The 144,179-nt window shown below is 38.5% G+C and overlaps 2 protein-coding genes across 4 annotated transcripts in view; one reads left to right on the top strand and one right to left on the bottom strand.

Moving 5' to 3' along the window:
• Window positions 1-2,817: 2,817 nt before the first annotated feature.
• glis3 (GLIS family zinc finger 3) lies at window positions 2,818-85,382 on the bottom strand. The gene is made up of 11 exons (XM_015340298.2): window positions 85,102-85,382; window positions 80,593-81,068; window positions 65,310-65,517; window positions 59,797-60,928; window positions 33,487-33,648; window positions 32,977-33,087; window positions 19,433-19,574; window positions 18,137-18,302; window positions 11,166-11,338; window positions 7,104-7,268; window positions 2,818-6,218 (listed from the first exon to the last, which is right to left on the bottom strand). The coding sequence occupies exons 2-11, from the start codon at window positions 80,975-80,977 to the stop codon at window positions 6,082-6,084; spliced, it is 2,781 nt and encodes a 926-aa protein (XP_015195784.1). The 5' UTR covers window positions 80,978-81,068; window positions 85,102-85,382; the 3' UTR covers window positions 2,818-6,081.
• An 8,268-nt stretch (window positions 85,383-93,650) lies between these two features.
• Window positions 93,651-144,179, top strand: part of stpg2 (sperm-tail PG-rich repeat containing 2) — a 78,186-nt gene continuing 27,657 nt past the window's right edge. The window contains exons 1-11 of one of the 3 annotated variants that reach the window (XM_069186889.1): window positions 93,658-94,250; window positions 96,694-96,803; window positions 98,404-98,568; window positions 98,683-98,860; window positions 107,482-107,516; window positions 109,052-109,167; window positions 110,743-110,851; window positions 117,986-118,093; window positions 121,984-122,143; window positions 122,961-123,124; window positions 125,561-125,653. In XM_069186889.1, the coding sequence (XP_069042990.1) occupies window positions 94,145-94,250; window positions 96,694-96,803; window positions 98,404-98,568; window positions 98,683-98,860; window positions 107,482-107,516; window positions 109,052-109,167; window positions 110,743-110,851; window positions 117,986-118,093; window positions 121,984-122,143; window positions 122,961-123,124; window positions 125,561-125,653 (1,344 nt within the window). In that variant the 5' untranslated portion in view covers window positions 93,658-94,144. Of the gene's footprint in view, window positions 94,251-96,693; window positions 96,804-98,403; window positions 98,569-98,682; window positions 98,861-107,481; window positions 107,517-109,051; window positions 109,168-110,742; window positions 110,852-117,985; window positions 118,094-121,983; window positions 122,144-122,960; window positions 123,125-125,560; window positions 125,654-144,179 lie in introns of all 3 variants that reach the window. The other 2 variants (XM_069186890.1, XM_006627311.3) reach the window with 2 other exon arrangements.

Below are 144,179 nucleotides of genomic sequence, written 5' to 3' on the forward strand. Positions count from 1 at the left end.
GCAGTAAAAGGTGTATTCATAGCACTGGGATTAAGTTATAAAATGTTAAAGATCAGGTGAAACATTTCAAAGCCACTTAATATTTCTTTGTATTTTAATGTATTTCTTTGACAATGTTTTGTTGTCAGACAAGATTTGAGCTACTGTATGTTGTCTAAATGGAAAGTGTAACTCAAACCCAGCATAGTGCATCACTCAGTCAACACCATCTCTCCTGTCAAACATGACATGCTAAAGGTCTGCTGCTCACAACCAGGGAAGACGCTTGTCAGGGTGGACCTATTATGAATCCTATTAAGAATCTGTGGAAAAACTACAAAACTGCCGTTCATAAGAGATTGCCAAGGGACTTCAGTGAGCTTGAGCAAATCTATCGAGAAAATGGGCACCAATTGCACCAAGTTGAAAGAGATTTACCCAAAAAGATTAGCAGCTGTAATTCCTGTCAAAGGTGTTTCCACCAAATAATAAACACATAGGTCTGAATACTTATGTAATCAACATATGTCATTTTTTTTCTCTTTAGTTTTTGAAGTCTTCAATTTGAACAGTCAGATTTTTGATTAAAATGTTATGTTTTTTAAAAAAAAGCTTGTATGCATAATTTTGTAATTTCACATAGGAAACCATAGGAAGGATCTGGACAGTTTTGCAAGGCACTGTAAATTATGCATGAATACAATGTTAAAATACCTATAAGAAGTACACAAGCTACTGTATTTAAGAATGTAAAACATTGTGTTTGGGAAGAGTGCAGTTCAGACATAAGACTCATTGTATTGTGAACTCCTAAAACCAGTGGGCTAGACATACCTCTGTTCTGCTGCAGGATTAATGAATAGAACTTGATTGGCTCAGCGTTGTGCTCACTCTGCTGAGCCTCTTTAGGGGTCAATAAATTAAAAAAGGCGCCCATGAATAAAGTACCAGGTGGGAGAGCCAGGTAAATGGGAATCAAAGATAAAAAGAGTTTTATCTTTGTCAAAAGATTTTCTGTTCTGATCAATTCTTGACATCTGCCATAATTGTCCTTTCAGTTAGGGAAATTAGTTTTTTTTTTAGGGAAATTAGTTTTTTTCTTAGATCAATGATTTTTACCGTGCTTCTTAATTTCTTAATTTCACTAAAATTCTGATTTGTCTTTTTCTTGTGTAGTCTTAAAATGATGTCCTTACATTATATTTTCATTTAAGTAAAAACAGACTAAATGAAAACCCAGAAAGAAAAGCAAGGAACGTTTAAAGATTGTTCATCTTTCAATCTGTACAGACTACCAGCCTGTACACAGACTAGCGAAGAAAAGCCTGATGTTTTTATAGTGTGGGTTCGACAAGGTTAATTAAATACAGTAACAAGTGATTGCTGGTGTAACAGAATTCTTTTTTGAAAAGCAAAAAATATCATCCGCAACACTACCAACACCCACACTCAGCGGAAGATTTAATTTCAGAGCTGCCCTGTTGGCGTCTTTCCATTTGGAAAGAAGAGAAAAAAATAGATTAGGAATGTTCCAGGCCCATGTTAAGCACAGCATCTGTCTTCAGTATCGTCAACCATATGGTTAATAATTAATGTTTAATCTATCAGGTGTGCTGCCCTCCCCCTTCTCTTCTGCTCCTCTTGCTTGTCTAATAATTGGCTGTTACTCAGCAAGTCCACATTAATCACATCCTCCCTCAGTCCAGCAGGGCCTGGCCAGCTGCTTCATTGTTCTCACAGGTTCTACATCAGTGGAATTACCCCTGGTCACTTTCGTTCTTCAATGAGCCCATGCTGCTTGATTAGAATGCAACACAATACATCCAGTGGCATTACAACAAATTCGCTTCTGAAAGTGTCTTGAATTCATTTCACCAGTTATTTCCTATTTTTCATCAGCACCACTGCATTATTGCTGATCTTAAATTTGACATCACCAATTATTTAACAAGTAATTCTAAAAAAATGACAAAGAATATCACAGATTAACCAGAAGTACATTCGGTAGTTTCCCTTACAATCTGGAAACACTTCCTGCCATGACTGAAGATATCATTCACCACTCTGATGATCCCACCGCCTGTGTGAACAGCGCAAAGTGATCCTGGACTGCAGCTTGAATGTAATTTGACTTGACTGCAGTGCTCAGTACAAGTGACTTGTTTGATTAGCTTGAGACACCAGTACTGCAGTAGTGTTTAAAGGTGCACTCATACAATACGTAACTGCATGTATGAACTGCATACGAGTATACTGACTGAATAGGTACGGTCACAATCGTAAGTCCCTCCTCTTAAGGGGGCTCTGGCTCCAGTTTAATTCGTGCACCTGACTCCTATTCCAGCCCCTCCCTTTATAAGCCAGACGCTCCTACCATTCTGGGCTCAGCTTTGGAAGATGGACACCTTGAACCCCGCCTACCAGCAGATCCCTGAGAGACCCGATGGCATCGGCTTCACAACGGTGTCTTGACCATCTGGGTCCTGGGCTTGGAGCGCCTGGCTCCGTTAACCTTTTTTACCCCCGTTCCCTGTACCGGATCTCTCTCCGTTTTTTAACTTTTGTCTTGTGTGTCTTGGATGAATTGCCCGGTTCTGGACTCTTGCTTTCACCCTGGATTTCCTTTTGGACTCCCTTTGGACTTGTTCGCCTGAATCACGCTGCCCCCTGAGCACCAGTGCACCATCGACAGGCCCCCCTGTTCGTCTACCAGCCCAGTTCCTAGTCGTCTCCTCCCCGTGTCTGTTTCACTCCCTTCCAGATTCTACCATCTGCATAGGGTCCTGATTAAAGCTTCATGACAGTTACATTCAAATTATGAGGACAACTGATGATGTGTCACTGTTGTGAAACATTTCTGTTTATTGTATTCTAAAAACAAATGCACTGATTGACTATATTTGAAACAGAGAATGCGTATTTAGCTTAATAAAAATTTTAGATTCTTTTTTTTTTAATAAAATGCTCCATGAACAATTCAACCATCTGTGTCGTCCCAAGAGACAGTGACCATCAGGCTAACAAGGGTCAGGTGAACTTGGCGCACTGGTATAAAAGCTGTGTCACTACTATGAGATTTTTTTTCAAATTTTGCATGACCTTTTCTGATAAACCCTACATGCCTTTATGAAAAATCATTAATTTTTCCTACAGTCGTTCGTAAATATTGATCTTATGGTTTTTAACCTGCCTATCTCATCTACCACTTCCCAGGCAACTGTAAATAAGCTTACCACTACCATACATGGTATGGAGGCAGCGTGCACATGATGGGAGATGGGAGAGGCGAGGGGGGACCGTGGTCCCGGGAGGAGATGGGAGAGGCGAGGGGGGACCGTGGTCCAGGAAGGAGGTATCTTATTCAGTGTTCTGACTTAGAACTCCTCAGAACTAAGAGAAAAAAAATGATAAATAACTGTTCAAACTAATTTGGCCAGTTTGTGTTTCCAGTTTGATTCATATTTTCATTGTAAGGTTCTGATTTAAATAAATAAAATAATTTTTATTTGATCATTTTAGTTATTCAAGCACAAATATTTGGTCTCACAAATGTATTTACTGGTAGTCCCATTATTATAAATCGATACAAACTTCTGAATCCAGGTGTTGTAATATAATACATCAATCTCCAGTATTAGTCACCATTTTGAATTCAACAAAGTAAGAAAAAGCAAAAAGTACCAAAAACTCTATATTGCAATATAAAAGTCACAAAACATTTAGTGGTATTATCTTAAAAAAGGAAGAAGATATTTTTTCAAATATTAAAAATATTCAGAGATTTACAAATATTTTGCAGTTTCCAGTTTAGTCTTAATTACATGTGCATTACAATCTGTGTATATATATAAAAAAACATTCTTAACAAAAAATGTAAAATGGCACATTACTGATTATTTTTAAACCAAAAAAGCTGTAAAAATCACAATATGTACAAATTTATTTAAATATATCATGTCTAATTTTGAAAGTTAGTGAAGTACAAAATGAACCACTATTTAAATGTATAAAACATGAAAACACATCTGCCATATACAGTATTCATTCAATAAGGTAGGTAAAAACAGGTTCATCTTTTAAAAGTGCTTATAAAACATTAAAATGCATGGTCATTTTCATAAATATAGCATAGAGTGCCAGTTTACTGAATTGTACTGAAAAAACATACCACACGTTTGGGAAAGAAAGCACATTTTCAGAATTGGATAGCTGGTCTCACATTTAGGATGAAAGTGTGTGTGTCAGTGAGCTTTTACATGTGTGTGTCTTCTCTTTTCTCCTAGTCTTCAAAGCTTGCTAGAAAAGACTTGAGAAAAGACTCCTTCTGCTGTGCTGTTATGATGAGGATTGGGTTCACAACTTCAAACAGCTGGGAAACACTCTCTCCTCAGAAGCTTTGAACACAGGAAGAAATGCAAAGAAACCAGAATACAACTCAAAGCACCAAGGACTTCCCTTCCAACACACAAACACAAATACATATACTGTAAGTCCAAGAGAATGAAGGGCTCTTCGGAGAGGGAGCTGGCCATGTGGGGTGAGTGAGCTGCGGTCAGCTGGGATCCAGCTTCCTGCTCTTTGAGCTCCTAGTGCAATAATCACCCAGGGAAGTCATCCTGTGTACTGTATGTTTCTATGTAACGTGCAGGGACTACAGTATATCTAGTAAGATATAACATCCAGTATGTACTGTTCCTCTTTTCCAAGCAGTTCTTAACTTTTTAAAAAATTAAATCATATTTTTCCATCATTAGGTCAAACAGTACTCCATGTGACAAAAAGAGGAGCTGAAAGATTTAACCTTCTTCTCTCAAGTGTTGTCCTTGTTAATTTTTACTTTACAGGAAAATAAACAGTTTTGGATGTGATTTACTCAGATCATTCAGTTTGTAAATCTCATTTTGAAACTGACATGGCCAGCGCCCCAAAGACATAACGGTACATTCCGGAGAGCAGCGCAGTGCTACACCAGGACAGAAACACAGTTTCAGAATATGATACCCAACTCAGACCAAGTCTTCAGGATACCAAACAGTGGAACACGTGCCATACTGTAGATCCACTGCCACAGTGAAGTGAAAGCTTTTGTATTCTTAAAGGAATGAGATGTTTGAATATAGCAATAGCCAAAAAATATTATATTTTATGTACTAGATACACAAAAAGAATATTCAAACCACATAGATAATTCCAAAATCTTTTTCAGTACCCTAAGAGATGAACAAGCAGTCAAGAGGTTTAGCTACTGCTTTATCTAAGAGGCTATCAAAAATATATTCTCAGGAGGTTTACAATCCATATTTCTGATCTGTACTTTTCTTATCATTAAATAACCTGTAACACCCTTTGTTGTGTTCTGCAGAATGAATCATTTAACTCTTGCTTTGTTTGGCAACTTAAGTGCTTGTATTCCTACGACAAAATCATGTGAGCAGAAGGTATAATTTCACAATAACAGTACTTGATGAGATGACTGAAAGCACACACTGTAAAAGAAATAACGAAAATATACAACTAACCCTGGATTGAAAATAACATGAATGTAAACAAATATTTAGAAAGTAATACAGCCATGTGTTTCTAACAATAATTTACCCTTTCTCAAATTAAGGCACTTAACTGTATAATTGTTAAACCGTGTTCACGTATCCTCGTTTACAATGAATGATCCACAAATGACCTTGTTTTGAAAGAAACTATACTGCACATTACCATTTTCCTAAAGAATTCGGCCCCTCGTCATCAGTGTATTGAGTCTACCAGCAGGTGGTGCTATATTCCTCCTTCACAACAGGAGACTTCACTATTATAGTGGGGAGATGAGATTGATACTACAGTATATTCCCTTTTTAGTAATGGCACAGAAAGCATAAGAAACAACAAAAGTGCATTAAACTGAATCATACTGTACCTACTTATCACTGAAATATGCTCGCAAATCATATGTCTTGACAGTCTGTAATGCTTGTGTTGAACGGAAAATGAACAATACAGACGTTCTATAAAATGCAATCTCCTTGGTTCTGTTTTGTTGTGGACACTCTGTCTTCTGTCTCTGAAAGGGGATGGTTTCAATGTGGAGAGTGTCTTTATCTTCCTTTCCTACCCTTCTGTGTAGACTGAGGAGAGCTGGCTGGGACAGCGATCCACTGCATTTATCTGGAGAAAGCCTGAGTCCTCAGTAATGTTCCTCATGGATTCTCCGAAACATCCCTGTGATGCCGATGGGAAATCATACACTGTAAAACAAACCATAGAAGAACCATTCTTTTTTCATGATGGAAACATTTTCTGTGAATTCATAATAGAACACATGCATTACATTCTATTCTTAATGTAAGAATACAATCAGACAAAATTAAATAAAAAGATTTTTCTCAACAATATCCCAGTTGGCATCTGTAAAGAAATGACTGACAGAGTCATACCAAGTTTAAGGAATATGGTGATTTGTAATTAAAAAAGAAATCATTTTAAGCAAACCTTTCCTATACACCTCATCATTTATGTCATTTAAGATCCTTGAAGCACAACTTTGCTTATACCACTGGCTCTGATCTCTGCTAGTATGCTTCTTTGAATAATATGGCAATGGTAATAATAGTATTATCAAAATACACAGAAAATATTGACCTTTGGAAATCTATAAAACCCTTTCTGTCCACTGTAATAACTGTTAGATGGATAAATAACGTGGACACACTACAATTGCAGGAAATTATATAAAGTTTGATCAGTTAATACAAGAACAACTGATCTATGTCCTTGACTAACAGCTCTGCAAGCAAGAACTATTTAATTCATTTAATTATCTCCTGCAGTAAGAAATCACACTTCTCAGAAAGCACACATATTAATTATACTAGAGTGCAGGCTGGAAGTGCATAAAGCATGCAGTTGTGTTTATATAGAAAATGATGGTCAAATGAGAGTTATCCAATGCATGTGCAATAAATGATTATACCTTCTAATTAAAGAACGCTACCATATTTCTGGCATAGTCAACTTACTTTATTTACATTTATTGTAGGATGAAAGTCCGTCATTGTGGGCAAACTCTTGGCCTTTTTACATTTTATAACACAGTCCAAAATGAGGTACATGAAAATGTGAGCTTCTGTTACCTGCAAAACTTGAAATCGCCTTGTGTAAAATATCAAACCCAGCCTGAGCAGAAGATGTGGGAATTACACACTCTTCAAACGCTGGCACGCTGGTCATGTGACAGGAAGTCCTTGGTGACTCACTGTATGGTGGAGGATACAGAGTCTGTATTTGCCCATAAAAGCCTGGCAGAGAAATAGAAAATCAAACAAAACACAACTCATATTAGTACTGGTGCCTAATGTGGTTTCAGTCGGGTCAGGGCTGTGCACTGCTCAGATTTGTTGCGAAACCTTCAGTAAAATACACTAGGCACAATACACTTCCTGTGTGAGTCTAAGAGGAAGATTTACCACTGTGAGAATTAGTTCATTAGTACTGTGACTGGTAAATGCTGCTTGTCCAGAAAGAGACCTCTGCCATTGATGCTGTCTGTCAGTCATGGTGAAAGCAGGCTGTGTTCCTGCACCATTCCTCTTTCACAGCCCCCATACAGAACAGCTAAAGAATAATTGTGTGAAAAAATAGTTTGCCCCCTGTGTTCATTTAATTTTGCTGCGATATTTTTCTTACAAAAGCAGAATACATTTTTTATTTTATTTTTGTAAAATACCCAGATTTAGCATAGTATTACATATTAAAAAGCAATATTGCAGACCAATACATAGTTTTGCAAGGCATGTTAAGAGAAATGAATGCTGCTATATTACTAATTAGAAAGTTATACTACTTTTATTTGTTAGGAACACAATGGTAGGCATTCTCAAAACAGACTGACGGCAGGGAACACCCTCAGCACGGGCAGGTGGTGGCTGTTTGTCCACTGGCAAACACACTACCAGCTGTGTGACCTCTGACCTCTGACCTCAGGCAAACATGGTCCTTGAGATCATTAACAGCTCAATAGACAACATGCACTGATCCAGCACTGAGCCCATGTGAATGAAGGGCCAGAAGGAGACTCTGACGACAAACACAGTGTCGGATCTTTTTGTTTTGAGAAAAAAATATAAATAGTAGTTATATTTCAGTTACCTGCATGTTTGACCACAAGTGTCCACATTTTATAAGCATTATGCAATAAGATGTAAGTAGTACCAGAAATTACACAGTGCAGTTTTCCTGCAGTTAATAAAAACACATGCTGGCTATACAGTATAAGGGTTGAAAATTCATTTTCTTGTATTATTTAAAATCAATTTATTTGATTTTATTTGCAGGGATCAAACTAACCATGGAACATAATGATATTATTCAGAAAACTAAGTATTAAAAGTATTATTGTTGAGTATTTGTAGAACATTTTGAGCATTAAAATTGCCATTAAAAAAACACCATAATTTAGTTTCCACAAAGGAAAACTAAATATAAGGAAAAGTACTTGCATCCATTTTGCACCAATGCAGATTTAAGTGAAGACATTAATTTTTTTCCACAGGTTCAGCAGACAATATTCCTCAGAATGTTGAACTACAGACTTGAGAATCACAGAATAAACAGGGTTAGAAACTGCACCGATCCGGCATCCACACCTTTGATGTCAGAAAAGCTTACGACTGATGTGACAGGCATTCTCCTGGAGAGCTACAGTACCAGTTGGCAGGATATACTAGGAAAAGCAGGCACTGAGCTGAACAGCTTCGCATTTGCATTTAATTGGACCAGCTCATCTCACCATCTTCTAAAGGTACATGTTGCTGTAGTAACTAAGAAAACCTCATAAAAGGAAATAATTTTTATTTTGTTCTATTCTGTTGAACTGAAAACGTTGTTAAAATACTCTTCCCAGCATGTCTGGAAAGGGCAGGGCCCGCCAGCTCCTTGGACAGGTTGGCAAGGCCTCTGCCTGCTGTCCTTAAGATGCGTAGGATAGCTATGCAGCCTGGTCTTAGCTGCTGAAATGTCGCAAATGCATCTGCAAACCTCTTAGAAAACCATACAACAGGCTTTTCATTTCAGGAAAAGGGAAATAGTCCAGTTGTTTCAAGCTGGTAAATTCTAGGAAACATCAACTGATATGTTGTGTAAGGGTAAACAAAATCCCTAAAATGAGCAAATTAAATATAATGTGAAATGAAATCGTTATAATGGATCTGGTAAGTGCCTGTGTAAATGTTTTGTTTTCTTTTCATCAGAGAATATTAAAACAATCGCCATTTATGGAATGACATTTGGCATTCGTGAAAATGTATTTCCACTGCCTGCATATGAGAGCCTCATTGATAACTTTCACCACTTCCCCTCTACGGAAATATTGAAACCATTGTGTGTGACCTTATCCCAGAGGTCAACATTAATAGCCTTTAATTACTTATTAAGAACAGTCTAGCCCACATACCACATCTGAGAGTGAATAACTCACAGAGGAAAGTTTTACTTTATATCATTTCTGTGTCATGATCGTAATCCCTCCACTTAAGGGTGCTCTGGCTCTTTCAGATTTAGCTAATTACATGCACCTGCCCCTTATCCTGCCCCTCCTTATTTAAGCCTGGCGCTCTTGTTACTCTAGCTCTGCATTGGAAGACGAACGCCCGGAGGCCCGCCTACCATCAAGTCGCTCGACGTCTGCGGCTTGAGGGCATAGGTCTCCTATCAGTGTCCTGACCCAGCTGAGTCCGGGGCTCAGAGCGCCTGGCCTCGTCATCCTGTTTTTTATTCCTTGTCCCTGTACTGGATCCCATTCCGGTTTTTAATTCTGTGTTGTCCAGTCTCAGTTAGATCACCCCGTTTTGGACTTCTAGACTTCGCCCTGGTTTTTCCCCCTGGACTTCTTGGACTTGTACGCCTTGGCTACGCCCCCCGAGCACCAGTTCACCATCGCCCCCATCTGTCAACCCCTCCTGATCCTCGACGTCTCCTCCCCGTCGTCCTTTTCCACCTACGTCCGGATTATACTGTCTGCATAGAGTCCAGAACTACACTTCAAGGGAGCCTGGACCAGCTCCCATTACATCCTGGAGGCAAGCAGAGCTGCAGAACTGAACCGGTGAATGGGAGATTGGTCCACCTTGGACAGGATGAACAGCTACTATTCTGTACTTTAAGCTTCAAAACTTGGTTATTTGCATCTCACAAGGCCTGGTGTATTCACCCAAAACCTGTTTCTTGACAGCTCCATCTATTTACTCTAGCATTGCCTCACATTACAACAGTTCTCATGTTAATACAGTAAATAAGCTCAATTCATTGAGAGTGGCTACTCTATTCAGGGAAGAAATACAACATTTGCTCATCCTAGCCTGTGTGCAAACGAAGGCAGGTAAAGCACAGTGCTGATAAAACCCAGAAATCTACATGTGGCACTCAACTACATACATGGAAATTGCTGGGTAAGAGAACACAGATGCCACTTAATGATGAAATTCTCATATTCAGTTTCCACTTAAGGGGCCTAAATAAGAAGGCTCTGATGTAGCAAAGCCTTTTCTACAATTTTTAGTACTTCAATTTGTTTCCCAAAAAGAAGGAAAATCTGAGTGTGAATTCCACAAATAGCAGCATACAAGGGGGTGCATGATCTCCATGATCTCCATTTGGATGTCAAAGCACTCAGGCCCCTCAATAGAATCCGCCCACCTATAGTTTTCAACTTTGTTAAAAATGAATTAATCAATTTATAGATTAAATAAATTAAAGAGCAAACAGACTTTTCACAACTTGTATAATGATTTGTCAAAATTTAGAATCACCTCTTATCTTTTCATTATGCCCCCCCATTTGGTGCTGCCGATTATAAATCTGTTCAGACAGCTGCTACAAACTTAATAAAGGCTGTAATAATTACAAAAAAAGAGGGAACCTTGCCAAAGAATTGGCATTGTTCTGAAAATTTGTTCTGAATTATAATCATTGTCAGTCTGCAGTAATGTTATCTCAAATAATGTTTAACCAGCCTGGTTAATGTACAGAAGCTTGTAATTGAATTCCAGTCACACAAAGCTCTGAAATTTTGTTTTGAAAGATTTATGAGGTGCTTAAAGTGTTGGCAACTCAAACCTAGCAAACATGTAAGACAGAACTGTGAAGCCACATTCTTTAAGCAATGCCCTCTGACAGCAGACAAACAATGAGATACGAACCTTGAACATGGATGCTGTGGGCTTGGACAGGGTGGTTGGCCATTGTCCCATAGGGCTTCTGGGGAGAGCCCAGATTCTGTTGCCCCCGGGTAGGCACTTGAGAAGTCCTGCTGAGTGCCATCGAAGATGGGGCTGGGAGCCCGGAAGGAGGGTGTGGAGACAGGACCGTGAATCTGAAATAAAAACAGGCTTATAGCTCTGTGGACACAAACAATTGTACAGTTTGTAAAGCACTGCATTGAAGTTAAAAGGTCCTTCAATATGTTAAAAATGACATATGCACCTACCACATGTCCATGTACTGTATAGAAAATCAGGGATCTTTGACTCTTCATTAAGCAAATGCAGTGTTCATGGCTTATAATTATTAGAAATAAAAAAAAAACGGTTTGAAGGACAAGAAGGTGAAAATGTAAGCTGGACATGAGTGAGGCAGACTTATAAAATCCATCTTCCCTGTATGTTAGCCTGTCGGGACTGCTTAGCCTTGTCGGTTCCTGTGATTTGAGAACCCACCTCTCCTTGGCTGGAATATGTACCCCTTTGTGAATGTAGCCTTTTATGGCTAACCCTATAACATTTTCAATTACAGCAAATTAATGCTGAGAAAACACACCATGTGATGGTGCCTTGATGGTGTCATGTATTATTGTATCATTTTGTCACACTGTGCTGTGTTGACTGTGCTAGACTGCTGTTGCACTGCAATTTCCCTTGAATGAATGAAGTATCTATCTATCTGTCTATCTATGAGCTTCCCTCCGCCTTCGGAAATTGCCATTGCAAGCAACGAAGCTTTGATTGACAGCCTCTCCTGTCCAATATTTGGAACCTTTTCCATCTTATGAATGTTACTCAATAGCTCAATCTAGCCTCTATTTGAAAAATATTCGTCAGTGTCTCTTTCAATGAAATGAAATTTTCATTTGTAAGCAAATTCTGGGCCTGGGAAAAAATACTTTGACTGAAGTGCCAGGTTTAAAATAAACACCAGGAAAATGATAGCAGCTTTTTGCTTGCTAGAGGCTTCTTGCATCAGTGGAAAGCAGCCAACAAATACTGACTGAATCTGTAGCCTGTGATTGGCAGATGGTTTGAGTTTTGATGCATTTTATTGACGTGTAAATACATCGTAAGAAAAGTAATGCAGCATCACAGTTACATTAAATTAAATTCACAAGTAAAACATGATGGAGATTATTTAACAAAATCTATTAAAATGAGAAAATCATATATCAAAGATTGCTTTATTTTCTTTGGCTTTAACAGTTGACAATTTAGCATAAATATAATCATTTTTATTTATATCATTCTTGAAATTCAGTTATTTTCCAAAAGAAGAATTTGAGTTTCCTTTATATTAAGATGAACAAGCTCTGAGGGTTTCACTGCAGAGTTAAGGCTAGATCTTCTGCTCAGCTTGTTTGCCATAAAGCTCATTTTGGTACATGTGACTTTGTACTATAAATATATATGCCAAGGCTGTATCTATAGTTACAGCAAATAACCAGTGAAGTAAAGGTATCCAACATTGCCCTTATCTAACTTTGGTTTTAATTAAATTGAGCTGCAGGTGGATGCAGTGACTTTTTTCGTAAGTCGTCATTTGCTACCTTAAAGAGAACATTGTGAAGCCCTGCTAGTTAAAATAAACCCTCCCCATAAAGACTTCAACCCTTTTCAGTCCAGCAGTGGAAAAAATGAAACCACTTTTCCAGTTTTAAATTGGTCATTTGATAGAATTCTTTCACATTTAACAAGCTTCGTAAAAAAAATGATCAAAGCACATTGAGGTAAGTCATCAAAAAACAGACATTTGAAAAAACAAACTAGAAAATGGTTTTAGGGATTTCACAATTGATTTAACATCTATAAAGCAATTATAACAATCCCCTTTTCAGAAGACTTTAATGGTATTTATAAGATTTTATGAATCACTTATTGAATTCCTGGCTAACTCATGCCGGTGACTATAGTATCTGCTAATGCCTACCCTTGTGCTTAATGAAACGGGTTTTCGGGCTGCTTTCAATTCCAATTCGTCTCCCCTGGAATCCCCTGTGAATGGTCTGCCTACTGCTGCTATCAGAACAATCGGCACCAGTTAGTTACCACAAGCATCTGGCTTCGAAACACTGTAGAAAGAATCTTTTCGCACTTGGTGCTCTGAAATGGAGGAATTTATTTATTTGTCCTTTCCTGCAACAATAAAGTTTTATGTCCAGACCTGTGAAGCTCTATATAAATGCTGTACTGCTCTTAAAAAGGCCATTCTTTTTCACTCTGCAGAGCCCTTCTATTTAATCTGATTATTTCGTCAATGGTGAAAATTAATAAAACCTATGACCAGCACTACTGATGCCGGATATTCTCCACAAAAAAAAGAACAACAGGAGTGCGGTAGGAAAGCCTATCCTTATTTTTCCAATTGTTAAATATGCAAATAACCCTGCAAATCAGCAGAGATACCTCCCTCTCTGTCTTCTGGACGTGTCTGTGTCTTTGTGTTTTTGTCCCTTTAGGGACCTCAAGAGTGCCACAAATTGGCCTTTCCGTGTCATTCGACTCAGAGTTGCAAGAGATCTTCAAAAAGCAGAGAACCTGAGTGATTTATTATATCAGACACTAATGCAAATCATTTTTCAGGATAAAGTCACTTAAAAGGCTGATATAAACCTACTAATCTGATATTCAATGCTTTATTTCTTTGGGTTTCCAAACCCCCATTAAAATGCAGTTTTGGAGAGCCATATTAAATAATTATTAAATGTACAGATTTCCCCATCATTTCAGATGGGAAACTTCCTCAAATTACAAAGTGCATCAAAGGATGTTACCTTGATCCTTGACGTGACCAACTATTCCACCCTCTAGTACACTTATTAAAAGAAAGCAAAAGCCTCCTTAATGCAGGCCATCCAGTGATATGCACAGATCAGCACTCTAATACTGCTGCTTGTTTTCTGAAGCGAATATGTCTATTTTTCCCGAAACAGCTGTATAATTAAATGGGCTGCATCTGCGCTTGAGGTCAGAAGGTCACATTCTATGACACATTCTATCCTGGAAGAAAGAGCCGTGCTTGCCTCTAAAATGACAGGCACATGTTTACATTTATAAGTCATTCAGAATTGCTCAGACTCCTGGAAAACAACTGAATTATATTAAATGATTTGGGGATCCTGGCAAGTAAGTAAATGTATTTAATGTTATATTGAAAGCTTTATATGAAACCTTTAACATTAATGGCCGTAATCCACTTTTCCTTTAAGTTGACAACCCCCTGAAAATACGAGACTAATGGGAGGGACTTATTGGCATGTCCTTCCCACTGTCAGAGAGCCTGGATAGAACCCTACTGCAGCTGAGGGTCAGCACAAGGCAGGACAGAGCCCTGGCAGACGCCAGTCTATTGCAGGATGAACACACATGCACAGCACCAGTTAACCCAGCCAGTGCGTCTGCACCAGGAGAAAGCCCAGTTAACAGAAGGTGCACTCCACACAGAGGAATCAAACCTCAATCGAACATGGTACTGCCCTTTTGACAGACTTTTCTCTGGAAAACTATGTTCCAGTAAGAGAGGAGTTTCCCAGCAAAGAAAAGATTGTAATTTTTGTAAGACACAGATGACATGTTTCCAAAAACATTTTTGACTCCTGATGCACAATGCATCCACATCAGTTATTAACAAGTCAATCTCCTGGCTTCTTTCAAGTAACGGCTGGATCAGATCCTCGGATTAATTAACTACAAACAAGCTAGATGGGCCGAATGACCTACTCTCATTCATTAACAGATTCTCAATTGGATACCTTACAACACATTTGTCTTGACATTCCGCTTAAATATGCAGAAGTCATTCAATAGTTCATTGGCCTGGGACAACAGAAGACTTCTACGCATTGCCATGGAGATGTTCTGCCATCCCTTCCGATCTGGAGCTCAACAGCGGTGTTTAAAAGTTTCGAGGAAGGTCCTACTCCTATTGGCAAACACCCACCCTGAATGCCCTTGTCCAACCACAAGCCTCACCAGGAGCACCCTGTCTGCTCCATCATCTCTGTATTGATGACACTGCAGCAGCCCCACCAGTGCTGGCGCTCAGGACAGGACACACCGGTTGGGAGCTGCAAAGCTTTTACCATGGAGTCGGCCTCATTGTATTTAAACATACAGTAGCCATATTTAAGCTTTGCAGGCCCTCCAGATACTGTAAGTAATGAGATTAAATTCAGAAAATAAGAGAGAGCACGTTTCAATTATGTCTTAAAGCACGAGGGGGATGTTGCATCGTATTACATAAATAAAAATCCCTCCAGTGGGCTTGCCATTCCTGGCCCAGCGGGGAACAGAGAGAAACGATGTGGAGGCATTTGAACACCCACAATTTCACAAGGTATTCATTACAAAGCTGGGAATGTTAAGTCCAAATCATTTATGCCCTCTTTTCAATGCTGCATACCTGAAAGGTTACTGACAGCAATAAATATAGCTGGCATTCTTCAATTTCCTAGCCTTCTCAGAATAATAAAAATGTGGAATATGCAAAAGGATATGATGAACCTTTTCAGCTTTCAAACTCTCCTACTGCTTTTAAAATATTGCACCACTTGAAAAAGTCTCACAACAAGAAACAAAAGTCATTTTGACTGTACTGTCAAGGTTGACTTTTTTATTAATTGAAGTATTACTGAGTTTAAGATGAATTGATATGCAAACAAGCCTGCAGTTCTTCAGTTCTAATTGCATTTTACTCATGCAGCACAATAATATTTAATTCACCCCAGGAATTAATATTATTGCAATTTCATGCAATCCATGTTAAAATGAACTGAGGTAAACTGTGTCAGATTGAGAGCTAAACAGATCTACAAAATTACAAAACCCTCAAAGACTTTGAAAAAAACCTGCTGGATTCTAGACACTCATGTCTGGAGTTAAGTGCCCCTGTCATAGAATGGCCACTCCAAAAGTATGCAAACACCTCACCTGCTGCAAAAGAACCTAGTGGCTTTGGTTGCAGTGTGAATCTGGGAAATAACTTACAGTAAATGAATAAAAAGAAGGTTCTTCACTCAGGCTTCCAAGTCGACCAAGTTCACACAGAGTGAAAATTTCCAAGCACTTGTCCAAGTGCTTGGAAACCTGGACACCTGGAGCTCACATACTGTACAGTATACCCACCTGGTCAGAACAAGCAGGTTGATAGCTAACCATTATTGACCTAATAACTATTATTGGTATTGATCAGTGGCATCAACAACCAATCTCACAGTTCACTGGTACCACAACTGAGCATGTGTGACAGCCATATACTGCACATAGCCACAGCTACTTGCTTTCCAGGCATACAGTGAAGTCAGGGAGTTACCATCAACCACACTTTCACCTGAGTCTTGGAGTCTCTAGGAGATTGAGGTCTTCCCAAAGTCATTTGCAAGTCCATGTAACATATCTAGGGTCTGTGCTCTGTATAAAAGCCAGATGTAGAGAACTTTGCATGAAGATTTAATGATAATCCAAGACAAAGTCAAATCAAATCCTGATTCATGAAACCCATGAACTATATTACAAAGTTACTTAGCAGCTGAGAAAGGCGAAAATAACCGCAAGAATCAAATACAGATATGAAATCATGCCCACCTCATCCTTCATGTGTGCGGGAGGCACTAACAGCTCACTAAGAAGACAGGGAAACTGTTGGATAAAGTGCCGGATTATAGTAAAATACTGGAAGTCACAAAAGGTTGGCATCTCAGCAAGGCTGTTAATTTCCTCCACAGGTGCTCACTTTGAATTAAGCTTAACCACAATGAACGGTCAGATATGAGGTTGGTTCTAATTACTGACATTCAGAGCACATAAAACACAAGTACCATAGGGCATCGGGTCCTTTGTTTGTCCTGTGTGCAGAAGCCAAAAAAGACTTCTTGAAGAGCTTAGCATTTTATGTAAGCTGAGAAAACAAACATGGCTTTTTTTACACAGTGTAAAACTAAAACCTTTAGCACTAAGCAATGATCAATCTAGTTTCTGCACCGATATTCCTTCTCTCAAGTGCTGTAGATTTTCACTAAATTCACGACAGTGACATTCCCCACTGTGTGCAGTTTCACTGCAATTTCTGTAAAATGTGCCTTTTTGGACACTGAAGGAGCAGGTTTCAGGATTTTGGTGTTTTTGGTGTTTGATATGATTTATAGCTGATTTTTTTCTCAGAGATGTGACTTTCCTGGGCTTCCTTCAGGAAGTAAGAATTATACACCAATCTGCATGTAATTTGTGGGTATGCTTGATAATACAGGGGTGTCCAGTCCTGCAGGTCTTCTACTGTATTGATGAAAGGGAACTAAAAGAAACCTGGGATTGTCACGCCCCACACTCTCCCTTGCAAACACCCTTGCATTCCCACTGTTTCACAATCTCATTCCTAATTGAACCCATCACATTCCCACATACACCAGATTCCTCAAATTCTCACTCCCAGACCAATTATCCAACCACATCCCTTTTCCTTCAGCATTTAAAGTTCCCTCACACACCAACCCATGCTCATTATTGAGAAGCCTCCTGTAGAATTCTCTTGTGTGTGTGTTTTCTTTTACCATGCCTCCTGTTTTCTCCAGCTCTTACTGCATCGTGTAGGGTCTACTACAAGACCTGACATGGATCTTAGTCTGTGATTGTGACAGGGATGTTACCTTAACTCGCCTAAAAGAAACCTGGGAAGGTCTGGAATAGTGAAACAGTAGCCAATTAACCACACAATTAAATTAAAAGGATAATATCTGGGTGGATCAAAATCCTGAAGCTATGAGGCCCTGAATGGCAGGATTGATTGAACCCATGTCACATATGCATTCAGGAGGAACATATAACATTAGGCTAGCCCTACTGTATGATCTGCCAATTGATCTTGCAATGCAATGTGCAGCAGAGCACCATAAAGGCTCTGTGAAAGGCTATACCTCTGAGTGCCATCCTGTAGCACTGGGAGTGGAGGTAGCTGAGTCTGGGGCAGCAATGGGCTGCCCTGCACAGTGCTTCCTGGAGAGGGGTGACTTTGAGGGTGAGGAGGGGGTGCTGTGCCCCCTGCAGTTCCACTGCGACTGGACTGCATGCTGGAGAACAGGCCTACAGGATGGAAAACAAAAGTCAAGCAGGCACTGGGCATTAGCAGACAAGAAAGCAAGAACCTAGGTTTAATGTAGTGAGAAGCCATGTTGCTTTCTTACAAGCAGGAAGAAATCCTAGAGGAATCCTAGGTAACTAACTTTATATACTGTACATGGAAGCTCTCATTGCTTCAGGCATTCATACATTTTTCTCATTTCTAATTTTTCAGATTTTCCCTTTACTGGGGCGGGGTAATTTAAGGGACACACAAATAGTATTAAAAGACTTTTAAACAGAAATGATCACTGTAATTGACTGATCCTCTGAATTCTAACAGTTTTCTTTAATTTAATTAAAAAAGTAAAAAGTGAGACGCTGTCTAATTTGATTAGCTCTTATTAACATGTAATCAATCTTTCTGTTACAAAAGAGAGAAGCAAAAAAAGTAAAGATTGTTGTTCATTAAATCTTCAATTTGGAGCAAAACTAAGCTAGGTGAACTGCCTCTTGGTGTGCCTTCAAAGCTTGTCAATACAGATATCTAAAGACACTTTGATCTATCTCCTCATATTACACGCTGGTATTATCAGATTTGCTTTGCCTCACATAACCAGATATCTAGGATCGAATCACACGTCTCTATTGTACTGTTGTTTAAGCATGTTCAGTTGCAAGCTTGCATCTTCTAATGTGACTAACTCTAACCTTAAATACTCATGCTGCATTCCTATATTTTTATAAGATGTCCTCTTCTAGTCTTTTGCTTTTTATAGCTAACCTGTGTGGATTATACCTGCTAGTCATGCAACACCACTCCTAGCAGCAAGCTGGCTTTTCTGTAGACAAAGATAGCAAGATAGAGTACAGATAGCATCTCGGCCCAATGCAGTTTAGTCTCCGAGATCTCATGAGTTCAGGCTTCAAAGGTTATGTAGCTGAAGACAAATCTTGGCAACTGAGAAGTTAAATTGTTATCTGAAATTAAATTTTATATACATCATACATTTAAGTACTGTGACACATTGCAGAATGCTTTCTGGGCTAAGATGGGAACAGAAACATTGGGATCTGCAGACTAAGCTTCTAGTTGCACAGTGTGAGGTACATGCAAGCCCAGACTGCACAGCAGTGAGGACTGTGGGTTTCACCTGGGTACATGTCGTGGCTGGGTGCTGGAGACCTCCCCATTTTGCTATCCCCCGTGTCGTGAGGGGAGCTGGCTGGCTGAAGAGGCTGGATGGTGAGACAATCATTGAGACCATCCTGGTCCAGGTCGATGCTTGACCTCAACTGAAACACAAAATACAATAACAAACTCTTGCTTCTACTCGGCCAGATGAAGTCCAGAGTGGCATTTTATATACCACACAAACATAGGAGGAGTTCATAACGGTGTCATGCTGGGCTACAGACGTTCAAGAATAAAAAAACATCTTTAACAGAGACACTGTTATTTTTTTTATTTGAAAAGTCATGTACAGTATGTATTACATACAAATTAGTCTAGCAAAGAACTGTTTACTGTCTGCATCAACAAGACTTTCTCTTAACCCCAACATGAAAGCTGTTGCACAAGCAGCTTAACATTACAGTCAACACTTTATTTCAGCATGAATACAAAATGCTTGCTTTTGCAATAGCTATCTCAGCATAGCATAAGCTCAAGATGCCATTGCAGTTATTCTGAAAAATAAGTTGATGATACGTTGTGAATGTTCTTCTCCAGTAAAGGACATATTCTCAGGAAGCTGTACTGTACACCATACTTCAACCCATTGTCTTATTTCATCTTACAAGTTGCACAAAATATATTAATCCCTCTCATTTTGCCCTTTTCAGTTTCAGATATTCAGCTAGGGAGCTTTCTTTTCTTACTGTATATCAGTGGTTGCTGTATAGTGATGTCTAGCTTTTCCATCACCACTCTTCCATTTCATTAAGTTAAACAAATGCCAAGTTTGAAGGATTGTAAATTAAAGATATTAAGATCTCACGCCAAAGGTCTGGAAACCTGATTTTTATACTTCAGGCTCATATTTTTACAGGCACTGGCAATTTCTGCTTTTATTTGTAATGTAAATACCAGATAATGAAAGACTCCTTTGTCAGGTACAGAATTCCACACATACCGCAGATTAGAGTATAAAACAGCACTAATGATGAGAAGCATCCTCTGGGAATACGTGGAAAGCACTTGAGCATGAGGTAAGCAGTAAACACATGAGAAAGAACAAGTTAGTGACAAGTAATAAGCAACAGTACAACTTGCAAGGCAGTGTAAATTATAACACTACTGCAGATCATGCACATTTTTAATGAACCTTTTTAGAAACAAAGTCGTGGTGAAAACGAAATCTGGCAGTTTACCTTAATTGAGATATTTTTAAAACTAAATTCACCCACATTGAGAATCCGACTTAAGACACTCCCACTGGAACTCTGCTTGCTTGGGTTCAGCCTGGGACCTGGTTTATTCTGTAACTTGCTATCAGATGAGTAGCAAATGAACAGTAACCATGACCAAGTAAACTGCATATCAGTGCACAACTGTAGCAGGACCATATTAGTAAATTTCTGAGGGTAAAACTGTTCTCATGGAGGTTCTTCATGAGCAGGTTGCATCACTGTTTATGTAAATGAGCATTTTGTTTTGAATTCAGAATACAGAGCAATATTAAACACATTAGTAAAAGGAAAAGGTCATACAGTCCATAATTTAAGGCTAACTTATTTATTTTTCTACATTTTAAGAATTGGTATTTTAGCAACAAAACTGGTAATACTTGGAAGTACTCCTTTTGTTCCTAATGTAGCAGTACCTTCTAATGCCAGGGCTGTCTTAGGCTGGAGCCAGGCTGAATCCACACTATTCCAGCAAGACATTAATGGTAAGGGAATGGAGATTTACAGTACATGAAATGGATTGTAGTAGTTCAGGTGGGTAGCTGCGTCAGTACGCGTAGGCTGCAAAGGAACAAGTAATCGGTTTATTCCATGCTGAAAAAAGAAGAAAGAAAACACAACGTTTCGGCTGTGGAGCCTTCCTCCACGGCTGAAACGTTGTGTTTTCTTTCTTCCTTTTTCAGCATGGAATAAACCGATTACTTGTTCACATGAAATGGGTTTGCTGACACAGTGAAGGGAGAGATGAAATCTGAGGATGGTCATCAGTGGGGGAGTGTGGGAAGCTGACCAATACAGAAACAATGAAAGTTGTGTGATGGTTGAGAAGGGTATGATGTGTCGTGTCGACATGCACAATCAGAAACAGGCCCTTTGACAGGAAAGACACTAGCCAAAATGATCTCTCTGTCAAGAGAAAATGGACAAGATACATTCACCACACAGAGAAAAGGCTAGAAAAAACATAAGTGCACAAATTTACCTCAGGTATTGTTAGTGTTCCTCAGAATGAAGCTGCTAAAGAAAACAGTACCTAAGTTATCTGTAAACAGGTTCAGTTAAAAAAGATAAGAAATCAAAACCACAAACAAAGCCTGTGGAATTGGTTTTTCATCTTTACCTTTTAAATCATAATGCTTTGAGCAGTTAACACTCATTGTGTGTTAGAATGTGTGTGGTTTGAATTTTAAGGTTGTTTCTCTTACTATAAAACATTTAGGACAAAACCTTTCCTTCACATACTCTCTCTATACCAGCAGAATGAGGGTAAAATGTAACTGTTTCACGATCTTCCAATATTCCCACAGTTTGCTAACCATAGTTCTCCAGTGAACCTACAGTACCAAGCCTACCAAGGCTAGTGAAAAGCATCAGGGCTTCTCTAATAACTGCATTAATAGACCTTTTATAGAACCAGACACATTCTATAGCTCTCAGCTCTCCGAGAGGCTATACAGTAGGTCCACAATGCATTACAGACCCAGAGAGTAGAACAGGCAGTGTATTGCAGTATTTCTCTTTATTTTAAGCAAACGTGTAAAACTTCATTTTATTGAGAGCTTTATTGTTATCTATACTTACGCACTGGAATATTTAACAAAAAAAGTTTTTGGTAAAAAAGATTAATTGTTTAATTGTTTAAACATCCACATCCAGACCAATATGCATGCAGCTGACAGCTTGTGCAAAAAACCTTGCTCAACCAGAGCACATAGTGTATCTCCCCTGTACAGGCATCTTTGGCCCTTCAACAGTCAAAATACAGTAAGTCACTTTGGCCTAAGCAAAAATGGAGTCCGAGCTAAAGAAAAGGGCTCTCTGACAAATTCAAAATATGTTTTTTCCTTCTTAAATTGTCAAATGATTCTGGAATTCATTTAATTAGCACCTACAAGTGGGCATAGTGAATGTGATTCTACAGGAGTAAATAGTTTACAAGTGTTATGTAGTGCATTGACACAGTATTAAGAAAACAAGCGGAAAATGAAAATAAGTTTGCGTACAACTATAGCATTCCTTTTATAAAGGCTAAGAGGAAAGATATTAGTTTAGAGATGGAAAGTTGAATTGATAAATTCTTTATAACCTGTAATACATGGAATCATTAATAGAGTGTTAATAACATGAATAACAGTATGAAACCTATTAATAATTGAATGCATAAAATGCATTGTTACTAACAATTTCTTGTACAAACGATATTAATTGGCCTTTTTTCAAATCTCTTCTACTGTTCTCTCATTTTGCAAACTTCTGTCAGTGATTAAGTTTCCTCTTCAGTGATGCCTTCCTCATAAATTAAAATTTTAAAATGAAACCATGGATAAGACGTTAAAAGTATATAGAATTATATATAGATTAATAATAGAGTTCACAAACTTTTCCTTTTTTATTTTGCACACAGTGCTCTCGGCACCACGTGCTTTGTGGTGTATTAGTGAAAACAGACGGAACCTCACTTCTGTGCTGCTGTACTTACTCTGCCCTCCCCTGCTGTTCACGTTACATGTGGTTGCATTTAGTTTAATTGGAACAGGTGGAGTTGGCATTGAGGTGCTTGTTCAACACCAGGACTGCAGCCTGTGCCAGGTTCTCATTGTTAACAATACTGAAAACAGAAACAGGGGAGCCTTGGAGAACTTTGCTTCCTCTTATTTTCAAAGTGAACTTTAAAATGTGTTTTGACAATAACGTATAAAATCTCTTTTGTACACATTTTAGCGGATTTATTTAACTGGGGGTATATCTGGAATGAATACTATAACACCAGTGACCAATGGAGTTTTGTTATTCTCTGCCTCACTGGCTCATTAATTTATCACAGAGTCACACAGGTAAGACGTGCATGAGATACAGTATATGGTAAATACTTACAATATATAGTCAAGAGACACTCAGAAATCAAAAACTATGATATTGCACTTTGTCCAGGACCTTTCTCTTCACTTCACTTGCTTCTGCTTGAACTGTGACTTTCAGTGCTACACTAATCTGGAGCTGTGATCATATGAATTTACCACAGAGAAGATGTAATAGGGCTGAGAGGTACAGTAAGAGGCTACCTTTGCAAATATTTACTATTGGAATGATAGCTGTTGGCAAGCCTAGTGTAAAAATGCACAGTGGAAAAGGTGAAATCACATAAAAACTGAACTAAACCAGAAGACATCTGGTAAAAGGCACAGTCACTGTACAACACTAAACCTTAAAGTTAACTTTAAGTTTTATCACGTTCATTAACAAGTTTGAGCTTTACTCTTTCATTGTTGTTTTGCCACTGCAACTTTATTTGAAAATCCAGGACTTTGTTAATTGTGTCAATTAATAAATGCTGAAGCTTTTTATTTTATTTTAAATGCTGAAGCAATTCTTGAAAGTCGATGGAAACCTGACTTTGGTCGGCCTGACAAAGTAAAAAGTTTAGTTGCCTGCGTAAATGTGTAAAGGTTACCCAGGTTGCCCAATCCCGTGCTATTTTGCACATTACAAAGAAGGTAACATTTAGCTTATTACATGACATTTGGATTATTCGAATATTCAAGGGCAATTCAGTATACAGTATATTCAGGAAAATCACACTCAAATGCAGCATTTAACATTCAGAATGATAGCTCCTTAACACTGTTTTTAAAGGCTGGAAGTCTTTCATGGAACTTTTCCCACTTAAGCATTCAAGGATTTATTTTCAGAAAGTAAGCACTATATAAACCAAATCTAGACTGTTTAAATATTTGATAAACAAATACTATACAGTTAGATGAAAAGAAGATGACTTAGAGGGGCAGTTCTCAAAATAAACTACACTATTCCAAGCAGAAAGTTTTTCTAATAATACAAAAAAATCAACTTTTTTTTTCTACTTTTTTAGAAATATACTGTATGTATGCTACTGTATACATTTAGGTCAGAAAATATTCCTGGGCTAGTCAGCATAAGATTACCTGGCTTGAAGTATTACACTTTTGTAATAGGTTGACATTTTTTCCCACATAACCACTGTTCTGTAACCTATCCTTTTCCTGGATTTTAACAAGGTTGCTTTCTGGTGTGCCTCTTACCTCTGACACTGGGTGTGTGTAAGGAACACACTACAGACACCATCTAATCACTCTTAAAGTGTGTTCCATTGTTCTGCAGTAGCCACGCTCAAAAGAGTTGGTCACTCGTGTTCTTGCAAGTTTTACAACAAATTGTGTGATTAAATTCCTTAAACACTTCTGCCCATCACTAATCCTCTTTTGCCAACATCCCTTTCAAGGACAAAATTGCTGCACTGCACGGTGCCTGATTTATATTTCATTCCAAGAACAGGAAGTTGAGGGATTAAGGCAGGAGGATTAAAACACTTACTCTTCACTGCATTTTTGGGTGACAAAACGTTTCCTAGATACAGCGTGCTTGCTGACCCTAGGCCCTTTCCCCACACCTCCTTTTCAGCTTGTAACAAAGGGAGCTGCAGCCCATGGGCTGACATTTTACTGCGTCTGGTAACTTTGTTTAAAGAGAGCTGGCAGCTCCAGGCCACTTATTTTGTTCAGCCCTCACTTATTATAATGACAACCGGTGGCTTATTACATTTAGAAGAGCAATGCATTAAATTAGCTTCACTTTCATCGAGTATTGCTGTTTTTCTCTCTCTTAACCTCTGTGGATTCTTGAAAAATTCAACAGAAGGAGCTGATGAATGCTTTACGGTGTGGAGGGTTAATTTGTTCAACAACTTCCTCTCTGAACTGTCAATGCTGATATATTGTGGGCTCAGAAGAAGAATCTCAGAGGATGTAAGAAGCACATTTAGTCTTGACATAAAAAAAATACTTGTTTTTATTAAAGAAACTGTAACATCCTATCATATTTAATCTATCTTTGTTCTTTCATTCTGTCTGGAAGGATGAAAAATAAGGAAAATTGTATTAAGAAAAATATTTAAAGTAACTTTTCTCTTTTTTTCTAACAAAGTGTGTCAAGTAATTAAATGTTTTGACTTTATTATTTTATTTTGATTTTCTTAACTTCTACTTGTTACTATGTTTAGTTAAAAATTATACCTACAGTAAAACAAAGTTATATAAATGCAGAAATCCACTCTATGCGATGAATGTCTGAGCCAAGAGAGAATGTGAAAGAATGAGATTTCTATCCAATACGATCTAATACGAAAATCAAAATTTTATTGCAACTACAAGAAATAGTATCACTAGAGGTATGCACACATTGAAATTCCTGGTTAAGTTTTTTATAAGGGTTGTGAAAGTGTATCCTGAAGAAAAAAAAACCAGGTGGGATCACACCCTTGACTGGGGATGTAGTGGGTTAGTCCATTGCAGGGCACACACACAGACAGACAAAATAGAATCTTCAATTAACTCAGCATTTTCTACTTATTGAAAACCGTGTATGTTTCAATTTAATAACAACCAAGAGAGGGCAGCAAAGACTGACAGAAATTATTATGCCCATAGTAATCAATATCACAATTATCAGTATAAGTGTTATAATCAAGGTAGATAAAAGTCACAGAAATGTCATTTTTTATATTAAAATTGCATTTCAATTGCATTATCTCTGTGATCTCACTTAACTGGGTGAACTGCTTTTCAGCTCCTGTAAACTGAAGTTTAAGTACTGCTTTCAAGTCATTTGTCATGAAGGAACACGTTTTGAAAGTGAATAGATTAAGTTCTGAATGTGGAATACAGTGGTGCAAATCTGAAGAGGTTACACTCGCCAGATCTGAATTTGATTGGATACACAGTGTTCAGTTAGAGCCAATCTGAAATTTGGGAAATAGCCTTTCAATCAGTACAGTTTCCACCCAAGCCTAGAAGTACATGAATTAATACAGAAAATGTTCATCATGCAACAATTTTCCCCACTCACACAGTATGCCACAGGTTCAGCAATGGCCACTCTCCTCAGCTCTCCACATTCAGGGCTTTTCTATTGTTGGTTGCTAACAGTTCACCTCCTCTCCTTGGCTTACTGGAAATTACAGTTGCCTTTGTATGTGTTAGCCGGGACCACAGGGCCTTGTTTTCTGATACAGTCTTCGCAATACATAACAGAATTTCAGGTAATGTGCTGCAAACGTAATTTAAAACAAACCATTTTCTGTACAGGACATTAATATACATCTTATAAAATGACGTATTTTACAATAACAGAGAAAGAGAGAAGGGAAAAGTGAACAAAAGGTAAGAGCAGAAACTGAGCAATGGCGTGAAAGAAAGGCAATAGGAAAGCTGCACAGCTATAAAGAAATGAGCTAATGCTTTTACTTATTTGTGCGGATCACAGGAAGAAAAATATAATGAAGGCTCAATCTGCTTAGGATGGTTTTTAAATGCACTCATCTCAATACTTGAATACCTCCACTGACTTTGAAAAGGAAGATGAATGCTTAATTATACTTGAATTTAGTATAATGATTAAAAATAAAATACATGCAATTATATGATCCTATGACCACACGGTATGCTATTTTTGGTTTGTTCCGTGCACAAACAACTCTCCCACAGGCAGATCAAAAAGAAGTAAGATGTGTGGTTACTAACACGGCTAGTTTGCCTTTTTACAAACATGTTTAATGCTATAAGAGGTTTGAAACATTTCCCCTGTTCCTGAAACCACTCACCAAAATTAACAACATCATCATGTTTATATTGGTGATAATCTTACATGATGAAACTCTGTGAAAAGGTGAAAGGCGATCCAATGGATGAGGTAAGGGCTTCATTAGCAGCTGGTTCTGGGTCTCTCTCTCTCTTTATGCTGTACTGAATGACCTACCCAGCCTCCTCCTGCCTCACCTTTCCGATGGTGTGCAGTGCTGTGATCCTGAAGCCCTCATTAGGATGTACTGTTAGAAGTAATAAAGTTCCATTCTGATTATGGGCATAACCTTCCTGGCCGCGAGGATGAGACCACCAGACACCCGGAGATGAGCCGAGGGCAATGTTGAGGTGGAGCAGGGTTTGCAAAGTGCCGAACTGTGGTGGGTTAGAAACCTGATACTTATTCTTAGGTGAGCAGAAGTGGGTGAGGTGTGGGCTGATCTTCACCCAAACAATCAATAAAAAATTCTGCAGCATGAGCTGTGGATGCACAATTTACCCCATAGTCCCTTCAGGTGATGTTGGATAGATGAGAACAGAACTTTGTCCTCTTTGCTGAAATCACAAACATTTAAGGGTTCTCTTTCAGCAGTTAGGCTGGCAGAGGGCTCTGCCTGATGTGTATATGGGTCCCTCAGACTGGAGATTGCTGGTGTGGATCTGGCTGTACCCTAGTAATATTACTCAACCAGTTTCAGTTTAACTGGTGTATGTACCCGAGTACAATGGAATGGTTACTTGCATGTTTCTTCACATAACAAAGGACACAAGAAATGACATAAAAAAGTGACAACACAAATTGTTGGATATGAGAACATAAAATAACAGCAAGAGTGCCAACAACACAGTGGAAAGTAGCAGTGATAATACAAGTAGCAGAATATTGCAGGGGCTGGATGGGTTGAAGCCAAGCTAGTCTCCACAACCACCAATCTCAAGTCATTGTGCTACTATAACTCAATCAGAGACTTTTTCTTCCCTTTGTAACACCAGTTCAACACACTTTTCCTGCTAGTTTTAATATTTGTCCAAACACTAACCTGAATCAGCATAGGTAATTTTCCATCAGTCACTACATTTTAAATTCAGATTTCTAGGTAAAAACTAGCTGCAACTTACAGTAGATTTCATTACCTGTAATTCTTTTCGATGTATCTTGTAGACGGTTGTACATTTTCCGTACCACCCAACATCACTTCGGCATGTACTACATACACTATAAGTTCTGTTTCTGACAGATCTAAGAACCAGTTTTTCTAAACTCACAGAAAAAAGAAAAAATGTTCTCATTTAAAATGAGCTCAAACAACATGTCTTTTGCCTCCCCCGACTAGGGGGATTTTAATAAACTCTCAGTATGTTCACAACTGGCTCTCAGTACTGAAATAATGTCATGAAGTGTCTGCAGTCGAAGAGAAAGAGGATTAGAAGTGGCACATATTAAAAGGATCCGTGACTAACAGGGTGTGACAGCAGAGGAGTCTGACTCTTTTCAAGACAGCGTGCGGAACCACTGTTTCTCGGTGCCTTTATCGGAATTTTTATGGTGCCTTTTTGAAATAGTTTTATTATGAATTCACGTTTCTGTTCACGTTTCTTTGACAACATGCCAGCTCTTCATTTTAATTAAAGCCGTAAATAACCTTAGTTCTGGCATAGAGGGATGATTGTTTCTTGATGTTTGTATTGCCATGGCCAGGAAATATTTTAAATACCACAACTGGAGAGGAACAAGGAGTCAGGAGTGGAAGGTCCACCAAGGTCTACCTAAGGTTTCACTTAGACTGTTGCTTTCACATTCTGCTTTTCATTTCTCTCTCCTTGTGCTACAGACTTTGCATGCATCAGAAATTTTAGTGTAAGAATCAAAGCATCAATCTCTTGGGTGAGCAGAAGACTTCACTTTGCACTTGAGTGTTGATGTGAAGAGAGTTTACATACTGTAAGAACATTTGTTTCCACATTATCAGTTCTTAAAATCTTACAGATTTCAACCTGCGGGAGTTTTGTGCATTTTAAATTATTTTGCCCAGTAAAATTATATTACAGTACAGACAGCAGGCACTAATACTGGTTTGAATCCTGCATATGTCTAAAGGGCACCGAGGTTTTACGAATATATACCACAAGAAGAGAAGATGCATTTTGCATTGCTGAGTCAGTTAGTCAAATCAGCAGTTCAGTCCTTCCCACAGAGATGAAACAAGGAAACTGTAGCAGTTATTGGCCATATTATCATGACCTGAACCAATGACATCACTTTAGTCATGTTACTCCTCTTGCTCTCTCACACCATTCAGACTGTGCCTAGCAACGGCCAGATCTTTTGTGAAGGGAATTTGGTGATCACCTGGGTTGTGCAGGTTGTGTGTGCCTATGACAGAGAGTCAAATCTGAGCCTAACTTTGTATCCTACATTGATTACTGCATTGTGTGTTATCTCTAGTGCCATTATGCTGAATTTAAAGAGAAAATGAAGGCTAAATAAATGCAATTAATAAATGCAAAAGTAGATAGTAGACTTAGTGGGAGAAAAATTCAAAGAATTCTATTCATATTTACAGAGTCACCTCAATAATTGTGCTAATAGAGATTTTGTTTTGCATTAAGCCTTCAAGAAGAGATTGCGGTTTGCATACATGACCTATGACATGCTGTTTCATATTATTTTAATGAATCTGTGCCTTACTATAGGGCTCAGCCTTTTTTTGGCTTCAGTACAATAATGTTATCATGCTAGAGCCAAACAGCACAGCCCCACAAGATGGGGAATCCAAATGTTTCAGACTAAAGACTCTACACCAGTCTTTTCAACAAGAATGGATTCTGCAAAGTCAGGATCATGAGTGGCTGGTAGCAGCATGTGCCTGTGCTCATTCTCACTTGCCTCATCACTGTCCCTGCTGCCTCTGGAGGACCTGACCTAGGAAGTGCTCAAAAAGATATTAAGGGTCGTCTATACATTTATATACTCTCCTGCCTGTGCCTTTGAACAACTTTTACTCTGAGTTGCTCTGAAAAATCCTTGGTCTTCACAGTTGAATCTGAAATTCACTACCTGCCTAAGGGAGGCATTATGGGAGCCTACAGAGATAGATGTACTTATTCTGAAATCATGTACAGTAAATCACTATCATTGCACACAGACAGAGGCCATTAACCACATTGTGTAGCAGGTTAAAGTAATTTTGCACACCTTGCCACAGCAAAGGGTTCAAATTTAGTCATATGCATTTACTGTATATATGACATGATAGGACTTTTTCCATTTCTTTCATATTCATAATTAATATTCATATTTCATATCAACTTGTGGAGTAGGTTATGTATACAGCAAACAATAATTGCTAATTCAAAGTGTCATGACTGTGAGTGGAAAAAGAAAAAACTGTGAACTGAATATTTTTGCAAGGCACTGTATAAAGACAGCTGTGCGTGCATGAATAGCTTCTAATCACAGAAGCATATATGATAACTAACTCCAGCCATGCATAGATTGTTACACCTGACTCTACAGGACTTTATTATGTTCAATCATTAATAGAAAGTCTAGTGGCTGTTAGCACACATGAAAATGGACATCACTAGAGGCTTATCCAGGATACTTTCCATTCCATTTTCAAAAGATCAAAGTACAAGAATCCATAAAGCTCGCAGCCTTGTTCAGACACCATTTTTGTCTTTTTTTCTTGCAAAACAGCCAATAAATGGCTTTAAAATGGCCCTGCCAATTTTTTTACTTTAGTAATTTGAAGAGCTCAGATGCACAGTGTTGTGTACATCATTTCTGATTTAATTGAGCTGCCAACAAAAAGGCACAGCTGCCAAAGCCATGATTTAATTCCTGTAACCAAGATTTGCTTACATTACAAATGTTGCCACATGAAAACCTTACATAATTTACCATTGTTTCAAATCATAAGCAACATCATTCTCATGCCTGTGCGAATTGTGCTACATCCCATCAAGAACACAGGAGCGCTGAAGAGGGCAAGGACAGGGATGCAGTTCACAGACACAATTTCCAAAATACTGGGCTAGCCACAGAAGGGAAAAGGATGATGTGGCACAATTCCTGGAAACACTTGGCAATCACCCCTGTTCCATGAGGATGGCCATACCGGCCATGTGATTAAAATGTGTTCCGTAGAAATGTTAGTGAATCAAGTCTGGGGTCTGCTTGACCTCCCTCTGACCTGTATGCTAGGTAAGACAGAAAGGTCCTGGGGTGCCTTCTATTAGTCACATAGCTGATAAAAGAGGCTACGAAAGGGGAGAAGTGTGTGTCAACAGCTACAGTTTGACATCTCTTCTAGGAGAAAGAGTAAAAGCTCAGTGAGAATTTCTCACAGAGTTGCACAGTATGCAGTGAGTCATTGGCAGAGCTGGGCGGCTTGAAACTGGATCCTCCTGGTAATGGCCTCTTTCCTTAATCACCAGACTGCAAAGCTATTGGCATAATCTAAATCAGGTGAGATCAGGCCCGCCTAATATCTATAGCCTTAAACAGGATTAACTGCCCCATCCTCACATCCCAGTATGTGAGGCATTAAATCTAATTCTATGGAATATCTTTGTAAAATCAGAGTGAACTGAGCAGCAGAATGTATAGTAGTTGCTCAATAGTGTCACATAGTAAGTTTCACTGAAGGTACTGTAAGTGCTGGCAGTAGGGAAGAAGAGGAAGGGAATGCTAGGTGGGCACTGAAACAAATCATATGCAACAAGTCTCAATGGAGCATGTTACATGTTACGCTGCCCCCTTGAAACACACTGTAGAAATCTGCCATGGCAGCAGACCTGTCTTCTGGAGCAGAGCTCGCTGCTGGTGGCTCAGAGCTACATGCTTTACACATCTCTAGCCCAGAAGAAAAATACTTCTCCAAAGTTTTCAAAAAGACTTTTTAATTCTCCTACTGGTTTAAGAAGAGTAAATATACTGTATAACATTGTACTCATTTGGTCAATATTACATTTGCATACTGTATAATTTTACAGCTTTTATAGATGCAAGGCTGAATTAGATTTGTATTGAAACTGAAGACCTGCCTTTGGATATGAAGGAGTTAACTGTGAATGAAGGACTGATTCTACACTTTTTTCCCTATTCCCTAACTGTTATGATTTATATTTCTATTCAACTATTTGATTAGACTTTGCTGTGCTACTGGACAGACTGACACACTGTCATCCGTCTCAACTACACAGCGCTAGAGTGGAACCTGTGATTCTCAATCCCTTCTGTTTGTTCCTGCTACAGACAAATTGTGAAAAAACTGAACAGCCTGACCTTTGCAGTGATCCTCATCATCCCCCCAGATTATTAATACAATCTCTTCTCATCTTCCTCTAACTGGCCCTTTCTGCCAGACGCACTGCTGCTACGCATTTGTTTTTTGTTTGTTTTTTTAATCCACAGATTAAAACATTTTTCTTTGGAACAGCAACCCATTAACCAGCATGTCTGGGTTCTAACATCACCCTTCTCTGAAAAACAATTGTTTTTCGGCTTTAATGGATTTCACTAGGGAGTCAGAAACAACATCCACACTCGTCATCACTATCATCACAATAACACGAAAGGAGACCGGGGATAAGGAGGTCAGAAAAATCACCCAGAATTAGAAAAATAGGTTAAGCCACAGATGGCACACCGTGTAACTGGGGCTCCTTACCTTTTTCCTAGCCTGCTGTTCTTTGGAGGAATGTGCCTTCACGTGCTTTCTCAAGGAGCTGGGGTCAGTATAGCGCTTGGCACAGCCAGGAATCTGACAAGCATATGGCTTCTGTAAAAGAGCACCAGCCTGACAATGGTTTGTGTGCAAGACCTGCGCAGGTACATCATCAGATGTATTCTTTATGTTGAAAAGATAACACAGGAGGAGAAATACCATTTTATTTTTCCCCAGTAAGACCTTAATTAGAGAACAGAAATCCCCACTTTGCAACCAGCACTATTTTCTCTTGTTAGCTTTTAACCGCATAGGTGAAAGATTATTCACTTGAGCACTTGAAGGTGTGGACTTAACACAAAGTGAGTCAGGTCTCTCTTTACTAATTGAGTCTTAATTAATAGTATTATTGATAAAAGCCCAATTCTGTTTTTCTAGTTCTGAGCTCCTGTTTCACAAGTTACCACAACGCTGCCAGGCTGTGCACGGAGGAGGCACGCATGCTGTCCTTACAGTGTCCAGGTGTGTTCTCTGGTGTTTGGCCCGATCGCTGGAGTTGCTGAAGGCCTTCTGGCAGCCAGGATGTTGGCACAGGTACGGCTTCTCTCCCGTGTGACTCCGCAGGTGAATCTTCAGGTTCTCCAGCCTGGAGAAAGCCTTCTTGCACCCTTCAAACTGAAAGGGAAAAACACAATAAGGCCCTTGGAGAATGCCTAGTTTTTCATTTTAGATTTTTTCACATACGAGCAATCTGTATGGTTTCTAAAAAGATCATAGCAATATTTGTACTTCTCCACCCCAATTAAACAAACCAAGGAAATAACAATGGGTTAAAATAGCATTCTAGATTCCATGTGATGTCTGTAATAGCCAAGGCTGAATGGCCAAGAGTATAGAGTACTATTTTATCGTCACTGACCACTGCAATATGTCAGGAATCAGTTTGTCAGATGCAAGACTCTGCGCAGAACCCAACAATTCTAAGATAAAGCTTGTGCATGTTTTGGATTCACACGGTATGACTCATAGTCAGAAAGCTGAATTTTTCACCGAAGTATCAAAATATCAGAATGGCTTTGGTATCAAGTGTACTGCAGTACCCAGTCTGTTTATGTTATTTAACAGACTGATCATTTTTAGACAATGGTAAACCATACTGTAAACATGTTCAGAAAAACCCACTTTAACTGACAACATTTATGCTGAAGTCAACAGATAACATTAACACCATAATATTTGAAAACATTGTGTGTTAGTTTTGATTGTACCAAAATAATGATGTTGACTTTTTTTTTAAACAGTGCGGTTTTTACAAAAAACACTTGGCTCAAAGAACATACACATAATATTTCCCTACTATGTACATAATTAGCCTTGTCAAAGGTCACTGTTGTTACTGTGGCACGGAAATTCCACCTGTGTACAATTAAAAAGCAGTGCTTCAGATTATTAGCATTCCAGACCTATCTGACTTTGGGCCCAGCTGAGCAGGTTCCTGAAGAGCAGCCAGCCACAGCCGAGACAGGCTGTGTCTTTATCTCGCCAGCACCGATTGGCTACAGCATCATAAAAAGTACTGTATATCTCCAGAAGAGACACACTTCAGGATATACAGTATATACTCCATATAAAGTTAAGCACAAATGCTATTGCACAATCAAACTTTAACATTTGTTTACATTAGTTACTCTTACATCATTTATAATGCATAAATGTGTATTATAGTAAAAGTTAAGGGAAAAAAAATGTTGATACTTGTTTTAGCTCTAGAAAGTGTGACTATCATCAGTTTGGATAAGCCCAATACTAGTAACGTCCTGCAAGTTTTATTGCAGGCATGCCAGCACTGGTATTAACCTAGAACTGACTTGATGTAGTTACTGTTCAAATAAAGATATTTTAAAATATAGATTGCAATGGCGACCCTGTCATCCCAATATTTAAAACTCCCAGCCCAGCCCACAAGGACACCAGGAATAAGTCTACAAAGACTACAAAGTGAATTGTCCACGGAACTAGCACAAATGCAAGATGTGATGCTATTTACATATATTATGTAAATTACATTACAATGTATTATGTAAATATGATTATGAATAATACCAAAAGATAAAATGAACACCTGTTAAACATTTTGCTAAATGATGCAAAATGCTAGGGTTGTGTTTCAAGCAGCCATATGATTATGCTTTTCACGTTGTTGCTGCATGTTTTCATTTACCTTGCCTTGTAATGGGCTATGTTTTTTCCATAGTGAATAAAATATATGGCTCTGAGGGGTTCTGTCTGAAGAGATTTGACCAGTTATGATGACATCACTCCTAATCACCAGCCACTTGCACTGCCATCATGCCCTGAATGCTAATAGAATTAATAAGTACCTTATTGAGTTTCTTATTCTTTGGGGTTGTTTGCTTTAAAACCACAAGGAATAACTCATCATCTCAATCTTTCATGTGCAGCTGACTTTAATTATGCTGCGTTTGCACTGATCATGTCATTACTCATTGGTATAGTTTTCATTTTGTGACAGTGCGGTGGGGGAGGCGCAGCGGCGAGCACCGGTAAAAAATTCGGGCCCTGGGTGAGGGGACAGAAGCACCGGTGTGAGGTTGGCAGGGGCCAAAAATAATACAAAAACAGTGAAAAATAAACAAAAAGCAAAAAGGAAGTGTACCACTGTGCGTCCAGGCTGGGCTTACCCTATTTAGCAGGGTCCAGTCTGGTAGAGCAGGGTGCATAAGGCAAAAACAAAACAAGAACTGTGTGTGTGAAAAAGGTGTGTGTGTGTGTGCGTGTGCGTGTGTGTGCCTGCCCTGGTGAAAATACATGATGGGACAGGCAAAAAGAAAAAGAAAACATTACATGGGCGCAATCCCCTCTAGGACTGTCGATATAAAACTCCCCCTCCTGGGGGCATCCCTGCTCGTCCCTTCGGGATGTCCAGTGTGTTTTTATAGGACCCGCCCAGCTGTGGCTCATCATCTAGAAGCCAGGACAGCCGGGACTACAAAGGCGATGCGTCCACACTGGGCACGCCACAATTTCCTAAACCTGTATTGAAGTATATGGTGATGTGCTACATGTCTGCTTAGGAGTGGCACAGAATATAACACAGATTCTCGTGGCAAGAAAATGAAGCAAACTGGCACTTGTCTTCTTCTAAAGAATGGGGCTGCAATAATATTCATGTCACTAATCAATTCAGGCCAGTCCTCACTGCAGTCCAAGTTACATCATAAAGTCACTGCTGTGCCCTCTTGTGAATTCCGAGCCCTGCTGTGAGCTCTGTGTCCTCCTGTGAGCTCTGAGAGCTCTGTGCCCTGCTGTGGGTACTGTGTACCCCTGTGAGGCCTGTGCCCTCCTGTGGGTACAGTGTACCCCTGTGAGCTCTGTATCCTCCTATGAGTGCTATGTGTCTTCCAGTAATGGTTATGTCCTCCTGTGATCTCTGTGAGCTATTTGCCCTGCTGTCAGCTCTGTGCCCCCTATGAATTTTGAGTCTTGCAGTGAGCTCTGTCTCCTGTGAGCTTTGTGCCCACCTGAGAGTTGTGTGCCACCCTGCAAGCTCTGTGCCCTCTTGTGAGGTCTGTTCCCTCCTGTGAGCTCTGTATCCTGGTGTGAGCTCTGTGCCTTGCTTTGGGATCTATGCCCTGCTGTGAGCTCTGTGCCCTGCTTTGAGCTTTGTGCCCTGGTGTGAGCTCTGTGCACTCCTGGGCTCTTACTGTGTCCTGCAGTGTGAAAAATAATGGATTACTCTGGAAAGCGTGTGTTTCTGGGGAATGAGTGCACAGTTCTCATCCCTCCCATGCCAGATATACTGTATGGGTCACAGAGGCACAATCAGGTTGATTAACAACTGGGGACATAAAAGGAAACAACTGGCTTCATAAGAAAAACATTAAGAGATTTAAAAAATACTTGTAAAGCTCTTTATGGGTGGTCACACTCATTAGTAACTCTTTACAATTCTGTCTCGGATTACCTAAATAACTATAGACATCCGCTGACCCTGCTTTGTGGATTTTCATGGATAACACATGTTAACATTCAGCACTGAAATACAAAATAATAAAGACAAGAGCCCTCAACGTTATTGAACAAATATGTTATGCAAAACATTAGATGAAAAAATAGTTGCACTGCCGTAGTATTTCATATAGAGTACAGTGTCTGCATCACATACACAACATTAACATTTAAACACTAACCTGTGCGATAAATGTGAACTTCAACTTCAACAACTCAACACAATTTACAGCCCAGATGGTGTTCCAGCTGCACAAGTTCATCAATATCATCTCTGAGCTTTTACTGCAGGTTTATGAATTATGGTTTATGTCCTGTTCATCATTAGAGTCAGCTCAAAATGTACAGTAAATCTCTCCATGAAATTTAACATTTTGACAGCCCCATACCTGACACATATTTAAAAGCAAATCTTATTAAATACTATTTTAGGGCAATTCTGGACCTTGAAGTGAAGGTTTATATCTATTATTGCTTTTTAATATTTTTGTGGAGTACAAAACCATCTCAAAATGGAATGAAACTTTGGTTAAAAGGCATATGGAAAAAATTAAAACTCTAATAGACAGTTTCCATGTGTTGATTAATATTTAGTCATCACAGTTTTGCAAGCCATTGGTTTACACCCTGCTCTTGAAATACTTATAAACATGTTTTTCTTTGAAACCTAACATGCAGAATATCCTTATGATGACAGGCTTGCTCAGGTCTTGTTACTGGGTCACTTCTGCTCTGCATGGACAGAGAACTGAACTGTCTCACTCACTATATCCTGGAATCAATGTGCAGCACAGGGCTACAGTTTAAGGGGTTTTCCCAACTTGAGTTGTTTCAAGAATTTAGTAAGTGCTAGGCTGACCTCTCGTTGTCCAAGAATCATTAGGAACTGACCACTGCACACATACCCACAGACAGCGCAACCACAATGTAGTATAAAGAAGGCTAAAAGTAAGGGGGAATAGGGGTGTTGGTGGGGACACGGTTCCCTTTGTTAAAATAACTAGGCATTCCCTTCATTACGAAATCTACCCCTATACATAAACAGACACATTCCCTTCTTAAAACTTCTGGGAAGATAGTGTTTCTCTTACAAAAGGATGGAGACTTAAGAAATCTCAGTCCTGGCCCATGAGGGCTCCCTGGAGCTACCAAGGACTCCACTTTTTTAAGCAGAATGTGCCAGACCTTCTATACAATACCGGAGACAAAGTAAAAAGCAAGAACATTTAATCTGAAACTCTAAAGAAGGCCTAAGTGAAGCTTTCATTTTCCTGCTGCTTCCTGTTACTTTTCTTTTCTTGTCATGCGCAAGATACAAATCCCAGGGGTAAAAACACATTGAGCCCACTGTACTGTTTATTGTCAAAATATAATTCTGAAGAATACAGCTGCTTTTGAATATATAATTCCCGTACCATGTGCCCCACAAACTGCTGACTAGGATAGGGTTGTGTGCTCAGATTGCACTTCTCTCCGGGCAACTTCAGCATTTGTACGTGAGCTTTAGGCATCAATTTCTGGGGCTGTTGAGCAGGTGTCATAGTGACTATTACAGTATGTCGATGCCATTCCACACAGCTGTCAAAGCTCTTAGACTCCTGTGGAAACGAAGCACTCCTGTGGTGTTGTACAGTAGGCATGATGCTTATCTGAGTGTGTAGTTCAGACTTTCTGAAGATTTTGCCTGAGAAAGTCACAATTAGGGGTTTGAATTTTCAGAAGAGCACAGTTGTAGTTGTAGTTGCTGAAAAAAAGAGCCCACCACAAAAGCAAAACATAAGGGGAGTGGAAAATAAGAAACAACTACACCCTCAAAAAGCAAAAAAAAAATGTTTGCCGCCTCTACAACCAGCTACAAAACCTGGCACTGCCTCATGGCATCCCATTCTCTTGTCCTCTCCATTCCATATTCTAACCCTACCCTTCCTCTGACCTCATGATTAGAGAAAAATACCTCCAGTCACCAGTTGTTCTGTAGCTCTGTAGCCAGTTATCATTATCTATGTCATTTGGACAATACTTTAACATCCAAAACTAGAGTATATTGCTTATTTTGGTGAATAATAAAAATACAACACAATACAAAATTTTATTTAAAATGAAAACCAGCTGCATCAAATGCAATGGAATTCTTCATTTTCCATTGGCTTCCCGTCAGCCTTCTCCATTAGCATCTGCTTAAGCTCTGCGTGATTCACAAGATCCAGCTACACCAGATGCTCCTGTGCCTGTCCACTCTGTTTACTTGATGTCGTGTCACAGACCCATTAGATCTACAGTAAATGAAGTCTTCTCCTTTTTATACAGCCGGCCCCTGTGTTTTAGACTCCTATTGAGATCAGTACAGTATATACAGTTACAGTACATGGTCTAAAGTTATAACTAAAAAAAAAGCAACAGCACCTTAAAAAATCTGAAAACAGGAAGAAACGCCACACTGTAAGCCAGGTTAATTAAAAGTGCAAGTTAAAGGACTGCTCAGGAGCAATACTGGCCTCCTAATGGTGAGAAGGTCAAGTTTCCCCTTACAGTCGTGATAGTTATCATTAGACATTGTGTCAGTAAGTGACAGAGGAAAATAAATATTTCAAAACTACAGATTTTCTTTCTGAGTTTGAAAGTGAGCTCTATTGATTTCTTTTGTGTCCAAATGGCAGATGAAATAGAGACTTTCATTTTAAATTTTTGGTTTATCCTTTGTACCTCAATTAAACCTTGAGATAATCTGTCAATCATCCCTCCACAAATTAACACAAATAATCAATTCAATTTTGATTTTAAATTGATCTTACAAAGTTATTATTTTCACTACGAGCTTGAGTCCAGCTCGTCTGTGACTTATTCTTCCAAAGTATGTATTCTGAGGAAATCTTTGTGATGTATTTGGAAGAAAACAAATAAACTATTCCTCCCTGAGATTAATGTGGCAATAGCAATGTTGCAACAAACATGCAATGCTGAAACATTGTTTTTGCAAATAAAAGCAATTTCTGAGCATAATTAAGAATGAAGCTCATGTCGAAATTATTTTAATTGGGACACCTAGTGTTCAAAAATAAAACATAACTATTCTGGTCCCTGGGTAAAAGCATTTGCAGTAATGAAACCAGAAAACATTCCATGAAAAATGTTAAATGAGGGGGGATGAATGCAACTTGGTCCACACCCCAACAACAATTTCTGTGAAAAAGTGTGTTGTAAATGCAGTTCTACACAGTTTCTACTTGGGTACTCTGGCTTGTTTAACGTTAAGGATCGGATATTATGTTTTTAAAGTTGAACCCAGTTTATTCAGCTTAAGCTTCGTGTTCTCAGTCTTCCAGAGTGATTTGTAGCACAGAAGATCCAGCAGCCCTGTTACAGGTGTTGAGAAGCCCCTCAACGGCGAGGAGCCGGAGGGAGAGGTGGGCTGTGTTTTAGCATGCTGGTCTTGTACGCCTAACAGTCCGGGGACTGTGAGAGCATGCCTCTTCCACAGCCAGTTCTATGCAGCATCCAGTATTTATTCCCGCGCTTGGTGAACGGTTTTCCTTTCTTAGTAATGCAGTTTCTCTCTGCTTCAATTAATTAGATCTTGTTTGTTTTGAAAAGCCTGTCTAAAGACAGGATTAAAGCAGTCTTAAAAGAGAGAGTGAGTGTATTACTTGAATGTTTTCCTTCGGCAGAGAAGCTGTTTTCTCTGCTACTTTCATTAATTGTACTGAACTGCTATTTATTCTTGGATTTCAACAGACACAATGCTAAGCCCTTAGGGCACCCTGCAATTTAGACATTTGCGTTGTATTTACAGTTTCTATATCATGTAACTACTCATTCACAAAGAGCTGAAGTACAACCTGTTGTATATTCTTCCCTGCAGTGTCTCCTGGGAAAATCTCTCCTCTCTGTAGGTGAAGACTCATTCAACTTATTCACCGAGCGTGACACCCTTGTGTTGAAATCATGCCTAATCAATTGGTTATCAAAGCACTGCAAGCCTTAATCAAAATCTGGGAAAAGCAGGTTGCTGTTTGAAGTGGTGTTTTGTGGTCCAGCTGGTGTCACGTTTCTCTCTAGACCAACAACCAATCCAAAACCCAGTATGACAACCACGGATGCTGTGTTATTGGAGGTGCTCTCATTAAAGAACACATGGCACAATTGGAAAGGACACTTGACTTGACTGTCCTGTTCTGCCCAAAATGCATGATTCAGGTTCCCTCGCTACTGGCTGATATATTTTTCCTCATCTTGTTTAATTGACTTAATCATTCCTCATTTCTCCACCTCATAAACTTTATAATGCTCTGATGATGATGTAGTGTGGCGTCTTTTTCCATGATGAGCATTGTAGAAATGCAAGCTACAGTATTACTAACAGTACATGTGCTTTTATGTCCTTAACCTATACAACTAGTTCTTTTGGATTGGACTTTATTCCAAGTGAAATGATTTTTCTAATGTGATGCAGCTCTGTGAAATACTGTAGTTGGAGCTCATTAATAAAGAGAGTGGGAAGAGTTCCACCAGCACAGACAGGTGCAGAGAGATGCTTCACTGTTGAGATACATGATTGGGATTACTAAGGGATGAAAGAGAGCAAACCCTCTAAATTTCTATTAAAGCATCATGTTTCTGACTTCCATAAATCATCCAATAATTTTACCTTTTTAAGAACCCAATATGCAAAATGAATAAAAGCAAAAATCCATTTTACCTTCAATTTACATAGAAGCATGAAAACAAAAATTCACAGAAGCAATGAAGAAAATGTGTCCATATAAAACTCTAAGTAGTATAATAGAAGGCAAGGAAAAACATACTAGTGTGAATAAACTTGTTTATACATGGCATTATCTATTATTATATTTTCCCAGGTTGCTGTGATTCTTACCAGGAACAATGATTTTCTGACACTGGATGTCCAGAACAGATGCAGGTTCCAAATTTTATAAAGTGTCTGCAAGACGTTGAATACTTTCATTTGGATGATTTCTGTTTTTTGAATTAGTTGTCTGTATTTTTATTTTATTTCTTCAAAGTTTCTTTATACTTCGTGCAATTAATCACATGCTGTCAAATTACAGGTATTAGAATTCTGAACCCCAGTCCAGGAAAATGTTTAGAATTTACATTTAACTAAATTAAAACTACTGTATACACAAATCTACTGAATAAAATTACTTAACTGTGTATTTCACACAGGTGTTGATCATATCATTGGTATCAACATCAAACACAAAAGGCGCACTTTGATTTGTGTTGACTTTGTACCTTAGTATGCAATCCACACTAAAAATAAGTAAAACTTATATAGGGTATTACTTAACACACTGAAATTATTTAAGCCAAAACAGAATCCCAGCCTTTTCGGCTTCCCCAGGGTCATTTAAAGTCTGTAGATGAAGGTTTATTAAAGAAACTCTGTATAAAAGACAGCCTCTTCTCTCTCTTCTCCTCTGTTCTGTACCAGGGCCCTGCCAGCTTAGTGTAAATAGTTAAAATATGGGCAGCTGATGCTGTTTTTGGCAGCTAATGACACCCTAACCCCCCATTCTTAATAGCATTTCTGGGATCTTATAGTTAACACATTTCACATTTCTCTTCTGTTTAGCTGAATCCAACAGTTATGTTCAATCTGAATGGCGGAGTTTTTTTCTCCTTTCTTCCTTGTGGTCATTAAGGCTGTCAAGCCTACTTTGTCACCACAACAGTTAACCCGCACTGCTGTCCCCTCTGCTGCTAGAGCTGCTATCCAAACAGACCGGGGGGCAACAGGACACTGAATGAATGATCACAGGCTGTAGGGGGCTGTGGATGTGAAGGAGATGGGTACCACAACATCTGCAGCCGAAAACAATTGCCAGCTAATTAATAAGACAGAGAAATAACGAAGAAGCAGTGGAATTTGTCAGTCTTCATCCTCCATGTCCAGAGTGTGAGGAGTTCTGTTCCCATTACAGAATCTAGTCCTGCTACAAAGAAATGGAGTCAAGCTCAGATGACACTGCACTGGGTCATGTCTTAACATTTTTTTACAAGCTTGTTATAGTGCTTAAATGTATATGAACATCTTTTTTGAGGTTTTATAGAGACACAAATATGTAACATTAAGAAATATCAGTTATTTAAATAGTTGTGGTCTCTCTTAGGCTGAAGTATTTGGCTCATATTTATCCCATTTAAAGTGCTGCGAGCTTTACCACTGCATAAAAAGTCAGGCAACAGGTCCATCAATCTATCCTAATAAAAGCTGCAGCAAAAAATTATGATGGATTCAGTCACCAATGCCTACATTTATCACTTTATGGTATTACCTCCAACAGACAATTGCATTCTACAGTGTGATGACTTGCAATTATGCTAGCAAAGGAGGTAATCCTGTATGACTTCTGTTAATAAGGTATATTTAAGCAGAGAGAAGCTCAAGGTTCCCATTATCCTTTTCAATTTTGAGTCCAATTTGAAAGTGCGATTCTTCATACTCTGTTAATCGCAGCTATAATGGTGTCAGAGATTAGAATTGCAAAATGCATAGAAAAAGATTAAAAAAGCATTTTTTTGGGAGGAGGTTTGAACTGCACTGACTGAGGTGAGTAATACTTAAACTGAAGAAAACCTGCAAGAATCTATAGTGAGTGTTTATCAGTTTGTGGGATGATATGGGGGAAACTGATTTGTTAAACAGGGAGGAATGGAATTATCCATATAAGCATCTTTACAGGCTTTCATGATAGGTCCTGTACATACAGTATATAAATTATGTAAAGAGTAGTTTTAATTGTATGGTTCAAGAGGAATTACTTGACAGTGAATCCAATGGAAAACCAGACTCTTTTCCATTTTAACTCTTGGTTAAGCACCACACCCTGGCAGTACAGACTGCTGACTCTGACACTTTCTACCAACGTTTTGAAACTGCATGAACACATTATCAGATGTGTTAAGACATTGAAACAATGACAATATTAACAGTCAAAGAGCAGTACAGATGTGTCTGTCTATATTAAAGACTGTGTATTAGTGACAGAGCAGGACCACAGGACCAACACCCAGCTGTTAAAGAAACACCTTATAAATGCAATATGAGATAATTCGTGAAACACTGTGGTAATGACCCCATAATATATAACAGCCTTGATCTCAGGCCATAAACACAAGGTATTCTTTCCTTAAGTGGAAATCAAAAGAAAATATCCTTCTTTAAATTTATTGTAGACATTTATATGAATACTGAAAAAAATATCTCAGTTCTGAGATGATCATTCATCATTCACACCACCAACAAGATACATTTCTGGGCATTGCAGAATTTTGTTTTAGTGTAGAAATTCAATCAAAATGTTTTTGTTAATTTGTTTGTTTGTATTGATGTCTCTGAATCCCTAATCTCTGGCATGAACAGACACCTTTTTCCCTCCTTTTTGGACAAAATGCCGCTTAAAATCTTGGCAAACTAGCTATTTTACAAGATTGGTATTCACAGCCAAAGGGCTGGATTTGAATTTCAAATTACTCTTTGTCCAAAATGATGACGGATTAGCCAAACCCTGGCATAGCTTTACAGACATCTGAAAGCAAAGTTTGTTTCAGGAAGTATGTTTCCTATTTTTGCAATAAAATGTTGAATTCCAGAACAAGACATGGGAGGAAAACAAAGCATGAATCTCTCTTGAACGACTTGACAAGTTGCTAAGCAAGTCCTGCAGAGATGACAGCAGTTAGCAAGTGTAAATCACTTGGTTATTATTCCTTCACATACACAACTGGTCAGATTTATGGAGCAGCATACGAAACAGTGCAATCCTGGTGCTAAAACAGGAAAAATGAAATATCTGCTCTGTGAGCACTTTTAATGTAAATCAGATGAGAACAATGGACAACAATAAGTTTTCTTCTCATCCTTATTCTATTACCAGTTTGCTCTAAAGTATTACTTCAGGTCTCTGATCTTTACCAGGGGTTTTCAAAGGAAACAAAACATGCTGAATTCCAAAGAATATACTTCAGAGACCTCATTTTTAATCTCGATAAACTAGAAATTTAAAAAGGAGATTCTTCTATGATCACAAATAATACAAATTAAATTTGAAACATAGTCTAAAAGTCTAAAAAAACTAAAAATTCTAAACTAAGGAAAGCTAAAGCTAGCCCAAACTAAAGAAAAGCAGAGCGGTGAAGTCAGAAGAAAAAAATCTCAAACCTACAGATTTAAAGGTAATCTGTTAGCAAACAAAGTAGCATGATAGGCATGTGCTTATCTGACTGGCACATTTCCAGTTCTTTATTTAGTGTATTTAGATGTAAGCACAGCATTTAAAATGCTTTGGGAAAGGCTTACATTACACATTAAAAGGGATTAGTTCCTGCAGCAATTAAAACATATTGCTCTTTAGATTTCTGAAATGTCTTACAATCCTGAAGCCCATTAATCCTATTGACAGAATGAGTTCAATGACTTTTTTTGTTGGTGAATAACATTTTCAGTACAGTGCATGTACCACTTAATCCCTTTTAAGGAGAGCACCAAGAATTTTTGCCCTATTTTGTGTTGCTTTTTTGTTAATTGCAAATGTAGGCTTTCAGCAGATTCCACCCCAGAATAAAGAATAAACAGCTTTCGTGGTGATGGGTTGTGGCAACAGCCACACATCAACAGCACAAGAAGCAACAGTAAGTCTGGCGAGGTAGCCTGTTCTAAAATGCCCGATTCAACCATCTTATATAACTGAATTTAAAAAATGTTTTAATGATCTCCTCACTAGTCCTTCAATTCAGAACAACTCCTAATTAGTCCGCCCCTTCTAAAGAGCTGTTCTTTATGTTTGCACTCTGTGATGTTTTGATCCTTTAGGTGATCGTGTCCAATCCCAAAGCCCTCACACAGTCAATAAAATGTTTATATTTGACGTACCTTGTGTATTCTTTTTTCTGTAATCCAAATTTGGACAGCTTAATAATTGTAATTTATTAACGTGCAATATTTCCTATTGTGAAAATGGTAACATTTAGACTAAATGTAATATGCAGAATTCCTGTGTATACAAGAGCGCTCATCTGTCCTTCCAGGAAATTTCTGCATATTTGTGACATATGTCACCTAAACGAGGAGCTTAAAGAACAATTTCAACAAGAAGACTTAGAACAATTCCAGACTTTGACCATAGGTGGGGCTACAGGCAGGGCCCCTGGTGTGGGGGAATGTGGCCTACCTCTGCTTAAGCATGGCCTAATTCTAGGTCTTGGTATGATACACAATGTGTTAAACATTGTATGTTTCAGAAAGATAGGGATATAATAATATTTTTATCGTGAGTTACTTGTATTTACAAAGCAAATGTTGAATGTCTCACTCAAGGGACTTTCCAAAGAGTCTCGTCATTTGTTTGATAAAGGTTTTCTTGAAATAGAATCTGGCTAAGGCCAGGGTTAGATCTTGGGTTGGGTGTTTGGATATACAACTTAATTAAAGCTTAAGTAATTTAATTTACGAGACTTACATGAGTGACCTCACATTTGTGAGAAAGATACAGCTTGTGGTATTTAAGGATGTTAATTGCAAAATAAAGGTTTATGGATAAAGGATAGAGAAAAAAAAGTCTGTGGAAATTTTACAAAATTATCTAAATTTTATAAATGTTACTGCTCTCTATTAAATATAACATCTAGGCTATATTATCAAAGATTAATAGTTTTGAGAAACATATTCTTAAGAAGAAAAACAAACACTTCCAAGTTAAAAATCTTTTGTCTTGCTATGGCTAGAAGTGAGATCTAAATTTCTCATTCAGATTATACAATTTATGTTGGCACCAAAAAATGATTTTTTTCTTTCTCATTTAACTGTTACAAAATAATCCTGATGTTAGTCACTAAATACGAGGAAACAGAATTTTAAAAACTTGGCTAACAGTCACAGGAATATCAGCATACTAGGAAAGATTTCAACATCATCTCTTCTGAGCCCTTATTGCTGAGTAATTGATTATTCAAAGATTGTTTTTAGTTTGAAAACAGAATGTGAAGAGAAATACAGTTATGCCATATGGATCTAATGGTTGTTTGTCTACCACACTTGATTAGATAGATTCATACTGTATCTCATCTCTTAGTCCACAGGACCATGTTGAAAACACCACCAATTCCACTGTCATGACTTGTTGATCCATTGCTTTGACTGGGATTTCCCAAACAGCAGCATGCACTTGGTTGTGTCCTCTTGGCTCTCTAAGCTGTAGCAACTCCTGTGACTGGTAGGACATCCGTAGGCCTGCAGTGATGTCGGTAAAAGAGACACCACTCTTCCTGTTGAAACTAACTCTCCTGCCTGCTCCTGTGGAGTTTGCAAAATTCCACAGGGGGGATGGCTCTGGGGGCGGTTGTGTCAGAGGATTGCAATGTGACAGAGGAGTCAATGTGTTTCATTCTTTCCAGACCGGGGGCAGGTGTGGCTGTGATTCTGAATCCAGATTGGGTGTGCATACTGTCTAATGAAATCAGAAGGAGGACAGTCCAAACTTTGAAAAAAAGCTAAATAATTTCCAGAAATTAAAAATCAGGCTGACAAGCATCTGTGCTTCTACATTTCCATGGCTTTCTGTGTCACAATTAATGGAACAAACGGATTCAGTCTTGACTCCCTGGAATGCTCAGATCCATCCAAGTATCAGACAAGGAATTTTCTTGGAAGTACAGAAACAACTTTTTTCATGATAAACATCTGAGTGAGATATCCCTTTGTGTTGGTTGATTTTGTGCTTTAGTGCTGCAATTCAAACAGAGAAGAATCTGGCTGTTCATGAAGATGATACCAAACACACCCAGCAATGCTCAAGGTGGGATTTAAATTTTAGAATTAGCTTCATATAAGATGAATTTATAAAATGTATCCATGGAAAGTTTTTGTGTGTGTGTACAAATAGATGACAAAAGCCACAATACAGTATATGTTTTGTCTTACCCTACTTTTTCCCCAAATAATCCTTATAAAATAATTCCAAAATGTATCATGTGCAAATCCTATGCAACACATTTCATTAATCATTTTTTCAGCTAAACCTGTGAGTGAATCGCACAAATGAAAAACCACCTTTGACTGGCCATGGTGAGCATATTCCACTTTTTATAGCAGTGAATACTCTACTTCTTTTGTTATGTTCCAAGTGTTTACCAGCTAATGCAAAGAGTGGATGAGAACATTAAATTCCTAAACGCACTCTTTCCCATGAATTGGTTTGTATTAAACAGCATGTGGTTACTTTGCTGCAGATTTAAGCGCAGCTGCATAAATAATAAAATTTAACATTTTATTGCTCTGTGCACAGAAGAAAGGATTGCTGCTGGTTGCTTGTTGAATATCAACTATGGATCACCTGGGGGCCCATTGGCTCAGGCTCATTTGGGTAAGGTCATGTTCACTTGTGCCAGTCAGCAGCAAGTCTTTTGCCATAGCAACTTCATAAAAGAATGAAATACTTAGCTACACTCTCCAGCATTTATAAGTCTAATTACATTCCTTTTCCGTCAAGCTATGAAACAAAGTTTGAAGCCAGACACATTTACCTGCCAATCTGAAGTCACTTAGCTTTGCCCTGACTCCTTTCCCAAACCATTTTATTCACGTCTGTGTACACAGATGGGCCAAATTCTGCCTGGCACCACATAAACCAAAGACATTACCTACATAAACAGCAAAGAAAAAATAAGAAGCTGATAGAGAAACAGCTGTAACATTACTTGAAGAAAGAATGGCATTCACTTTCCCTTACCATTCTGAAAAAAAGAACTGAAAAAGATATTAATCTGCTACCTAATTCCCAGAACTATGGTCCTCCAGCTTCTCAGCCTCAGTGTTTAAATAAATTTTCCACTACTAGATCCAAGAAGTAAAACTTCTGGTGTGTACATTATATACTGTACAGTACTGTATATACAGTTTTTGTACCAAAACAAGAAAACAATTTGTAAGATCAGCTGGAAGTTATGGTGTAGCATGCTTAAATTTAAAAATAAAAATAAAAATAAAATAACCCATTGTAATTGTATTATTATTTTGAGAGTTGTCCAAAGTCCAAACAGTTATGGCAGATCTACAAAGCCAAGTAAAGGTTCTTAATAAAGTTGTTTTTGATCAGGGGGGTTTGTTGTAGGACCTTAACTAGACTCATCAGGCTTAAAGGGAAACTGCAAGACTATTTTTATATTTTGGGGTTCAAAAGAATCAACATTGATGAGTGCATTTTAAACCACAATGAAAGCAAAATGTACACAGTAACATGTAAAACCTTCAATTTACATCACACAACACAAAATTTCCCGGTATGTGCAACACCATACTGCTGTTATTGTCTGCAATTCAGAACAAGGAAGCTACTGTAAATGTTTGATGACTGTAAACCAGCCCTACTACATTTAAACAAGAAGACTTGTGAATACATATCTTTTAATCCGATAGAAATAGTTTTCTCAACTTCGAGATGGTTTTACTGACAAATATTGTTTACTTGTTAACTCTGCATGCAGTGAAATGTCTGCTGCACAACTTGTATTCGCTTGTACATCGCTGTACATTAGTCATTACAGTTGACTACTGTAGCATCACTAGTATCACAGCATGAAGGGCAGCTTCACATCGCAATTCACACAAACTTGCTCTTGCCTTTGGCAACATGGAGACCATACAATACTCTCGCAAAGTTCTTAATTCAGAATTTGTACAAATTTGCGATCCTGTAAATTAATTTATTTTGTTACCGAGATGTAATAACTGGTCTGAGAAATTGGGACTGCAATTCCTCTAACTGAAAAATCTGTTGTGTTGCCACCTTGCAGCTGATATTGGATAGCTAAGACAGCAGGTGGCTCTCTTCCCCCTGGACCAGAATGTCCAGTCCAGTGTCCCAGTATGGTGTTTGGCACATTGCTATAGGAGGTGCTGGCCTGCAGATGAGACACTACGACAAGCTCCAGATGACCCCACAGTACCGTCCTTCCTAAAAAAAATACTGTGCGAATTTCCTGTGACAAAAGCATTATGTAAATGTATGGGATTATTAGTTACAGAAAGTAAAGACAAAGGTCTTTAAAACCAAAAGCTGCTTTTTTCAGTGATTGTTACGGTAATTTGATATATGTATATTTGAAATCAGTATATGATTTCCACTTTTGCCATTAAACAGAAGAACAATTGAAGGCTTCTCAGTGCATTGACCCAACAGGACAGGAGAGTACAAACAGCTATAGTACCTGCAGAGGAAACACTGGCTCTGCCTGAAGAGCAATGAGCTGGTGATGTAGCGCCTGAGCTCCTTGTGCAGGCAGCAAAAACTGCGGAGGTAGGCCATTCTGTTGACCACATTGTCAGCATTGTGGAAACATATTTTTGTAAATAAAATAATTTTAACAGAATACCATCTAGGAACTGAACCCACAACCGCCAGGTTCAAGCTTACAGCTCTGAACTCTCTTCCACACTGCTGCCTATAACCATGCCTGCTACATTTAAGTGACTAATCAATAACATGTTGTTTAACATTAGAACCAAATTTGTATTTGTCCCTGGAATAGTGATATGTAAGTATTTTAGAGAGATAAACATCAAAGTCCTTATGCTTTGATGGGATGGATCAGAACAAAAATCATTACTACTGGAAAGAGATTATTATTCAATGAATTATCAATTATTCATTCCATTCAAATACAAGAACACAGACTTGAAGCAGAGCCAGTATCTTATCACAGACCTGCACTTTTTAAATTCAAACACCCTTACCCCAACCAGGCAGAGCAACACCATAAAAAACACAAGCAAGGACAAAAGAGCTTGATTTTTTTTTTTTTGGTGTGCAATGGCAGACAGGCGATAGACAGTTTCAGTTTAATTACCATGTTACAGTACTGTTTACCAACTGAGTACACTAACTATTGTGTAGTGCTTTTTGAAGCGCAGATAATGTATCTGATAATCACTCCAGTGACACTGCCTGACAAAGACAACTCAGTCATTCCTCTTATTGTTTTATGGTCTGGTCTGAGCTGTTAGCACCTACTTGCAGGCAGCTACTGATAAGGACAGTGTATATGTGCTGTAATGTGATGGATGGCTCCTGACACGAAAGAATATGGCACAGTGAAAGGAAGAACCATCATTCTACTCACAAGCACTGACAAACAGGTCCACACTTTCCTCCATAATGGAGCTCAAATGCTTGTGTTTGCTTTTCTAATCCTTGGAATTTCAAATGTAAATTCACACGCACACAACTTTCTTTCAGAGACAGCCTACTGATGCCTACTAGCAGACAAAGGACAATCTTAAAATAATCTGGAAAATCTGGGAAATAAATCTCTGTACGGTACATACAGTAAGCTTTGACTGTAAGGAGATGACAAACAGCATGAGAACAGTTATACACAACAGGATAGCCATCTAGCCCAGATTACCAAGAAACTCTTCAAAATCTCACAAACTAAGGAAAGGGGGACATGATTAAGGTCAGAAACATAGATTATAGCTTTATATAGATAAAATATATGAAAGACAGAAATAAATACCTTGTAAAAGCCAATATTCTAGTAATAAAGCAGGAACAGCAGATTTAGAATGGGCACTAGGTAATCATTACTGCTAATCATCCATTTATTTCACAAATCAATCACGACACACTACCATATACTTCATTTCTCAGACTAATTACTTTTACAATGTACAGGGCCAGACAGTGTGTCACAGGGCTTAAAAACCATATCATAAAGTTTCACAAAGATGACAGAAATATTTGACTTGCAGCCAGCTACTTAAAGCATGATGTGGTGGAAATCATTATGTTTTTTTATGATAAAATGATACAATGATATTTATCAGGAGCATTTCCCACGCACAGTATGCACAACATACTCAAACACACAGACAAGTGTGAAAAGACAGTACAGTATGTTGTGTTTTGACCTCTAAAAATAATTAAATTATTTCTAAAACAGGGACCTGGCTTCCCATGTTGCCTAGAGATAGAACCTTACAATGAAATTGTTGTCATACCTAATATAATGCATGATACTGGTCTCATGGTTAGAGGTACTAGGTTATTGAACTTCAAAGTGTGGATGTTCTTTTGTAACACAGATGCATTGAAACAGATTAAATTACTGCTTATAGCAGGAAACACCTTTTGCTGGTTATTAAACTGCAAATTACTTACAGTTATAAGTATACTGTATACTGTACGGTACTCTACATGCATAATGTGTGTGTGAAAGGGCAAGTACTTTAATTTTCAGTCAACATATTGATAGTGAAACATGATAACTACTATATTTATATGAATACTTTAATTTATATGCAAAATATACTCTCTGAATGCAATAAACAGAATTAACATCAGCCAAGTGCTGCTATGAGAATAAATGCTTTTCATGGGAATACCACTAGTATTGTGACCTTAATCATAGACAAGGTAGTCTAATAAATATTAAATTTAAATAAAGCAAAGCAGTTTATTGACCTTTATGCAGTATAAAGCCTAAGCACTATCTGTAAGAATATATTGTTAGCTTTCTCTGAATCCTGAGACTCCACTCTCTGTATTTCAGTACTCGTGTATTTTATCATATTTTATCACGACAAATGCCCAAACGCAACCACACTGGTTTAAAAAGAATGAATGGGAATGAGTATCTACCATTCAGTTAGTTTTACATGGAGAGGAAATGGGGCTCTCATTGATGGTGCTCGAGCTACAGTAACTCTAATGCGAACACTAACCATAAACCCAGCCAGCTTTAAGATGACGATGCAACATTAACCACAAAAGATACCAGAGGTGTTATCTTTTAGTTTAGTTTTAGTGATTATTACTCCTATCGCGATAATGTCTGGACATGAATAATAAAGTGGGGCACAAAAAGTTTGACAATTTTATGTTGCTATCATGTCAGAAGGCTTATGTAGCAGTTTGAGTTAGAGGTCTAAAGTTTGACTTTCTGGCAAAATGCGATCAAGAGCCAGAAACATATTCCACAACAGAGTAACAAAATAGACTAATGATACTGAACAGATCTTTAGGTAATCGGCATGATGCTACTGAAGTTAGCTAAGTGAATCTGGTATATACAGGTATGCTATAGATTTAAAGAGGTCTGACCACCATTTTTTAAGCTTTCCTAATTTAAAAAAAAAATACAAAAAAAGATTTCTACACAATACCATGTCAGGGATTCCTACTGTGATGCTTGTAAAGACAGTAATTATATTGATTTCAACAGTAATGCAGAAAAAGTTAAGTACAGTTATCAGCTAGAAAACATTGAATCTATATAAATCTTTATTGCAGATTTTTGTTTTAGCGTATAATTAGGAAGCATAATATAAATAGCCAGACAATTATGCCATGATAATGATATGGGTTTACAGTATGTGAATCAAACACCTATAAATCTTCAATTTATGAGAACAAGCCAGGGCTTTTAACTCACAATCTCATTTTCTTTGGAAATCCTTTTCACTACTTGTGAGTCTGCTTTGAGTCACAGCTACCTGTTATCTATCCTAAGAAAAAGGTGTCTAATATTCATTCAATCAGAAGTACATTTTTGTGCACCTTTATGCGCCACATGAATCCCAGGCTGTCAGCGATTATGCAGGTATTTCAGAGTGATAATTCAAGCACTTCTAGTGGTGCTGGGCAGCTCTCAACATAATCGTGATGTAAAAGGTCTAAAAAGGCATCCGACAGCTTTCAAAAAGCAAAGCTATACAAAGTATCATAGTATGTTTTTTATTAAACTTTTTTTAATTGGAATGAATGCACAAAAGTCTTACTCAGAGTTGTAATTCAAATTATAACTAAGACTTTTAATGATCACAATAAAAGGACAAAACGTAATCCCTTGGTTATTGCAGCTTTAGTTATTTCAGCAGGTCAGTGCTGGTATCAAGAGGATGATTTACAAAGCACCAGGCTGAGTGAAGTTACTAAGCTGGACTATGAGCTCTCCCGCTATAGAAGATGGCTCTGAGCTGAGAACACATATTTCACCCGTTTCTCTCTGTATCACACACAAATCAGAGGCATTACAAATATATTGTAATGCAACGGGGGTTCAGGTGGGCGCCCTTGCCGCATTAGGTCGGCCCCGCACCGTCGGGGGCTCGAACCCGGGACTCCCGCATCACTCAACAGGGACCCAGCCCCATGAGCCAAAGAGAGATCTTTCTACAGCCCACTGGCTGTGGTCCTGCTATTACAGGGATGGGCGGCGACGTCACCGCTCTGGTAAGCCGGCTCTTACACAGTACCTGTTGGCCGTAAGCGTTACACTCTCCCCCGCTTAACTCGCCGTCCCCGGCGAATGGCTATCCCATCCCACTGCTAACACCAATGTAACGCAACGGGGTTCAGGTGGGCGCCCTTGCCGCATTTGGTCGGCCCAGCACCATCGGGGGCTCAAACCCGGGACTCCCGTGTCACTCAACAGGGACCCAGCCCGGTGAGCTAAAGAGAGATCTCTCTTTAGCGCAAGGGCGCCCACCTGAACCCCGTTGCGTTACAATATTAAATATGAATCATTCAAGAAAGTAAGCTTTGTGTCTTTAATCACTAATAAGGAGGACATGAGAGCATATCGGTACAATTGTAATTAAAATGTAAACTGGGTGACAAGTTCCCATCTGTCCTTGTCATCAGCACACTAAATGAGCTCCACTTTGTGAAGTTGGAGAAATGCTGTTGAAAATGCAAGGCGGAGTGGAATTCTGTAGCGCGTGTGTGTCCCTCTGCTTCCCTGTTTACTCAGATCAACACCCACTGATCTGAAGCTGGGATGGTGAAACACACCATCATCTCTCTCTGCCTGTCCATGCTAGTCTAGGAGAGCACCACTGGGAGCCGGGGAACAGATGTGACAGTAGACTGTTACAGACCCAGCATGACATTAACGCTACTTCACTTTGCATGCAACACGATAGGAATTGATATCTAATTCCAAATATTAAAAATATCCAAAACATTTGCAAATGAGAAAGACTAGGTGCCACTCCATGGATTGGATGGTAAGTTTTTGAAATACTATCGGGAAAGATCAATCAGTTCTAACCAGATATAAAAGATATGTGAAGTTAATGATTATAATCACTGTTTAAAGCCTAGAAGCCAGAATGAATAAACAAGAACTACTGCAAACTAATTGTATGAACTTTACACGTACAGTTTATAAAATGCAAGATTACTGCTGTGTTCCATAATATGCAGCTGACATTTGTGCAAGCGTTTCTTTGCACTAATAAGAGAATTAAATAACAAACTCAATTACAAACATACAGTATGCTGTGGTGCAACTGGACTTCAGCACATTATTGAACCTGGAAGTTTTGTTTTAATTTGGCCTAACCGTACCATAAAGATGAGAATAAAATGGACATGTTAAACAAGATTAGAAAAAAACTCAAGTAGCAGTGCACCATGATGTACTGTATATACAGCAGCAAAGTCAATATTCACTATTTGGTAGTGACAGCCTTGCACCACCACAGCACACTGAAGAAAAAAAGCTTTAGAACCTCCTTCAGAGGAACTAAAGCAGAAAAGTCAGAAAATAAATTAGCATTTTCCCTGTTCTCCTCCTCTCTTATGCTCCAATATCCTTAGACGTTTGTGAGTTCATCTCCAGTCACCCCTGCCAATAGCTGGGTGGCAGTCAGCCGTAAATATAGGGTATTGCTTGAGTAATAGTTTGGCAAATCAGATTTCTAAAATATTTTTCACTTTACTTTACAATTACATAGTGTGTAAAACAATTCATAAGTTCAGGTCTCCATGGCAACATGATGATTCGTCTCAGTAATAAGTTAGCTTTTCTTTGAAAGGCTGACCACAGGTATTTGAATTGTTAATGATCGACAAGCGCAGGGCAATAACAAAGACACGGGCAGCGGGATTCCTAGACTCTTACTCATCTGAGAAACCAAGATCCAACCAGAAAGAAGATGACAAATGGCAGCTCTTAAAGGATCATCCAAACAAGGGGGCTCCAGTCTGACTGTTCCATGTACTACATAGGGTTCTTGTTTCTGCACATTTTACCACAGATTTTTGGATTCAGTGAACAAAGATCTTACAATGATTGGGATAGCAAAAAGTAACAGAAAGATTTTTGTGTCCCTTTTTACCCTCTGGAAGTTTTATAATGATATAGCTGTACACTTCCCATTTCCTGTACAGTATATTCCACTTACTTAATAATTCCAACTAACATCAGACCTCTTTGAAAGAATTCTAGCTCCATTTAGCTGAGGTATTTAGCTTGGGTCCTGCACAGGTTCAACAAATAAACAGAAGGAAAAGACTGACTGTCATTATACAGTACATGACAACAAAAATGACTTCTGAATGAATTATTTCGATTATTTCATTATCTTGTAAATCAAAACACATGGTACCCTCAAACCATACAGTTTAAACATGCAGTGTCAGCACCTGAGCTGCCAGCAGTAAAGGCTAGTCCATTTTAATCTTTGTGCTTCTCAAGATTTAAAAGCAGGAGACATTGTACAGTAGGTGTTGTGGCCAGTGACAGCTAAAACATGACATTTCATAGGTAAATAAATAAGTTAAGTGTTAAGTTTAGCTACTGCTACTATCACCTGGAATTTGAGGTAATTACAAGAAAAATCAATTATGTTACAATGTCACATAATCAGTACACTGCATTCTACAACATCAAGTCATTACAAGCAGCTACATACAAGTACATACAACTTGTAATTACAGCATAGATTCCAACACTTATATAAAACTCAAATTAAAAAGAGATTCAACTAAATGTTTTGTAAAGACGAGCTATTTCAAGACCCACAGCACCTCAACCCTCCATTCAATTATAGTCATCATAACCTGTGGAGAAACATAGAAACATAGAAAGTGATACAGTATGCAGATACTTATGTAAACCCTTAGTTCATAGACCAGTAAACTAGTCTCATTCAAGGAGTGTTTTCATCCATAAACATGTCCAGCCTATTTCCTGTGCAGGTTCACAAATCCTTCCACAACACATTCTGCACTGTGCACAAGCAGGTCAACTTTCTAACCAATATGAACTATTTTCCACCTGGCATCAAGTTTCTTTTACTTGGAGGCTGCTGCTAAAGGAATCACTCTCAATGTCTGCATGCATCATAAGCGCAGCCCTTTCTACAGAGAGCTTCTGCAGTTAACCAAAAGGCAAAGTAGAAATGATTAGTTTTTATCTGCAAATCCAAATCCAAATCTCACTTGATCCACTTGATCCACTGTTTCCTGTACCCAAACTGGCTTATCACTCTTTTATCAAGTTCCTCTGAAAAAAGGAAAGCCCCCAATTCTATTACAGAAGCTCCTGTCACTTCATAGGTAAATTATATGAAACGGCCATGATAACACTTTTTACCGGGCCTTTCATTAAGAGCCAGGGACCACTTCCAGATAAGATCTAAACCATCTACAGGTATGGCTGCCGACGCATCATCCAGGTGGATGTTGCACATTGGTGGTGGTGGAGGGGAGTCCCCATTACCTGTAAAGACCTTTGAATGGAGTCCAGAAAAGCACTATATAAGTGTAAGGATTATTTACTAATTATATCCGGCTATGAGGTGATCTCAGTGGCATAGGTCATACAGTGTTAATGGTAGGTCTTACTGGTACTGGTTTCTGTGTCTGCTCTAGACTTCCACCGCAGCTCCTGCATATCAGCACTTAGACCTTCAGGTGAGATTCAGCCTTAGTGATCCCACAGCACTTAGTGAGACCATCACTTTTCTTTTTGTCAGTATAAAGTGTACAAGAAACTTAAAGGGCAAAAAAATAGCACCACAGCATTATCTTTACTTCCTTGTCCACACCCCCAGACGGTTTTATATGATTTGATCGTTTTCCCAATATTCGTGTTCTGGAGTGTGATTATAAATGATTTAAAATGCAAACTCATGCCTTTCATCTGAGAGTTAAAAACATGCTCCTCTTCACTGTCCCATCAGTGGATGAGCAGAAAAAAAGACACAAAAAAACTATAACAGTGGGTCTAGTTCGGTGTAAATATACTGTGGGTACTCTGTTTATGGCGTACATTTTTCGAAACGGCTCTATTGGTAAGTTATGCGTTAGGACATGAGGTCATGCTCTATGATAATGCAGATGGGTCAGTTCAGAGTAGCAAATGTGCGTTTCACCAGGGTACATACAAACCACATGAGGACTTCTTTCTGTAACCCTTGAACTGGCAGTTACAGGGCGCACCAGTAACCCCGAATAAGAAGCGACCTGTGATGAGAAACACATCCTCCACTGTGCCAGTCATCGCCTTGCTGCCTTGCAGCCTCCATGAGGCTATGTAAGGAACAGCACAAATCATTAGAAAAGTCAGCGCTGGCAGCTCTGACAGCTCTCTCGGCTGGATATATATTATGGCAGCAAACGAGACGATTTCATGCCAACGCTTTACTGAAACTCTTTGTGTTGATTTAATAACTACATAATTGAGTTAACTCATATGTCAATTATTACAGACCTCTGGTAATTAACGGGTAGCTCCTAGTGCTTACTCAGGAATACAAAACTCCGTAAGGTATTATTTCATTTAAAACTCTTTTAAGTAATAGCGCACTACAGCTAACAACAGCATTATTACTCTAAGATGTTTATGCTGCTGGGTTCCTTATAAATATCAAACCATTACATGTTAAAAGTGACATCCTCATCCTAGTGGAGACAGGATTAGAAGAAAAAGCCCCTCAACAGTACTGATAGCCTGCCACTGCCACTAATACTGGGATGTCCTGTTAATTCAGACACACAAAACATCTCACTCCCAACTACTGGACAAATGTAAAAGTTTGAAGCATGTCATGCAACAACTCTAAATATTCTAAAAATAACAATACACATTTTAAACATACAGGGTACCCACATACGCACTCATATCACAGTTTATTAAGAAAAAAATCAGTTTATTCAATCCTTTAGTAATGCCTGGATTCAATCTAAACTACAGGACTTGTGCCCCTAGACAGAGGAAATGCCTTCATCATCAAGTACTGAGCAAGTCATTTATGACTGATGTTTTTATTTAATATGGGCCTCAGTCTTTGTATTCTAACAACAGGGTAGCATGAATAACTTGGATATATACTGTCAAAAAGATGAGCTCAGGTTTATTTGTTGCAAACATTCTCAAAGCATTTCACTCACCCACAGAGTAAACCTCTCTAACACACCAACAAATCTATGACTAAGTACTGCCTCAGACATAATCAGAAATTCTGCATCACAGCCATGTGAATTCAGAAAACTGGTCCATTTGCTTTTGTTGTTTATAGTGTTAAACCCTGGACATGCATTTGACTTATATAGAAACACAACTAAGCAAATAAGACTAAATGCGAAAAAAAACTCAGGTACACTAAGTAAAATATATTTTCCTGGGAAAATAGCATTGTAAGGAATGGTCAATTTCAGATCCTTGATTGAGATTTCTTATGCAAAATATTGTATTTGAAGAGATCCACAGACTGCTACCAAAAGCACATCTGTTTTGGTTGACCCCCACACTACCAATAACCTCCTCCCTAACTCTCCAAACACATCACATCTTTACTAATAAGTGCTTTTACTCACCTGCTATCAAAGGGCAGTAAACAAAATAAGACATTTTAAAACTCACATCAGTGAGCACCCTTCACCTATATGAATGCACTATCAGATGATTAAGGGGTTGAATTTGAAATAATACCAAGACAAAAGGAAAGTCAATCAAATGCAAATGACAAGAGTTGGAAAATCCTACCGTGCATTTATTGGGCTTCTCTCCTGAATGGACCCTCATGTGTATTAAGAGCTTGTAGCGGGCATTGAATGGTTTATACCTCCGCGGACAGCCAGCCCAGAAACAGGTGAAATCTTCCCCTTTGCGCTGGTCGATGTGCACCTTCTCGATGTGCCTCACCAGCTCCTCCTGCAGGTCGTAGGAGGCACTGCAGTCTATCCAATGACAACAGCGCCTCCCACTTAGATCGTCCATCTCCCCGTCTTCCTCCAGCAGCTGGGAGGATGGAGGCCCGTGAGGGAAGTGGCTCAGGGGCTGTTGGGAGTGACCTAGGAAGTCCTGGGCCTGCAGGTGCTGGTGTGAATGGTATGGAGGCGGGGGGCCCTGCGGCGTTGCAGACATGTCCATGGAGGGCAAGTGTGGGGAGAAGCCGTTGAAGTGCTCACTCTTACACATTTCTCCCACTGGCTGGCAGTTTGCTGGAGGAAGTCCCTGTTGGACCACCATGTTGTTCAGGTGGCCTGAGGAGTGCAAAGTGCCCTGCTCCAGCTCCTGCATCCTCTGGTACTCTGCTTCTGGCTGCTCGCTGTAGGACTGAAGGGGAATTCCTCCTCCTGGGAGCTGCAATCCCCGTTGGGAACCAGGGTTTAAGCAGGCCTGGGGGATGCAGCTGCCCCTGACCCCAAGGAAGTGGCCGTAGACCTCTGGCTGTGGGGACATGTTGGCTGGGGAGCCCCGGGACCCATTGATGTAAGCCACTAGGGAGGTGGGCGAGGTGCGGATGATGGTGTTGAAGTCAATGCCAATCCCATCAGAGAGAGGGGACAGTGACAGCGCCCTCTTCTTGGAGCGGGCAGACTGCGAGCGAGCAGAATGCCTGGGGCTGGGGAACGGTGAATAACTGTTCTCTCCACTGAACAGATAGGAAGGTAAGGAGTTGGAGACGCTGGTGCCAGACATGGCTGTTTCAGGGGGGAGGCTCAGAGATTCTCCCTGCTCGCTGTCGTTGTGAGAACCCTTCTGGGAGGGGTGGGAGGGGAGGGAGGGGAGAATACGATAGCCATATGGCCACTCCTGCTTCACTCCTGCGGTGGACTGCCTTTCAGGAAAGCTCAGGGTAGTGGATGCCAGGGAACCTCGAGACACCAGGGACCTGAAATCGAGGGGAAGCCTGGATTAATGTTCCACTCCATCAAGCAAAGCTCCTATGCTCATTAGAAGCATAGGTAGAACTCTACAGCCCACATATTGCATGTTCAGGTCTGTACCACAGCACAGACAAGGCTGGCAGGCTGGGTATCCACAGATTCCCTCAGTGACCAAGCTGACTAGCACTGCACCTGATGGGTCTAGCTTGCACCCCCGTGGCTTGCCTAGCACATCGGAGTTTGCAGTGCTATCAAGAAGGCACCTCTTCAGGCCCCATTCAGACCCAGCTCTGCTGCAGCACTGTGGAGGTGCTGGAAAGAGGAAAGGCCATTGTGCTCATGTAACAGGATTCATGCACTTGTCACACTACTGTAGGACAAGGCCTGTGATGGGGTGCTGAGCTGGCAACTGTTGGTTCCACATTGGTATAGCATACAGAAGAGAAACAGTATGCAGTATGAAAATGTCAGTTTAGGATGTGTTGTTCATTTAATAGTTTTTAATAGCGTGCAATGCAAAAATTGTAACGCCAATATACTGCTTTTTGGAGAAAAAAAACTTAGTCATCCACTTCATGTGCAGTAATTCAAAAGGCATCAGGCATCAAACCAGTTATGTGAAAACTCTTCTGCCATTCATAGCAGAGATCATTATTTTAGAGGCAACACACATTCCATAACATAGGACTTTCTGATTCAGCAGGTGTTCTGCAAACTTTGTTTTTTACCAGACCTTTGCAGAGGCTGTGTGGAAGGGACAGCAGGCACATAGTGATTCCAGCCTTTGGGAGAAATGGCTTCCCAAGATCCATATTTTGCCATGCTCCACAAATTCAGCATGTGGATTCAAACACACCCACTTATTCACACAGCTGAGGCAGCATATCCCAACATTTCTGACTAATGTGGTAATGTTTACTGATGACGCCAGTAAGAAAAATGTGTCCTGCCTGCCCTTGGCATTGCTGGATTTTTGACCACATCACTTGACTTCTAGATAATTGAAATTCCTGCTCTCCTGAGTGTGACTGTGACCTGCTCTGGGTACAGTGGCATACCATCGACTTCTCTTCCTTTAACACAATCTATAGGGTAACTCAGATTTTGCATGAATATACTAGGAAAGGAAACAAGTGTTCAGGCTTCTCTACTCAGACTCACTGGGAAATGGAGACAATTAGTCTTGTGAAGCAGTTTTGCTGCTGTTGCCAGATAATTACATGTCCAAGAAACAATCAAAGCAGAGAGGTGGGGGATGGGCCTGTACTGAGCAAAGTACTTTGAGACTAAGAATGCTGACTTTCTGCTTTAAGAATAATAGAAGATAAAACTGCATATTCCTAGCGTTTCTCTCCTGGTTGCCCCCTATTTTCTGTTCAGCTCTAATTACAAATAAATGCTTTTTATAACCTATTGATTTTATTTGTGTTTTGTGGTAACCGTGTTTTCTGACAGATTACAAATATCTTGGTTATCTTCTATACAAAAACAACATATTCATTCCAGCTTCTTTGTTATTATTGCAGAAGACATTTCCTGGTCTCTTAAGGTGGCATGTGATTACTGACGTTCAACTTAACTCACACAAGGAGAAGAACATGATCACAGGTTGTCCTCTCAAGCGTCTGCACCCTCAAACACGCGTAGTTCATAGAAGTCTTTGGTTTACTGAGCATTTTGTCATCAAACTTAGTTTTTGGCAGCAGGGATGTGTGGGAAGTGAAATGTTCACAGAACCAGCATAATACTGTACAAACTGCCTAAAAATCCACTCTTAACTGTATCCATACATTATTACTTGTACATTTGTACATCCCTCTCAACAAAATGGGGATAATATGTATAAAATGAGTGTAAAATGAGTATAATAATGAGTATAAAAAAATATAATTTGCATGTTGCTGTGACATAAGATGGTATTTACTGACTCTACTGTACCTGTCCTAAAAAAGTACAGACCCGTGCCATTTTTTGTCTCTTGTTCCTCTCTGCTTTTTGTGACAGTGCGGTGGGGGAGGCTCTGCGGCGAGCACCGGTAAAAAGTCAACGCCCCGGGTGAGGGGAAGGAAACACCGGTGTGAGGTAAGCAGGGACCAGAAATAATACAAAAAGGGGTGGAAAAAATAAACAAAAAGGCAAGAAGAAAATCGCTGTGCCTCATAACCTCCAGGCTGGGCTTACCATATTTAGTGGGATCCAGTCTGGGAGAGCAGGGCGCGTAAGGCAAAAACAAAACAAGAACTGTGTGTGTGCGCGTGTGTGTGTGCGCGTGTGTGTGTGTGCCTGCCCCTGTGAAATGTGTGATGGGACAGGCAAAAAGAAAAAGAAAACCTTACGCGGGCGCAATCCCCACTGGGACTGTCGATATAAAACTCCCCCTTCTGGGGGCATCCCTGCTCATCCCTTCGGGGTGTCCAGTATAGGACCCGCCCAGCTGTGGCTCATCATCTAGAAGCCAGGACAGCTGGGACTACAAAGGCGAGGCATTGCCCTTCTACCAGGGCTGCCCTTCTACAGGATTGGGCCTATTGGACAACAATGAATAAATCAACTGTGAAAACAGGCCTTTCATCTATCGCAAACCTCACGACTCTGAATGAGTTTACACTCAAAGAGTTTTACCATTTAAACAACATTTAAGAGTCAAGACTTAACTTTTTTCTTCTTAGAATTTAGACCCTTCAGAAACTGACAGTAATCATAAAGCCCCTCCTTCATACTCACAACTTCCAGTTTATTACATAAGGACCGGGGAGTTGAAAACTGTGAATACATTTTGGTAAACGAGTGTTTCCTGAGTCTGCATGTGGCTTGTACAGTACATTTTTGTAAACTGCCCTGGATAAAAGTGCATGCTCTGCAAGTACTGTATATAATAATCTCAGAAGACAGGGAAGTGTACAGCAGGCCTAGGAACCTCTAAGGAAAACACGACTGATGCTATAAGTGGTGCTGGTGGGCCAGAAGGCAGCCCACTAATGCTTCTCTCAAGAGGAGAATTTCTAATTCTGGGCCCCAGTACAGTGATAGGGTTCGCTGTGTTGTAGGAGGCGTCAGTCTTCGGATTACAGCAGATGTTAAAACTGAGGTTTTAATTATTTGATCGGTGTAGGTCCCATGGCACTGTTTGTAATAGTGGCAGTGGTAACTCTGGTGTGCTAATAAAATCCAGTACAATGTTTACTGGATTGTATCAGTACTGGTACAATCTGGCCTCACTGAATTGGTGAAGCAGTTTCTCACTCCTCCACCCGATCTGCTGTGTAGTGGGCTGCTGGGGCAATGGTGACAAATTTCAGTGTACATATGTGTATATATTCTCCTATATATAAAGTGCTTTGGGATTATTTGGGATGAAAAGCGCTATATAAAATGCAAACAATTATAATTCTAACAACTGATATATAGAACAGTACTTCGACAAGGACCTGTTCAGAAAGCACAAATTTAATACATTTGAAATAATCTTAAAAGTCACTTTGTGTTGGACATACATAAAGCAGTTTTAAACCTAGATTAGATTTAGAAAATTATTTTTCAGTTCTATGGCATTTGTAGTTAATGACCTTCTGTAACACCTCGCCAACCAGCGTTAAGTATTGTCAACACCACAAGTGGCCCTGTTATTATTCATCCCAATTCCCCAGGTCATTTTTTCATCACATGTCACATTTAACTTGTCTCTAAGCCATTATGTTTTCAGCTAAGGGAGTCTTTAACAATAGAAGATTAATTTTGAAGGCATTTCAATCTGGTTTCAGGAATAAAATTGCATGTCAGCTCATGCAAAGAACTTAACAAAGGATGTACGTTGTCTGCTAAAAGGAAATAGAATTGACTCCACGTCATCATCATCAACAGATCATGTAGATCTACAATTAAGAGCAGAAGTTGCACAGTCTATATTTAGAAGAGCTGGCTTGAATATTCTTGCTCTTGATAACACTGACCTTCCTGAATGTAATTTAAATTAATCTGCTTGTTATTCAATTTAAACCTCTATAACATCATAAGGTATACCAGATATCAGAAAGCTCCTAAGTGATTGTCTCCACTATGAATGAAAGCAAAGTGAAGCAAATTAGATTTCAAAGTCTTTTTCGGGAATGCGCTTGTCTGTGTCCTGTGATGAACTGCAATCATGTCTACAGTGTAGTCACTTGTGCCCTATACGTCCAGGAATAAGAGACATTCTGATAAGGGATGGATGGATACACCAGGAAGGATAGCCCTCAAGGACAATGGTTTAAAGATATGTGAGAGATAAAAATTATCATGGTCATTTAAATTCTGCCTTTGTTGAACAAGATGAGATGACCATCTGTGTGGTAGACCAACGGTGTTCAATTCAACAGGAAAAGACAATTCTTAGATCTGGTGTCCTACCGGGTGTCGGAGTGAGGGATGACAAGACCGGTGGGGTTGGACGCCAGCTGGAGACCATGGCTGGCACAGTGCACTGGAACGGCAGCCTGGCTGGAAATCGGAGAGATGGGCCCCAGTTTCTGCACCGTCATGGGGCTACTGGTCACCACCAGGTTGTTGCCGTTGTGCTTCCCCATGGCTCTGTTTCGAGGGCTATAGCCAGGGTTCCCTGGAAAACAGAATCCACGTTGATAGAGAGAGGCAATATCCCACAGTTAACAACCAAGCATCCAACATTCAAAAAAACAACCATCAGCCCATCAGGAGGAGCTTTGTCTCTTAAAAACACTCTTAAAAACACTCTTCTCTGAAAAGAAAGATTTTCAATACTATGACAATTACAGTGAAATTACTCCTTTTATATAAGTAAATAAGAAAATACCAAAATAGCAACTGATAGAACACTTTGTGATTTATGCTTTTTTTGGAATAAAAAACTTTCATGAAGGTCACAAAAATGAAAGCTAGTTCTCCTCCTAATTCTACTTATTACGATGGCAAGAGAGCGAACCACTGAAGTGTACACATTAGCATGACCCCTGGAAGACAATATAACACAAGTATTTTTACACTGGGAAATTGGCATGTTTTGCACTATTTGGACTGATTTGGTTTTGCATATATATCATTAATAGTATTAAAATATTAATATTTTTTACAAATTTTAAGATTTACTGGCTATTTATTCTTGAAACGGAACATGTATTCCATGTGAAAAGCAGCACAGATCTAAAGATTGTTCACCTGTCCCACTTGATTTTGACTGTACAGATTCATCTCACCCCTCTCAGTCTGCAGAACTGTGCAGAAAACCATGACTTGTCGGCTGTGACTGGGATTCCCCAAACAGCAGCACATGCTTGGTTGTGTCCTCTTGGCTTTCTATGTTGTAGCAACTCCTGTGACTGGTAGGACACCCGCAGGCTTGCAGTGATGTCATTGACAGACACACCACTCTTCCAGTTGGAACTAACTCTCCTGCCTGGTGCTGTGGAGGGAATGGCTCTGGGGCCGGGTGTGTCAGAGGATTGCGTCAATATGTTTCATTCTTTCCAGACTGGGGGCAAGTGTTGCCTTTAGTCTTTAAACAGTTGGCAATTCCACATTTGGTGGATATACACAGTAATAAAAAAAATCCAATTCCAAAACTCCCCCAAGAATAAGGAGTAAATGACAGGAATTAAAAAGCAAGCTGACTAGCATCTGTGCTTCTATGTTTCCTTGTTAATGTGCTGCAATTCATCAATATATAACCCAAACCAAATCAGTCTTGACTTCCTGGTATGCTTAGATCTATCCAAGGATAAGAAAAAGTATTTATATACTGTTTTGGAAAAGACAAAGTCAGAGTTTGAAATATTCTTGTTCCTGGAATCATCCTGCTGAAAACATTCCACAAAGCTCTCTTGTTGAAACATAAAAAAACAGCTGTGACAAATCCACAGACAAAATACAAACATCTACTGCTTGAGCTCATGCAAAAGGCCACTATTTAATGTGAAACAAAATGTGGATTTCGTACTACAGGAAATTGTACTCTTTGCTTGCCAGTCTGCTTTGATTTAGCAATGTTGTTGCACAAAAAATACCAGAAATTAATACACAGTATACTCTTAACAGTTTGTTAACAACAGCGGGAGATAAGAGCCCTGATTTAGGATGACACCCATACATGCAGCACACACTTTGTGTTCCACTGGTTTGAGATAGGAGAGTATTTGTGTACAATGCACAAATCAATACCACACACACATAGGGGGTGACACTGATGGTCCAGTGTTTCTCCAGAGTATGAGGGGTGTCTGTGGATTGTGTGTCTTCTGGCCACTGCCATTATTGGACAGATTGACATCTGTCAGGCAGTCTGGGTCCACTGATCCTGGACAGCCACTCAGCCGCCTGTCCTTACCAACAGCTGACATTCAGGATGAGTGAATCCAGTTTTTTACAATCACAGCCATACATTATTATTATTGACTGTAAATAAAGTACATTTCATTAATATAACACATTATAGCTCAAATCAGATAAATATGACCAATATAGCTATGAGTCTTTCCATGGAAAGCTGCAACAAAGCAATTTTTTTTTATGTTTTTTCAATAAGCTACAGTTGCTAGAGATGGAGAAATGAATTACTAGTAGGGGGATTGTTTAATAAATGTTACTTCTATTAAGCTAAATGTGGAGTTGCTTAAATCAAAATATAAGAATGTAACTAAAAACGAAAAAAATATGCGTGGAACACCAATGGTGAGTCAAATGTAAATTTACACACTCTAATAGAAGGAATGTTGATGATCTGCACCAATAATACATTAGATCAGTCTTTTTACAATCCACAGATTATTAAAAAGGTTTAAGAAATGTCCATATTTAAAAAATCTATTTACTGTTTCCAAGTCTCCAGAGTGACACTTCCTTATTTACAGCGATGTGAGTAAGGAACAGTTTTGCACCCAATGAGCTCCACAGTACAATAGCCTATCGTGGAATAGGCTCTGGTCCAATAATAAATCTCAGTGGTTTATGACATGAGGGTTCAATAATCTTCAAACCTGTTTGCTAGCCTACTTAAATAACACTTTATTTTATCAGATTTCCCAGAATCAAAAGGATAACTTGTAGTTTGACCTGTAGGAACAAGGTTTTTCTTAACTGTGTGGTTGTGCTGCTCAGCTCATTGTTATTTTGACTTCTCAGGCTCACAGCAAACCTCAAACTTGTAATTTGACTTTTTTTTTCTCGTAGCGCTAGTAGCAATGTGTGCGCAGTGTCAACTCACTGGTGCTGTTCTCAGGGTCAATGTACAGTACAAAGGTTTGACTTTGACAAAATGATATACATAACATTATAAACCTTAGACTCTTCTCTGAGTTTTACCAACTCAAGTTTTTTAACAATAAGCAGTCTACAGTAGATGCTTAGAATGGCTTCTTATTTGAGAATTTTGCTGTGTCATATCTAAAGTGTCAAAAAAACCTCCAGCACCTCTGTGCAGTGAAACAAGGAACCTTAAACACAGCGTGAAGTTGCATTCATATTACTAGAACAAAGCCCTGCTGGGCAACATGTTCTTTGGCTTGATTACAGCGACATGCCTCACCTGTTCAATTATCGTCCCTGTAGAGATTTGTAGGCCACTCCCAGAATGTGTGTTTATAGCACACCACTAAATAATGCTTCACATTAGACAGCATTAATGACCATTCCCTTAGACCAACCTCTCTCATCCTCTCACAGGCCTTTGGTGAGAGAGAGGTCCCCCCACAAGCTGGTACTAGGGCTCACACAAGGATCGGATGGGACTGGATGAAAGTTGAGAGGGTCCAAGACCACGATCGTGTTTCCCAGTTTTTGGAGGTCTGAGGGACACAGCCTATGCCTTTTCTTTTCCATCCATCTGCAATAAATCAGACCTTCACTCACATGGCTTGTGGAGGTCTGGACCATGGCTGGAGGAGCCAATAATTGTCTGTCTGACACCACTGGCCCCTCCCCAGAGCCCAAGCCTGTTCTTTACCCACCGAGCTGCAGTGGGACATGGCCAACACCTGTCACCTCACAGCTTGCCAGCGACAGCCCAGGTCTGAACCTGCATTCTCTGGCCTAAGGGGCAAGCAAGATAAAACTCACTGAGGGACAGTTGGAGTAAGGTGACCGAGACAGCTTTAACATCCCCTGCCAAACACACTTCTCTAGCATTGATGCATGTCAGAACAGGGTGGTGGCAAGTGCTTTAATTAGGTTTCAAAATTGTTTTTAATGAAAATGCCCGATACGAAGAGCTGTCAAGTAAATGAGAGGTGGAATATTCAGGTGCTGCTGCTGCTCTCCTCAACCAAACAGGTAGTATCCAGACAGGCAGTCTTGTAAAATCACACCAGGGGAATCGAGCTGTGTACCTCCCGAGGCACAGTAAAGGTGTCTGTGTTTTTTGTAGGCTTGTGTTAGCTCAGCAGCCTAACAAACCTCCTGCTGGCAGATCACTGCCCATGTATCATTACACAACCCAGCTCCTATTAAGTGGAACTTTTTAAGAGGTAGAATTCCAGGATTCCAATGTTAACTTATGGCAAGGAAATTATAAGCTTTCACCACAATTACGAAGCCACATTGTTGCATTTCATCTTAAAACATTAATAAGCATGTAACTCTAATTGATTATTAGACAATATTAATTGTTAACAGCATTCTTTAAAAATGTTTATTATGCAAATTTCTTAGATCAGCCACTTCCTTGTTCTTTAGAAATTTTCTTTTTTGGGTTAATGTTAAATCTCCAAGCATTGCATTAGACAGTGGCTTGAACAAGACTTTCAGAATTCTGTTTAGTTAGCATCAGAGATGCAATATCCACAGCTGTGACCTCTCACTGTTCAGTCCTTGCACTGCCCAGTTGCACAAATAAGCCAAATACAATATCTAAACACAAATAATGCAAGTTAATGTGAAACATAACGCTGACCTTTTGGGATACACTTCAGTATTTCTCATTTGTTACTGGAACACAGAGCTAAGTGCAGGTTCTTTAAATGGGAAACTTGAATGCTGCATTTCAGACACTTAAGTTAAATAAGTTGTTAAATGTCTTTTAATTTTGACACTGTTTTATTTTATCACTGTATAAAGCTCTGTCCGGTTGGGGAATTTCAGTGATTTTTATCACTTCCATGCAGAGCCAGATAAAAAGTTCAATGGGACAGTCTATGCTGGTCACAGGAAAATATACTGCAGGCTTTGGAAATGTTTAGTCTAGGGCAACCAGAACTGAACTGTAAATCATACAGACATTAAAATAATTTGAATAATTGAATCCTTTCAGATTAAATCACAAAAAATCATTCAAGGAGATTAGACTGAAAAGACGTGGAACTGATTGACATTTTTGAACATTGTTCTGCAACAGACACTAAGACCAGAAAGCATAACCAAAAATTGCCGAAGTACACCAACAACTGGGCCTTCTTGCACTCAGGGTGATGGGCAGACAGAGCAAGCTGATCAGTTACATTGTGAACGCTGAGTCACTTACTACACATCATTCTCACACTCTCATCCTGTTGCTTTTCGCTGGTACTTCTGTTGATGGTGTGGTGTTGATGGCAATCTGGTCATAATCATGCAAACATGAATTGGGAATAATATACAGTACAAAGTAAAAAAAAGGGTGATGTAGGAAACTGTAGCCGAAAACAGAATTTGGCCAGATACAGTACAATGAAAGTAATTTTGGCAACTCCTGTAGCAAAGTTATCTGGCAATTTCACTTTTTTTCCATGTTGCAATGGATTTTATTGTCATTTTTCATTTCAGAAATTGCCTCAAAATGTTCCAGCTGTACTGCTATTGCTTATAGTTAAAGCCTCTGGGAAACCACACGAGCAAATGCTTTGCACATTAAAATAAGAAAAACAGAAATTCTATCTGAATAGTCATCGTTGTACATTGCAATTCTTACAGACTAATTGGGCTGGTGAAACATAAATTAGGTGAAAAACCTACCAAACCTAAGATCCTTACTTACACAATGAGAAATCTTGCTGCCAGACTCTACCTTGAGATAATGAAACCCATCAACTTCCTGCATTGCTTTGGTAAAGCTGTTTTGGTAAAAAAACATTTTTTACATAGCAGCAAATTAAAACATGACCTGACATTATTACACATACCGGTCATCAATGCCACATTATAAGATGCCATCTGAATAATTTATTTGCAGTGTATATGTAGCAAACTCTGCTTGAAAAATGTTTTACCACAGCTTTTGTCCAGGTTTAACTTGAAAGAAACACAAATAATAGAATTCCATATAAACTTGTGTTCAGAGAGCCTTTATGCTCTGTTAATTAGCTTAGTCCTTTTTTGCTTTCATGGCTCATTTAAAAGCTTTATGCTTGGATAAATATCAATAAATGTAAATGAAAAGGTTTGCAGTGAACACAAGATTGTGGCTGTCAACTGATATTGTGGTGAAGTGGAGTATGAACCTGCCATGTGTAAATGAGAGTATTCCTGAAAGAGGTTGGAGTGCTTAACCCAAGGACGGTTTTTGGAGCTACTCAGCAATCTGACAAAATTAAAAAGACTCCATGAGGAACAAGCTGATTTAAATTATATCCTTTACGTGCCAGAATAATTCTTAGCTTCAAACACTCATCTTGTACAGTACTTCCACAGAGAAAGGGTGTGCGTCTTCTGCGTACTGAATTCAGAGCCTCAATTCTAAGACCTGAAGAAAACATTGTTTATTCTGTAGACGCAAAAAAATGCTTGAAGGGAAGGAAGGAGATAGTCCTTACAGCTGGTGTGAAGCCTGGTGGATACAAACTGCTTTGACCTCACATGTCCATCTCATGTCACTCGCGTACGCTACAAGATGCTGCTTTCTGGTAACACAAAAGTTATAAAACTGAAAGGCGGCAGACGAACAGAGAAACACCCAAATCTGCCTCACTACGGTACTGTATATCTCTGCCTGCGCAATCATGGAGTCATGGAGTTCTTGTCATGGGATACTCAGGAGCAGTAGCAAAAGGAAATACAGCATACAGCAGTTTGCAATTGACGAGAAGAGACACTCTGAAAATACATGTAAAAAATAACACTGCCGCTTTGCCATGGCTCTGCTGTTTTTTTTATCTATGTGTTGAATTGTTCATGTTCTATATTTAACAAACTAAGAGAAATTATACATCTAGATTAAAATTAAACCCTGATAGACTGAAAATGTACTTGTGTGCTTCACAGTGTTAAACAAAGGTATTTATGTTAAGAAGATAAAACATAGGAATTGTGTATTGTCTTGGCACAGACAGGTATCTAATCTACTGAGCCAAGCGCCTGTCATTTTCACTCTGCCTTTAAGTTAGTTACTCTAAAAGTTTTAATCACACTGACTTTTGTAAGCTCACCCTCGATGACATTCTTCAAATAGTCCCTTTTTGGGTGTGTGTCGAACTGCAGCTTTATTACATCATGACCCCCAACAAAACCCTCCACTTGTACCCCCCACTTATCGGCTCTAGTCACTGAAGGCAAAGCCTGGGAAAATTATACAAACAGCCACAAATATTTAAAACCCGCATTGTCCGTGTGGACTTACACTGCTCTCAGAGCTACAGGCATTTCTCTTTTCAGTTTCATTCTTTCATGAGTCCAAGACGTGCTAATTAATTGGAATTTTCCAGGAGCTTTATCATCTTAACAAAAAACCTTATTCCTTCATGTTAAGGAGGGTCTAGCTACCTTCCAAATGGCTGCACAGTGTGAATGTGAATAAGAGGCAGGATAAAAGCCCCCAATTCAATGAGTCATTCCTGGACAGACTCCTTCAGTTCCTGCCACTCGCCTCAGTCATGCTGCTCCTTGTACACAGGGACTGGCATGTTGGCCATAGCGTATCTGCAGGGCATTAGTGTCAAAATTCCAAAACTGTCTGTCCCTCAAATAGAAAAAAATCTAAACACAGCTTTAACTCTATTTATTTCTTTGTCCTTAAATGTCAAGTGCTGTACACCTACAGTATATACTTAAATTCAGAGAAAAACAAATCATTTCCTGGTCATATGCACATACTGCATTACAGTACTCCTTAATACCCTGCCTAGCTGCAGGGTAGTCACAGTGTCCAGCTCCACTGTAACACTATAGAAACGTTAACCTTCACTGGGCACCAGCCCACCACACTCCTCAACATGTCATCTTCTTTAATGTGTCTGACTTACATTGAGGACCAACGGAAACTTACAGGTTCTTTTATTTTTTCCAGTCCATTGTTCCAGTCTTTTGCTCAGAAGTACAAAATGTATTCTATTATTCTACTTCTTAACTGAAAAACCAAATCATACAAATCTGTGTTTAAGTGAATAATCACTAAGTACTTCATATAACAATGGAAATGTGGTTTTAAGCAGCCTGTTGACTACAGAAATAGGTAATGATGATTTCCTGCAAAAGAACCAGAATGGCTGCAAGACTCTCACTGAGGGTAAGGCAGGGGGATCAGAAGGCGAGAGAGATGCAGTGAAGTTGATCATTGGATTTGATTGGTAGGTTGACGTGGCTTTCTTCCTCTCCATGATACTCATTTATCTGCTGTGGTTACTGGGGATAATCAAGGGATGTTTCTACTGAGAAGAGTGTAACAGTGCAGTTGAGAGTTGTGGCCGAGAGAGAGAGGCCTGATTGCTTTTTCGCTTACTGTAATGGTATTGTAATGGAGTGGCTTAGGCCAGACATCTCTATTGATGCAACTTTTATGAATATTTCTTTGTGCATGCGAAAAAGGTTCTAGTTGTACATTTAAGCAGAAGTGTGGATATCAAAGAATTCGTTTTCTTCGGGCTGAGCTGATACAGTAGCTGCAGCAAGAACAGCAGATAATGCTTGCCTGGAGCCTTGAATGGCAGGTTTTCTGGAGAATTGCAAAGCTTTGATTTGCAAAGCTGGTGATAGAATTTCCCCAAAAAAAAACATGGGGAAAAAAAAGAGAAAAGGTACTTTATAATAAAAATATGCTTTATTCTTGAGTGAAATATATGCAATTCTGTTATTATTTCAAATAGTCACAGATTTATGCAAAAATCTACTAAATCTTTCACTATATTTTTGTCCACATTATGTACTCAGGGGGGTCACAATGACATTAATATAAAATTTCTGAATTTTATATTGTAAAATGTTTTTGAAAATGTGTGGAATTAGGTGGGTGGGAGAAGATGAGAAAACATGTTCTTCTCTGAGGAAAATCCTTGCTGTGATCAAGTTGTGTGCATCATATTCATGCTGTTATGTTATGAGAAAGACAAATTGACTCAGATTCTATTTCAGTACAATTAACACGTCAGCCTGTCAGTCAGGATAAGAACGTATTTCGATAGCAACTGCTAAAACTCCTAGAATTAACTGCATACAAAATTCACACAGAACAGTCCAACATTTTAAAACAACTAAGGTACTGTATAGCTGATTCAATAAATATGTACTTTACACATTGCTATGTTTGTTTTAAGTTCTAATACACTCTAAAAGATATGTTGCATTTTCCTTGCAAAAATACCTTCCAAAAGTATAAATAGTGCATTTTAAATTACTTTGAAATGCTTTCATCCCTAAAATCATAGAATTGTGCCCTGTGATGGACCGGTGTGTTATCCAGGACGTATCTCGCCTTGTGCCCATTGCTTGCTGGAATAGGCTCTGGCTCTCCATGACCCTGTATTAGATAAGGTGGTTAGAAAATGGATGGATGATATATCGACTTGGTATTTTAAGTATTGTAGTTTTTCTCCAAAATATTTCAAAAACTATACTGTGCTTCACACAATATACTGTACAATATACACACTACAGAAACTGCTGAGTAAGGTTCTCTAGAAAGTCCACTGCACTCAATGCAACCCAAGATAAGGTCCGATCCCCCAGGATATCTTGCCTGACATTAGGATCTGCCCAGAGAAAGAGGCAAGGCTGGGCCCAAACCATAAACCAAACCAATCCAATGAAAATCATAAATTGTAATGATATTTTTCTGTTCTGTTCAGTCATAATTCTGTCAGTTGGAAATCTGAGCTCTCAGACCACCAGCACGAAGGGAGGGTAATTATCCATTTTGAGAAACAATGCTAAAACACTATGCAACACTGTAAAGCAGACAGAGGGATATAACACACAGCACCATACCAGTTAGAACCCTGGCTGCCTCATGACCCACTCCTTAAAAGTCTGCCATTGAAGGAAATTCTGGAATTCTGGGCAGTTCTGTGAGAACGGAACCCAAACTCATTCAATGGCAGACATATTGTAAGGGCCAGATTAGATTTCAACCCAGCAATTGCTAATTCCAAACCCAGAGATTGCTTTCCTTCCATCAAACAGATACCCACTACGCCAGATGATGCCACAGGTCTCTGTGGAGAACGAGGACTCTCAAGTATGTCTGAATCTCCCTATTTTTGATACTAGAATGGACTGTTAGAGTGAGAATCCCTAAGGTGCCTCATACATCTGGCCTTCAAATGCAGACACTATACTGATATAACCAGAAAATTGTTTCATGTTAAAGAAATTAAATCACCACTGTTTAATACAGGAACAACACCATTTTTTCCAGACCTGGATTAGCCTCTGCGTCTATGCGCACTACCATCATGGAACTCTGACTGAAAATTTACTGACTGAAAGAGAATTCTTTTGGAGGTGAAGCCATTTTCACTCAGGAGGAATGGTGTTCCCAGAGAGCTGCTTTCTGAACATTATAACCCTGAGGAAACTGACTCTTGAAACTGACTTTGAGAGGCTCTAGAGGATTTTTTATGAATGCAGCATGGAGAATATTGTTTCTCATATTAGTTAAAGCTGCAAAATCAGGTAAACTTTCCAACACATAGGAGTAAAGATTCAATAACCTTTAATAACATAATAACAGCTACAAATGACAGGCAATCTGGCCCTTCTAGCTTGTTGAGTAGTTAGTATCTAACCAATCCACAGATTTCTTGAACGATTTCCCTGTTATGTTAACTTTTAAGTTTTGGTTTAATATCTTGGTGATGGAATATTTTCTGGCGAGACACAGAAGTTTGAACAAAAAGATAAACTATAAAATGGTGATCTAGGCCTAGGGGACAATTTTGTTTAGCTCACACTGTCTGGTGTTCTTGGATTCTGACATGATCCTAATCCTCCTTGACATAATTGAAGTTCAAATATCTGAAAGCAAAGTGAAGGTACTAAATGACAAGTAGAGGGGTCAGAGCAATTAATGAAACAATAGTCCTAAACTCAAATCTCTAATCTGGCAGGAATGTTGGAGTTGATCAAAGTCATCTGCATACACTATGACCTGCCTGAGTCTGAAGGGCAGCCCAAGATATTTTTAACATCTGAATTTGTTACAGGTAGAACAAAACAATTCACACACATACACACAGTATTATATTGATCTCTTAGAAAATTAAATTCTTGCAAATTTAGGTCTGAAATGAGTTGAAACTGCTCCGTAACACAATCAGCTGCACAGACTTTTGTTTCCAAGACTATCTTCACCTTTCTAGCTGTCAGGTCAGGAAAAACAAGAACTCTTGTCTGTTTGAACGAAAAAGATTATGTATTGTCAAGGTGCCAGAATAATTTTATTGAGACAAATCTTTCAAAGCAGAATTGAAACCAGAAACCTATCTAAAGGCTCTAAAGTGTCAGAACTAGCTCAATTCAAAAGGCAAAAAGGAGGCATGTTTTCTCTGCATGCTGAGGTGAAGGTGTCCGGACTGCATCTGTAGTAAAATTTCATAAATAAAAATCTTGCAGGGTTTTATAAGGAACTGCTTATGGCAGTAGTATCCTTATTTGGTCACTTCAAAAACCCCACATATGGGGATAAAACCGTTAAACAAGTGAACTCGTGTTATGTAGAACTGTGATTACAAATTGTTTCAGAGACGTGAGCAAGCGAGCAGCCACAACAGCATTCCAAGTTTCCGTTTCTCACATGCTCTTTTTCTAGGCAACTCCAAGGAACCGGCAACTCTCAACAACGGATCTGCTTCCATTCTTACGTTTTAGCATCTTAAAAGTCCAGAACTGAAAAAAAGTCTTCCAGAAACGTACTGCCATATTTGTTTTCCCACAGGGATTTGGCGTTGAGCAGTTGACACAACCTGCTGAGTAGCAAAGCTGTAAGAGTACTGCTGCTGCAATTAACTCACTTTCTCCCCTCCGCAAGACCCCCCCCCCCCCATCTGTTTTCCTGGAGCCCTGATGCAGAACCAGCTCCAGCCCCTGCACATACCGTCTCATTACTTACTGGCTTTGGCTCTCCTTCCCCCTCAGCGGTACAGTAAGTAGCAGTGGTCTGTAACAAACTTCCGTCACTCCTCCTAAAACACTGCTTCCCGATCGCAAAGAAGCAGAAGCATGGGGAAGCACAATTCACCCAAAACCAGCCTTTTGAAAAATTAGGGATGGGGAAAAAACTATACTCAATAAACAACAAAAAGGCCAAGTACAGGGCTAGACCGACAGATTGAAAGAAGCCATTATGGGTACTGACAACAAATTTACTTGTAAACCAACCATTATTATAGAGATCTGCATTTAATTCACCCTCCATCTTCACAAAAGGTATTGCTTAGAGGAACAATTTAACAAACATGAAATAAAATGAAATCTGCAAGGAATTAGACAGAACATTATACGTCTGCATTATTGAAGATTCAAAAATGTCCATCCGAATGGCAGAAGCCACAATAACATGTATACTGCATTGCTAGAAAGATGTAAATTAATTTATGATTTAGACCAGTACTACTACTACTACTACTACTACTACTACTACTACTACTACTACTACTACTACTAATAGTACAGAATTTAAAGATTGGGACTGTAGCAGTTCAATTTAAAACAGAAATAAAGTACATTCAGCTTGCTTTTTTATTACTTTATAAATTCAATGTGATTCACAAACAAAAAGTCGACTGATGAGTTAAAACTCTTATGGCCAAAAAATCATTTTAGTATTGAAGTACTGCTGATCTACATGCCTTTGATGAAGACAGCTATACAGTTGAGTCCCCAGAACATTTTGAAAGAATATCAATCACTCAGTGAGTCTTTTTTAATTGCAGCTTATTCCTCAGACTGTGATAAGAGCAACACCTGCCTGTTGATTTGACAGAGTTTTCTGTTCTTTAGGATTCTATAATTACAACTGACATGACTTCAGGCATGATTCAGGTTTCCCCAACCTGAAAAAAACTACTGAATACAATTGGGAGAAAACAAACCAGTTTTTCTTATATTATGCATCACATTACCAAAGTGTCAGAGTGTTTCTAAGTGTAAGTAAAAGTACAAGAGCTCAGACGAACATATCATTCAAAATGAAGCCAAAACGTACCAGGAAGTATGAATATGCTCTTTAAAAATTAAGAGTCAGTAATTAAGACACACATAAAATGCACCTTCACCTGTCCTTTACACTATGATGAATGAGTGTGCTTTACAATTGCTTATGGCATGTTGAATTTTGGACATTGCTGTTGCTACAAATTATTTGCGGCAAAGATATTTTGAAAATAAGAATGCAACTGTTCTCCAAAACCAATTGTGTGTGTTACTGCAAGTTCATGGTAATGTTTAACTAGGACAGAGGCCTTCAAAACTGTTCGGGCTTGCCTTTTCTTCTTATAAAGCAACAGCAGTACTGTGTACTATTTTCTACCCCATTAATTCATACAAACCTCTGAATATGGACACAATCAGCTGAAAAACTATTCATTATTCCATGAGGGGATGAACAGATTTGATTTTGTCATTCCAAAAAAGCATTAACATGCAATTGTACCAACATAAGAGACAATAATGACAACAATAGTCTTCATATAAAATTTTCCTCATAATTCTGAATCTATTTCTGTTTGTGTTTCGCTTTATGTCCTTAAATCTTGTGAAAAGGACAAGTTTTATATGAGTCTTTATTTGAGTCTTATTTATTTATTTGAGTCTTTTTAGCAAAATGAAGAAGGGTTTCAACAAACTAAACTAATTTTTGGGGTAGCCTACATTAAAACACAATACGTAGCCCCAAACCAAATCATAGCCCAAATCACTGCTATAACTGGATGTCAAAACTTTTTAAATGCTGCCTCCTGGACAAAAAGCCTACAACCAAACTGCCAGGAAATCCATGAAAATAAAAGGAGGTGCACTTGTTTGAAATTAATATACTGTGTTCATTTTGAGTTGAATTTGAGTTGGCTTATAATGCAGGAATGGTAAAAGTTCAAATTTTCTGGTTCTGGAGGTAAGAAGTGCCACTTATGTTTATAATCACTGTTCTTTTAAAGTGACAGCAGAGAATCAATTTGCATAACACTGAGTTACACTGCCTCACAGAAATGATTAAATCACCCTATCAGAAATCATGTACCCTGTGTCTAATTTTGCCACTAGTTTTTTTTCCTCCACAACATCTAGCAAAAAACACACTCTCAGACTTTACGAAGAGCAAAGGCAAAAACAGGGACTATGCTATGCCTCTCAAACTTCCCAGATCACATGGGTCACTACAACCTGTTGCCTGAACGGATCTTAGACAGCTCTCTATATGACTGTAGGGAACTCTTCTGGTCAGGGGATCACCCAGGTTTTAGGACACTGGCATGAGTTACCCAGACATGCTGTCAAAGCCAATACCCTACATTCTTTCAAGAAAAATATAGATAAAATCTTCAGACAATCAACAAACTACCAAACACGCTAGATTCAGCCAATGTGTTCAGCCAATGTGTTTGCAATAATCCTCCCCCATTCCATGGTCTGATCATGAACAGACTAAGTGCTCACCTAATGTTTAGATGAGCTGAATAGACTGAATGGTTTCATCATGTTTGGAACCTTTCAGCTTTTTAAAATCTTACTTTCCACAAATATTACCAGGCTAATTTATAAAAGATTACCATGCTATGTCAAATAAACACAGAGGGAAATGTATCAGAGCAGTAAAAGCAGGGTAAAGACATAGCAAAAGTGTAAAAACATAAAGAAAATTTCCCGCAACAAAGTTTCAGCAGAGTATCACTAACATGTCCACTGTTGTATCACTATCCTTCACATTACTCCTTTAATTTCACAATATAATGGGTCTAACATTGTCTTCTGGGCCTTTATTTTCCTAGAGCTAGAAGGTTTTTCTAGAAGGTAGGGCTCTTCCAAACCCTTGTCAAAACCATCATCTCCAACCTTGATGAAGGTTGTGGTAAGTCTGCATATCAATTTACTGCCTGATCATTACTCACAAAAGGTATTTGAATTCCTTTTTAAAAAAATGTAATATGTGATGGGACTGATAATTCTCCTTTGCTTCAAGTCCAATATTTCTAATTTATTCCTTAACATGCTGTATCAAGGTCATATTTAGCTTTATAGACTGCGTCCCCATATCTTGAAAAGCAAAATGTTTGTAAAGTCCCCAAGGAGAATTAAACACACCAATCCACATCATATGCCAGACCTTTTGTTTCCATTATCTTGTGTGAGCTGACCACACGTGGATAGGTTAAACCCATCTTTTCTAACAGCAACATTACAGTGTACCTGTCAGTGCCATTGCACACATTTGAGCTAACATTACCCTCTGTACACTGTGGCTGACAACACCCCTATTGGACTTCCTGTGTTTCACCTGCTCAGCACATCTGGATCTCAGTGCCAGCGCAGTGGCTGACCGGTTGGACAGTACCTTTGCGGTTAGAGCTGTGAAAGCAGGTTCCAGTGTCCTGTGTGTTTGGAGGTAAAGGCTGTCCTGGGGGCTGCTGAACACCGAACACCGGCTTCCCACTGGTCACCACCTGCCTCCCTGGGCTCAAGGTGGGGAGGTGAACAGGACTCTCTCTCATGCCAGCTTGAGGAACTGTGGCTGAATGAGGCCCGCAGCTCAGGGGCACCTTGCCTTGGACGCTGCTGGAAGTGTTCCCATTGGCCGGGCTGGGAGTGGCTCTGCTGGAGGGGGAGCAGGGAGTACCAGCCTGGACCCTGATAGGGGGGATGTGCTGTCCGCTGACCCTGCCAGGCCCATGTGGCACACTGGACGCGGGGAAGTTGATGCTGCATGTTCTTCCATTCATTTTTTTCTATGAGAACATCTGCGTGCAACACAACCCACAACTCAAAACATCATCTCTCTTTCTTCACTCAGCTGGCCGGATCTTTAATGACCTGTTGAAAGCGAAGGGGTCAATCAGCAATGGAGAAATAAACTCTTCTCAATTTGAAGTGTATCTTGGCATGGCATTGCAAATTAAAACTCAGTCATTTTCTACAGCTTGGTTCATCGGTTTTAACAGCCAATTTGGAAACAAGTATGACTACCATTGCAAAACTGATTCATGTCAAGTTTCATCACCTACAAATGTATACTGCTAGTTAATTTTATTTGCCTGACTGGTGCCATAATCTAAAGTTGCTTACAGGGTTATAAAAGAAATACAACTCTGGAAGTATTGTCATGTTACAAAGTTTAAATTGTGCAAATGGGCAAAAGTAGAGAGAACAGTTTATATTAAATTACCTTCTGCTTCTGATGCTTGCCTGTGCAAAAAACATATTGTGTGGAACAAGCTTGAAATTATCAGTGCACACATGAAGCTGCACCCCATCGAACCCAAACTTTAGCAAGTCCCTTTGCAATGGGAGTTTGAACTTTTTCACTACAAGAAAAAAATAGATAAAAAATGTCCAAGTCTGACCTAATTACTTTAGCCTTCTTAAATATGTGCAGCTGAAGCCAGGACTGGGAGGACACACGATTCTGCATGAAGGTGTATGTTGTGAAGAAAGTGTAATCTGACTGCCCAGAATGCTGCAGCATGAGACTGGTCTAATGAACAAGACTTCACTTACTTCTTGCTACACTGTGGGTAGGAAAGGAGACATGACACTATTCCACAAGAAAGAGGAGGTTTCTGCCAGGTATTTGCTGAACAAAATCGAAAACAGGTTAGGGCTACCTAAAATGACCTACTCCCTGTTAGATGCTTTTCATACCATAGTCATTTGACAATACTTCATATTAACATCCGAGAAACTATGCTAAGATGGACGTGGTCAGAACTGGGATGAAGGTCAAGGACAGACAGGTTCCTTTTTACAAATGCTGGTGAGGCAGCAGTTGGTGGTGCTCTTCAATCTGGGCCAGAATTTCCAAACCAGTGGTCCAGTATAATGACAGGGGAGGTGCTGTGCTTCTGATGAGATGTTAAACTGAGATCCTGAGTACTACTCAAGATCCCCTGGGACTGTTTGGAAGAGTAGAGGCATGAACCCAAGTTCAGAAGGGCTGCTGTGTGTCGCACAGGTGGGTGGGGGATAAAGTGAGCCCACTACACTAAATGAAATCCCATGGCATCCTTTAGGGTCAAAATTGCTACTTGAAAGTTATTATTTACTTAAAACTGCAAGTATTTTCAAGACGAATATATAGATTGAAATGTCATACTGAGAGAAGAGAAGAAATAAGAATCCTGACCAACATCAAGTCAATTCCATATTCCTTGGACAAGTCTCTCTTTACTGCATTAACTGCCTCCCTAGTTAATGTTTCCAGATAACTAAGTTTCCATTTTGTACCAAGAGAAGATGCTGGGAATTCTCTTTGTTTGGTGAGCTGTGACTAGCATTAAAGGTGCCATGGTAACATACTTCAACGGTGGACACTTGCTGACCATTAATATGGTGCTGGACAGCTTTAGGAAAAGCAGAATAAAGAAAAGAACATGAAGGGAGTCAGAGCAAAGTTAAACATTTACAAAATCAATAAATAACGATCCTATCGCAAAAACAATGCATTGAAGAAAACTGCACTAAGAGGCTAATAGCACTCTTTATCTAGATAAATATACATTGAAGCTGGGAAATTAGCTGGGACACTAATATACAGTAAGGCTGTGGTGTTGTACTGTATATCTGAGGTGGTGTGGACAAGACAAGCACAGGACATGTCCTGATTCTGTTGGTATCTGTTGCTGAAGTGGGCTCCCCTGAACAAATAACAACGTGAGATTCTTGGACCCACAAATTACAAACTCTAGTCTTCTTTATTAAAGAGTATAGGCCATCCAAAGACATAGGAAAAACTGCTACTCCACACCACTGAAAATATAATCTAAAACAATATTCATATTATTGTCAACCCTTTGTGTATTTCAAGGTATACAACAAATATTTTCCAGCTAACTTCATATTTAAGACTAAAATATGGTATTAAAACTCACTGATAATTAAAGGTGATGGAACTATTTCATTTACAGTTATTTTAGAGAAAACTATACAAAAGGATCCTCAAGGCAGAAAGATTTAGAATAAACATTTCTAACAGACTTGATAAAATAATGTGTTATCACACACAAAAAAATACTATTGTACAATATTTGTAATCAGACCTGCTCAGCACTGAGTAACTACAGTTACAGCATCGGCCTCAGTGGGCTGGGTTGGCCCTCGACCACCGGCCAGCCTCGTTTGCTGTATTCCTTCAAGAGTGTGCCCCCTAGTGTCTGAAAGCGAAATTAGCACGGCACAATCCCGGAATCAAACGTATTTTATTTTTACTTTTTCATTACTTTACGGATTTCAGTTTTAACACCTCTCCTGGAGTCCAGTCGTTCAGACACTCTTTCGCCCCTCTTGTCTCTTCTGCCCTCCTTTGCTTCATCATGTCTCTGCTCCCTCTCTCCATCTCTCACGCCTGAAGATGGCCCAACACCGAACTGTCTGTTCTTTGTTTCTACTTCTCAGCCTGGAATTACCGTGTTCTTTTAATTTATATGAATCTATTTTAACATGTAATGATGCAATAACAAAGTCAGATAGTATCCGTAAACTCTTCTTAAAACGAATGATTTCCCCACTACTTTAGAGAATGCCATAGAAAAAAGAAACTGCTTAAAAAGGCCCTATAATATGCGAAAAGAAACAAAACATTTATATTTGGAGGTCACTGTGGGATGGTTGTGAAGTATAGGTGTGTGGCTAACGAGATCTAATAGCTTCTTTAGGATTATATAAAGTATACTATTAACCCCAGTAAAACTTGGCATCTCAGCCAGTGAACCTGAGTACTCACCGGGACTCTCTGTTTCTTTCATCTGGCAATTTTAAAAACCCGTAACCATTAATTACTGTTGCGGTGCAATCTGGTCACACGACACTTTAATTACTTTAAAGATTGAGTATTACCCTTATTGCGTTACTGATACTTCATACCGTATTAATCTACTCCATCAGTAATCGTGGGTTGCTCTTTTATCGTGTCTGTCTTTAGCTTTATTTCAAACTGTTCTAAGATAAATGACACAACAAAAGATCAAAAGATACGCTCCAACCATTAGGGTACGCGCACAACTTGGACACCCTACCTGCACGGTTTTTGAACTGCCTTTAAGTGCAAGAATCCATAACTATCGACTGTTAGTACATGTAGTCTACCACAATGTCAGTATACAAGCTGTAAATGAAATCTTATTCAAACTTCAGAAGTGAAACGGGTCGCCTAGACAAACTGCAGGGGAAACGATGTGACTTGGCGAGAGAACACCGTCATCGATCATGACTAGTTCACAAATTGCGTGATTTTAGCAGCCGTTTCCTGTGTCCTCTTGGTGTCTGCTGTTCCTCTCGTTGTTGACCTACTCTTAAACGGAGTTTTGCCACAGCCGCCCCCCGCACGAATTTGCCAACTTTACCTTTTCTAAACTCAGCAGGGCTTTTTGTAACCGACAGTTGGAGCATTCCCTGCATTATAAATAAGTTTGAATAGCCTCCAATGCGACGTGGAAGTAGCCTAGGTACACAGTAGGAGTAATCTGAACTCCAGGGTCTGTTGCTCTGGTTTGTAGGCAGACCGGTCAGTGTGCGTGTATTCTGAGTGATGCGCAGATTTATAGGATGAAATAAGCTGCTCCCCACGGACAGCATAAACTGTCCGGTGCGCTGATTGTAACCGTGTTTGTTCAGATTCTGCCGAAGGTGGAAAAGAACAGTGTAATGTTAAATTAAAATCCAAGCGACGCAGATCCCACGGGTCTCCGAAACGAAAGACACATTTGATGCCCGAGACCGATAAAGCTAAACTACAGCATATTGATCAGTACATACCTTGAGAAATAACAGATTTAGCGGTGCTTTGACATTTCGAGTAATTTTTTTTGTTCCTGTCATGAGATACAATGAAAACATATTAAATTCTACTTACCAGGTCAACATCGCTCCCAGAACAAAACTTAGAGCACTTTCATTTCAAACGCAGCGACAGAGTTGACTGGGCTGTTCCGCAGGCAGAGCGCGTACCTTTGCCTTGAGCAGAAGTTTGCCCGAAAGAAACGGATCAGCTAATCACATCACTTAGTGATGACATCACTGATGTGTAGGCTGTTGTCCGGACGGCCGCTAGTTCTTACAGTGTAATGTCGCGCTGAAAAGTCAGTTTGTAGCTTCGGTCTGGCACACTTCAGTCTGTGTGCGTGTTTGCTATGATCGCAGAGGGCGGGCAAATCAGTTACCTATTTGGTTGTGCAGTCGAGAAGGAAGAGAAGATAGGCAGTAGTTGTCCGGAGTGAAGTACTTCTTCACTTTTCCTAGCGGCTTAGATTTGTTGCAAGTGCGTACATTTTACAGCAATGAATTGTGGAGTGATCGTAATATTTTTGCTTTAGACTGACGCAGATGGTAATGAACTTTAGTTCAGTTATCTGGTGGCACCTGACGCGCTTTCAAACGCATATAAAAGCACCGGTATCGAATAGTTACACAAGCGGCTATTCAAATAATTGATGGATGTTCAAATAATTTTAATATGTATTCACCCCTGTTTCTCTAGGTCACAATTACACTACATACCAACGGTTCTATCTAATCATACTTGTCTATCTCAGTCTTTTCAAACTGATAACCTGAAAAAGATGAGGAGATTATAAACAGGTAAGTATGACTCAGGTGAATGGATGGTATTTTGTAAGTTTGTGAGTGACAGGTTTCACTTAGATGGAGACATGTAATCCATTTTAAAACATTGGGACCATATTTGGGAAATACATTTGAGCGCATGTCTGGGTGAATTAAATTAACAAATTAAATTGTATTCATAAGGTAAAGTACAGTTTTACAGTAGAGGAAGTAATGTTAAGAGAATACAATGCGATCATTTAGATCTCATTAAGACTTGAAATGCATTAATAATAAATCTTCTAAAATACTTTTTACGATACTCACATTACAAGAAGCTTATATCCACCTCATACCAAATTAAAGGCAAGCAATCCTGATTCTCAAAACCCTGTACCTCAAAGGCATGTCATGCACAAAGGTGGTAAAGGAGCTAAAAATCTTTAGTCTTACAAGATGAGTATGAGGGAACCTAATCCAAGTGTTCAGAATTCTGAAAGTTCTGAGAAAGATATTTGCAATGGATAATGGCTCAACCACAATACAAAAACTCAAGCGAAAGATTAATAGAATGTCATTTAAAACAGGAAAAGATGGGTCAATGCAGAATCCTTACACTCCTGGAGTGTGAACAGACGTTGTCTAGGGAAATATTTGGGTGTGCACTGTCTATCTAGTCATGATGAACTCCCTTTGACATTTTCACTTAATTCTGATATAGATATTCTTCCATTATCTGTTTCAGTGCAGAGTCATAATCTCCCAGGAATTGATATTACTGTTGTATTTCTTCAGATTGTGCCTGATCTTTGCATTGCTTTAGGTTTTTTACTTTTTCTGGAGTGCTTGCCTTGGCTAAGCTGGGAGAAGAGAACCTGTTTTGGGAGCCTGAATTCTGACAGCTGGAGAACAAGACGAGTTGGTGCATCTGTCCTCCCACATGATATGAAAAATCTTCCCCAGACAGCACTGCTGGTAGGACACCGGTCATTTCAAGTGTCTCCTCTATACCATCCATGTTTCAGCCCTGTAGAGTAAAGAGATGATGACTACACGAAAGATCACCAGTTTGGTTTTATTGATCGTGATCAATGGCTGCTGGACTTCTTCATCAATACCAGCTTGATTTGAAAAATAACTCCCAAGGTGTGGATGTGTGTTCTTCAGGTGTCCATTGTGAACCCAGAGCATTGGCGCTGGAGCATGTGCAATTGGAGGTTGCTGAGGGAGAGTTCTGTCTCTTCCTCCCATAGGGCTCAGTATACTGTACATGAGTTGTCTAGTGACCTGTTTCTGTCAAGACACTTAATGCTGCATCGGCGGAGTTGGAGTTGAAGAGGAAATAAGAACAATAGGAATCATTTTGACTTGAGGAGGAGTGGCAAGGTGATACTGTAGTGGTTAGGGCTGCTGTCTTGCAGTGTTGGGACCCTGGGTTTAATTCCTGGGGATTTATCTGTGTGACATTTTATAAGTTTATTATTAACATATCATTAAGACTTCATAAATCAGGCTACTGTGAATAAATGCTGAAAGGTCATACTGCATTTGCACAAAACATCTGCCAGTATTTTGTCTCACAATTCTCAAAATCTCAAAAAGATCATCACAGGATAAACATAAGTACTGTAAGTGAACAGTGGATGCAGATTTTAAAATACTTTAAATAAAATATTTCATCTGTTATGTCTGATCAGCATAACATTGACATATTTAACTCAATGACTGCAAAGTGCAGATGGAACTAAGAGGAAGTGTGCTGTACTTGGATAGATGCACAACTGTTAACTTTTGACTCATTCAGTTAATAAGAAACCAATCAGGTTTTAAGCAGGTCTGGAGAGACATTTCTGTAAGCAATTTAACTTGTCTTATCTTCACTGCATTTCTGTGTTTATGCATCACTGCAAGCTTATTCCTGTTTTTCAATGTTCTCTTCCGAACCCAAATGCTCTCTACAAGTCTGTGCTCTGACCCTCCTTACTTGTTCTTTATATGCTGCAATCCAAAATGTATTATTTAATCATAAAATAAATCAATAAAACACACAGCATAAAGGAGGTGTGGTTAAAAGAAACACAATATAATAATGGTCCAGGCAGGTGGTACATGTATCATAGAGAGAGTGTGGGCCTGCCTTCATGTTTCAGTAGCAGAATTAAGTATTTCACAATAGGTAGTAAGGTCACTCTCCAAGGGAACTCCTAGGATGCTCACAGCACTTGAAGTCAATAATGGCCACTTTCCAAAAGAAATCCACTTTCTGGAGCTGTGATTAGAGCCTTTCAGCAAATACTCTGAATTATCAGGACACAGCTGAAGAATGTACTTAGACTTCCTCATTACCTTTTCTTCTTCACATGTAGAGGTGTGAGAAAAAGCAGATACAGGCAGAAGTTATCTTTATGGATCCCCTGGGTATCTTCAGCCTAAGAAAGGAACCGGAGCCTGCATTGTCAGTTTAATATTTAGTGGTTTGAATGGGGAGCTGCATCAGCGGGTGCTTTACAGCAACCAGCTGAGTTCCATGGTAACAAATAGAAAGAAGAAACACGGTGGTCCAGGTGTTGAGGCTTCTCCAGGTGTGGAACCTGTGTTGTATTTCTTATTTCTACTTTTCAGCATGGCATTAATCTTTACATCTCCCCTTTAGACGCTACACAACCCTTTGACACACTGGATGTAACTTTGTTCTCAGCAGCTTCTGTCCAGCAAGAGGGGATAACTTTCGTGTGTTATCTTCTTTCAGCTGTCAAGAGCACTGGACAGACCAGTGTGTTTATTCAAGCACTGTATGATGGTTGTGATGGTTCACACCAAAGGTGTGAAGAGTGGCTTTTGAAACCAGAAGAACAGGAACTGAGATGGTTCCACTGTGAGTGTTGGAACACAAGAACAGGTCCAAATGTTCCAAATGCGAGCAGGTAGTTGATCCTAAGATTTCATCATGCCTTTTCATGCCACCATTCCTTTCTGGAAGAATCATGGGGATTCTTTGGGATGAAAAGCCCTATATAATAATAATAATAATAATTGCTTACACTTATATAGCGCTTTTTCTGGACACTCCACTCAAAGCGCTTTTACAGGTAATGGGGACTCCCCTCCACCACCACCAATGTGCAGCATCCACCTGGATGATGCGACGGCAGCCATAGTGCGCCAGAACGCTCACCACACATCAGCTATCAGTGGGGAGGAGAGCAGAGTAATGAAGCCAATTCACAATTATATAATTGCAAAGACGTAATTCATTGCTCTCCCAGTAAATTAATGAACTTGCAGGGAATATTCTGAGAAGCTGGGCCTGGGTGAGTGACAAACAGCAGATAGCTGGTAGTTTTTTATGCTGTGAAGCCAGCCACTAGGCTGGGGAGGTTCAAATATAGATTTAGTCCAAATGCCTGCCTCATGTCTTGGCTGATCATGACCTATAACAAGACACTCAGAGACAGAAATAAGACTCTAGTCAGGTACCAGCTTGAGAGAGCAGAGGAGCACATACCTCCTAAAACAGCTGATGAAACAACAGTGCATTAAAAAGAGGGGGTGAGACTGACAGCATTTAATCTGAGCTCTACAGTCGGGGCTTGACACTAAATGGGTCTTTGTAGCATTTTGATTTCATGGCAAAAGGCATTTTAATCTTTTTCAATGACCACTTTAAAAGTTGCTGTATGTTTGACTCATTCAATCCTTTTCACCTTGTTTGGTACATTCATTGCAGAAAATACTGGGCTCTATGCCATTCTGTGGTTTGTGTTCTTCTTAAAGACTAGCTGTGCTTGAACTTTACACCACAAGCGATAAACTCTTTGGTTCTTATAGAAATAGTTAGATAACATTTGTTCTTGCAGCATGTGGTGAAACAGAATGACCTAGGAGGATTGTATGTCTGGCATGCTCAGAGATGAGTTGGTTACTTGCCTGCAGAGGAGGAGAAACAATGTGTGTGCGTATGTTTCCAGTAAGGCCATGCCTCACCACTGCTGAGTCAGCTTTTTAAAGGGACAATCAATGGCATTCTTATTGTCAGTCCTTAATGAGTAAGTAATTTCAAGCCAGTGTGCATCCTATAAAAACGAAGATAGAATCTTAAACAATGTGTGCACAAGAGTTTCTATTGTCAACCTGGGTTCTCGTATGCAACATGCAGTTGATTTTAGCATTAGGGTTGGGGTTTCTACAGTGAGAGCTAAGAACAAAGGTCAGAATATTGAAATAGTATTAGTATGTAGCCAACTGTCACAAAAGGGGATATCAAGAATATTTGACCATCTAAACCTGTTTTGAATGTTCAGGTATCCATTAAAACAGGGGGACCTATTCCAAAACATGTTAAATGATACCTGTGGAATGTTTTTAATGCCATTGATAGTGGGAAACAGCTTTAATGCTAGTTAGCAGGGTCTCAGTCATCACTTTCAGTAAGTCCCCGTGTTTAAAAACTAATCAGCATGAGCTTAAAGCAAGAAGATAGAGGAAACAAATGAAATGCTTATACTGTGCTCTGTACCTAATGTCCTGTCAAAATATTAGACAGGAGTATGTTCCAATGGATTGGCCTATCTAGTCCAAAGTATTGATAACTGCTCTATCTTCTGTAGTAACTCTAATTATCTGTGCACCTGCTGTGATCAAGAGCTGGAAGATGAAGACTGATCAGTATTAGTTAATTCCCATGCAAGGTAATTAGGTCTGCAATGTTTAATGTCTTTCAGTTCAAGAGAAACTTTAATCACAGGTTCCTGGTGAGATACTGACCCAAAGATGTGCTTGACCCCTGGTCACGTACTATCGAGCCTCCTGGCAGTGCTGTGAACCCAGGTACCGATTAATACCAGGAGTGCGTCTGCTGATGATCAAGACCCATTTGCTCAGGATCCTCCTTTACATCCAAAGATTTACAATTGTGCCCGGACATTGTGTTGCTTTTGTTTATGCAGACTTTACTTTCACAGCCTGTGATTCATTTTAGGACAGTACTTTATTAATTTCTGTACCTTCCTTTATCTTATGTTTATGTTGAATTATTGTATTTCCTGGATATACAACACTATTTTATTGTATTCTTGCACTGTTAAGTGGCCTGGTATAAATGCACTGATTAGTAAGCACAAAAAGGGAACTTTTAAATGAAATTTTATCAGGGTTGGCGTTAGTTATTAGCAGCCACACAATGTTGACAAAGTTCTACATATTTTATGCTAACAAACCAATCTTTGACGAGCACCTCAAGATGAAGCGGAGTTGCCTGTAGATATCACCACCAGGCCACATTGACATTTGCCCAAAGCAGAGGGATTTATGGGACTGTTAGCAGATGACATCACCAGAAGGGGGTGGCGGGCAGTTCAGCACACACTGCAACACCTTTTATCTGTGTATTGATTATATAGAAGCACATGTCAATTTACATTTGAATTCCCATTGGGCTTGTAATGCTTAATTGCTGCCACAATTCAAACGCCATCACTGTGTTTCTGTCCCCTTTCCTGCTATTGTGCACAGCTTGTTTGCAGGCTGTTGGAGTGTTGACACAGTCAGCCCTGCTACACAGTTGTCAAGGCAACCCAATTGTTTATCCTTTCATGACGTTTGAAGGTAACCAAGCATGCCTGGAAACCCATAGAGAACTGGAGTGAAGTAACTGATTGGAAAGGGCAGGCACTGCTCTAGGGTAGTTCAGTCTGTGTTCAGCCAGAAGTGACACTTCATAAAGCACACTAGTGAATCATCACAGGAAACAGAGAAGGCCGGGGTCCCTCTGTGCCACCATCCTTTTAAAAATGGCTTTGCTGAAAATCAGTCTGAGAACTTCTTTGACAGACGATTTGTGCTTGACACATTTTCAGAAGGGCTTCAGTTCTCTCCAAGGAGTTCCAGTCCAGCAGGTTTTATAGGTAACTATTAAATCACAAAAAAGACTTGGCACAACTTTGTTGTGATCAGGTAAGCAAGGACCTGGTTGAATTAAATAATGCAGAGATTATATGGAATAGAATTTTGAACAACCTTCAGCCCTTGAAAACCAAATGTCCCTCAGCTGAACTGAGAAATTGGTTAACTTTATCAATAAAAGTACAATTCCTATGCTTTTAGAACTGGCAATTTTTGGTGACCTGTGAAGTCTACTGGGCCGGGCGTGTCTAAGGCAGATTTCAAAATAATTGCTTCTGAGTGATAAGAAAGTTTGTCTTTTTCTCTTGCTTAGGATGTCACAACTAACAAACCAGCATGCAGAAGCATCATTTTAAAGTGAAATCTGAACAGAAATAAATAAATATCCCTTTCCCAAGCCACCTCCATGTGTTGGTGACAACGTGAAAAAAATTACACTTGGTGCTACAGTACATTTATAAATCAGCCATGTTTGCATTGATCGTAGGGAGAAGCCATTCCCTCCTAGTCCCAGTTCAAGTCACCTGGCCTCAATGTCTGAGTGTTTTAAAACATTTGTCTTTATAAGTGTGGTACTTTACAGTGACAGAACTGACAAAACACTCTCCAGTCCAGACTGAGGTCATAGTTCAATCTGATTAAGAATTGTGTTTGAAACAGACCTAGGGCAGATCTAGAAGTTAAATCTAAGTTAGGGTTCAGCTTTAATCTATCCTAAGAAAGTTTACAAGTGCGCCAACGGTTTATCTAACTGGTGACATTTTTAAATGTACAGTATTTGCCAATCGAGGTTGTCCTATCATACCAAGGCACTTTTTAACAACTCTTTGTTACTCGCAGACATACAGTTCCGCACGTTCCTGTCTGTGATTCGTTATTATGCTGGACTCGGTGGTAACCATGAAAACATAATTATGGCTTTCTTGGCCAACACATATTCGGCCGTTGGAATTAATACTATTAGTGAGCCAGTTGCAAAGATTACAATAGAAATTAAGAACCAGTCTGGTGAGTGTATTGTCTTTAATGCTGTCACTCTCTAATACTTAAGTGGAGCTAAACCTTCTAAACAGTAGTGGTGATATAATTGCCTTCTTGAATGGAATGAAACTTCTCTTTATCCACAGGCACTGAAGAGTGTACTATATACTATAAAGAGGAACTATAACATTCATAATCCAGTTTCTAAATATCTAAATCTAAAGTTTCTAAATTAATAATCCACTTTCTAAATATCCACTTCATAATTTTGGTGTAGTTCTGGAAGACGTAGCAAGATATGAGACATATCAATTAAATCCATGATAAGCTTGCAATAGTAGGGGGTTATCCCCAATGTCCTGGCTAAATTCCACTCAGCATGAGCAATCTGGGTTTTGCTGACTTATTTCTCCACCTGAGCAGCTGAGCAGCTGAGCAGTGGGGCTATTGAGCAGGCTTCAATTGGGAATGAAGAGGGTCCCCTCACAAAGGCCCCTCTGTAAGCCTCAATAAATGCAATTAACAAAATGATAGAAAACCTCAACAGATCGATGGCATTTCTTTACTTTTTGCAGTACAGGCCGGTTGGATCCTAGTCTTCTAAATGCATTGTTTGGATGAACGCACTTATTCTCATATTCTCTTCGCACGGTAGAGGTTTAGAGTCTAAACGGTAGAGACTTTTAGTCTCCTGGATACATAGTTCCCTCTAGTGGTATGTCCTATTGCGAACTAAGAATAAGGATAAGCAGAAGAATTGTAGTAGCGTTGAAAAAACAGCGTGATACCGCTACTAAGCACAGCATTGTGTTAAATGACTGAACGTCTCAGTTTACAATAGGTATCTATCTCCTTTTTTACTAATTTATGCAGTTGATGTATTAAATGTGTTAATATTTTTAGTTTCTTCGTGTTTATTGTTTTATTTCTATTTAGGCAACGCGCTGACCCTTTATGGCATTGAACTTAAACTGAAAATTCTGGTGACAAATACGCGTGAATCGTGTGTGTAATTATGAAGGCAAGCAGCATCCTTCATGGTACACTATGTTAAGTTTACAGCGGAGCGCCACCGCCGTTGTGACGTCACCCCTCAGTCTTCGGACTCCAGCGCACGGCCCTGTTGTGTCTGGACAGACGGGCTGCTGACGTGAGCGGTGTCCAGGCAACGGCTCACAACACGCAGGACTTCAGCCCACAGCGCCTTTGGGAAAACTCTTTGGAAGACTTTGGCTAACTTATTTGTAGCTTAAAAAACAGTAGACAAAGATAAAAGAACGTTACTATTATTTAACAATTTTTCTGATCTTTAATTTATTTTTAATAAATAACTGGGTAAGCTCAGTATTGAAGATGTTCTTGATTGACTTTCGTTGACTAAATCGTTTTAATTAGTGTATTTATATGCGTGATGTGCCCGTTTTGACGCTTTTACTCGCCTGAAACTTCTTGAAAGAAATAATTAGCTAGAAATGTATGACAAAGCCCCAAGGGTCACCTGTGCTACGGTAGGAAGCACTGCACCTGCAGTGGGACCCGGTTCCTATGACGTGAGAAAATTCGAGTCAAACAAAGCAGGTAAGACCTTCGTGGGCACAAACCACGGGCGGGACTTGTCTTCGGCCTTGGTGCGCTGGGCACTTAGAAATGAGCTGGCTGCGAGGCGACACATGCTGTAGCACACTAAAGCTGACACCCTCCTTTGATACATTCATAGATACAGTTATCAGCTGTTGAGAAAAAAAATAAACTGGTCTCTATATAGTAAAAAAAAAATGCAGTACTTAAAAAATAAATAACTGCTGATACTTCAGTACATATTGAAGGTTACGCACAGATCAATTTAGAGGGCACCAAATGTATTCATTGCTAGTACAGGAATAATACTGTATATACAGATCGATTAATTCAGTTTTATTCTTTGGGGGTACTTTGGGTACTGCAGTATCTGTAAACAACTTAGTAGTATTTATCCTGAATCGGCAGTGTTCAGAAATCTGTCTGTATTTCAGGATACTGCTTTTGCGTACTGCTGATCAGGTAATTAGTCTGTAGAAAGAGCTTAATAGGTGACAAACACGGGATGCAGAAACTCAAGCAGCCCTTCTGGTAAGTGAGGTCTGCACACCCACCGCCCCCACACTCCCACACACTGAGAACCAGCTGGGAAGAAGCGGTAATTACCTCCGTAATTCAGATGCGAGGTGTTCGGGACTCCTTCAAGACAATAACCTCTTCACAAAGTCAATTATCATCACATTCTGCAAACAGCAACAACAACACTGATTAAATGATTTGATTTCAATCCGTTTATCACTTATTATTTCATCACCGTACATTAGCGGGAGCAACAGAGAACTCAGGGCTACTGTATTTTACTAAAGCCACTGCGCACCGAGTGGGATTCATATGTGCACAGAATTAAATAGTATTAAGAAGTTTCAGTATTTTAAGTCCAATATTTAAAGTCTCTGCAGAAAAGGAATTCTTATAAACCTAAGAAGTACTGTATGTCCAAAATGTATGAGATAACGAAATTGATATTGAACATCCGAGAAACGTCTGCAGTGTAAAAGTTCTTGCTGCAATGTTCTTTGTACAGTTTCCATTAGCTGTCAGTAGATGGCACTGCAAGCATAACGTTGCAATTACAAAAACGAAACAAGCATTGTGAATTATTTTAGAATAAATCTGACCCAATGAATTCAAATAATAAGCAATCAGTGACTGAAGCTGGGAATTACACATATAGTGATTACATTTATAGTTGCTACAGAAACGTCCTTATTCCCTCAAAACAAATTGAAGCAGCGATTGGACACATTCCACACCTGACCGCCTTGGCATATTTTGAATATGGCCTTGTAAAAATACCGCACCAAGAATGGACAGCCTATTGAAAGAAACCGAATGTGTTTTTTTTCACAGTAAATAGTTTAGAGATTACTCAACAAAACACAATTAGTCTATCTCATACGAAGAGCAGCGCTGTTGCAGGTGCCATCCTTTCAATGAAGGATGAAATGAGTCGAGTTTTTGGCTACTTGCCCGTTAAAGATATATATTTTCATAAGTGTGGGGGTTATACCCCCAGGGTTCTGGCTGAAGTTCACTCTGGGCTTGTGCAAACTAGCCTTCCTATAGTCTTGCCTTAATTGAACTAGTGAAGCAGATTCTCAGTTCTCCACCTGGGGCGGCTGGTGCAGATTGGGAGCTGTGTACAGTATCACCAGGGTTGGGTGCAGAGCGTTTGTGGTAAGTGAATTGGGCCCTCTCCCGTAGAGCTATAAAGTACTTTGATTTTCTGGGATGGAAAATGCTATAAAAAGTAGATGCTTATTTTAAGGCTGACTACTTCAGTCTCAACACAAGACACTTTAGCGCTCGTGCTCATTAGAGTTCACGGCTACAAGAAGAGACTTATTGTGTCATTAAATATTAGCTGTTTTTCTGGTAGCGAGCTAAGTTCAAAAGGGCTGTAAGCAGGTGGTAGCATCTTCTGTGAAAGCATTGATCCCAGGATGAAATTAAATATATTGTAATTACAGGGAGAACACATTTTCATTGGCTGCATAGCTTTAGTCTGGGTCTGTCACAGTGCTGATAGAGGTGATTGACAGTAGAGAGTGCTGGAGGCTTTTATGTCTTGGGCACTGGCACAGCTTACAGACCTCATCTCAGTGCATTATCGTTATTTTCATCATCGTAAGAAATGTGTGTGTAGTATGCACACAAAACCTCTTGTATAAGCAATTCGAGATATTTAGCTTTTTTTTTACTAGGTCTCTACTGTAGAGAAAGACAAAACAAAACAAGTGGGAAAAAGCTGCAAAATTTCTGTATCTTTAGTTTCTTTTCAGGAATACTGAAACAATATTGAATCTGTACAGGAAAAACCCATTCTCAGCATGAACTAGTATTCTGTGATTTATTTTACTTGTTGTCAGCCCTAGTTTATTCCCAATATTTTGTTGCAGTCATTTAATGCATTGACTAAGCTATTTGTTTGTGTTGTTTGCAGATTGCTATGCCCCATTTCTGTCCCTTTCGAGCAGAGAAACGCTTTTTAACCCTTCAAATGTAGATGTCGCTGCTCCTGGCCCAGGCCAATATGATGTTTCACCTCTAAAGGTACTTTATTCTGTGTCATTTGTGCAGAATGTCCTCTATAGGCATTGCTTTGTTAGTGCATATGACATTAAGATCAGCATTTTATTGGGATGGGTTCCTATTTAGTAGTTTTAATAATAATAATTCCTTACACTTATATAGAGCTTTTTTTTGGGCACTCCTCTCCAAGTGCTTTACAGGTAATGGGGACTCCCCTTGACCACCACCAATGTGCAGCATTCACCTGGATGATGCAACGGCAGCCATAGTGCGCCAGTACGCTCACCACTCATCAGCTATCAGTGGGGAGGAGAACAGAGTAATGAAGTCAGTTCATAGAAGGGGATTATTAGGAAGCCACCACTACTCTTTTTGAGAGGCACAGAGAGTCAGGACCTTGGTTTCACATTTCATCTGAAGGACAGCGCCTTTTTACGGTATAGTGATGGGGACCCACATGGACTGCAGGGTGAGCACCACCTACTGGCCCCTGTAACACCTCTTTGAGCAGCAGCCTTAGGTTTTCCCAGGAGGTCTCCTATTCAGGTACTGACCAGGCTCACACCTGCTTAGCTTCAGTGGATTTCCAGTTGTGAGTTGGTGGGTGATATGGCTGCTGACTAAAGCTCTCAGAACCCCTGTGTGGTCTTGAACCATCAACCATTTGCTGAACAATCAAGCATGCTAACCAATTGCGCCACAGACACTCTAAATAACAATTGGATTAATGTGCTGTAGGATGTAAAGTGAGGAGCTTAATGCCTTGCCCTGCTTTTCTCTTTGCAAGTCATGACCTTGTCCTCTTGCCTATTAGATGGAAGATTTATTATTATTGTTATCATAAGAACAATATATGTTAAACTGTAGTCCTGACTACCTGGTGATTAAGGATCTCATAGCACTGTTCGGAAATGTATTAACTCATGTCCTGGCTAAATTCCACTCTGGGCTTGCACAGTATGAACTCTTTAAAGTTCTCCCTTAATTCACCTGGAAGAGCAATTTGTATTCTTATAAAAGAAAGGAATTAATTACATAGCTTGTAATGCTTCATGTTGTGTTAAAAATCAGGTGTCACACCCCGACTTCCACTGCAATCTTTATCCATAAATTACTACTGTTCAGTTTTCCTAGGTACTGCGTTTGTACATATAAATAAAACACAATACATTACACTGAGGGGGGCAGCATGAAGACATGGTGGTCAGCACTGCTGCCCTGTGTTTGACTGTAGCCCGGGGTGCTTGCTTGTGCAGAGTTTGAGTTCTCCTTCTTGTTGTGTGTGCAAGTTCCTTCTGTGTCTCAAAAAATGCAGGTAATATAATGCACCCTCTGAGTTTATTCCTGTAAAAAAACATTACTAGATTTCAACCCTGATCATTTTCCCCTGAGCAGTGTGGACAAATGAGCTCTCTTTCTCCCACAGTTAGCTCTATGGTGCTACACAGAAAAGAGATCTCCTGTATCTTGTAACCTCTCCCGTGTACATTGCGGCACTTATTATTGAAATATGTAACTTGTAATATAACTTGTAAAACTGTAATTTAAGTACATATGGTTAAAATATCAAACTTTAATAATAATAAAAATAAAAATAATAATAATGATGGTGATGTTGCAGAAGCATATTCTGGGTGGAAGGAGCATTCAGAACAGGTCCAAACGTTTCGAAGAGCATTTTTCCGATGTGCCAGGACCCGGATCTTATGATGTTATTCCAGCTGTGTCAGGAGTGAGAGCAGGAAAACCTGTGGAAGACACACCTGCAAAAAGAAGCTTGAGAAAGGTACAGTTGCTTTGTTCCAATTTTGTTGATGTGCTTTTGTGAGAGAGAAGCTGTAGGATTATGGCACTGTGGCTCTAAAGAACTAAGACATGAATATATGTATGTACTCTTCAGGGGGCATCGAGTCGTATCAGATACCTGCAGAAACGTGACATTCCTTCAATCCCCTCCCCGGGGCAGGCCTATGGATATGAGGAAAACGAAGATGGCGTGCTCCACAAGCAGCCCCCACATCCTAGGGATGAAACCCTGGGACCAGCTTTCTACAATCCTGGGCCGGTGAGTTTGGCAGGTTTGTGCCTCACATGTCACTTTGCAGAGGCAGCACTTGGCTGGAGACTTCGTCACATTCAGAGCATTAAGGAGAAAATGACCAGACTGTGTGGGGAGGCTCTTTCAGGCTTTGGCATTGTTTATGCATCAGTGAGAGATCTTCCAAGAAGTGTTACGCCTTAAGAGTTCCCTGATCTGCAGTCATTGTTCTGGACTGCTTCCATTAAGAGACAAGACCTTTCTATTACACTCTAAATTCTGGTAACATTTTTTAAAAGAGATTACTGCAGTATGTTTAGTCATTAAAGGAATTTAAGTTTACTCAAGACATCTGGATATTCTAGTTAAAGGATCTATCTTCAAAGTGTGAATTCTCATCATAATTTCAAAAGTACACCAGGGGAAAGCATTATGTTCTAATAGATGTTTGACATTACAGATGCTAATTACTATGTCCTTAGACTTCTTTTCTTAGGTAACCTTGTTGTATGGTTGAGGTGAAGATATTTTTGCAGTCTAAGTGCATGAATACAGAAAATATATTACTGATATTATTAGTATAAACATTTATATTTATAGATAATGTCATATAATTAATTTATTTTTAAAATGAGAAGGAAAAATCAAACTCCCAGTGGTGAATCAGGTATTATGTTTTTTTTCTCTGCAATGTCTTGTGTTTTTTCTGGTATGTACTCTACATTTATGACGAACTTCTCTTGAAAATCTTTTGCATTTTGTTTTAATTAGTGACCTCTTTCCCGAAGCTAATGTGACTGCACTTATGCCAGAGCAATTACTTTGTGGAAAGGGTGAAAGAAATGTTGCTTCTCTTACGCAGAGTTAAGAAATGCTTTTTTTCAATAGTGTGAGATTAAAGCACATTTTAGCCTTGCCTCCATTTAGGAATAAAAACAAAAATCTGCCTTTGATCTGTTGTAGTACCTATTACAGACATTCCTTTGACAAAGTGATTTAGAAATTACTGCATATACTGTATGTAAACTTAGCCCCTGGCGTCTCCTGTGGTGATCATTTAAAGAAAACTGCACCAACAAGAACAGCTACAGTTTCTGCCAGTACAAAACTATCCTGTAAAGGTGTGTGCTTTAATTTTTACAGAAAATTGCACACTGTTCTTTGAAATAAGTAAACACCCAAACTATCCACATTGATTAGTTCACCAAGTTATTGACCAGTAGGAAGTCCCTCCATAGCCCAACTCACAACTCTGTAAAACAAACCCCAATTACTGCAGCATTGGGGTCATGTTGTGAAGGTGTGAAGAGGTAGTGGATAACATCCCTCTTTGCAAAACTCTGCAATCCTTACAATATACTGTATACTGCCTTTGTCCCAGTGGACCCTGAGAACTGCAGTCTTCTGTGCTGCTGGCAGAGGTCCTGTTAGTTGCCCACAGATGAGTGTCACCATACGTCAGCTGATTGTGAAAGAATTTTGTCAATGTGCACCTAGAACATGACTTACAGTGAGCCATTAACAGTGTGTTTCTGTCCGGCAAGTAATGCACACCATTGGCATCCCTGTCAGTTGTTTAGCTACATACAGTAGCTTGAGGCTTTCGTTCACAGCCACTTACAAATACTATGGGGTTAGCTCTGCATTAACACCTGCTGCCAAGTTACTCGTAACTCGCCTTTGCTTTTATGTGTCATTCAATGGATGGACTATGAGGAATATCACATTCTTGTTTTGTGCCACAGCCATCATAATTTAAATTTAAAAAATATTTTGAATACATTTTGTAACTGTTTTGTTTTGGCATTGTTTCTTTTGTATTGTGGACACAGACTCCTTTTGACTTGACTATGAGCACATTTTGTGTCACTCTGCCTTCATATCTCTGAAACCCTTTAATCTCTTGTAAGCAGATGTTGTCGTGTTGGAAACAGACTCTGCTCTGTGAACACCTAAGTAAGATGTGAACGCCTGGGCTCACCTTGAAAACTGCTTGAAAAAGAGTTAAGCAGTGTGATTTATGAACAGACCCCATCCCCAAGGGATCCTGATGGCATGTTACTTATTTTGGGTTTTATGAAGGAATATGATGCCCAGGGTCAGCACATAGATTACATTCATACCCTTCAGACAGTAGTTCATTGGGGAAATTAAGCAACCTTCAGCAAGGCGAATCAAAGGATTATATTACAGTGTTGTGAGGGACAAGGGTGGGCCATGTAGAATTTACAATTAGAACAATGAGTCAGTACCTTGAATACCTTGAATTATTTGTCTCACATGTGCTATGGACTCTGTTGTGTTCTTTTATAAAGATAGACTTTTCACAACCATGCTGTTATGATAAATGCATTAATTCAACATTAAATATTCATAAAATTGAATGGAGAACGTAAAATTGAATGGAGAGCAGTTCAATGTAAGGTAAAAAGTAAAATGTCTGTTTTGGGCAGGTGCAACTCAAGAATGTGTATTTCAGTGTTTCGTGAACTACAGACCTTCACAAAATCTCGATTATATCAGGCCTCAGGCGCTGCCTGTGCTCCAAATTCTCCCCTACACTCTCCAAACAGCTGTCATCGTGAAAGATGCTGCTTCTTTAAGAAGTCCTCGAACTCCCTCGAACACCCACGTACTTCATTATCAGAATGCTACTCTTGTTGAAGCTGCCCTATTATTCGAAATGACGTATACCCATCTGTGGCCAAGCTTCCTCAGTGAATTAGGGCTTTAAATACACACAGCCTGGAAAAATATCCAGGGTTTATTGGGTGTCCATCAGAGAGATTAAAAAAATAAAGTTGTATCAGAAGGAGGCTCACTGTATGTAAATGCATTGTGTCTTGGATAATTAAAAATTACTGCCCAATTAAATTAATTAAAAATTAGGGGGGTTGACAGTAAAACAATGTATGTGTACTTTGACTTTGAAAAATGTTGTCAAATAAGCAGTTAGAAATTAACCTTAAAAACTGTCAAAGTACCATCAAAGACAAATGCCGCCTGTTGTTTAAACAATGTAAAATAATAAATATACAGATATATTTGCATGCAATCTAAAAACATAAACATAAAGTATAATCATATTATTTAGTCTCAGTGGTAATTTTAATATTTTGACTGTATTTGCCCAATTAGTTGTCAAACAAAACTCATGCACAGCACTTGAGGAGAGACATGAGGAATAATTAAATTCCCATAACTTTTTCTTCATCCAGCACAAAAAATGATGGGCCAATTGCAATTTAAGAGATATTCTTTTATGAGAAAAAAATGGGCTTTACTGCTATTCATACACAAGTTGGACAAGGTGTGTCATCAGACAGAGTGTCTGTGATTAATCCAACAGGAAGTTTGCAGTGATCGCATCTTCCTGAGTTTTGCAAGCAAAATTATCACTTTTCTTTAACCAAGGCATAAGTGGAAGAATTGTTTCATTGTCAGCAGATAACCATGTGTTAATTAAAAACATGGCTTAACAAATTTAATAACAGAGTTAAAACCAGCTGGAGAGGACAGAAACTTGAAAAATGTCCAGGAATGCTTGTTTTTATTATTAGAATTCTGCCCTTTTCCTTTTGTTTAACAAAAAATGTGGTTTTGACCTTCAGTGAGAAACATTGGGCAGACATTCATTGGAAAGTGGAGTGGGCTTTGATTTGAGAAATAGTTGTAACCTCAGAGGCACTTATTATGATATGAGATTCTCCATCTGGCCACCTTTAAGGATAATAGCTGCTTGCCTGTCTGAGATGGTATGAAAAATAAATGGCATAGCAGCAGAAATGTCCCTGTGGATAACTAATGAAAGGATTCAAAATAGATTTCCTTCTACAAATATAAGTCTAAAATGTTACATTTCACAGTAGATGATAAATGTTAAGATCATTCCAACAGTGCTGAACAACTTTTTTTGTATATATGAGTATATGAATATATGAGTTTTTAAACAAAGATTTATTTTCCAAAAGGTCTACAAGTTAATTCATATCTTCTCGTATCTCATCTTTTTTTTTGCTCACGATTTGACAGTAAGGAAAACGTCTGCTCCTGAGAAGGTGGCAAAATCCTGATGCTGTAAATATGTGTAGTGGTTTCAATGTTTTGCCACGGTTTAACCAAATTTAATTTACTGCTTTGTCATGGTTTTGTCATGGTTAAACCTGTGGTTTTACCACATTTACACCATGCATTAACAACTTTGTCATGGCTGTCAAAAATTACATTAGCTTTTTTTCATATTTTCCCACTGTTTTCATTTTGTTTTAGCCTGCATGATTATTTTCCACCATGCTTTTACTATGATTTCAGGGTGCTTTACTACACCTCATGAAGGATTTACCATTGAATACTACATTATCACCCCAGCTAATTTTAAACACTATTTTGTTGACTGTTTTTTTACCTGTGGGTAACTTAGAGCACCAGTTGTTCTCATTCGAAATGTGAGTGAAATTCCTGAAACATTATGTATATTTTCAAAGCTGTTAATGCAAACCCCACAACAGCAATATGATTTGCAAAACGCTGTATTATTTGTGATTGTGTTCACTCAAAATCAAGCACATTTGTGCAAACCAATAAATAAAATCTCTGCAGCTGACACACAAACCAATTGAGAAAGACTTGTGAAACAAAATGAATTAATTAATTCACAGTTGAAAGCAACCAATCTCATGTGTGTTCAATCTTACCACAGAGGTATAAATCCTAACTGCCAAAACGACCAATCAATACTTAAGCACATATGTATTAGGTTAGCAGTGAGTTAGTGCTGCTGAAAGACGGAACGGGAACACGTAGTTTGAAGAGGATGAGGGGCTCTGAATGTGTTGTGGTAGAGCAGGGGCCAAGGGATGGGTAAAAGGAGGAGGAAAGCAAATATCAACCATGTGCACTGCCATATCAGATGATGATGTCACTGCCCACATCCCCCCACCAGGCACCCAACACAGGTAATCTGTTATAGATGTTTTGCACAATGGTCATATACCTGTTGAAGAGAGAGAGCTGGTGAAGTCTGACCTGTGGTGTGGGAGAACGTCAGGGAATGGTTTGCCATTTCACCATGGCTATGGAATTCCTCCAACCCCTCTTCCCCCTTCTTTAACCCCATTGAGCAGTTTTTCTCTGCATGGAGGTGAAAGGTTTGTGATCTCATGATCAGATTTCTCTGCTGGGAGCAATAAACACTGGTTGTGGGGACATACCTGTAACTGCAGGAGATTTACAATATTTCATTGTTTCACTTTATGCATGTGCATTGGTTACATATTTCTAAATGAACACTACCTGTTCCTGAATGTATTGCTTTTTGTTATATGTTTGTGTTTTTTTGTGTGGGAATTTCCTTATTGACATTACTGTTTTTAACACAGTAATTACACTTTCAGTGATATTCAGTATTAGTTGGACTGTAAGGTACTGTAGATGAACATGCACTCAGGGTCACATTGATGTTGATAGTATTTTGTAAGGCGCTGTTTAAACACTGAGAAAGAGAGATTCCCATTTACTGACACTATCGTTTTTTGGGGTAGATTTTGATTTTGGGCTTTGTGGTAAATATTATACCAAGTATCTTAGGGTGTTTCACTCTGGTAACGTGTTATTTTGCAAACCGAAATAGAGTTTGGGGACATTTGTTCACTCTTTTGAACAGTGTTCACTTTTTTGTCAGCACACTTTCAGGAACAGCTTTTAAGCAACTGAGTTAAAAAAATGTACATGCAGATTTATTATTTTGTATAGATTTATTAGATCTGCTTAAAGATTTTTTTTAATTTATTTTTTGTCTTTACAAGATTGTTGTCAATTGGATCAAAACTGGTAAAGGGAGGAGAAACACTGGAGGCAGTAAAACAAAGAGTGAAAGCTGGATGGAACAAGTGGAGAGAAATAACTGGAATAATCTGTGACAGGAAAATTCCCAGAAAGTTAAAGTGCAAAATGTACAAGACTGTGATTAGACCTGTACTACTCTATGGAGCTGAATGCTTGGCAGTTGGAAAGATGGAAGAGAACTTGATGAGAAGAACTGAAATGAGGATGTTGAGATGGATTCTGCAGATTTCAATGAAGGATAAGATCAGAAATGAAGAAATCCGTAGACGATGTAGGGTGGTGGATGTGGTTGAGAAGATGCGAGAGGCGAGGTTACGGTGGTATGGACATATCATGAGGAGGGACGTTGAGGAAGTAACAAAGAGGGTAATGGAATTTGAGGTGGAAGGTAACAGAGGAAGAGGCAGGCCTAGAAAGAGATGGATAGATTGTTTGAGAAAAGATATGGAGGTATGTGAAGTGAGTGAGGAAGATGTGCTCGACAGAGACAAATGGAGAAGAGCAACCAAAGCAACTGACCCCAGGACAGTCTGGGACTAAGGCTGTGAAAAAGAAGAAGAAGAAGAAGACAAGATTGTTGTCTCATTTAAGAAAATCCTGGAATTCTGAATTGTCAAATGAAGCAACTAAATTTTTAATTGGAGGCAGATTCTACTAACATTTGCTGCAGTGAAATCCATAAACTGTAGATACAGTTATAAAAGTAATCGTCACTCTTCAAGGACTGAGTTTAAATAAATAACTGAATAAATTAATTTTCTCCTCGCTTATCAGTTTGCATCCTAACATAAACATATGATTTAAAAATCATGCCACAAGGACTTTTTTGCTGCAAAATTACTGTATGTAGAAAGTAAAAGCATATTCTCCTCAAGGAAAGATTTTCAGTAAGTCCTCAAATCAATAATTACAAGTAAACAGATACGCTAGTTGTTTCTTTCCCAACAGTAGACATTTTCACTAAAAAGCAATAATTTAGCCTTCTCCCATTATTTCCTCCCCTGCTTACCTTTAAATGGAAGGCTGTAAATGCCATTTTAAGCATTAAGACCATTAAAACTGTTACACAAGATTGTCATGTGTTTTCAGAGTTTGAAGTAACAGAATATATACTGTATATTAAATGCTCTTACTGCCCATTCTGCAATTCTGCCAAAATTAAAACTGTACCAACATGTATTCCTTTTCACCCGTGAAAATAACACAGCTGTTAATGATGCGATGCTCTCTGGATGGAATGTGGCATTATGTATGCTTAGCATGCATTCAGAGCATCTTGACTCTCTTTCTTTAAGCTCAGGGAGCTGTAAAACATAAAGAAGCTTGCCTGGCTTTTATACCAGCCACGCCACTGACATTGACATATTGGCAACCATGGCCCTTACAAAGTGAACTACCTGTGTGTGATGGGACCGGCGAGCAGTCCATTAGCGGCTAAATTAATGCACCACTGGGACCCTTAATTCTTTGCAGAATCTATTTCCATACTTAATTATGGGAGCATCGTTTTAAAAAGTTGCAAAGCACCTTGTTCATCCATTTTGATGTCAACATAAGGAACTATTAGTAATTCTTCTTCAAGTTATATTACAATATTCACTTAAAATAATGCAGCACCATGCTGACTTTGCTTCAATTAAACCATATTTTATTTTCTAATGACTAACCAAGTCAACAGTGACCTTGAAGTAGGTTGTGTCAACACTTTGAGTTGAGGCATAAAGAGCTTAGTGATTTAGGGTTATCAAGAGTGCATCAATTTATTTATTTCTTTATTTATTTTCAGCTGTCTTTTAAGGGCTTTTAATCCTGTGATAGATGTAAGATTCAGCTTAAAGATGCTTGGGTCAGTAAGTTAAGTTCGTGTCTAATTGCATTATTTTGGAACAGTGATTTTAAAATGTCAGCCATCACAAACAGAACCTTTGAAACATTTACAATAAAAGAAGACAATGATTCAATACTTTTCTATCCTTGATACATCTGTTGCATTTAACAAGCTCATTCAAATTCTGTGATAGATGTTTCTGGTTGAATTAAGTATATTGGTAGGATTCTCTAGCAATAAACTTGGAACTTAAAATGCACATATCCTGTGAATGAATAAATATTGTAAGTGTATCCTTTTTTCAGACTGTGACATTTCCATGTTTCTTAAGGGTTACTATGCAAAGAGATCTCAAGATATTACTTGTACTTAGCTCAGTAGGAAGTCCTGTAGATGTCAGAATCAACTTTTCACTCTGACAACTGTGTAGTTATTGTTCTTCTGACTTCTTCACCAAGTGGTATTCATTTTCTATTTCAGTGGCACTGATCAAGTTTAATAGACTAATATAAAGTATAAAAACAAGTTTAGTCTTATTGGAATTGCCAGCAGGAAGGCTATAAGACTCAAATTGAATTTAAAGTAGCTAGATTCTCTGTGTTAAATTTTATCTTTCTCTCCCACTGAAGAAATATTCATTTTAACCTTGGTGGATTTCACATAATAAATTATTAACATTAGGAAAAAAAGATACATTCCATTTCTAAGATTTACTGATATACTGTAATAATTAGTATATACAGTGATAAAACTATTGGGACAAATTATTCCTGTCCTAACCATGATGAAGTACTCTGCTTTCAAATGTCCCTGTCTGTAAGACTCACTATCAGTGCAATGACATATAAGAAGCCAAAAAAGTTGTCCTAAAATTGATCACATCTAACATGTCATGATTGTACGATTATACAATGACATGAACAAATACAATTTCTGAAGAAATTATACTCTGTAAAATAATATTGATATGTTTTTCTTTTATATTTGAGGTAATGTGTACAAGCAGGAAGGACACTTTCAGCAGGTGACAAAATTTAATAAATATGAATATCAGTTAATTCTATTAAACAGTCAATTATATTGTTTTAAAAATGTTTATAGTAAAACCACCAGGGTAATGCACTCCTGTATGTTTATTTTTTTTTTGTAGCTTATTTGAGAGATTTTAATAATATTAACAGCATGTTGCTGTTAAAATGTTGGTATGGTTTTGTTACATGTTAAAATGTAAATATAGCAACTTAGTAGTGGCAAATGAAGTGTTTCTGAACCGAATCAAAGAAACCAAATGTTTAAAATGTAGCAGTCAGCTTCATCCATTCTTTGCAGTTCAGCTTGTAAGAATTAAATCATCCATGTTGGATGCAGTATTTCTTCGTATTCAATGATTGCCAATTACTGTATGTTTAGAATGTCTTTAACAAAAGATTTCTCCCTGTGAAAGGTGGATTTACTGGAATATAACACCACAGCTCTTATAGCCATGATCATTTTTACAATGACCATCCTCGTTTGCATAGTGTTGTTAAATAAAATATCACAATTGAGAAAATTATGTGGAAGTGTCTTCGTAGACATTGGTGAAAATAAGCATTTTTTGCACACGGCAGGTAAGTCATACAATTTTGGAACAGCAAATCTGGGATTGCTTTAAAGTGCAATGTACAGCATATACAGTAATGACGGTGACTATGAATGGTAACAACAGTCTTCCCATCCTTGACCTCTTGAGACCAGCCCCTACCTTTGTTGAAGTAGAATCATTAAAGAGTAAAAACATATTCACAAAATATGTACTGTAGGGCTGGGTCCCTCATCTAACAATACAATCTCCTATTGTATTCCCCTTATTAAAAATATAAAGGGTATTTTTTTCTGATGGGCACATTGTGTGTAATGTCTTTAAAACTGATGGTAGGGAATCTGTAGTATGTGTCCATCAAGCGGCAATTGTCATAAAAATGAGCAGAGACCAGAGAAATGTACTGTATAAAGTAGCTAAAGTAGGTTTGGTGCTACTTGTTCCAATAGAAGCAATTAACTCCTCCATACTATATAGGTCACTGAGAAAAGACCATAACTGCAGTGCAGACAAGAAAATAACATTATCTTACTTGTTGCGTCATAGCACAATTGCTTCTTTGTTTTCAAAGCAAAATTTGCTCCGTGTGTTTTCCCTCATTTCAATAATGTGTTTACTTTGGCTTCCTAAGGTTTGCATGCTTTACTGTGCCTCTCTGTGTTTGATCATGCTTTACCTCAATTTTACTGTGCTTTCTTATACTGTAGTTCATGCTCCTTTTACCGCAGTATAATACAATACATTTGTAGGAGTGCCTTCAAGGCCAGAGCTGCAGATCTCTGATATAGACTGCTGTTCAAACTGTTGAGTCCAAATGTAATATTCATTATATTCTTCATTGCTAATGAGAAGAGTGAAAATGTATGCTGTTTCCCTCAATACTGTACAAAGCACTTAAAATTAGCTTTAAGAATCTTTACAGTTCATTGTAATTATTAGGTTATCAGTAATGAAATCTATGCTCTGTGTTGTTTCAGATTGAATCCTATGCAACTCAGAAGTACAAAGGAGTGCATTTTGGAAACCAGACTGCAGCACGCTGTGAGCTGAAAGTGAAAGAGGGGCCAGGACCAGGGGAGTACGACCTATTGGAGTGAGTAACGGCCCCCATTGCCCTGTGATGTGTGCATTTGGTGATCTAGTCTCTGCTATTTAAAAAAATAAAAACAGCTTTACTCAAAACTGGTAATAATGATGTTACAGTTTGATTGGTACCGATGTCTTCATGTACTGAATTGCTTAATGGTTTGATGACCCTGTATTTGTAGCAAATAAAATAGTTTGTTTTTATAAATGAATATCAAAAATATTTTTATAAATCAATCCTTTTCTGGTATTACTGAATACTAATTTAGTCTAGCAAGTGATAGTTAAAATATGCTGAAAAATATTTAAAGAAAGAGGTAATTAAATATAGGTATACATCCCGATATTTGACCATTTTATAATAACCGAACCACAATAAGAAATTTACCATTCCCAATAGAAAGATCACAGGGATCACAGGGTTACTGATGCTCGGGAGATTACAGAAAGTACTTTCAGAACTACAGTGAGGATGAAATAGTGTTTCTCAGTGTCATGAACAGTTTTAAATATCACACTCATCTATTATAGTTTGCTGTGCAAGTCTAATTTTTCAATTGCTACAACAATCAAAGGGATTGCTCTGGTTTATGTATTATTTATATATTTATCTGTTTTACATATAGTGATAATTTTTCTCTTGGACCCTTTTATTTGCAGACACATACAGTATATACTAATGCAGCCAAGCACATTTCTTATTGCCAATAGGATAATGGCCTTTAAAAATGGACTTCTAATATTTTGGGGTATGAAACAGCAACCTCTGGTGGTTAAAGCAGCAAATGCTTTCCATTTACAGGCAAGTTATGATTTGGATGCTGTAAACCACAATACAGTATGTGTGAAGTGACTCCAGAATCACTAGCTCTGCTCTGGTGAAACTGAAACAAATACTGTAATCAGATACGTACTGTATGTACTGTATAGTACACCCATAGCATATCTTTACTTTTTTTACTTCTGACAGGGAGAATTAAACTCAAAACCACACATGGTACAATGAATCAGAAGTTAAATCAGATAAAAGAGATTTTTTTTAAAGACAGAGGCTTCAGTCTGCATTCGCTAACTAACACACTTTGTGACACATTAGACTTTCTTTTAAATCTGAATAAATGATTCGCAGTGCTTACTTTTTCATTGGCAATGCTTGAATCATTTGCAAACCTTAAATATATTTCCAAAGACTGAACATAAAATAATTAATTTTTTTTCCTGGGGTCATAGTAGTTTTATTTTTATTTAAATCATATAATCCATCCTTTAATTTATGATTTAATGGTTATGAAATGTATCCCTAGTAATTATCCATTTATTAGTGCACAACTGTAAATTCACACTCCGTCTAGACTTTTTTATTGAACTTCTTAGCATCATCAGTATCTTTATAGCAAGTTTGAGCCTCACCTGCACTCAGCACAATTAAGATGGGTGGAAAAAGAAAAAAAACTTGAATCATTTGCCTCCCACAGCAGATACATAACACTGTGATAAGCATTTCAAATTGATTGACTTAAGAGATGATCTTCCTCCTGCCGTTTAAGTCAATGAAACATAAATCTCCCTCTGAATCTCACAGAGAGAGTGCACTACATTATGAGCACGTCAATATCAGGAAGGAAGAGCAGAAGCAGGAGCTCTTTATCCCACGGTATCACGAAGTGGTGGCGCTGCAAGAGGAGAAGAAGGTAAAGGCTGTTCAGCCAAACTTGGAAAAAGGATGTACAGTTTGCTTGTTAGCATAAAAGGCACAGATGAGCCATTACAAACAAGAGCTGCCTCTTAAAAAGGTTTGCACAATTTAAAATTTTGTTTAGGAAGAGAAAATCATTTTCCTCATTGAATGATTCACTGGTTCTTTATCCTAGCCACCCAGTCAGAAATCCATTATTTCTCCTTGAATAACCTGGATATAACTCATATGGATGGGTGTGCAGAAGTACAGTATGTGAACTCATTAGTTAAAAAAGGGAGGCACAAAAGCCTTTCTTTAGTTCTCATGTTCTCAGAATCAGTCTGATGAGTTCACAATACTCAGGAAAAAAAACAATGGCGTATATTTTATTATTATAGTAAAGACAGACTGATGGCATCATTTAAGTGCTAGATTTCTTATAACATTTTTTAACTTTACTTGCTGCCAGGCTGGTAAGCATATGTCACATCTACAAGGCCATTAGGTCTATTTGCAGTAATCATTTACTTGTATGGATGCTAGTGGCATATTGATCTGATATAGTTTATCTAGTTATTTTTTGAAAGATTTCAGAGAATCATCAGAACCTTGACTAAGTGGCTTAAGTTTATATCCTGTGCTTGTGTCCTAGTTTCATTATCGACCCTGAAGTACTTAGCAGTATTAACTTACTTTCAGGATTGTGGATACTAGACTATTATGAATCTATTATAAGAGACTACGTTTTTATAATACTACATTTCAGTGATCAATTTGCTCAACTTTCCCTTTTCAGTGACTTTTGAAACCCTTTAGCAAACATTTAATGAATATTGTACCTTATTTCATTGGATACAGTTGGAAAAATACCATCGGTCCTAGTGAACAGTCCATTTTAAATGCAAGCTCCACTGTCACTCTACCTAAAACTAAATGTATCATACTATATGATTAAGGTTAAAAATTCTTAACAGCACATGCTTAAAAAACATTTTATTCAAAGAAGGTGAAATTGTCACTACTGTGCTGCATTTCCTTGATCAAAATAGAATCTGGAGCTGACTTATGTTGGGAATTTTTTAAATAAGGCACTTCTAATGGAAGCAGCACTCAAGACCTCAGAATCATAGGCCACTATGGGCCTTGGTCCTTGTTGGTGTCCAGTAATTTTGGGCAATCCAGGGTGACATGATATCAGAAAGACATGCTAAAGAAGAGAAACACATACTCAATAGATGGCGCCAAAGCTTAAGAATCAAACGTAAGTCTTTTATAGTACATCTTGAAGTTCGGTCTCAAATTTAAAATCTCTCCAGCAAAGATTCATTTGTTTGAATACAGTAGGCGAGCCACCTCATAAGCAAGGACGAAACCAGGGTGCTGAACCCTATAGAAACAAAAGTGTCATCACAAAAGAAAGATAGAGAGGGAATTGTGCTCTGTTGCTGCTCCTCTGGTAGGAGTTTTGTGAAGTGAAAAGCATGATTTTCCTGTTGTTATGTAGAGTAACACGTTGTACTTGTTTTGTATGTGATTCTGTCTCTGATTAAAAGTAGTTGAAAAATGTGATTCTTGAGAATTCTTCGGATCTGGAGTGCAAAATTGAAGAAACTTCCAACAATTTTTTTTTGTGAAAATTATTCCATCCATTATTTAAAATACTGTACAAAAGTAAAAATACTTTTGAATGCCTTAACAGTGCACAATAAAAGGCTGAATATCAACATATCAAAAGGATGAACACAGTATGTATAATTAACCTGTGTTTTATGGATAATTACTATTTTTATTATAATTGTGGTGAAAATATGGTGGAGGAGTTCTCTTCTATTCATATTCCAAAGCAAGTGAGGATCCATATTTTTTTCTTCCCATAGATAATGAAAAAAACTTAAACATGAAGCTGAGTAGCTCTGAATGCTTGGCTCAGGGGACATTAGTTTACCTTACTTTTCTGTCCAGTATTTGTGGTAAGGTAAACTGCCACTAAACCATTGCCACTTTTTGCTTTGTTCCTCATAGTTTCTTAATGATTTTAACCCAAATGGAAGCTAGAGTCTGGCTGGTATCATACTGTGTTTCAGCTGTTTACTTTAGGGACTACAGAGTATTACAATAAAAAGTTCACTTTCTGGAATAAAATTATGTAATAGCTGTTCGGTATGAATCAAATTACACTCCATCTTGTCTCTGGGGGAATTATATACATTTCTATCAATATATGGGTAAACAGAGAATGTCAGAATTGGTTTAATCCAAATAATGTTTCTCTTGTTATCTCTTTGTCTTGTCTGGTTTCCCAGATATTCTAGAAGCTAATTTAATATAAGTACAATATTCAGAATATGTTTTGCAAAAGATTTTGTGTCGTATACCAACAAATGATTGATGAAACTCCTGTTAGGCTGTGAAAGAGTCAGTAGTGTGGTCTTTGCTGCAGACTGAAGATGGTACTGTATATTTGCCTGAAGCAGAGACGACAAGTTGGAAAGTACCATGACAATTGTATTGTGAGAGGAGGGAAAGAAGATTAATAATTGGATACTTTGAGATCTCTCTTCTATAAATGAAAGGATCTGACCTACCTCTTGCTATATCCTATTTGTAACGAAAAAGAAACATATTCTGTAACTTTTATGAAGTGCCTCAATATAGTATAAATTGTTTCTTCTCTTTACTGTCACCACCATTTTGAGATGGTTTAACTGTCTATTAAAGGCTTTTCCAGTAAGGAACTAAGCTTTTATCTCAACAGGCCAATGGTGAAGACTATGAACCTCTTCAATAAATTTTGATTTTAGTACAATAAGAAAGTCACCAAAAAATCATGGGACCTCAACCAGAGCAATCCTACATAGCTTCCTTTAGTCCTACAGAGGTTTGGGACTTACGTCTGTGCACATTTAGGGTTCTACACATTGTGTGTATTAAATCATCCAAACTGTCTGTGTACTCCCGATGTTTGCCTGGTTGTGTTTTTTATCTAAAAGTCAAGTCTAACATAACCTACAACCCATAGCTACTCTGTACACCTTGCCTTGACAGACTTTGTGCAGTAAATTCTGAGATTCTGCCTTAAATGCTTTTTCAAGTGACAGCTGATTATATTTGTAGAAGCTTCAACTTAAAAATCCATGTAATTTGCATTTCTTTTTCTTCCTGGCATAACCTACTGTATCAGCCATTTCACTCCCTCTTGGAAGAAGGCCTGCCTTCCCTGGGAGACAGGCTTGTGAGAGTTCCCCTAAAGCACTAATGGCTTCTGATATCAGCAAATGGAAGACAGTTGCTCTGTTTTTGCTCAAGATAAATTGAGGCTGTTTCCCAGGTCTCTGTGTTTGCCAGTATCCAAATTGCACATTTGAGTCCACACACAGAGAGTTCTGACTCAAATAACAAAAACACACTATCTTTGTGGACTTTTTCTGTTACAATAATTAATATTCTCATACAGAGGAGAGAAAATAGAGGGTAAAATAAATAAAAAAGAAATAATAAAAATTAAATTAGTAAATTTCTGATGCATAGAAATGTAATATTAAACATGCCATAGAGCCTGACAATGTTAAACATCCAAAATGCAGTACTGTTCATATTGTAGGCAACATTTGCCATAACAAATGTTCTTAGTTTTGGACTGAAGCAATGCATCTTAAAATTATTATTTTGCCTCTTTGGACATTTAGTAATTTTTTTCAAAATGAGCCAATGAATATAAAGGGATAGTGTATTTAATACTTTGCTGTTAACTCACAAAGCTGAGGAAATGACAGTGCTTGCCCGTCATTTACAAGGAATGAGCAAGGGAGGCAGCTGCTAGGGTGCAGTGGGGGTGAAGAGAGGGGTGTAGAAAAGACACATTCAGAGATTTGGGCAACCAACCAGACCAGAAAATTAGATTTTGGGATTAGAATTTGAGCTCCTCCTGAACTTTTGTTTAATAACACCATAAGGTATTAACATTTTTGTTTTATAAATATTATACATTCAAAAATGTGTTTTCCTAATTGGATGTTTTACAGGAACTTGTGATAAAATACCGTTAGGTAACCTGTGATATCTAAGGTTTTGACTTTTGTTGTGTTAATTTACTTACTTCAAATTACCAGCAATTAAAAAAAATATAATGAGTGTGTGTTTTGGGTACTTCATCTGAAAATAATTTACCAATGTATAATAGGAATATACCGTACCAATCTTTCAATTCTGGTTAACATTGGGCAGGACATTTGCGTTTGCACTTATTTTTAACTGCTAGGGTCTGAAAATATTAATCCTTCTTTTCTGAGATATAATATTTCGTATATTATACAATAAATCCCCAAAAACCCTACATTTTACTGTATGCCTTTAGGTTAGCATGGCAATTTACTTCAATTAGTTTTTGATCCATTGAACACAAAAGCTTTTGGATAAATGCAATAAAGTCAAAGCTCTGCAACAACGGGACATACTTTTTAAGTTGTACTTGTCATTTGTAAGCAATATTTGAACAGGAGCTGTTTGTCCAGATGGTGCTACTGACTGGGCAACAATGGATTGATGTGGAAAGTACCTTTTTGTGTCACCCTTCTGCTTAATAACCATGTGACTGCCTTGAAACCTGGCTTTCCTGTTTGATTTTACTCTTTTATTTTCCAAATCTGACAAATTCTGCTGATGAAGTAAAAGGAGCATGTTTGCATGTGGGATCCAGGGTTCTGGGGATCAGGCTGTGTTTCTGACAGGCTGCTGGGGCAAGGTTATTCCAAGTGACAGGGAGCTGGAGCTAACATTGTTTCAGAGCAGCAGTTGTTTTGCTAGAGTGCTGGAGAATCAATGCAGCAGGGATAAAGACTAATGACTGCATAACATTACCAACTAGTTTTTTCAGGTGCATCCCTTTTGGTCATCATTCAGTCAAAAATGGCAGGCTCTGACCATTAGGTGCTTTCATTAGCACCCTGCAGGCAGAAGGAGTAGGGCAGCCCACATCTGTCTTCATTAGAAAGTGGTGGCTGCAGCTTGTGAACAGATGGGTCATTATTGCCTACATTGCCCTCTGGGCCCCTACCTGGAGGACGCCTCCAATTGTCCTACATAGGACACACAGACCTCACACAGAGCACCCACAACACGTAGTATTACAGGGGCTCTCTCAGCACCCTAACCTCTGTGCAGCACTGCAGCTACCTTCCATCTTTAACAATAGGGACACACAAACACATGCCACCAATTCTAATGTGCTGCTGGAAGAGGGAGAAAAGCTTAGTAAGCTACTGTAGGAAAAATGGTAGTGGAATGAAAATGTTTTTGTAAGTAGTTAAGGCTGTTATTTCTGTAGTTTTTTTTTGGTTGTGCGCTTGATGTTTATATTTTACAATACAAAAAAGAGCACATGGCCCTGTTGAAATCAAAAGTTCTCTGTCTTTTGTGGTGTAGTTTATATCTGTAACTTTTCTTTAATTGCAATTTACTTTTATGATTACTACACACTACATATCTTTCCTTTCTTTGTTAGTATGCAAGGTTTCTCAATGCGAGTTATTTATAAGCATATTATTGTCTCCTTCCAGTTATTCTCTTTGAAAGTGTTTAATCAAGTACTGGGTATCTTGGATCTACCGTATATTTGTAATTGTGGACAAAGCTGTCTTGACCACAGAAAACAGTTACTGTAAATGCTATTACTAGCATATGTTTACTTACAACATGGATGGGCATCTCACAAAGTGGATTCCTGCAATTTTTGCAGATACTTTGCAGTTAGTGGCTGATTAAGATCTTTAAATAAACTGTATTTGCAGTTATTGAGACTTATACTATATATTAAGAGTCTACTGAATTTACAGTTACAACATAATTCAGAGTCTCCTAAAGACTCAACAGACACAAACCCCCAAAATATGTTGGACTTCTCTGTTTAGTACCATGCTATTTGTTTAGGCTATTATCTATAATTCAATGGTTATATAAAATAAAATAGTGTAAAATTACTAAATTCTTGAGATAGTTAATTGGCATTTTATCTTAATTTAGAACCATTATCTTCTGGTTGAAGACCAAAGACACAAGTAAACCCGACAGTGCAAATTAATCTGCATGGTAGGCTAATTTAAGTATTTTTTATAATTGTGACTCAACACATTAGAAAAAATGCTATTTAAACTAGATTTATTTTCCTGTGCTAGAGGTAACTGTGATAAGGTCCTCTGAGATTCTGTGAAAATATGTGTCACATTTTAAAAGGTTTTCATTAATTTGATTCCATTTTGAAAGTTCTGCTGCAACTCTTGACTTCTTTATAACTTTCTTTATATTTTTGTATAACTTTGTGGTTCCCGATCTTGTTCATATGTAGACCTAGCTGTATCTTTAGGAGAATACATGTAAATTGGATTTCATAAAACAGAGATTTCTTTTACCTTTTCTCCCTATTCGTATTTTTCCCTTTTGTATTAGTAGTAATAACAATTAATGAATCAGCAAAGGTTAATTTTGTGCCGCAAAATAGAAGGACAAAACAGCTTTCAACAGATTTCATGTTAAGTCTTCTTCACATATGAGTTACTGTATATCACCTGCAATATTAATTATGTTGCAAAGACATATAAGCATTACCTTGTTTTTATCAGTTCTAAACTCGCAAACTATGTTTGCACTTTGATTAATGATGCCTTGTGACAATAAAGAAGTGCCATGAATGACATTGCTTCATGAGCCGAGACAGTTCAGTAACTACCCAATGACCCTGTTTGTTTCCTAGTCTCTAATTGCCCATGCATCTTCCTGCATTGCGAGGTTTGTGTGCAGCTTACCACCTTAGGTCAAAGGTCGACACACAGATGCCACTATCTATAACATAATTACTCGCTTATTTGGATGTGGATGTCTAAGAGCAAGGTGACACTGTAAGATGGCTGATGGCACCTGCTCAATGTTCTGTGACCTCTGTTCTGCTGCTGGATTTGTCTCAGCCTTGAATGGAGCTTCATTTCCATAGTTCAGTCATTTATCTTTACAATCTGTACTGGTTAAGATGCCTTCAATTACAAAAAGAACCTTTCATTTCTGTGCACTTGTGCTTTTTTTGAAAAATTAAAAAATGTCCTTATGCTTGTTGTTATTATTTGTGTTTTCAGTTTTGGTCTGTTCTTTTCTGGTCTAGGGTGTACCTGGTCCCGGCAAATATGAAATTAAAAGCCAGTTTGACACGTCAAGCACTTCTCACAATGGTGTTCCAGCTCAGAACCCACCATTCTTGTCCCAGGCACGGGTAAGACAGAGGCTGTCCTGAGGTGAAATCTGATCTTCTATTCAGCACGTGTGTTCTTCTGTAGCCTTGTTTCAAAATGAGAATTTGTGTTACAATTACAAGAATGGGACTGCCAAAGCTTTGTATTAAAAATACAACGGTGGGTTAACGGTATACTATGGTAGCCAACCAGTATGATGTCCTACTGGAGTGATAATCTATTAATCAAATGGTGGGTGACCATTTACCACCTTGTCATGGACACCTTGGTTAAGATGAACTCCTGAACCTGAAACTCCTGGCCAGATACCATTTTCCTTTGACATAACCAGTGCAAAATAGCAGAAATGGAGCTCAGGAGAACCAAAGGAAGTGAATATCTATGTTATTGTACCTGTTCCACATTGTCACTTCCATTAGTTTTCTTTGTAGAAGAACTATCAATAAGTAAATGGACATAGCTAAAAGACAAAACCAAACAAAAAGATCCTTTTGGTAAAACCAAGTCAATTATAAAAATTAAAACACATTCTTAAACACTCTTATACTGTAAATATAAGATATTTATTTAAGTGACCTGAATGTCTCAAGCAGAAGGGGAATTGTGGTCTTCAATGTGTAAATTCGTTTGCAGAAACCATTACGTTTCATGTTTGCAAAGGTGCTCAAACACCAAAAAGGAAAGTAATATTGCAGCAGTAAGTGCAAAAAAGGTCTTCCAAAGATCCGTTGTCTTAGCTCTTGTCATTTCTCTCGAAGCGGGGCAAGCTGACTAGCTGTAATTTCAGGCAGAATTCCTGAGAAAGCCGAGTCTTCCCTTTCCTGTGACATTCTTTTATCTTGCCCTCTCACTTTATTATACAATGGTATAATATTCCTTCTCACCGTCAAAGGTCCTACAATAAAAATGGACCTATTGGAAGAATGGTTTTTATGGTCCCTCACAGTGCACAATCAAAATGTCAGTCTTATTTTCTCTCTTACACTACAATGTTCAACATCCATAGATCATATTCATATAACCAGGAGATCCAGTTCCTGGGTGGGTCCAAGTGCCTCTTTGACCAAAGCACAGTCCTGGTTAGACCAAATAGATTGTCCATTAATGTTGTTAAAATTAAGACACTGAATGACTAGGTTTTCATTTTCTGAACAATTTTCTAGAAAATGATAGTTACTGCATTTTTCTATAGCTATCAAAAAATCTAATTTTTAGGGAAAATTTGTTGTTTACCAATTGTGAGCATTCTTTACATCGAACTTTGTTAGTATTCCCATGATTACATCAGGAAAAATGCACAGAAAATCAGTTCTGATCAGTACTGGGATCAAATTGTTTGGGGTCTTAATTCACATGCTGGCAAAACCTAACAGGAATGATCTGTGAAAGGTGTCTGGGGAGTGAAAGGTCATCTGAAGGATTTACACACCAGAGCTTGCTGTCTTGAGCTTGAGAGATTCCAAACCTTTCTCATCACCTTTCAGCTGTACTTCATTTTTTTCGCGTAGATCTTTTTCTGTAAATATTTTTCATATAAAATCAATTAGATTGGATTATGCACATTATTGCATAATAGTGAATGACAGCTCAGCTGGAATGGAACACAAGAACTGCCTGAGTTTACCTGATATTTCAGGAATAATAATAAATATATCTGAGAGACTTGGAGATCTGACATTTCAGACTGCCACACGGAGCAGGAAAGGCAGGTTGCCACACTGAACTCACAACTCACGAAAAAAGTAATAGAACACTATATGCACAAAACGTAATTCAGTGACTACTAATTATAAATGTGCATCTTATACTGTTTTAAAAGTCAAAAGATTTTAATCTCTTGCTGACAAAAAAATCTGTGTGTCATATAAGAGTTCTGAGTGCTCTGCCAATGAGATAGCAGTGTGCAAGTTTGGAGACTGGAAGAAAATCTCAGCGTATTATTACCACAGCATGGGATACTGCAGGTGGTACTGGATTTTGACACCGACTGTGGCTGTATGACATAAAACTGAATGTGCTCACAAGGAGTTTATTATTCTTCTCATAACTGCATGGATTTTCTCTAGTTAAGTCTTCCTTCTTCTTCCTGGGCTAGCAGGGGCAGGTGTTGAGGAGACCTCTAGCTAAGGCATTTTTCAACATATTGCTCAAGTACATTGCTCACCTTATGCATCAGGTGAAGTGCACTTTTATGAGCCACTGTGGTGTCTGCATATTTCAATGGAGAAATACAGTGAACCTCTGCAGGAATATCATTGTCCATCAGCTCAACTGTGAGGAAGCAACCCTAAGTCTCTTTAACTGTAACCACAAGCTGTTTAGAGCAGTGATCTATGAGCTTCCCTACAATGCTTTGGAATGAAGAGCACTATATAAAGGCAGGTTTTATCATACAGGATTTTATTTTGTAGTGTATTTATCAGTAGAACATAGAAAACTTTTTGAAATTACTTCCTCTAACTCTGGAAAAAAGCTTTTTTCTAATGATTTTCCTACTGCAGATTATTTATCAATCTGAGTTGCTTTACTAACAATCAAAGAAATGATTACTTGATAGGAAATATAAATTGAAATAGTCAAGGCACGATGCCATTCAGCATAGACCACTGTGAAATACTGTAAAAGCTAAGTAATGTAGGATAGATTTTTAATGTGCAATATATAATGAATTTTATTTTCTTTTGATGCGTTATGAAAATGGATTTGTGAAACTATTCCCTCTAGGTTTTACACAAAATGAAAATCCTGCCAAGAATTGTTTTAACCTTGAATATCTTTAACATGAGCCCAAAGCTGTGTCTCACAGAGTACCAATGATTTATTTTAAAAAAATGGCTGTCCGTATTCTAAAATGGCATTTTGCTCAAAGTTTCCTTGGTCCCAATGGTAATATTAGGACAGAATTGCTTTGCCTGATACAATTTACAGGAAGTATTTCATGATTCAAGGAGAAACCGTGTTGTCTTGGGTATACAGCAAGTTTATCTATTTCAGAAACACCTTGGCCATTTGCCTAAATAATTCATTTTTCTCTGTATTGTTCAGCTAGCGTCAATAAATTATAAAGCGAGTTTAGTTCAAAACCATTTCAGATAAATATCACAATGCAACATATTCTGTGAAAGGAATTCCTTTTGTCTACGCATATTCCATTATTGTGTTTATTAAATGTCCTGTGTAAATAATTTTATAGTGCCATAATTGTAATTTATGGGCATGTGTACCTAAGAAAAAATGGCAAAGGTTTGTTTCTTTTTAGTAGAGGATTCTGCATATGTTTTTGTTCTTAAATAAATTGTCACAACAGAAAGAATATAGGCTTGTGCTGACAGCTGCATGCTGAGATGTGTTGTATATTGTAGTACAATCACCAGGAACAATCACCAGGGCATAAAAAAGTTACTGAACTGTAATCTGATCTACAATAATGCTCTTACATGCACTGATGTATAGTGTTCTGCTTTGTACTTGGATTTTTACAGTTTTTTGCTGGCACTCTAGGCCTTGTGAGGACAGACATGAGATGTCACATGTGTGCCAGTATTAAGGTTGGGGCTACTGCTGGAATAATTTACTGTGCTCAAATTTACACTGGAACCTAGTGGTGCTGAAAATGACCCTTTAAGATGTAGTAGGCTAATACACAATGGAAACAAAAACTGCAAGGTCACACAATATCTGAACTGAGTGAAAGAAACAACTGTTGCATATTTGAAGAATCTTGGTCCATATTTATTACCTATTCTGTCAACAGCAGGTATAAAAACAGCTTACTTATTGAGAAATGCATCAAGTGATTATTACCGTTCTTTCAATCATCTGTGTTCATCACATAGGGTTCTGAAAGCAGTTCCAGCAGGTCTGCAGTTCAGTTGTAAACCAAAACTGTGCTCTTCATGTGCTTCACCAGCGATTTGCTCCCGTCAAGTCGGAGACTCCAGCTCCTGGTGCTTACGATGACCCACGTACAGCCTTGGAGAGGTTAAGGAAGATCACAGGGATGAAGAAGAGCCCCTTTGGCGTCACTGCTGTGCGCTTCACTCCTGTCTCCAGGAAGACGATCACGCCAGGTCAGCAGCGAGCACTGGTGCTGTCAAGCCTCCATGATGCTCATAGTGCAAACATGCCTACACTACCTGTGCTGCCTCAGATTGTTAAGCACAGTCACGCACACGATTAGCACTTAATATATTTAAGGAAAGCTCTGCTGACAACATTGAATAAAACCAAAAAATGGATTGTGACAGGTTTATCTTGGAATATAAGATTTAGGTGAAATGTAGCAATACATTTACTGTTCGTAACGATACGAACATAACTACTACAAGGCGTTCAAATCAATTAGAAATCGATTTTGGTTTGTAGGCATTTTCCTTTTCCTCTAAAATTAAAAACATCTTTCAATATTTTGTGAATTTGAATAGGTAATGTTTCCCAATACAACAAAGTATGCATTTTGCCTTTTGATAAGGAACATACTTGTGTAATCAATGACAGTTACTTCAGAGATATAGTTTAATCTTCACTTACAGTACACTACATTATTTGCCTGTTCCATGCCTCAGCACTGTGATTGATCTTTTCTGGTAAAGGCCATTTACACTATAACATTTCAATTTGGTTTTAACTTTTGGAATTTGATTCTTCTCTGCAGAGTATATAGTGAGACTATAGTTTCAGATTATGACAACAATAACTTTGTCACTAACCTCTGTGGATCTTTCAATAACAAACACATCAGACTTAACACATCTCTATTTAGAGGTATTTAAATACATAATCATAACAGTGAAGACATATCAGAAATATAGTGACTGTGTTGGAAATTAACTGTGGCAAAACAGTCTAAAGGACACAGCCCATTTTGTCTTTCATTTCTCTTATTAGGCCCAGGAGCTTACAATTTGTTTAACTATGGTGTTGCACAAGAAAGCCTTAAAAAGGCATACCTGGAAACCACAAGAAAAGGAGGATTTGGGTCAACAGCATGCCGAACCCCTGCTTTTGTAACTAAACATGAAGCCATGCTTCCAGGGCCAGCTGAGTACCAGGTAAAGATAGGGCTATCTTAAATTTACCTTACGTACAGTGTTGCAGTACTCTTTACTGTATTCTAAAAGTTAAACTAATACGCTCTGATAACCAGTAGATATCTCAGAACCATATCAAATCAATCTTTTTTTATTGTGCTTAGACTGAGAATGTTTTTCTTTAATTGTCAGTATATGAAAAAGTAGCTGTGCTGTCAAATTATTTGAAACATGCAGTAGCTAGAGGCAGGCAAGAAAAAGGCCATTCAGAAAACTCACAGTTACAAATATGTTTACCAGTGTCTCTTTTCTTGTCTTTTACTGGAGCTATTTGGTATGCTTTTTATTTCACCCAGATAACTGGAAACTTTCCCATGTTTCCCAGACCTGAAAGCATATTTCAAAAGGAAGATCTACATCCAAGAATCAGATGCTTTGCAAAATGTTTATTGGGTTTTTAAGTCTAATAGGTTTTGGCTTAACCAGTTTGGTTAAGAGGTAGAGGGCCTTAGGACAAAAAGGTTCAACCCTCAAAAAGAACAAGTGAACCCCAAAATCACTAATTCAGAAACAGAGACAAAAGAAAAGTAAAGACACTATGGAGATGTGGACACTGTGATAAAAGAAAAGGCAGTCACTAGAAGCTGTAAGACGCCTGATAACTAAACCAGAGGTAGGACACCAGGTTGAGGAGATACTGTAACATAAAATTAATAAATAAAATTATGAAATTGCTTATCACCAGTTTAATCATCATTTGTTGAAAAAATGGGATCTGATATCATACCGAAATTATTATTTCCTCAGATATAAAGTCTTGATAGAAAACAGTTGATCAAATGTTATGAACAAGTGAAAAATGTTTTGTACAAAGACTTGCTTGTATAACCATTAGTGAAAGCTAGTGCATGTGTGGAAAAAAAGGTTACAAAACAGGCATTCATTATTGAACTGTTATAGAGATGGATTTACTCATACCTAGTATATTTGAATTCACCAGTCTACTGTAATTACAGTTATCATTGTTTTCTTTAGTTTACTTTCATTTGGCTCATGCCCCCTCAGTCAAATGGTTTACAGTTAAATTCTACTGGGTATTGTGAAAATCGATATAGTATGGATTTTGTGTAGTAAAACCTAGCAATCATTGTGGTTCAACTGCTGGTTTTATAACAGTGTACAACAGTGGTTTCCAATCCTGGTCCTGGTGAGCCACACATCTCCTGATATTCATTCCATCCCATCTTTCAGTAGATAAGGTGGTTGAGATTAGATAGAATTCTTAATAGATCTAAGAAGTTGCTTCATTGGCATATTTGTGACTTCTAGTCACAAGTTTTTATTTCATTTTTTAAAAATTGTATTTAACCATTTAATAATGGTTACAAGAACTAGCAGGTGTGTGGGTTGCCATGACCAGGATTGGAACCCACTGGTGTACAGGTTATTCTGATTACTGGTCTTTTTCAGGTGTCCCCGGAGATAAGATTTAGATCATGTGATCTGTGGTTTCATGGAACATGAATTCAGACCAATTGAGACAAGTTTCCAAAGCAGTGCTGTGTCATTTGAGCCATCCTGTCTTGGACTTATTCTCTGTGAATCTGTTTTTACACAATGACATTTGAATTCCTTTCCAGATAGGATATTTTTCCTTTACAATAAGTAACCTTTAATTCATATGATATGACACCAGTGTCTGCCTCCTGTACAGAAGTGCTGCTGTTGTGTTCTCTCAGTGTCTCCTTGAGCCCTGGATATCTGGGATGGTCTCTGGCTCCATTACCCTCAGTAGGATAAGCAGCTTGTTAAAAATATTGATGGATCATGCCATCTTTGTTTTGGATACCACAATGATCTATTGTTTTTTTCAGCTTCTTGAAATACAATTGTGGTCCTAGATTCATATACAGCACAAGGTTTTTTAGGTGGGTAGCTGCGTCAGCATGCGTAGGCTGCAAAAGAACAGGTAACGGGTTTATTCCATGCTGAAAAGAGAAGAAAGGAAACACAACGTTTCGGCTGCGGAGCCTTCTTCGCGTGTAAGCACCTTTATACCTGAAGAAAGCTTCACAGCCGAAATGTTGTGCTTCCTTTCTTCTCTTTTGAGCATGGAATAAACCTATAAAGTTTTTAATGCTAATAATGGTCAGATGAGCAGAAATAATACCTTTTGTAGACAGGGCTGTAAACTCACACACAGGCCTAAAATGGAAAATGGAAAATAAAAGCATATTAAGTTACACAACCAGTGTAAATAAAAAAACTATTGATATAATACAAAACTTAAGTGATAAATGAATTGCCCTACAGCTTCACTTTTTTTCCTGTATTGTTCGTGGTGTACACTACACACCTGAAAAACTATTTACAGGATCAACATGTGCAGTGATACTGTCTGTTTAGATTCTGGTCTTTAAACCAATATGTAAAAATGTCATGCTTGTTGGCTGGCAGGTGAAGAGCACAGTGGAGGAGAGATACAAGAAACATCACTCGGCTGTATTCAGGTCAGCAACTGAAAGGCTGCAAACTCCCCTAATAGCAAAGGTAAGGCAAGGCATTTTACTGGGGTACAGCTGGTACAGTACTTTACTTTCAGTTAATTTACTTTCTTTCTTCCCACAGCTCTGGTTGTCACAGTGTTAGACTGGTGATAAACTTAGATACACACAAGAAACCAACAGGGATATGTATTGTGCTATCTTTGAAGTGTACATAAAAATAGACAAAATCTCAATATTAAAAGCTTAGGTGAGATATACATAATGAAATCTGCCTACATACAGCATAGTGTAAATTGTTATACTTCAGCCCTATAACCAAAATGTATGAATGCACATTTTGAACATTACAATTATTACTGTATATACTTGCATAAACTGCTAATATGTAGATATTTTACAGTGGAATTACTCTACTTTAATTAGCCTGATGTCTAAGTGCTGTAAAGCATGGGTAACCGAATTGATAACTTTCTAAAGCAAAGTCTTACAGTGCATCACATTCCTTCAGGGTTCAATGGCCTTGCGAGTACGTACAAAAAAATCTTTAAAAACATTTGTGCTGCTTTCTTGAAACTGGCTTCACGGAGCAGCACATTCATTTCCCAGCTAGTCTTTCGTCTTTCGCCTTTGTTCTGCTTGACATCAGGCATTGGGAATGTCCCACGAGTGCCTGCTGCTGCTTCTACCCAGGTGAGGAGATGGCCTGCTGTGCGTTTGGCCCGTCATGTCGCAGCGAGGCAGGAGCCGGCGCCCCTCTGCCAAAACACTGTGGTTTAATAATAGAAAGGCTCCTTTGCCATATCGATCCATGCTCACAGGGGATGGAAACGTCTCCTTTAGTGGGCCTTCATGAACTGTAAACTGATAGTATGATAGGAGCTATTCTTTCTGGCATGTGGTCTAGTAATAAAGTCAAGAGGACAAAAGAGACATTAATACGACATATTGGAAAGTCTCTGGCTTGTAGAGGATTCAGTAGGCTTTAGGAGTAATATACTGTAGTTCAGTCTTTCAGTTGTGTTAAGTAACTCAGTAGCTCTCTGTTTTTTTCCCTCGTAAAATAGCATATACAGTACTTTTCATATCCCTATATAAATGCAACAATATTTGCAATGTACAATGTTTTTTTTATTTCCTTGATTAAAATTAAGCTAAAAGAAATGATTTCATTGTAGAAACAAGGTTTATCCACAGACTCTGTGAGCCTTGAAAAGACCGTGGGCACATGTCTCCAAAGATCAAATTCAGTTGGCCAGGATAGAACATCAACAACACAGCCTGCTGTGTTGTGATTATTAAGAGAGTCTCAGTGAACACCACAGGGAGTGGGAATCAAACCAGCCATTTCTACACCCAACAATCCCTTCTCACCTAAAGAACGTTTTTATATTTGCTTATGCTTATTTTTGAATATGATGACCTTCTTGAAATGTATTAGTGGCAATTCACATTGTGGAAAATCAATTCAAGGTGTGAACTGCTCATAAGTGAAGACTGTAGAAGATTAAGCAGAGACGTTCGGTTGGGTGTTAGCAAAAAAAAATGATTGTAATAGACCCACATCACTAAACCCTCCCTGTGCAAGAGTCTTCACTGTCAATGTATAGAGGCAGTTTCCACTGATTCGTGAGCTATTTCATTTTCATTTCTTTGTGTAATAAAATGGTTTTAATAGAGTGCTATAAATAGTGCTGCAGAGCTAGCAGCATATGCCTTTGGTTTCCAGCTGCTTTAGGCTGAATGTGTCTTGCTGTTAACACAGACAATTTATTTTCTAGAACTTATGTTCCCATATTGATAAATCTCAGACTACCATAAAAGTAGACAAGTAATTAATTTTTTTCTCAGCAAGTTGCTTTTCATATTAATTGCCTTTAACTAGCATTAAAATACAGTGTTTTTTCTGGAATATTTTCTGGAAGCTTTGCATTTCATTTTTAAACCATATTAGCAATTCCTGCTGTCTGTTAAAATAGGGGAAATTACATAGTCTTGTATTTAACAATTAAGAAACATTACTTGCTGTTGGAAGAGTGAGAGGAGTCCACACACATACAGTAGGCAGCTAGCCCCTTAGGAGTTCAAGGAATATCAAAAGATGTGACATACAGGACAAATTGTCCTGTATCTATCTGCTTATGATTGTCCAATATTTATCAAGGAAGTGAAATAGAGAGAGGGTGTGAGGCTTTCCTGGTTATTGACTTAGTTTGGTGATCCACAGTGCACTCTCAAACGGAGAGTAACAATCTGGCATACCTAGCTGTGTCTGTGTGTCCTGAGAACACGATAAGGTCAGTTTTGACTGGAGGCTCCATCAGTCTAGCGGCAGGTCTGTGCACTTGTAAGACTGATTGGCAGAACAGACTCCTGAGACAACGAGGCAGCAACTTTTTTCTTTTTGTTGTGCCCGCCTGCACTCATGCCTTTGAGAGAATGTGTAAGAGTTAAGAAAAGATAGTGATGAGATCAGCTGATTGATAAAAATAGTAAGACTGATGGCAGGTACTGAATTAGTGTCACAGAACATTACAGAGAGATTGATTTAAAACTTCATACCTGTATTATATTGGTGAAAGAAAACGTTTTTGGAGTAGTGGTTCTCAACCTTTGACACATTATACCCCTCTTTCAGATAACTCAAAACCACAACCCCCCCCCCACCCTTGGTGTATGGGCAAATATTTTTTAAAATAATACTTTCAATTGCTATTTGTGAACTTACTCTGATATTAATGAAAAACATTTTTTACTCAAAAATAGTGAAACAGCTTGAAGGTAAAATAACCAAATACACATTTTAACCTCAGTCTAATTTAAGAGCTTGCATCAGGCATTATCAGTGTGAGTTCTGATGCTGCATATTTGGCAGACGTTTGGAAATATTTGGCTCTGTGGATGAACGAGCACAAGTAAGTCACTTTTAACATCAAGTCTGTTGCTTATTTGTGTTCATTGAAAGTGCAGAAAATCCACCTTCACACGGGTGGAGAAAAATGGGACGAGGATGTGCACACCTTGCTCGCCAGGTTCTTGATAGTCAGGAAAGTATTTCAACCAAAACATTTCCAAAGTTAAAAGGTGGAAAATGTCTTGGTCAATTGTGTCCAATTTCATTCATGTTTTCTTCCGTCATCATTGTGTTAAGTTAAATGATAGTAAGTTTGCTTGTTAATAGGAAATACTTAGTGTATATCAGTGACTAACACACTGAATATTGAGAGAAGCTCAATTAGAAGGCAGGTCTTATATTTCGGCTTATAAATTGCTGTAAAAACATTGCCTTATAATTTGGTAGCTATTTTGAATTAGCTGAGAATTAGTTGTGGATTCTAGGAGGTTGAATTCTAGATAGGTTGTGGGGAGTCCTATAAGAAACGAGATGCATAAGTCCAGACATGAGATGACTAGTGCCTGGATGAGAAGCTGAATTAGGTTGGTGGTTAGGAAAGGACAGACCACCTGGATAAAAGAGAAATCTGAAGGAGCAAATCACAGATTGCATGCATTGTGCTGTACAGAAGATGAAGTAAGCAAGGCATTTAGCATATAGACCCCAGTTCAATGGTCTCTTACTTTGTTTAAAAAAAGCACAGCTAACCCATATCTGTGTGAATCTGTGAAGCTGATACTTAATAGATATCTAATTGTTGAAACACAGACACAGGCCATACTTATGCTATACTGAATGCCCCTCTTATAAGCTTTTTTAGTTTTGTATGTCACCCAGTGGCTTAAATTTCAGAAAGATTGCACTGAAACAAAATTGATCAAAAAGATTAATTATGAATCACAGAGCTTTGGCACAGACTGTAATCAAAATTGCAGCCTTTACTCTAGACACCAATTACAGAGAATATTTACATGGTATAGGATACCATTAGGTAGAACCAAAAATCAACTCCAGGTATCCAAAATCTGGTTTGTACAATAATTTGCAATGGACCCAAAGTTTTTATTTAATCTGGTACTTTGTACAGCATTATAGATCTTTTCTAAACTTTTTAAACTGCAAAGAGTTAAGGAAGGTCAAGTAAAGTGAATAATTCAATTTAAAGGTTCAGTGGGTCTGAGTAATTGAGAGATCAGTTTGGCAGGAAAACAGCAAGGCAGGAGGATGCTGCAGGGCCAGTGGTGAAGACCCCTGTGCCAGGGCAGAACCACACTCTTACTGAAAGGGATTCACTCACAGGACAAAAGCCACACTCAGCAGAAAAATTCGAATTAAATCAGTCAGTGTCTGAGCAGCATATTGCCTCTCCTAGAGACAGAGAGCATTGAGGTGTATCCCTGCTTTCACTCTGAGGCTACAGCAGCTGTGGATCATACTTGTCGACTGGCCAGGTCTCTGACATTCTTATGTGGTGTCTGAGAAGCAAATACTACACAGGAAACAGAAGAAATGAATTTTAATTCCAATTATAGTTCTAATTCTTAGATCATACTAACTAGCAAGAAACAAACTTTTCCAACAATTAAGAGGAATTTCCAGTGCTTGCCAAGATAGTTAACACACAGTGCTATGATGAGGCCAAAAAAACAAAACAAAGAAGACTGAAGGTGATGTTGCATTTTTTCATTGATCATTTGGTTGATTATGCTCAATTGTTTCCACACTGAACAAGCTTGAAGGTGTGCACTTTCTTTAAATATCACTGGTGTGTCCAGAATCCACTGTACCACATGCTTACTCTCTGATTTTGCCTTTTAGCATTGCAATCTGTAATGAAATGTACATTTTCTTCTGTCAGAGCCTACATGTAGCAGCTGTAATATGGCCTCAGTTAATTGTAAACAAATAGTTCAGAAAATATAGTTTAATCTTTGGGGAAGTATAATATGTTTTGCAGATAATCATTATTTATGGCATGCAGAAGGGTTGAGAAAAGTACTTTTTAAACTATCCCAGGGTAATGACTTGACCTGAATCATTCACATCAGATTCTGAGCCTCAGGCTCTGGCACAAATGAGCTTCTTCCCTGTCTGCCACTGCACAAGAGCATGCAGACGTCAAAGAAAAGTTCTTGCACTTTTTACTTTTAAATATTACCAAGCATCCAATTCAAAGAAAGGCAACATCAATTTTGTATATAAAGTGCAAAAGCTTTGAAAACTGAAGACCACAAATGAAGTTGATATGAGAGTGAAGTCAGATACCTACATGTCATACACTGGAATCAACTAATTGATAAGCACAATGAGGTACACAGTTGTTTGCCTATTTATATAAAAGGCATAGTAGAATGGTAAAAACAGAGGACATTATATTTTTGCTACAAATCTTCACTGTCTCATTTACCAGGGAGAGAAATGTCCAAAGTTGTAACTTGATTTTCAAAAAAGAATGAGGGAAGACTTTTTCAATTTGATGTACATACTGTACCTGAAATGTATTAGTATACTTCAAGCATGTAGCATTATGAAACAATGCTGTATTTCAATGCTGTTGGGAACTCTGTGTGGCTCCAGGATGTATTTGTCTCTTAAACTAGAAGACTTTCTTCCCCTTTTCTTTATCAGGATATATCTAAATTACTTTATAGGAGTATGTCTTCATTACTTGGAAATATGGTATGTGGAAGCATAGAGCAGGAAAGAATTACTGAAGAAACAGTACTGTAAGACACTGTGCTACACAGAGCAAATAAACACTGAGTCATCTAGATGTGGAATGATAAGTTGTATTACAAAACAATTAATCCAAGTCATTTCTATGGTAAAATGCCTCTTTAAGATTACAGTAAATAGTTATAAAGAGCATCATAGCTTAAGATCCCACTATGAGCACATTTTCAATACATTTTCCTTTATAAAATATAATGTGATCAGACAGCATTTTCATTGAGATATTTGTGCTTCTCCTATAGCAAATCTCATCCTCCACCCCCTTCCCAAATTATCCCTACAGAGATGTCCCTTTAGTAATCAGTGTATGAAAGCCGTTTAATAATTCCACACTGAGCATCCCTTCAACAGACTTAATGAAAACCAGCATGATGTAGTGCAAGTTAGCATTGCATTTGACTCCTTTTCTTCATGTCCCATGGTGAGAAATATTAAAAAAAAGTGTGGAATAGCCTCATATTTACAATTTTTGGCCTTTCAAAATAAAGATTTTCTGTATTACTGGTAGTGTCTGGGAACTTTGAAGTCTGTAATAACAGATAATTGTGCTATGTGACTAGCTGCTTTAGGCTGCCTGTGTCTGTGCAGAGATTGTGTGCTGGGCTCCTTGTGTAGCTGATAATGACTTGAACGGCAGCATACCGTGAAGGCACATGTGCCTGAGGAAGACCCTTTAGAGATGTTTAAATCAACAGGTCATTTCATGGAGAGATGTAGAGCTGTACAGAGTTGTTTTTTTATATAATTTCTTGTTTTCCCTGAAATTATATTCAGTTGTGTTAAATATGTTAAACATGTATAACTGCAATTTTGAGAGTAGTGTTGATTTACTTGTGCTTTTTTGATTTGCATGGATTTTATCCATTAATTTATTAATTTATCCATTGCTTATAGTGTCTAATTAATAGAGGCATTTTGTTTCAACAATGAGGAAATGGATTTATATTTCTATAGCTACGGCTTTCAGTTCTCTCATACAGTATATTCTCAATTTTATGGACTGAGTTTTTGATCTTCAGGAATAATGAAATGTTAGTGGTACGCACATTCAACTCTTAGTAGTAATGAAAGATGTATTGTTTCTAGATGACCACACTTCTGTGCAGATTTTATTAATTTGTCTGTAGTTGTTTATTCTGCATTGCTGAAAGGTTCACGCCAGCTCTCCCTTCCACCTGCACGCCCTCCTCCAGTTGTATTCGGCTTGCTGACAGCTGTGTCATGTTTTCGTCTCATAGCGAGGCTTTGTGGGAGTGAGTTTCCCTTGGCTACTGAAGTGCTCCTTGTCATCCATTAATGAACAACAGATTCTTAAATTAATGGAGATCTGCACTGATAAATGTGCTCCACCAAATTCTTAATGTGATTTACAGGATGCTAGCTGTCACCAAAGGGAACCATCTACTTCTCAGCAGCTTGGAGGCAACATCAATCATATTAGGCATGTCAGCGGAGCCCACGAAACAAGTAGTTTGAACATATTGTTTTTGCCTGTTGAGACACTGTGACTGTATTTTATTAATAACCTCCATGTTGATAAGAATTCCAGTTTTTCTTTCCTTCCAAGAGAGAGTACTGGGACACCTACAACAATAATACCATTCATAGGAACCTTTGTAGCCTCCTGAGCTGTACAGATGACACACAAGGAGGCTGAAGGTCAAGGTTACATACAAAAAGAAGATCATACCAAGCTTAAGGAGCCTGGGTATTAGCATCTTAGATGAATACTCAAAGACAGAATTATCTATAGAATTAAAATCATACTTAGTACAGTGTTACACTGAAGTATGTCTTGTGGCTAGGAAAAATTAAAAAGTAATTGAATTCAAAATCCAATAATAATGTATTGAAAGGTGCTCTTAAACAATTAATTAAATGAAAGCTGTCTCTTTCATTGCAGTTCTCTTATAGCTGTCATCAGCTATATCCCCAAAAAGTAATTCGGGGTTATTGTCATAGTTTCACATGACTAAATAATACAAGTTTTCAGTGAAAAACAGTTTGTGTTATCCTTAACTTTGTTTTGCCTGCCAGTGTCTAAAGACCTTAAGAGTTTAAAAGCTTTGTAGGGCAAACTGAATAAATAAAGTAACACTTTGCCAAAAAGTAAGAAAAGGAATACAGAAAACTCTTACAGGAACATACTGTACAGCAGTAGACATCTAAAAATGCATGAAAATGACAAACAATATGACTTACAAAATGAACAAGTCACTCAAGGATGGAATGTTTGGAAGAGTACCCTGGGAAAAAGAGTCCACAGCAATACCCTGCCCTAATTGCAAAAGGAGAATACAAAACACTTGGTTTTGAGGAAACAGAAACAGTCCGTGGCTGTAATGTCATATCTGGAAGTGGTGGTCACCTCCACGAACCAGGTGGAGTCATATAACACCGGATCCCAGCTGACTGGGAAGCTGACTGGACAGTTTCACATGAGTATGGCAACTTCAAACACATTTGCTGAGATACATAGAAAGTACTGTATTTGTTAAAGAAGGAAAACATGCACTCAGCAGGCAGACTCCAACACAAAGTCCTTTCCTCAAACACCTCCAATAAATATGGGATTTGTAGGGCTTTGTGATGAGTACTCAAAACAATATACTGTTTGGATGTGCAAGTTAAAAAATATCAAATCATTATAAAATATGGAAGAAGTTCAATGATAGAAGCTCGAATTGCCAATAAAATTTTAGCTTTATAAACACTGTGACTTACAGTTATTAAAATAATTTTTAAAATAAATTGTTTTTTTTTCCCATAACAAATGAAATATGATTATTTATTGTTTTTCTTTTTATAAATAATGACAGGTCTTGAGGTGGTTTAACACATTTTCACACTGTAATAGGTGTTGGATAGGAAATCATTTTCAATGTTGTCTTTCAGGTAACTCAAGGGCTTTTTTAACCTTTAAAGTCAATGGAACAAATAACACTAGAACAAAAGAGTCAAACTGTATATCACACATCATTATTGACAAACGTCTGTTCTCACTGCTCCCTTAATAACATTTTTATTGAGCCGGTCTTTCTGGTGAAGAGTTACGGCTCAGTGGTGTGTATCAGCCACTGCTTCCCTGGTCTGTTGAGTTTGCCTCTTCTGGAATGCTGTATGAGTATTGACTTAATTTACTAACTAAAACAACTCTAGCAACCCAAAGAACTGGATGGGTTGAATGCCTTCTTCTTCAGATTGTTGCATTTTCTATAAGCATTGGGAATTAAGAAACACTACGCTTCAAGATAAGGAATGTAAGGTAATTTAAACTTTGCTGTCCACTTTCAGTGACAGTGACTATGTCTATTGTGACTATGGTGACTATTGCTATGTTTTCAAATGCCTTTGACACAGAGCCATTTAGGTTACTAACCACTTCCTTAAATTTTGCTTTTTGTGTCTTATACAAACATTCTCAGACAAATGTTCCCATCTCAATTTAAGCAGAATGAGAAGCATTGGTTAAGCAGGACAATTGGGTTTAATGGGGGCCTATGCATATAAGCTGTGTATGCTTTCATACAGTAGCTCTCACTGCCATAACACTGAAGCTTTATTTGAATACATTGTAGAGAATGTATTCTTGCAATAAAGGACCACAACAATGCTAGTCTGTGTGATTCTCTGTGTCACAAATAAAACATTGTTTAACATCAGCCATGACTCATCCAAAAAAGAAGAATAGAAATCTTACCTACAGGAGATATAACTCTGATGCATGTTAAGAATCTGTGAATCAAAGAATGTTTTCCTTTTGTGATGGTGCCTCTTGATAGAATTTGATTATCTATATCATTTAGTTCTTCCAAATTTTGGATGACACTTATTTTAAATGGTTTTTTGTACACCCAAATTCCATTTAAACAAGCCAGCTGACCAGCTAGCATCCCAGAGACGTAGACAACACTACCAGCTGCGGAAAGCAAAAAGCAGCTGTACAAGAAGTATCGGACAGAGAGCCATAGCAGACAAACATGCAAACATGCCACGCAGGTTGCTCTGAAGGGTTGAGTCAAGTAATCAGTCCAATTAAGACAACACTCAGGAAATTTGTGTTGTGTTATCCCAACAGTAGCTGCTCCTCCACTTAGACTTAGACTTTTACATGTTCACATTTTTTAACAGTATGTTGTTTTTTTTACCTGGAAAGAACAGTCTGTATTTTTTTTTTTAAATAATTTCTAATGTTACTTAATATTTATGCCCCAAAATTCATATTTATCAGTAGACAACACTTTTATTGCAGTGCATTTGTGCTGACAAAATTACTTGTGTACAGTGCAAAATGTATATTGATTAAACCTGAAATGCACTATATAGTGATACAGAGGGAGACAGAAATAAATTGGCTGCATAAACAGTATATTGGCATTTTCCTAAAATATAAGCAAGCTTACATACTCATTTCTTTTTTTATTATCCCTGTAAAACATCATTAAGTCATGACATTTTTACTCATTAACTAGGGCTAACAATGATGGAACAAAATGAGTGCTGAGGCTGCAGAAAGCATAATGGAATATAGGCAGTAAACGTCCCCATTATTTATGTTATTGATCCTGAAAATTTAAATAGTCCTAATCTTTATGAGTGTGCAATGTTACATAAAGGATCAGGGATACACAGGCTTTTTGACAGGGAGTGTGTGTGATATATGTGTTCTTCCCGTACCTCAGCAGGAAGGTGGGCTTAATTGCCAGTCTAGGGATGCCGCTGTGGCTTTCACAAGACACCGCAGCTTTAATTATTGTCCTCCTCTCAAAGCCATGTAACACATCTTACAGCAGTATAGCTACTGTGAGTCAAACGTGAAGCACCAGTAGAAACTGGAGGCCTGAAGTGTTTGCTTTTGAAGTGTGGATGTTAGGATGTGATGCAAAGGTTTGCCTAACTTCATGCAATGTCAAACCGACATTGTACAGTTCTGCAGGACTTCTTTACATGTCTGGAGAAATCTACATTCTAAAAACAGTTTATAATGTAATTTAGGTCTCTATTCCCAATTTGGATTTTATTTGTTTAAACCTAAAAATAATTGCAATCGGACGGACATATAAAGCGCTTTCCCCCAAGTCCATTTACAGTTAACTAGTACGCTTAAGTGATGCTGTTGTAACCTATTCAAGTATTTTGCTAGCTTTAGGACATGGTGCTAAATTTCTCCTTTTCATTAAACTACTTAATTAGTTTAAAATTCAGTCTTGTAAACCAACACTTCTCCTTATAACTATGGCCCTATGCGACATTTATTTTCCATCACAAAGGTCTGTCATCACCACCTTACTCAAAGTAGCTGACGAAACACAAGGGGGAATGCCCATTACCTCCAGTCAATGTCACAAAATGACCTGAGGGGCAGCTTGTTTAAGAAATCTCAACAGAAAGTTCTGGCACTGGATCTCAAAGAGCACAGGTCATCTGGCATAAAATTGACATTTGCAATGGAGAGACATTTCCCAAAGGGAATTCTAGGTTTTAAGGTTAATATTTCATTTTCCAAGCATAAAAAAACAGACTCTGGTCCCTGATCTTTATTTTAGCAGTAATAATCCAGCTGGATCTGAGTTTCCAGAAGCAGAAGCAATAATCAGTTCATGCGATTCACATCTACAGTGATGTGGTGCACAAATAAATCACACACCTGCCATCTTCTGGAGTGTTCAGAGCAAGCACCTTTGAACCTGGCGAAACACTATATTCAAATATGTCTGTCAATGATAGGCCACAATCTGAGTGACCATGATTCCTGACAGCTTGGCAAGAGTAATGGTCTGGCCAGGAGATTCTAGCCGCTACAGAAGTCCATATGTAGTGATTGATGGCAACCTGACTGCACAGCGCTACATTGATCAAGTTCTGGACCTCACCTGATTTTCATCAACACATGTCATGCTGCTCATGTAATGTCTTTCTTGCAACATGAGAACCTTACAGTCACCTTTGGATGCCTTACTTGCCTATTGAAGACCTGACGATGATCGGAAGATGATGGCATCCTGCTCTGAGACCAGTGACCAGGTACATGGTCATAGTTAATTGATCCAAGATTTCATCCAGCATCTCTTGAAATGCAAATGGTAAAAAATGTCTTTTTCATGAGAATTGTGTGAGTTTGTTGCAGATGGAATTGACAAGGCTGTTGATGCTCAGTACATTTATTCACTTAGCATTTACCTCTTACTGGGTTATTTTGCCATTTGCTATTTATCCTTCAGATATGAAGGCCTGCTGAACTGATATCATTTTCAAATAGCTTCTCTCAAGGGCAGTGAAGCCTCCTGGACCCACGCTCCTAGCTATGGTTTCCCAGTTTAATGTTCTTGCTAGAGATTGAGAAGGACGTCTCTGGCTACACCTAAAGGTTTATAGTCCTTTCTTTAAATTATATTTTCTCTCTTTTTTAATACCAGACAGATAAATTACATATTACTTCTCACATTTCATCTGTTTGACAGTGCTGCTATAGATGCTAAACAGAGAAGAAAAAACATTTAATCTTCTGTCATTTTTCAAATTACCGAATCTGTCAGAAATATGTATGTTGTAGAAGGAGAAAATGTCTGTCTAATACCAGAGATATTACATTGGAAAGCAGTTTGTGTGATTCTGATTGAAGCATATTGGCCTGTAGCAGCCTCTGACATATTAAGGTGAAGTTTCAGAATTAAACATGTCTTATTTAATTGCAACATCAGACCCAACCAAATAGGACAAAGATTTGGATGTGAGATTTGTCAACTGAGACACTGACAGATGGAATTTTGAGTAGCCTTTGATTTTTATAATCAGCTTATTAGTTTGAAATTATTTCTCTATTTTACCTTTTTCAATTTTTAGAACACATTCAATCTTTCTAGTAGATACCCACACAATTATACATTCAGTATATCTGAATTAATGGAAATGTGAAACAAATTAGTCATAACATATGTTTTTCTATTAATACAGTATAGTGTAGTTGGATATTATACAAGCAATTACTTGTATTGACATTGTCTGAAGTCACAGTTAACTTTTGACTGTGAATCATAATAAGAATAAATTATGTTTATACAGCACATCTCTTTCCAAAGGAATCTGAAGTTCTGTACACATACTGTAGGAAAGGACCCGCTTCAGCCTGGAGCATCACTACCAACACAGACAGCAAGTCAGGTGAAGATGTGTGAAACAGCTTCATCAAATGAATTAAGGGGAACTTTAGAGAGGCCAGATTGTGCCAATTTTGCAAATTGTGTAGATTGTCTCATCACAAAATTGGTACCTCTTTCAACACAGTGAACTCAGTCACCTTTAAAACCTGCTGAGTTTCTGAGATATTAGATATTTCTGAGATGTTGAGATATTGGTTTTTAGTGACATAACTGTGATGTTTGTTCTTCTTAGTTTTATTTATATATTTATTCATTTGCTCAGCATATGCCCTGATCAAAGTTGGCTTACAATATAGAAAATGTATCTGACGTACTGGACAGTAAGTACAGAGAAGAATCATGCAGGTAAAATAAAGTAAATTAATGAGGCATAATTAGTAAAACAACAAATGAGGCACAAACTGGAAGAGCAACGCAAGAGTTGGACTAGCAAAAACTAAAACATTCTACAGTGTCGATACTGTGCAGCAATGTAAACTCCCTGCTGGTTTGTTCTGTATGCCACATTTACATTGATTAAGTGCAATTAACTCATCATGTTGTCATACAGGTGACGAGCTATTGAAGAGGTGAGAGATCACAGCTGCTGTCTTTCACATCATTAGCTTTTTAAAAAATGCCTTAATCCTAAAATAGTTACAGATTTATTGCACTCTGTTTTGTCAAATCATATTTGTACAGCATGTCTTTGTATTCTATCTGAACAACTCTGTTATAGATGTAGAAAAAATAATTGTTTATGAAACCTAATGTTTGCATGTCTAAATATTTAATTTACAGAAGCTTTAATATCACATTGGTGCCATTCCAGCTTTTAAATTGCTAAGAGCTCAGATGTGTTGGGTAATTAGCAGGTTTGAATGAACAATTTAAGAGAGAACACAGACTATAATGCAGGTGTTTTTGTGTGGTAATTTCTGCATATTTAACACACACACAATCAAAAAGGAAAAGTATATATATATAGTACAGACAAATTGACGAATGGATATATTAAGACATCCTATTATCTCCCTGGAATTATTTAATATAGACACTAACACAGCTTTGACAGAGGTTAAAAACTCCTCCATTTCTCATCTCCAAGCTTGATGTCTTTACAGATTAACAGATTACAGATCTCTTTTTCATGTACAGTATAGTATCTCTTAAAGGTTATATGCCTGGTCTGGGGTCAGGGGTAACATCTCAGTAATTAAATGCAATGCATTACAGGACAGAAATATTTAAACATTTAAGACCACAAAATACAGTATATTCCACCATCACCTGATAAATTGTATTTAGCTGTCCTGTCTTGTTATGCATGATAATAATAATAATAATAATTGCTTACACTTATATAACGCTTTTCTGGACACTCCACTCAAAGCGCTTTACAGGTAATGGGGACTCCCCTCCACCACCACCAATGTGCAGCGACGGCAGCCATAGTGCGCCAGAACGCTCACCACACATCAGCTATCAGTGGGGAGAAGAGCAGAGTAATGTAGCCAATTCATAGAGGGGGATTATTAGGAGGCCATGATTAGTAAGGGCCAATTAGAAATTTGGCCAGGACACCGGGGTTACACCCCTACTCTTTTCGAGAAGCACCCTGGGATTTTTAATGACCACAGAGAGTCAGGACCTCAGTTTTATGTCTCATCCGAAGGACGGCGCCTGTTTGCAGTATAGTGTCCCCGTCACTATACTGGGGCATTAGGACCCACATGGACCACAGGGTGAGCGCCCCCCGCTGGCCCCACTAACACCTCCAGCAGCAACCTTAGTTTTTCCCAGGAGGTCTCCCATCCAGGTACTGACCAGGCTCACACCTGCTTAGCTTCAGTGGGTTGCCAGTTGTGAGTTGCAGGGTGATATGGCTGCTGGCTTGATGACAATGATGCTGAAGTGGGTGAGGAAGGCAAAGAAGTGTATGAAATTAATACATGAAAATGCTGCATGTAACTTCTTTTCTTTTTCTCACTATCACCACTATTATACCATTCTTAGTATGTCGAACCCAGACTCCATTCTTAAAGGACAAGTTTTTAGATGGGATAACCTGCTTTTTAAAAGCACTCTAATCAGATGCTTGGTGGTATCTTGGTGATTTCAGAGTATCTTGAAAACCTACAAAAGCAGTTTGTCAGTGTGAAAAAGATTTTCTTGAGAAGCAACTATACTGGAAAGCTTTTTTTAGATTTACTATACCATACTTTTCCATACCAGTCATTATAATTCTTTAAACCTGCATCATAAAAGGTCTGTATGTGCATTAGGAATCAAGCTCTCCAGTGGCTTGTTACCAGGAGTCAATCAGTTACACCCTTAGCTCTAACTCACATGAAGCAAGTTAGTGAATCCTGTTTATTGCATCCTGTCTTTTTAATTTAGCTTTGAAAATTAGGTCCTTATTTCATGAGGAATAACTACAGTACATCTAAGAATCAGATGCTTTGTGAATATTTTTGAGTATTTAAGTGTAATACATTTTGGCTGCTTGGTTAAGAGGTAGCCTCTTGGCCAGAGGATGAGGAGAATTGATCCCTCCATTCAAAGAGAGGAGTTAACCAAGAGACAGCTGCCAAGGTGGAGACGAGGTAGAGGTTGGATGAATGTGAAAATAATGTAAGAAAGAGTGTGTGGAAGGGACATATATGTAGCGAAAGTCGGTGATGACTGTGGTTTATAGCATCTGGGTGAAATTAGTTTTTTTCTGTTGTTATCCCTCCTGAACTTCAGTTAAAACTTTCATTTATAAGAGTGCAACAACAGCTGCTCTCTGTATAAGCTGCATTGAATAAGGGCAAGCACTATGTAGTGGTATATTATGTGTTGAGAACCATTACAACTGGATGCTTCTGTGCTTTAAAGAGTTAAGCAATTTTTAATCTTTCTCCGCATGACAAGAGGTACTTTATTTACTGAGTCATTACATGATGTATTCTGCATTTTGTATAAGCAGCTTTGCAGCTCCTATCTTTAGCCATGCAGTGGAAATAGGTGTAGTGGAAATAGCAAGTAGCAGGTCATCTGGCAAATAGTAGAAAGTATTTTTTCCATGCAGCCCTGAGATCCCAGAATAGCTTAATAGGTGTGGTTATATATTAATAATATATGGTTAATTGCCATATAGATAGTAAATTTGGTCATCACTTGTTTCTCTGACTTTACTATCATGGATTTATTTTTTATAAACCTTTTCCTACATGCTTTGGAAATCTTTCATCATTTTTCACATCAGGATGTGGCAAATGTTCAGTGGTGGGTGCAGTCCTTGGATGATACATGTCAATTTCATCCATGGCTCTATGCACTTTCAGAATCCTTTTGAAAACCTTTGGAATAAATGTTTTTACACCTCCTATTTGGAATTTCTGATTGTTAATCAAACCATCTCAAGCCTCCAGTAGGAGGGATGATGACTAGTCATCCCTGGAGGAAAGTGTGCTCTAGTCAGAGCCGTCTGTCATTTTTCATGCTGCAAGGCCCCCAATATAGGTAGTTCTAAGAAACTTGGGTTAAAATGTGAAAACTGTAATCTGATGTTTCTTCATCACAGGTCTCACAGCTGGTTGGTTTATTATATTTTTTATGAATTAGCTTCATTACTCTGTTCTCCTCCCTATGATAGCTCATGTGCGGAGTACTGGCACACTTTGGTTGCCGTTGAATCATCCAGGTGGGGGCTACACATTGGTGGTGGTGGAGGAGAGTTCCCATTCCCATTACCTGTAAAGTGCTTTGAGTGGAGTGTCCAGAAAAGTGCTATACAAGTGTAAAAAGTTATTTATTGACATCCTGTGGCTGGCAGTAACCCACTTAACAACAACAGCTGCATGGGGAATCTCAGGGAGTGTTGCTAATAACAGAATTACCTGCTCTCCCGTTCAAACACCTTTACAGGTTCTGTCTATCAAAGGGAACAGACCGGACTGACCACTGGTGAAATGATATTTACAGTATCACCATTACTCACAGTTCCTTTTAGTACATTCCTGGGAAGATAAAAAAAACTGTAAAACACATGCAGTATTTTTGTTTTTTTATCACGTTCTGCTTTAATTTTAATCATATTAGTGATTACAAAATAGATAATCCTGTTGATATACTCTCATATGGAAAGCAACTCAAGCCTTGTCTATCTTTACTTAAAATTAGATGGCTTGCAAACAGCCTTGGTTTTGCATTTGACTGCAATATAGTAAATGTAACTGGCTATCACAGATAGCTTGGGTAGCATTTTAATCCTAATGTGTTTGACAGTGAATCATGACATGAGTGCTGGGCTCAGGTGAAGAAGGGAGGAGCAGAGTCTAGTTATCCATGTCTGACAGTGGGTAGAGTGACAGACTGCCAGAGATCATTCTTGTCATCCTCATGCAATCAGAGGTCAGGGTCCTGATGTAATATGGACAATGATTGTTCTTCTTATTAGATTTAATAATCCAGATGTAATGGGGGAATGTGTGACAGTGAAGCACTCCTTCAATCTGTCAACTAGGCTGCTGCCAGATGTGAGTCTCAGCTGTGAGCGTAGTGTCTGCACCATTTCCTTTCCAAGATTGGGGTTGTCTGGCACATCATAGTTCTATTCATGTCACAAAATACATTTAGGACCAAATGCACTTTGCAGGAAGCAGACGGGTGAAATATGACTTTGTTTACATTGCATCTTCTGTCCTATCGCCAATTCTTTTATTTTTATTTTGTGGTTCTTTCTCTCTATGTAAAAAAAACAGTTTGAAAAGCTCTAAGCCCAGTAGAAATATAAACATTAAATCCACTGCTTTTGCAGGTGCTCAGTAAGTGGTGAGTACACTTATTATTTACACTTAAATTACAACCCGGCCATTTACTCAGTTTAACAATGGAAAGGAAAATAAGTAAAGCTTAGCTCCATACAGTTCAGTGCCGAAGAAGAATTGTGAGCTGTTGTCTAGTTGGTTCTTTGGTGTATTTTGTAGGCAGCATACATGCATATGCAAGCAAATCAAAATCATGCCCAACCACTAACTTATTGTTTGCTCATGCCAGAACAGTCATAAATATGGCTAGTGATGGCAGGTCATTAAATAAAATACTTTACAAACTGCTGTGATTGTGCTTTAAAATATGAATAGTTCACAAGTGGTCACTTTGTGTTAGATGTACTTGTGAAGAAGGTGCCACGTGCTGTACATTCACCCATTTGCATTTAAAGCCAGCAAAAGTAAGAATTTGGGAGTCACTTTGCACCTCTGGTATACTAGCTGCTTGTGGTGTGTTCTTTGATTCTGAAGACAAGCAGTATTCTTGTTCTAGTGAACTGTTGTAGAATATTTTCTTGAATTATCAGATTACACATAATGTGCATTAGGCTGCAGAACAAGTTTATCCTCTTAGTGTTGATCTTGTCTTCAGAAAAAACACCTTAGTCTGATGGGGCCGAAACCATGGCAAAACATCAACAAGAGTCACTTTTCTCATAAAAGATTAAGAGCATCACAAGTGTGTCGTCGTTTCTGTGGAATATACCTTGGCAGTACCACAGCTTCTGCTCCCTGTCGAACAAGTCACAGGGGACTGCTGGACTTCATATACTGTATCACAGCTTGCATGCAGCACAATCGACACCATAGGGTTTTAAAACTAGATTTTATAAAAAAAAAGTGTAAATGTCAATGCTCCAGTTTAGAATAAGAAACAATAATCCTCCAAGTGTGTCTTTTTCACAACCCCAGAAGGGCTTTCTTGTTTTTCTTCTTTTTTTTCTTGTTTTTACTTTGTGTTTGTCATCGAAATTAATTTCCTGAATC

Source organism: Lepisosteus oculatus, chromosome 3 (assembly GCF_040954835.1).
Source record: "Lepisosteus oculatus isolate fLepOcu1 chromosome 3, fLepOcu1.hap2, whole genome shotgun sequence".
Lineage (NCBI taxonomy): Eukaryota > Metazoa > Chordata > Actinopteri > Semionotiformes > Lepisosteidae > Lepisosteus > Lepisosteus oculatus.

Excerpts from the sequence above, each read along its gene's own strand:
- glis3 (XM_015340298.2), bottom strand. The coding sequence starts at position 80,977 with ATGAATGGAAGAACATGCAGCATCAACTTCCCCGCGTCCAGTGTGCCA. Across the intron at positions 19,575-32,976 it reads AACAGCAGGCTAGGAAAAAG|TTGAGGTCAAGCATCGACCT; the intron begins GTAAGGAGCCCC and ends TTTGTGTTTCAG. Across the intron at positions 7,269-11,165 it reads CCACAGCATCCATGTTCAAG|GCTTTTATGGGCAAATACAG; the intron begins GTTCGTATCTCA and ends TTTCTCTGCCAG.